The 143701-nt window shown below is 47.6% G+C and overlaps 2 protein-coding genes across 3 annotated transcripts; both read right to left on the bottom strand.

The window, feature by feature from the left end:
- Nucleotides 1-38205: 38205 nt before the first annotated feature.
- ATE1 (arginyltransferase 1) lies at nucleotides 38206-123402 on the bottom strand. Of its 2 annotated transcripts, none has more exons than XM_054163506.1 (12): nucleotides 123191-123402; nucleotides 121664-121727; nucleotides 121251-121313; nucleotides 120295-120398; nucleotides 118367-118657; nucleotides 114148-114380; nucleotides 112388-112516; nucleotides 101984-102016; nucleotides 94462-94643; nucleotides 90116-90215; nucleotides 60000-60120; nucleotides 38206-39424 (listed from the first exon to the last, which is right to left on the bottom strand). In XM_054163506.1, the coding sequence occupies exons 1-12, from the start codon at nucleotides 123291-123293 to the stop codon at nucleotides 39246-39248; spliced, it is 1602 nt and encodes a 533-aa protein (XP_054019481.1). In that variant the 5' UTR covers nucleotides 123294-123402; the 3' UTR covers nucleotides 38206-39245. The 2 variants fall into 2 exon arrangements, with proteins under 2 accessions (XP_054019481.1, XP_054019482.1); XM_054163507.1 differs by lacking the exon at nucleotides 112388-112516 and adding an exon at nucleotides 111245-111373.
- Nucleotides 123403-124386: 984 nt separating this feature from the next.
- Nucleotides 124387-136848, bottom strand: NSMCE4A (NSE4 homolog A, SMC5-SMC6 complex component). The gene is made up of 11 exons (XM_009910413.2): nucleotides 136649-136848; nucleotides 135085-135165; nucleotides 134416-134546; nucleotides 132801-132952; nucleotides 130700-130799; nucleotides 129193-129283; nucleotides 128605-128699; nucleotides 127222-127270; nucleotides 126075-126166; nucleotides 125060-125151; nucleotides 124387-124569 (listed from the first exon to the last, which is right to left on the bottom strand). Exons 1-10 carry the CDS (start codon nucleotides 136752-136754, stop codon nucleotides 125068-125070), a joined length of 981 nt encoding a protein of 326 aa, XP_009908715.1. The 5' UTR covers nucleotides 136755-136848; the 3' UTR covers nucleotides 124387-124569; nucleotides 125060-125067.
- Nucleotides 136849-143701: the final 6853 nt, after the last annotated feature.

Below are 143701 nucleotides of genomic sequence, written 5' to 3'. Positions count from 1 at the left end.
AGCATTTCACCTACAGCAGAATGGCTTCTTGACATAAATCCTTCACAAAATTACAGCAATTATAAATAAAGGCACTGTAAGAAAATGAACTTACTGTTGGGGGGTGGGGAAATGTTTACTAGGGCACATAGCTGAAAAAAACAGCCCCAGCCTCCTGCTGACAAAGCACATTAAAGATTTGGTGTAGAACTCTTATCATAGGCAGCCCATGTTTGTACAGCCTTTCAGTCAAATGGGTTTCACTGAGGGATATTTGAACAAGAAAAGAACCCTTGAATCAGGCAGACACCGTGGATGAAAGACTCGCAATTTTGACAAAGCTCATACATGCAAGTTTAAAACAAAGGCATGAAACCCCTCCAGATTTATAGCCAGCTCCAGTCCTTTCAGACTGCTGCCTTTCAAACTCTTGGTGAAGAAGAAGAAGAAGAAAAAAAGTTGTCCTAACAATGCAGGGTGAATAGGCAAATCCATGTACTCCCAGTTGTTGTCCCAAGCAAACAAGAAAAACATTTCACACTCCACCATTAATACAATGCCCCTTTGTCCCGACACATGAAAGAGCCATTTCTAACAAATCAAGCAGGAGATAGCTACAGTTTTTTTAATATTCAAGGGATTTTTCACATTTTCTTCAGCAACCACCAGCTCTGACCACACAATACCATCAGACAAGGCCAGAGGAGTTCTAGAAAGCAGTATGTTGTATGCTCCAGTTGCCTGGCGTCAACTGAAAGGGTATTAAGGCATCTAAAAGCCCTGCTAGGAAACCCTGGGGTCTGTGTCCCCGAGTGGTGAATCCTAGAATGGCTCAGGCTGGAAGGGACCTCAGAGACCGTCTGCTCCAACCCCCCTGCCATGGGCAGGGAGTGCCAATCGTTGCCTGCAACACTTGAAGTCCAGCATCCAAAGCATGTGCTGACATCTAGCTTTGTTGAGGCACTGCTGCCAGCAGTATCAGCCTGAGCCTCTTCCTGCCAGGCATTCCTGGTCTCTCTACCACCACACCACCACCCTAAGCACCACTTTAAGAAGTCACTTAGGACTCCAGGTGGGTCTTTGAAAGATCAAAGCCCACGCAGTGACTGACAGCCCTGAAACACTGCCAACATTTGGGGCTCTGGCCACCTGAGGTGGCACTTCTGTGCTACTGGAAGCTGAACTAAGAGGGTGGGAGGTGCAGCGGCTAAGGCAGCTTGAGACTGACAATGCACAAAGGCTCTTCTGCATGCTCTGTTCTTGGCTGAACGCGGGGCTGGGCTCATCCTCATGGGAGCTGGGGCAGATTTCCCCAGGGCACAGGCACAGGGACTCAGACCAGGAAGCAGAACACTTTGTCTGAGGTAGCACAGGCCGGGTGGTGGTGGTCGTGAATACCCTGGAAAGAAGTAGCTGCTTTGTCACAGGAGTACAGCTCAAGACCTCTTAGGCAGTAGCTGGGCAAAACTGCAGATGCCAGTGCTAAGAAGGAGAGACAGAGCTTGCCTGGCTCCACAAGGGTTATGGCTTTCTTCCTTCTGTAGACGTTTACAGGCAAGCTCCAGCCTTCAGCTAATAAACACACCAGAGCTCTTTGTGAGTGCTTATGCTGCAGCTAAGCCAAACACTGGGAGGTGGATTAAAAGAAAGGGATTCTGTGCTTTTCCCCTACCTCTCCCCTTCCTTTGTGTCTTTGCAAAGTCTGTAGCTTTTCTAGACATAGACATAAGGTAGCTCAGCTGAGTCACGACCGGCACAGACAGCTGTTCATGACCACAGGATCTGTCCTCTTCTCTCAACTGCCTGCCCTTGATTTTTACCACTTTAACAGACAGCAGTCGCAGGCTTGATAGAGCTTTTGGGGTCATAGGACTTCATTATTACTCAATATCCATTTCACTCCCCCACCCCCAGATTCCAAACACCATTCCACTTTCCCATGGCATCCACCTTTTCCTAGCTGACTTAGGAGACTGATATTTGCATGGGGAAAAATCATAAACCAAATCTTGAGTCTAGAGCTTGGGGTCTGGGCCAGAGAACTTTGCAGGAGACATTGAGGTTTGCAGTGAGCAGGTGCCTGTGAAATCCTAGGGGTATGGAGGTGCTGGAATTCAGAGCCAGCACCACTGTAGTCAGGGTGCTCTGACAATTTCTGCTTTGAATGTATCAGGTCTAATTCATGGTTTGGGTTGGAAGGGACCTTAGAGATCACCTAGTTCTAGCCCCACTGCCAGAGACACCTTCCACTAGATCACGTTGTTCCAAGCCCCATCCGACCTGTCCTTGAACACTTCCAGGGCATCCACAACTTCTCTGGGCAACCTGTGCAGTGCCTCACCACCCTCACGCTGAGGAATTTCTTCCCAACACCTAATCTAATTCAATCCTTTTTCAGTTTTAAAACCACCACCCCTCATCCAACACTCCCTGATGATAAAGCTTTTCGATTTCTCCTGCTTGGATGGAACAAGAACGAATTCCCAGTCCTCTCCTCCTGCCCTCCAATAAGCTGCTTGTAGGCTTACAGACACACCTCCAGCCCAAGCGTGGCAGCCCTCTGCCCAGGCTGAAGCAAGCGGCAGGGCTGGGTTAGCAGCCGACGTGCCTCTATGTGTTAATTAAGCAAGGCTCCGTCTGCGGCAGCTCACCACCGTGTGGAGCAGCGGCCAGCAAAGCCCCACCGTGCAGCAGCCCCGGCCCCCTTACAGGCAGGGCTGAAAGCCCAGAGCTCAATGAAGACACTGGGAGTTCTTAAGACATCTTTTGAAAGAGATTAAACAGCGCCCACATTGGATTAGAAAGATGATGCCTGACACATTTAGTTTCCGTTACCTTTTGTGTACCCGATCAGTGCACAGACCTGTACCAAACACTGCATTCTAATGCAGATTTCCTTGAATCCCTCTGGGATTTCACAGAATCCGTAAGACCCTCACAGCAGGAACCCCTATTATTAAGCTATCTGCACGTACCAGGCAGTAAGCTGTGCCTAAGGGCCATCTAGAGGATGCTGAGCTGCAAGAAAGCAGAGGGGTCAGGGGTTTGCGGCAGGAAAAAGAAGACCTTCAATCGCAGGATGCCAGTGAGTGGGGGTGTGCAGAACTGCTTCAGCATTCCTCAGTTTTCCCTAGTCCTCCACCTACTGAAGTAAGTTGTGGAGTAAATTAGAGAAATTCCCAGGCTGGGCTGTCTGATTAGGGAGGAATGATTTGTTGCCAGAGGAACCACTTCAACTGAAAATGACAAAGACTGGATGGGACCGAGGAGAACAACCAAACAAATGGCACAGCCGAGTTCCATTCACTGAAAACATTTTCACAGAGCTCTTTTCTCCAGTGCAGGGAAGAGAAGGCTCCAGAGATATTTCCAAAGGAAATATGTGTTTAATAGCTCTCATACACTTCCTTGAAGGAAACCACTCCAAAATATGAACCCTCTTCGTAGGGAAAAAAAAAATGAAACAAGGAAGGGGGAAAGGGAAAGAAATAATCACACAAATCATTTATCTCACGTATGCTAGGCTAGAAGGAACAATTTCTGCCCTTAGCTCATGACCACAGAGTTATTTTGAGGGAGGTCTGCTATTTAAGCCATGCTGCTCTCTTATTTTTACTGGCACCAGAGAAGCAGAAGGTTGTGTGTGGAAGGGAAAAGGCTTCTCTGCCTCCACCAGAAATGCCAGCGCTGCGGCTCGGCCGGAGAGAGGAGCCCAGCCGCCACGCAGGCTCCAGTCCCTGCTCCCACCCAGCTGGATTCCAGTCCAGGCTTGGCCCAAGATGCTGATCAAACCCCATTTTCTTCAATAAATAAGTCGATAAATTAATTAGGAGTTGACTGCCTGGCTCTGAAATGGAAGCTTACCGTCCAGCCCCCTGGAACGCTCTGCCCCAAGCCCCCCGTTCAGAAGGAGCCCAAGCCCGATGGCAGATGCTCAAGAGCTTTGCTGCTGTACCTGCCAATGCAAACAAGCAGAGGGAACTCTCAAAGCCCTCCCTACCAGTTTCTCATAACACAAACAGAAGCAGGTCTTTCTGCACACCTCTAATGTCAGAGAAAGCTTACTTTTCAGACTCTCTGCTATTCTTTCTTGCCTCCGATGCAGTTTCACACTCCAAGACAAGCTGGCAGGCAGAAATGTTACTTTAGCTCTCATACCCTGCAAGGAAAAAAGAAAGAAAAGGAGGAGGCAGAATGCTTCTTTTCTCCACTCCAGATGCAGAAAAACTTGCCATAGATAAAGCTTTCAAAAGAAAGGAGAGGAGAATGCTTGAGTCATTTTTTCACCCTTACTCACTGCCATCCATTTAATTCAATTAGAAGCAGAGAGGTTCACTTTTGGGACCAAACCCTTCAAAACCTGGGCAAAGCCTGAGAGGACATGAAACCAGAGATCTCAGTAGCTTTGTGAGGGACTCTCAGTCACCTTCATTTTGGTTCATTGACCCTGCTCCTTCTGTACCCCTTCATATGCCCATTCTGTATTCCTTCAGACAGACAGACACAGCTACCTGGCTTCAGAGGCTCTTAGTCTGCTGAGACCACAGATGGAAATGAACAAAAGTCAGGAAGAGTCTGCAAGAGAGCCACAAATCTCACCAGATAAGCTGGGGTCTGCATGCTAAGAAACAGAACATGCTATTACTCATGCTTCTTTGACTCCCTTCAACAGGATGCTAATGAAAAACCAAAGGTGAGAGGCAGAGAGGGAAAGGTCTGAGCCAGGGAGTGGGCAGAAGACAGATGTTACTCCTCCTCTAACCTCATGGTCTAGACTACTACTCGCAGGAGATTTAGCCACAGCAGTTAATTGCACCACCTCACTGCACCATCACGAAGCTTATGAAGTTCCCTTGATAATAAAAGCATCATTGCCTTCATGTTATAATTGTTAGCCACACAGGTCCCATTTAAAGGTTTCCCTTTGATGTGTGTTTTTGTTTCTGGGTGACTGATCTCTCTGAATAGCCCTTCAGTAAGGGTGCCCTCAAGATGCTGATTTTGTTTTCTAAGCTCTAGTAGGTTGCAAATTAACCCAGTGGCATTCAGGAGGGGCTCACGGGAGGTGTCAAAAAGAAGAGAGCTATTGTATCTCAGTTGATTTATGACCATCTTTAAGGCTCCACCTTGGCTTCACTTTGCCCAGGCAAAGCTGCAACGTTTAGCTGCGGTGCTGGCTCAGGCAAGGATGTTAGCAGCAACCAGAAAACAAGGGCTGAAGCCTTACCTCACCTGGTACGTATTCCTCCTGCAAAAGCAACATCCTGTGCACATCTGGAGGCTTATCTCACTTGCAATTGCTTTGCAGGTGCAGCAGCATCATCTGGACCTGAGAGGGAGTAGATGGCTTTTGAGGGTGAGAAACCTTGCACACAGCAGATACTGCCAAAAGATACAAGCATTAGTGTTTCATCCCCTTGCAGTACTCAGTAGGATGGACAGATGAACCACACCACAACAATCCCAGAACTCTAAGTCACTTTTTTTTTCCATCATCCACCAGACCTTGCACAAAAGAAATCAAAATCATCATTTATAATCCTTCCAGTACAGGAACCGTGAGGAAGGACTTGATCAGAGGAGTATGGCAACAGGAAGAGGGGTAAAGGTTTCCAGCTGAAAGAAGGTGGATTTGGAGTAGATCTAAGGGAGAAATTCTTTACTGGGGGGCTGGCAAGACACTTGAACAGGTTGCCCAGAGACATGTTCCATCCCTGGCGTGTTCAAAGCCAGGTTGGATGGGGCTTTGAGCAACGTGGCCTAGTAGATGATCAGAGGGCTGGAGAACCTCCCCTGTGGGGACAGGCTAGGAAAGCTGGGGCTGTTCAGCCTAGAGAAGAGAAAGCTCCAAGGAGACCTTAGAGCAGCCTTCCAGTACCTGAAGGGGGCTACAAGAAAGACAGCAAAGGACTTTTGAAAAGGGCTTGTAGTGGCAGGATGAGAGGGAATGGATTGAAGCTTGAGGAGAGGAGAGTTAGACTGGAGATTAGGAAGAAATTCTTTCCACTAATGGTGGTGAGACTCTGGCACAGGTTGCCCGGGGAGGCTGTGGATATCTGCTCCCTGGAGGTGTTCAAGACCATGTTGGGTGAACCCTTGAGCAAACTGGGCTGGTGGGAGGTGTCCCTGCCCGTGGCAGAGGCATTGGGACCAGATGATCTTTTAAGGTCCCTTCCAACCTAAACTGTTCTCTGATTCTGTGATCCACCTGTGACTTGCCCAAAAGATCAGTTGGCAGAGGAAGGCAGAGGGCTCAGCAAGCAGCTCATAATTCCCTGTGACAGTCAACACCACCACATCTCCCTTCCTATATTTAGTTGAATCAGGGAAACTTCTTTAAGGAGTTTCACACTGGTATGGGCAAGTCCTTGTTCCTGAGCACTCTGATGGTGTGCAGTCCATGACCCAGGGCATTGTGGAGCAGCGGCAGGAGAAGGCAGAAGAGAGGTGAGATGAACAGTGTCTGTCTGGTAGAAAGTCCAAGGCTTACTTCTGACCCTGGCTAAAAGGCAGGAAGAAGACTCAGTGGGGCATGGGGTGAGGGGGAGCAGAACTTCTGCCTTTGGAATGTACCAAAGAAGGGAAGCACGAGTGCCCAGCCCACTTGCTCAGTGGCTCACAGCACCCCTGGCCCCTCCAGAAAACGGACTGTTTGATGTGAAAAACCCAAACACACAGCACACTGCCATCCACCTCAACCTCTGCTAAAGTTGCCTTTTTTTTTTTAATCCAAGTGAAAGAAGCAAGGGAATAGAATCACAGAATTGTCAGGGCTGGAAGGGACCTCAAGGATCAGCCAGCTCCAACCCCCCTGCCATGGGCAGGGACACCTCACACTGCAGCAGGTTGCTCACAGCCACCTCCAGCCTGGCTGCAAACACCTCCAGGCAGGAAGCTTCCACCACCTCCCTGGGCAACCTGTGCCAGGCTCTCACCACCCTCATGGGGAACAACTTCTTCATCACATCCAATCTCAATCTACCCAGTTCTACTTTTGCTCCATCCTCCCCAGTCCTATCACTCCCTGACGCCCTCAAAAGTCCCTCCCCAGCTTTCTTGTAGCCCCCTTCAGATACTGGAAGGCCACAATTAGGTCTCCTTGGAGCCTTCTCTTCTCCAGCCTGCACAACCCCAACTCCCTCAGTCTGTCCTCACAGCAGAGCAGCTCCAGCCCTCTGCTCCTCCTCGTGGCCCTTCTCTGGCCCTTCTCTTCATGGATCAAGTCCCAGTCAAACTGCCTTGGATCAAATGTTTTGAGGAAGAATTTTATTCCTTTTCTGTAACTATAATCCCTCAGGATACTCCTACAGAAGCTCACATTGGAGGAAAAGAATGTTGCAGGCTCAGGGAAGTCAGCTTTCTGCCACACGACTCCATCAAGGCACCGAGGATGGAAGAAATACAAAGGAAGCTTTAGTTCAGCTGGACTCTGGAGTTCACAGAATATGTCATAGGCACAATTACTATTTTAAGGCTTTAGAAAAAATAAAAATTTAAAAAAAAAAAATTGCCCTGTGGGAAGAGCTGGCTGGGAGTCAGCACCACAGAGAGCCAATTTTAACTGCAATGAATACAACTATTTACAAGGCCCCCTTTCTGCAGAGGAAAAACCCTGCCGGCGCTGGCAGCCCTGGTGCGATAGGAACGTGTTATTGCTGGGAGGTTCAGATGGACTGGTTTGAAAACAACCCCACTGTGTTGGTTCCTCATGCCTCTGTACTGCTCAGAGTGCTCTTGGCAGCCCCCAGCCAGCAGCACTGTCACTCAGCATCACACACTGACAGACATGAATATGGAAGCACTCGAGCTCTCAGCTGAGCCGCGGCAATTTGAAGAGTGCTGACCTCGGTCTCCACCGCAAGGCAAGAGCCAGAAGACAAAGATTCATAGAATGGTTGGAAGGGACCTTCAAGATCATCTAGTTTCTACCCCCTGCCATGGGACAGCCAGTTTGCTCAAGGGCTCACCCAGCATGGTCTTGAACACCTCCAGGGAGCAGATATCCACAGCCTCCCTGGGCAGCCTGTGCCAGAGTCTCACCACCATTACTGGAAGGAATTTCTTCCTAATCTCCAGTCTAAATCTCCTCTCCTCAAGCTTCAATCTCACCATCCTCACTGGAAAGAGTTTGTTCCCAATCTCCAGTCTAAATCTCCTCTCCTCAAGCTTCAATCTCACCATCCTCACTGGAAAGAGTTTGTTCCCAATCTCCAGTCTAAATCTCCTCTCCTCAGGCTTCAATCCATTGCCTCTCATCCTGCCACTACAAGCCCTTATCAAAAGTCCTTTGCTGGCTTTCTTGTAGCCCCCTTCAGGTACTGGAAGGCTGCTCTAAGGTCTCCTTGGAGCTTTCTCTTCTCTAGGCTGAACAGCCCCAGCTCTCCTAGCCTGTCCCCACAGGGGAGGTTCTCCAGCCCTCTGATCATCTTTGTGGCTCTTCCCTGGACTTGCTCCAGCAGCTCCATGTCCCTCTTATGCTGGGGCACCAGAACTGGACTTAGTGCTCCAGGGTAGTCTCACAAGAGCAGAACAGGTCAGAAGGATCACTTCACAGAACCAGCCAGGCTGGAAGAGACCTCCAAGATCATCAAGTCCAACTGATCACCCAACCCTAACTAATCAACCAGACCATGGCACCTCTTAAACACCTCCAGGGGTGTTGACCCCACCACCTCCCTGGGCAGCCCATTCCCATGGGCAGTCTCTCTTTCTGTGAAGAACTTCTTTCTCAAATCACTTCCCTCATCCTGCTGGTCACTCTGCTTGTGATGCAGCCCAGGATATGGTTGGCCTTCTATGGGCTGCAAGTGACCACTGCTGCCTCGTGGTGAGTTGTAAGAGATGCAAAGAGGTGCTTAGGGAAAGTGAAATAGAAGGGTGGTTTGGCTTTGGATTTTGACCACGGCGCCTTGGACAGCATTAAGAACCTTCATTTGAAACTAACAATATCACTGGAGGGGTATCAAGGGGTTCCTGGTGTGACACAGCAGTGAATCAAGTCTTTACTACAGGAAACGCCGCTGCTCCGCAAAGGCTGCGCTCTCACGGCAAGGAAACAGCCAGCTGAAGGGGAACTGAAGGCTGCATAACCTACACCAGCTACATACAAATAAATGACCTGCACATATGCTGGGTAGGCTGCTCCCAGGTGCTGGAAATGCAAAGAGCAATAATGAGAAGCAAGGCTAGGAGGGAAAGCCTGGGCAGCCAGGCAGGGAGCACGGAGCGGCAACAGCGTCTAATGAAACAGGTCTGCCGTGGGCTGAAAGAGGCTGACAGCAACAGGGACTGCTGGGGCTGGCACCCCCAAGTCTTCCCAGTCCTGGTTAAAAATGAGAACCCTAACCCCTCACAGGCAATGGGATTTTGTTTTCTTGCACCTATAAAAGCATGCAGGGTTTTTTTTTCTGCTGAGACAATGATGTTCAGAAGCAAATGGGAATGGGCTACTGAGGGTAGGCATCAGACACTGCTGATGTGCTCAGTTATGAAGCACTTCTATGAGTGTTTGGCCATGTTGGGTACTCTCTCAGCAAAGGACAACCTTCTGCAGCAGGGTGCATTGTCCACCACCCTCTACTTCACCGGAAGATGAGGAGGAGGAGGGAAGAGAAGCAGCACAGGGGTCTAACGTGCAGAAGTACCAAGGGAAAATAACCACAGCCACCCAGTAAGATGACTTAAATTTGTCTTTCCTCATCCTATTGGCAGAGATGATCTGCAGTTACACTTGCCTGGTCAGGCAGTCTGGTGAGGTGAGGTCATAGACTCACGGAACTGTTGAGGTTGGAAGAGACCTTTAAGATCCTCCAGTCCAAGTGCTTGCCTAGAACTGAGTCCCACCACCACTGCTAACTATTACCACTAACCCCCGGCCCTAAACACCACATCCACACACCTTTTAAACCTCTCCAGAGATGGTGACTCCACCACCTCCCTGGGCATCCTGTTCCTACACCTCATAACCCTTTCTGTGAAGAATTTTTTTCTTGATATACAGCCTGCAGCTCCCTTGGCACAACTTGAGGCCACTTCCTCTCATCCTGTCACTTGTTGCATGTGAGAAGAGGCTGTCCCCCACCTCTCTCCATCGTCCTTTGAGATAGTTGTAGAGGGCAATGAGGTCTCCCCTCAGCCTCCTCTTCTGCAGACTAAACACCATCAGTTCCCTTAGCTGTTCCTCAAAGACTTGTGTTCAAGACTTGTGCCTCTGCTTACCACCTGCTTGCCTGCACTCCAGGTCTGAGTGACAGCCAGTGGGGTTTGGGGTTTTATTTAGCTACTGCCAAGGGGAAAAAGTCCTTCCCCCAGCCTGACCTGGGCATCTGCAAACACCCTGCTGTGGCTGTGGTCCTAGTGACTGATAGTCACCTTCCAAACTGTGGGGACAAATCCACAGGATGAAGCAAATGGAATTCCCCCTGAGCAGACACAAGTGCTGCTGCTGCAGGTATCAGTGTGCCTGTAACAGAAACTGCTGGGAAAACCTGAGTCAAACTCCCAAACTGCAGCACACCTTAACCTGCCAGGCTCTGCATGCTGATTCAGGCACCAGCCTTGTCCAGACTGGATGATCACAAAGCTCTGACAAAGGCCATTTCCCCCATCTCCTCGTGCTTGCCTCCACCCAGCAGACACTTGGAAGCACTTCTGTCCCTCTCCAGTTCCTTCACTCTGTAATTTTTTGCATTCACAGACACCTGAAATTGCCACTCTGACATCCACCCACGAGGAAGTCACCAGGAGCTCTGATACCGAGTGCCTTTGTGCCTGTGCTTCACCTGAAGCACACAAGCTGCCCCATTCCTATTATAGTTAACATGATTAGTTGTTTGCAGGACTGGGGCCACAAGGGGCACCTTGAGTCCAAGCTTCTATACACACACATAAAACAAGCTCATGAACCGTTCCTGAGGAAAGCTGTGGTGCTGGCAGCAGTGTCACAGCAGAGTGAGACAGGGTGAGAAGAAGGAGGGACAGAGGTCAAGGCTGACTCTTACTTGAGCCAACCTAAAATGTCTGGGAGCCCCAGGCGTGCAGTGGTGCCAGCCATCACTTGTGGATCTCCTCAGCTACCCTTGCACTTTGCCAGGTCCCTGGAGAGTTAGTGGCTTCAGCCAGGAGGAGCATTTCCTCAGCATCCTGAAAAGGGCTTGGATGCAGGACGTGAGCAGAAGGCAATTTCCATGTCTGGAAGTCCCTTTGGAAAGGTTTCAAGTCACTGCCAGTTTTTTCCCCAGACTGTCCCATCTAGGCAACCTCTAGGGAGCTTGAATCATTTTCTCATGGCTTAGCAATTCAAAGGCATTCCTTACCTTGATACACAGCTCCAGTGAAGTCATCTCTACATTCCTAGTTCCCTTTGAAGACCTATCTCTCTAATCAGCCTAGAAAGTTTCCTGACTCCTGTATGAGTTGGCAAACTTTTTAAGCCAACACTTCTGGCTGAGATCTACACTGATGCAAAGCTGGGAAGGGAAAAATCTTTACAAGCACCTGGCAAGCTTCCCATACAGTGGTGATGCTGTCACCTTCCTTTGGAAATGAGAAAAACCCTACCACTGACAAAGGACACAGAGCTTCAGCTGCTAGCAGGTGTGGAAAACAGGTACAAAGCAAACCCAGGCAGAAAAGGAGGTGGAGAGAGAAAAATGACATAGAAACAGTACTTTGGCATGTTGAGAGCTGATGTTTTGAGAGCTTCAATGTCCAGGTTTGGGGAGAACTTAGAATAGAATAGGATAGAACTAACCAGGTTGGAAAAGACCTCAGAGATCATCAAGCCCAACCTATCACCGAGCACCATCTGATCAACTAAACCATGGCACCAAGTGCCTCAGCCAGGCTCTTCTTAAACACCTCCAGGGAAGATGACTCCACCACCTCCCTGGGCAGCACATCCCAATGGCCAATCTCTCTTTCTATGAAGAACTTCTTCCTAACATCCAGCCTAAACCTCCCCTGGCACAGCTTGAGACTGTGTCCTCTTGTTCTGGTGCTGGGTGCCTGGGAGGAGAGACCAACCCCCAGCTGGCTGCAACCTCCCTTCAGGGAGTTGTAGAGAGCAAGAAGGTCTCCCCTGAGCCTCCTCTTCTCCAGGCTAAGCAACCCCAGCTCCCTCAGCCTCTCCTCCCAGGGCTGTGCTCCAGACCCCTCCCCAGCCTTGTTGCCCTTCTCTGGACACCTTCCAGCATCTCAACATCTTTCCTAAACTGAGTGGCCCAGGACTTCATTAGGGGATTCACAGAATAGAGTCACAGAATGGTCCAGGCCAGAAGGGACCTCCAAAGGTTATCTAGCCTGACCTCCCTGCAGTCAGCAGGGACACCTCACCACCTCTTGCTGAAAAATAACCCCAGTTGTAATAGTCTGTGAAGATGAACCCAGCAGCCCTATAGCAACTTGAGGGCTACTTTGTCACCAAAATCCTCCTTCTTGATGCATTATGGATCTGAAATGATTTGGGGTTTTTTGAGTCGAAGAGCTCTTTATAACTGGCAAATATTTCAAGGTGCAGGAAAGTACTTTTAAGGCAAGGGTAAATCCCCTGCTAAGGCAGCATGCAAGTTGTAACTGCCCCCGTGCATCCTCTTTGGGGCTGGACGCCCTACGAGCCCTATGAGGCTGTTGTGTGCCTCCCTCTGCTGCTGCTGGAGGTGGAATGTTCTGCAGACATCAGCAGATGGAGGTGCACAGAAAAAGAGGAGTGCCTTAACACCTGCTTCTCTGTGCCAGTTCCTTTATTCCCTGCTCCTCTGGCCTGTGTTTGGACACTTCCATTCTCCTCTGCCTGCCCGGATCTCTTGGCAAATTTCCTGAGGTCGGCAGCGAGCTGTTTCTGGGGAGGAGGATGGTAATTGGGGGGGAGGATATTCTGCTTTTGATGTGCAGGGCAATTAAATCCTCGATGAATAGGGGAGAAAATGAACCATTGGGTGTCACTTGAAAGCGGGGATGTGTAGTGCCATTTCTCCACACCACTGTGAAATACAGAGGGGCAGAAGGGCAGCCCAGAGCTCTTTATGTGGCAGCCAGAGCCGCTGGCAGATGCAGCGGCACAACAGCCCATTCAGAAGGGAGCCTATACAATAGGTCATGAGAAAAACCTGTTGCTCCTGATTAAGTTTGCAAATACTGTATCTGCGGGGATTCAGAGACGTGGCTGAACCAGATGAAAGGTCCCAAGTGGAACGAGGACGAGGGAGCAGCCCCACACCGCCGACCAGGTCTGATTAAAGCCGCACTCACCCCGCAGCTCTCTCTTACCCCTCCGTACCATTTCCCACAGGGGTTTGCCGGCGTTCAGCGCGGCCCGGGGCGCTAACAATGCCCCGGCCCGGCCCGCTCGATCAGCTAGGAGAGCACGCTCGCTGCCACGGCGCATCCCGGCTCAGAAACAGTTCTCGGGAAGAAAACAATCTGCCCCTGGGGTCGATTCCACCTGCCAAACAGTCTGCCCCCGGGACTGAGCCCACCTTCTAAAGAGCTAACACAAAGGATTGGGAGAATGGTACCAAATCCTGATGCTTTCTGAAGGGCACGGGGGAGGGGTACCAAAACACAGAACAAGAAATAGGTGGAGGCAACATCCTTGTTAAAAAGCAAGGAAACTGGGAGGGAAAAAGCCAGACCAGGACTGTTGGTCGGTGTCTGCAGCATGGCCTTGTACAGCTGTTTCTGAAGCCATGCAGTGTGGCATCACAGGGCACAGGAGGCCTTACACAGGGAGTGAAAGGTATGAAAGTCAGCGTGCTGCTGCCCACAAAGACAAAACAAGAGCCAAATTCAGTGTTAGGGGAAGCACAGCCCGTGGAAAAGAAAACATCTCTGGTGAGGAGCCCTGACCTGGGACTTTCTGATTTCAGTTCAGTGGGAAAGCAAGAGGGAGGGGGGGAAAGTGCAAATATTTCAGTGTCTGATCTCAGAGTGCAGAGCCCAACACCTCCCAGCCACTGCAAGCCTTCACAGCTCCTGCTCTCAACCAGTACATGAGGGGTAATGGATATAACCTACAGCACAGGAGGTTCCACCTCAACATGAGGAGGAACTTCTTCACTGTGAGAGGCTCACAGAGCACTGGAACAGGCTGCCCAGAGGGGCTGTGGAATCTCCTTCTCTGGAGACTTCTGGCCCCATCTGGATGTGCTCCTGTGTGATCTGTGCAGGATTCTCTGGTCCTGCTCTGGCAGGGGGGTTGGACTTGTTGAATCATAGAATCAATAAGATTGGAAAAGACCTCAAAGATCACCAAGTCCAACCTGTCACCCAACATCTCATGACTACTAAACTGTGGCTTCAAGTATCACAGTATCACCAAGGCTGGAAGTGCCATATCCAATCCCTTTTTGAACACAATGATCATCAGAGGTCCCTTCCAACCCCTAACATCCTGTGAGCCTGTGAATGCATCCCAGTGTATGAGCAGATTCTAATGCAGGTGTGTGCAGTTCCAGGTACCCAGATATGCAGTCAGTTGTGACAGGTCAAGGGCTGATGGTTTTAAAGTGAAAGAGAGAAGATTCAGACTAGGCATAAGGGAGAAATTTTTAATGAGGGTGGTGAGACACAGTCTGCCCAGAGAGGAGGGAGATGCCCACCCCTGGAAACATTCCAGGTCAGGTTGAACAGGGCTCTGAGCAACCTGATGTCCCTGCTGACTGATGAGGATGAGCAGAGGGCTGAAGCACCTCTCCTATGGACACAGACTCAGAGTTGGGGCTGTTCAGTCTGGAGAAGAGAAGGCACTGGAGAGACCTTATTGTGGCCCTCCAGTATCTGAAGGGGGCTACAAGAAAGCTGGGGAGGGACTTTTGAGGGTGTCAGGGAGGGATAGGACTGGGGGGGATGAAGCAGAACTAGAAGTGGGGAGATTGAGATTGGATGTTAGGAAGAAGTTGTTCCCCATGAGGGTGGTGAGAGACTGGCACAGGTTGCCCAGGGAGGTGGTGGAAGCCTCCTGCCTGGAGGTGTTTGCAGCCAGGCTGGATGTGGCTGTGAGTGTGAGGTGTCCCTGGCCGTGGCAGGGGGGTTGGAACTGGCTGATCCCTGAGGCCCCTTCCAACCCTGACAATTCTGTGGTTAAGGGGTTGGTGCTGGGTCTATCGAAACCCATGGGGCACCTGTCCCTGGCTGGAGTGGCAGTGAGGGGAGAGTCACGAGTGCCAAACACTAGAGGTAGCTTTAAGTCAACACAAAGTAAAACTTCTAATATAGAAAGAGGCAATTTACTTGGGCATAAAAAGCAGCCCAGCGTTTGTTCAGTCTGTGAGGATTTCAGAGGCTGGGCTTTCAAACGTGCATTAGCCTCTTAGAGCAGCAAGTATTTACTTTTCCTGTCTGCCTCATTTTCTTCACTACTGAAGCTCCCCAGAGACTTGTCTAGATCCAAGTGGGTTTATACTTTAACTCTCAACATGCCACTTCAAAACAGAGCTTTAAGAAGCCTCTCCTGCACTCCACTGCTTACACACCAGACCCAGGGGGCTGTGAAGAAATGCAGATCTGTCACTGCAGGGAAAAAGATTGCTGCAGAAAGACAACTTTGCTCCTGTTCTCTTACCTGTGATTTAAGGTGAAATCCATCGCTGTGTTTTGCTGCAGTAGATCACAATTCTTTAAGACCACCTTGGGAAAATGACCTTTTGCTTGGGAGTGTTGCTTTCCTGATGCAGCCTGGGTTGACAGAATAGAATACAGAATTAGACCTTTGAGATCATTGAGTCCAACCTATCACCCAACACCAGCTGATCAACTAAACCATGGCACCAAGTGCCTCATCCAGGCTCTTCTTAAACACCTCCAGGGATGGTGACTCCACCACCTCCCTGGACAGCACATCCCAATGGCCAATCCTAACACCCAGCCCAAACCTCCCCTGGTGCAGCTTGAGAGTGTGTTTGTGCAGTTGAAAGCAATCAATCGCTGTTTCCCAAGGCAAAGGAAGGCAAACTCCTGGCTGTGACTGCCCTTCAGGAGAAATGCAGCAGAAATTGCAATCAGTGCCACTGGACTGCTTTGTTCACAGGCTGCTGCACACCAGGATGCTGCAACATGCACAAATGGCCTGCATTTGCTGTGGCACTCGGGTGAAACACACCACCTGTGGTAACGGGGCCCAGAAAAAGCCCTGCAGACCATCTATTGGCAGCATATTCTCCTCATGTCTGGTGGCCTTTTGTTGCAGTTTGAAGGGGGAACTTTAGCCTGGCCCCTGGACTGCAGAGACTGAAAATAAATCACCATTGGATGTAAAGGGAAAAGGATGATCAGGTCTACAGAATTCAGTGGCTTGCTAAGGGGCATTTAGAGCAGAGGCAGAAACAGTTCTCCCTCTCTTTTCTTCTTCTGTTGCTTCTGCTTGCGACTTCTCTCTCTCTTCCATGGCCTTGCCAGGGTATCTCTGCTTTGACTGCTGTGTGAGGTAACAGGAAGGAGGGAGGGAGTAGGGTGAACAGGTCCCCTGGATCCATCCAGGGGGGTCTGAGGAGTTTTTGTGTTGCTTATAACTTGTAACTATTTACCTGTCTAGTACACCTCCTGTGTATTCTGTACATAGTCATTGCACTGCATACCCCCAGGCTGTAGGTTGCTTGTAACTAGAGCTCCATTTGCTTCCATCCCAAACTGAGCTGGTCTGGCAGTTTTAGTTTGGGGGGTAGTTTCTCCCAACTGGGGTGTGTGTGGGGTGTGTCATTTCAACCCACCACACCTTTCTTCCCTTAAATCAGCCAGAAGTGGGTCAGGTTGGACTCGATGATCCTCAAGGCCTCTTCCAACCTTAGTTAGTTATACTGTGATATTAGGTAAACACCAGAGAAAGCCCAGATTAGACAGCCAGCTTGCTATTCTGCATCACATCCTGCATCAACCTGCTTGAAAATAGCAGGAAACAAAGAAAAATGCATGATGGCCTCATTTTCTCCCCCCAAAGTGACCACTTTGCTGGCCTCTGCCCTGCAGCCTGCCTGCCCTTCTCCTCCCCAGTGTTGGCAGGGAGGTGTTCAAGCTTCCCCAAGAAAGCACATCTCAGGCCCCCGCTTGTCAGGTTTCATGCACTGGTTAAAGAGAAGTAGAATCCCAGCCTGAAGGAAATCAAACACAGCACAGACATCTAGCCATGCTATTGATTTGGGAGTGATTTGGGAGTGCTACAGTTTGATGCTGTGGTTTCCATCATTTCGTTTACAATCGCCTCAGGAATGTTAATCATCTCGCAGCAGTGAAGCCTGCCTGGGCCAAGCCCTTCCCATCCAACCTGGAGCTCTTTGTTCATGCTGATTGGGATCTCCAGGGGATCAGATGGGCTGTCTGTGGAAAAGGCAAACGAGAGTGATTCAAACAGGTCTTTGAAAATCACTGTGCCTTATGATCCATCCTAACCACTGCTCTGGAGTGGGGACCAACAGCAAGGACTCCCCAAGGTCATCATTTGCTGGGCTACCTGAATACAGGTATCACAGGTGTTGGCTCCAAGGGTCACCTGAGGGCTGTAACTGAGCCTGCAACCCACAGGGTGCTGCTCAGACCTCTAGCAAAGGCTAGTCCCTGCCCTGTAGAAAGGTGAATCACCCCCTGATGCAGCTGCTTGGCTGGTATCAGCAAGGCAGCTCAGTGCTCTCACAGCAACCAGCCTCCCTAAGTGCTGCTTGTGGTTAGTGCTGTCTGAAGTAGAAGATCTCAAAGGACTTCTGAGGTAGGTCACAACAGAGGACTTCTGAGGTAGGAGATCTGACAGGGCTTTGGTGCAGGACCAGAGGGCAGTACCCATCAGCTGAGGCATCGTCACTCAGTCCATGCATGCTTTGAGCCCACAGCAAAGAGAGCAGTGAGAATCAGCACAACAACTCTCTCCTGCAGAATGAGTTGAGAAGAATTTCATCACTTCCACAAAAGGTCAGCAGCACACAGCAGGCTTGCTCCCAGCTCTCTGCTGACACAGGGAAATTCGACTTTGTGTTGGAGCCCCAGCTCTCATGCAGGCCAGCCTGTGTAGCCCCTGAACGTGGACTTCTCTCCCACACATCTGTCCTACATGTGAGGGGTGACAAACAGCCACAGGAGGCTAGCAAAGGCTCTCAATATTGAATCTCACATCAGGTTAACAAAGAAAACAAGCTTGGACTCAGCCACATGGAGTCTGGCTGCCAAGCAACTGGAGTTTCCAGAGTGAAAACACTTGTGCAAGCCACGGAAGCAAGAACTGAGTTTGACTTCAGAGCTCACTGGGAGGGAAACACAGAGGAGAAGAGGAAAGTAAAGCTTCTGTCTGAGGAGGGAAAAGAGACAAGAAGTGGATGATGTGCCATTGGCAGGAACAATGAGCTCCAGAACAGCTAGTAAAGGGGTCAGGGAGTCCTGTGATCACAAACTGCAAGAGGCTGCAGAGAGGCAGCTCTCTTCCCACAGATATCCTGCAGAAAAATCATGAGGAAAAAGAAGGGAAGCATGCTTGCAAAGCAGAGCAGAACTCTCTGGAGCTCTGTGTTCAATTTGGAAGCCAACATGGCTTGCCAGACAGGGGAGGGATGATTTCTAGACACATGAATAAACTTTCTTCAACAGAAGACGTTTTTAGGAGACACTGCTCTAGGCTTGGAGAAACCTCCACACTGCAGTGGCAGCTGGAGAACCCAGAAAGACAACTGAAGGAGAACTGAAGAGCCACTGGGCCAGCTGGAGATGGAGGCTCAGTGGGATGGAGACAATGGAGCATGGATATCATACTGCCATGCAAAAAGTGGCTTTGAAGCTGGAGAAAAGGATCACAAAGGTCTAGGGAAGGACTGCCAGAGGCACTGGAGAGAAGGATCTCCAGCTCACACAGGTCTAGGGAAGGACTGCCAGAGGCACTGGAGAGAAGGATCTCCAGCTCACACAGGTCTAGGGAAGGACTGCCAGAGGCACTGGAGAGAAGGATCTCCAGCTCACACAGGTCTAGGGAAGGACTGCCAGAGGCACTGGAGAGAAGGATCTCCAGCTCACACAGGTCTAGGGAAGGACTGCCAGAGGCACTGGAGAGAAGGATCTCCAGCTCACACAGGTCTAGGGAAGGACTGCCAGAGGCACTGGAGAAGAGGATCTCCAGCTCACACAGGTCTAGGGAAGGACTGCCAGAGGCACTGGAGAAGAGGATCTCCAGCTCACACAGGTCTAGGGAAGGACTGCCAGAGGCACTGGAGAGAAGGATCTCCAGCTCACACAGGTCTAGGGAAGGACTGCCAGAGGCACTGGAGAAGAGGATCTCCAGCTCACACAGGTCTAGGGAAGGACTGCCAGAGGCATTTCACAGAAAAAGCAGGGCTGAAGAGATAACCCTGCTGAGCAGAAGCTCAACAGCAGCACTTGAACAGGCATGAAGACCCTTTGTGTGCCTGCCCTGAAGATGACTAACAGCCAGCCCACCAGTGCCCTTGGAACAAGAGCCAGTCCAATCCAAGGTGAACAACTAAACAGCAGCTACATGGCAGAGCAAACCCAACCTCAAACTTGTGCTGGGGAGGAAGGAAAGGAAGAGGAAGCATCAGTGAGGAAAAGCAGGCTGGTCACAAGTGCTTCAGAGCATCATGATGAAAACATGCTGGATGCAGCCAAACTAAACTGGAGGCAGATCTCTGAGGCTGCAGCAGTGGAGGAGGGAGCTATGGCTGGGCTTGGGAAAGCCATTCCCAGCAGGGCTGGAGGGAGCAGCATGCCATGCAAAGAGCCTTGCAGAGCCAGAGCCTGGCCACCTGTTTCCAGTACCTGCACATCTCAGAGGGAGCTTCCAGGCAACCCAAAAGAGCTTGAAACTGGGCAAATAAAACAGTCAAACCATTCATTTTCTGGAACTGACCAAAATTCATCAAGTGCCACAAGAGGCAAGGTGAGAGAGCAGCTGTGCACACAAGCCCTGGTTTTATTTGAAGGAATTTTACAGCTGAAAGAGCTGACATCATGGTGCAGAGACACCACTGCAGCCTGAGGGAAGCCAGAGGGTTTATCTGCAGGCCAAGCACACAGGCAGCAGAAAGCAGATGTGCAAAGGGCAGCCATGAGTGACAGGAGGATGAGTCTGTGCAGCTTTCAACAACTGGTGGTACTGTGACACTGTAATCCAGCCCAAGGAGAAAGCTCTTTGCTTGGGTGGAACCTATCCATCCCCCAGCAGCTCTGGGTGATGGCATACAGTCAACAACCAAACAGCAGCAAAACCTGAGTCACAGGAGCCAGGTACTAACTCAAAAAACCCCAACCCAATCCAAACCAAACCAAACCACCAGAACAACCAAGGCAAAATAAAAGACAACCTGAGTGGCAGGAGAGAAAAGCTCAGCCCAGAGAGCAGGGAAGGAAGAAGTTACAAGACACTGGGTCAGCTGCGGCTCCACAGAGCCATAGCTTGGCTCACAGCATCAGCCTCACACACTGAGTGCAGCTACATGATGGCAGCAAGACCCAGCAAGCAAAACCTTAACCCCTCAGTTGAAGCAAGTGCCTCTCCTCCTTAGCTCCTAAGTTCCTGGGAATGGGAAGTGATGCAGCATGGACTGTGTTTCAAGCTACAGGTGTGGGGTTCCACAGAGAAAATGACAAGGAAAGCATGAGGGGGAAGGAAAAGGCAGCACATTGTCTAAACTCCACCTGCAGCAGGTGGACACCTGACATTTAGGGTGGTGGAAACACTGGCACAGGTTGTCCAGAGTGGTAGAAACAGTGCAGGACAGAGTGGAAGGGCCTCTGAGCAGCCTGCTCTAGAGGAGAAGACTGAGAGGGGATCTGATCAATGTCTAGCAATATCTGAGGGCTGGGGGTCAGGAAGGAAGGAACAGGGACAGGCTCTGCTCAGTTGCACCCTGTGTGATAGGACAAGGGGCAGAAACTCCAGCACAGGAGGTTCCACCTCAACATGAGGAGGAACTTCACTGAGAGGCTCACAGAGCACTGGAGCAGGCTGCCCAGAGAGGTTGTGGAGTCTCCTCCTCTGGAGACTTCCCAGCCCCACCTGGATGTGCTCCTGTGTGACCTGGATTCTATGGTCCTGCTCTGGCAGGGGGGTCGGACTCAATGATCTCCAGAGGTCCCTTCCAACCCCTAACATCCTGTGAAATCCTGTGAAGAAGTCCCTGCAGACTTGCAGGGGGCCTGGACCAGATGATCTTTAAAGGTCCCTTTCAACCCAATTATCTTGTGAGTGTCTTCTATGCTAGCTGGAAACACACTTCACTACATGTGGTGCACTAAAAGGGTCTCAAGCTTGTTGCAATCCGTGGCTGTGCCTCACCAGCAGAGAAGAGGCTTGAAGCTCACCAGCCTCCAGGCATCCAGCAGAGCGGAGCTCCAGCGTGGCCGAAGCGGCTCGTGTTCATTCCTCCCGACCTCACAGGGAGAATAAACACATTGCACATCCAGAGGAGTGCAGGTATTGCTCCAAGCAGAGCCTCTGTAACTCCTAAAAATAGCTGCTCTGGAAAATCCCTGTGCTTGCAGCCCTTGCAAGCTTTGGGCCCAGTTCCAGAGGCCGTCACAACTGACAATGTGCACGTCTGTTAGGCAGCAGCAGCAGAGGCCAGGGCGAGCTGCTTGGGGCCGTCATGATGTATGCTTTACTAATGATTTTTAGGCTGGCTCTGCCAAATCAGCCAGTTTATTTGGGCACCTTCATGGAAACTGCACAGGGGCTGAGAGCAGAAAGAAAACTCTCCAGCTTTCCAGAGCTGGGGAATAAAGGGGATGTGTTCTCTGAGCTGGGGAGCACGTTTGGCACACTGAGCAGAGGGGCTTGGAGGCTTGGAGGAGGGTCTGCTGCAGCATGACCAGAGGCTCTTGCATTTTGGAATGGATTTGGTGGGGGGAGGTGGGGAAGAACAGTATTTTGCCCTGGTTATGCACATTATATGTATGCATGGGGGCAATGAAAATAGAATATGGGGGGAATGAAAATAGAGAATAGAATAGAGTAGAATAGGAGTAGAATAGGAGTAGAATAGAATAGACCAGGTTGGAAAAGACCTTTGAGATCATCAAGCCCAACCTATCACCCAACACCATCTCATCAACTCAACCATGGCACCAAGTGCCTCATCCAGGCTCTTCCTAAACACCTCCAGGGATGGGGACTCCACCACCTCCCTGGGCTGCACATTCCAATGGCCAATCTCTCTTGCTGGTTAGAACTACTTCCTAACATCCAGCCTAAACCTCCCCTGATATGGGGGAATGAAAATATAATATGTGAGGAACAAAACCCAGGGCAAATATGAGAAAACAACTTTTTTGCTCACAAGAAAAATGTGCTTGGAGCCCCCTGCTTTGTTGTGGCAATTATTCAAGTGGGAGGCAGAGGGCTTCTGGTGGGCTGTGTCCCGTGCTGAGTCCTGGGCTCTTGGGTGCTGCTGCACCATGGGCAGGCAGGGCTGATGCTGATGCTGTTGCCTCTGATCACTCTTGCCCAGCATGACCCACGTCCTCCTTGGTGCCTACAGCTATTGCTGTGGGAGATCAGTCCTCAAACACAGGACAAGAGGTGATCATGTCAGTGAAACTGCACTGGGAGCTGCATGTTGGTGCTCCCAGGACATGCTCTGAGGGCCCTGGTGCTGTTAGCTCAGTGGTTGGACTCAATCTTTAAGGCCTTTCCCAGCCAAAACAATTTGATGGTTCTCCTTAGAACTGGCCAATGGCTTTGCCTGTGTTGGCTGCTTTTCATCTTCACCCCTCTCCAGTGATGTCTCTTCCATTCTCAGCCTGAAAGGTTGGACTAGATGGTCCTTGGGGTCCCTTCCAACCTGCTGTTCCATGAATCTATCAGTTCCTCTCCTGGACATCTAATTGCCACAGCCTGGCATTAAGCAAACTAAGGTAGCCAATTGCTCATCTTGCCTGCATGAGGGACAGGCAAACCCAGGGGCACCTGGGCGAGCAAGGCTCAGCAGAGCAGATGCCTGCACTTACAGCTTCCCCCCATTCCCAGTTAGCACTCCAAGCACTTACCCAAGAGAGGAAGCACAAGCTGCAGCAGGAGGCTGGGAGAGGAGTCAGCATTTCCAAGTGAACACTTGTTTCACTGGCACACTGTAAGCAGGGAAGACAATCTCATTTCATACAGCTTGCCCTCCCCTCCTTTGGTTAAGTCTTAGTTTGCCACATTTTCACCCTCTGCGCTTCTCCATCCCTCTTCCTGCCCCCCCTTGCCTGCCCCCTCTCACAATTCCCAGATTTACCCAACAATGCAGCAGCTCAAAGGCCATTATGCAGATCCATGAATACATAATTCAAACCCAAGCTACCACAACACTTGCCCTTAACTTTTCCAGCCCCATTGTGGGGGCCGGGCGGCGACGTTCAGCTGGGGCGGCCGAGGAGGGAAATACGACACACGCAGGTTTTCCCACAGCCTTTCGCCCCTGCTCCAGGCTAATCCCATTGAGAGCACTCCTGCCTGCAGCACAAAGCAGGGATCCCTGCAGTGGGATGCAGACTGGCCCCGGCTCAGCCGCCCTGTGCCAGGGGGGATGCTCCGCTGCCCGTTGGAGCTGCGGTTTTGGGGTAGGATGGAGCTGGGGCTTAGCCTGGAGAAGAGGAGGCTCTGGGGAGACCTTACTGCTGCCTACAGCTACCTGAAGGGAGGCTGTAGCCAGGTGGGGGTTGGTCTCTTCTCGCAGGCACCCAGCACCAGAACAAGAAGACACAGTCTCAAGCTGTGCCAGGGGAGGTTTAGGCTGGATGTTAGGAAGAAGTTCTTCCCAGCAAGAGAGATTGGCCATTGGGATGTGCTGCCCAGGGAGGTGGTGGAGTCACCATCCCTGGAGGTGTTTAGGAAGAGCCTGGATGAGGCACTTGGTGCCATGGTTTAGTTGATCAGATGGTGTTGGGTGATAGCTTGGACTCGATGATCTCGCAGGTCTTTTCCAACCTGGTCTCGTCTCGTCTCGTCTCGTCTCTTCTCTTCTCTTCTTTACTTTGCAGCAATCCATGATGGAGCTGCTGTCTTAGCCAGGAAGGGACTTTTGGCAAGGGCTTGTAGTGATAGGATGAGAGGGAATGGACTGAAGCCTGAGGAGGGCAGATTTAGACTGGAGATGAGGAAGAAATTCTTTAGAGTGAGGGTGGGGAGACACTGGCACAGGTTGCCCAGGGGGGTCATTGATGCCCCCTCCCTGGAGGTGTTCAGGGCCAGGCTGGATGAGGCCTTGAGCTGGTGGAAGGTGTCCCTGCTCATGGCAGGGGGTTGGAACTGGATGATCTTTAAGGTCCCTTCCAACCCAAACCAGTCTATGAGTCTATGAATTATCAGAGGACTGTTCAGGCTCCAGGAAGCAAAGCTAGAACAGTGCAACACCCCAGCAGTGCAAACCCACCACAACAGTGCCAAACCTTTCTCTCCAATACAAAACACCAACAAACCAATGGAATGTACGTCCCAGAGCTCATCCTGGTTTGCTTCCTGCTGCCTTTCTAGGCTAATTTCAAGCAGAACCAAGAAGCTAGGGCTTCACAACCAGCAGCTGTGGTATCCATACTCCTGCAAACCAAAAGCAAACCTCTCTGCTTTAAAGCTAAATCTGTGCAGTTTGTCTTCCAAGAAGAAGCAACCCAAGCAGCCCAACCCATGGCAGGCTGGCACCTGGCCTCTGTCTCTGCAGGACATGCCAGCCTGGCAGCCCAAATGCAAGCCTGGCTGCCTGTAAAATTAGCATTTAAAGGAGGATTTGTGCCCAGCATCAGGAAAATTTCCTGTCCTCAGGGCTTTGCAGGGGTTTCCCAGACAGCTCCACCAGAGAAACCTGTCCCCAAAGGCAACTTTGGTGTTTAAATCAACCCACAGTGACTCTGTGCCTTCCAAATGACTGAGCCAAAGCAAGGACAGCGACTCCTGGGTGCCCCACAAGACCTCACGCAGGAGGATGAAACAAGCAGCTCTTTAGGGAGGGGATGAATGGCTTGTGAAGAGCCTGCCTGTGAAATCCAGCCCAAGCATTTCTAACCATCTCCAGAGAAGTGAGTGATGGGCTGATGTTTATGGAGTTTCACACAAAGGTGAATGAGTGTCTTTTGCCATGGCAACGGCAAGAAAAGGATACAGAATGGCTCCAAAAGGTCCTGGCTGGCTGGGGAAATTGGTTGACATTATGCAAGCCTGTTCAACCAGGAAGGGCTTTCATTGTGTGCACTTCCCCCAGGTCCCACCACGGGTTGCTGAAGGAGTGCTGGAAGGAGCAGTGTCAGCAGGGCTTGACTGCTGGAGGGCAGGGAAGCCACAGGTTTGCCCCCAAACCTTCCCTGGAAAGAGCTGGTGAGGTGCTCTGGCATGGGGCTGGCCCTTCTCTGGGGTAGAAGTGTGCAGAGAACAAGTTACACACTGAAGGAGAGGAGATTTAGACTAGAGACAAGGAATACATTTTTCAAGCTGAGGGTGCAGGACACTGACCCAGGTTCCACCCCTGCAAACATTCCAGGTCAGGTTGCTGGGGGCTCTGAGCAGCCTGCTCTGGTTGCAGATGTCCCTGCTTGCTGCAGGGGGGTTGGACTGGATGATCTTGAAAGGTCCCTTGCAAGCCAGAGCAGTCTGTGACTGTTCTCTCCCAACCCACTGCCAGTGATGGGACAAGAGGAGAGCAGGAACCAGAGAGCTCCTCCAGACCCCTAAAAGGGGGTTTGGCAGGGAGGCCATCCTGCTGAGAGGAGGACAAGCTCCATTGCTGCTTGGTGGAGCTGCTGGTTTAAAAAACACCCACAGGAAAGCACCAGGTCATAGCCATATTCAGGCTCAGGCAAAGATGAAGTTCTGCTCCATCAGCCTTCCTGCAGGATCCCTTGAGGTATTGGAAGGCAGCTCTAGGTCCCCCCAGAGTCTTCTCCAGGCTGAACAACCCCAGCTCCCTCAGCCTACCCTCACAGCAGAGGTACTCCAGCCCTTGCATCATCCTTGTGGCCCTGCTGTGGCCTCACTCCAACAGTTCTACATCCTTCTTCTACTGGGGACACCAGAACTGGATGCAGTATTCGAGGTGGGGTCTGACAAGAGCAGAGTAAAGGGGCAGAATCCCCTCTCTTGACCTGCTAGCCTTGACTTGCTGGAAGAACAGGAGTCTCAAGGGCTTGCAGGAACCCATCCAGCACTTCACTTGTCCCCTGCAGAGCCTCATCCAAGCTGTTGATTTCTTCCCCATAGGCTCCAAAGTGGGTTAGTCACTCAGTCCTGTGCTCCTCACCTGCTCCCACCATCCTCATGGGATCCACTTTGAGTCTGCACTCAGTCACAGAATCAGAGAACAATTCAGCTAGGGAGGGAGGGTCTTTGGAGGTCAGCTGCTGCAGCTGCAAAGTTCTCTTATGGTCTGTCCTTGAGCCTTACCTTATCTGTTATCAAGACCAGCCATACTCAGCTATACCCAGGCTGGTGCTAAACCTCAGCACCACATCTCTCTGTCTTAAACACCTCCAGGGATGGAGATGCAACCACCTCCAAGGGGAGTCTGTTCCAGTGTTTGAGAACCCTTTCACTGAAGAGGTTTCTTCTTACATCCTACCTAAACCTCCCCTGGTTCAACTTCAAACCATTTCTTGATAGAGAAACTCCTTGGTGGACTTTCAGCCTCCCATGGAGCTCAGAGCAGGTTTTTTGCACTTGGAATCTTTGTCAGGAGATGTCAGAGCTCCTGATGTGGCTGACTGAATATCCTCCCTTGTTTTACAGAAGGAAGAGTGCTGCCCTCAGAGGATTAGGTGGCTCAGCATATTCCACACGTCCAGCATCCCAGCAGCTGTGGCTCTGAGGAGCCTTCCCTGCTGAAAGGGACTGCAAACCACTTTGTCAAAGCAAAAACCAGCAGCAAGGAGTCACTAAAGGAGGGGGAGACACTCTCAGGCATGCTTGAGCTCACAGCCTGAAGGCCCTAATCAATAACAACAAATGGTCATTGCCCCCCAGGAAACGTTCTGTACCTTTCTCCAGCATTTCTTCTGGAGCTGATAGGAGCAGAGGGGAAGGCAGTGACTTTTGGTTACTTTTTCTTTACCCAGATGCACTCCATGCTGACTGTCTCAGCTCCTGACTTCACTCTTGTCTTACCTTGCTTGAAATCCTTCCAGACAGTTTGATGAATGAATTGTGAAGCGGTGCAGGACCACTTGTTCTTTCTACAGTGCTATCAACAGAATGTGCTCTTAAAGTACAGATCCCCCAAACACCAGGGGAGAAAGCCCTTTCAGGAGAGCAGCTGCACACTGCACATGTGCTGTGTTTGTGGCAAGAGTAAACATGAAAACCAGACACATTTGGTTTCAATTCACTCTGCCTGACCCAAGGAGTCCTCCCCAGAGATAATGCTCAGGGTCAGCCCATACATTTTCAAAGCAGTGTGCATGATTCTCACTGCATGTCCTCTGCTCAGAGAGCCAGAAGGTGGTGTGGGGAAGGCTTTCTGAGCAGGCACAGTGCTGACATCCAACTGCTGCAGCTGGGGGCTGTCTCACCACAGGCCAAGCGCTGCAGCAGGACACACCACAGCACAGACCAACCTGCTCCTGCAGACAGCAGCGCCTCACCTTACCAGAGGCAAGAGTCAGAGGCTCAGACACGACACACTGAACAACATCTTACCTTGCAAAGAGCTAACTCAGGCCAGCAGATGAACTCCTGAGCCCAGACACCATTCAAGGCAGCCATCTCCATTTGGCCCATGATTACAGCTTCTGGGAACATCTTCCCACTGCTTCCTTCCACCCAGTTTCCAGACAATTGCAGAGGTTTAGTCACAGAGGAGCAAACTTTGCTCTCAGCTGTTTCCAGCAACATAAACCTGGAAAGCCCTGAAGCAGGTGCCAGGATGTGGTCCCTATTCATTATAGCTAACTTGCTCTGATGTCCTAAGCTCCACAGCAAATCACAAGGCTGGAGCACACTGTGGTGTCCTGGCTCTCATGGAGGCTGCCTCAGCAAAACATTCCTCATGGGCTCAGCCTTTAAGCATCTGTTTATGTGCTCTGCTGGGCCCAAGCAGTGCAACTGCTGCCTAGAGGAAGTGGAGCTACCCTGATCAGCAGAGGCTGGTGGCTGCCACTGCTCAGCACTGTGATGTGTGCTTGGGTTAGCTCCGGGTTTCACTTCAGAGAATGACAGCTTTGGCCTCTCACCCAGGCAATGGCTGTCATCACAGTGTGTGCATCCTCTAGATGCAAAGGCAGAATCACAGAACAGCTTCAGTTGGCAGAGACTTTCAAGATCATCCAATCCAACCATTCTCTAGCTCTGCCAAGGCTGGGGCTAACCCATGGCCCTCAGCACCACATCTCTGCACCTCTTAAACACCTCCAGGGATGGGGATCCAACACCTCCCTGGGGAGTCTGTTCCAGAGTTTGATGACCCCCAGGGAAAAAGTTCCTTCTAATATCCAAATAGAGGATGCCTCCAATCACAGAATTAACCAGGTTGGAAAAGACCTCAGAGATCATCAAGTCCAAGCTGTCACCCAGCACCTCCTGACAACTAAACCATGGCTCCAAGTGCCACATCCAATCCTTTCTTGAACACCTCCAGGGATGGGGACTCCACCAACCCCAATGGCCAATCTCTCTTTCTGGGAAGAACTTTCTCCTCACCTCAAGCCTAAACCTCCCCTGGCACAGCTTGAGACTGTGTCCTCTTGTTCTGGTGCTGGGTGCCTGGGAGGAGAGACCAACCCCTTCCTGGCTACAACCTCCCTTCAGGGAGCTGCAGAGAGCAAGAAGGTCTGCCCTGAGCCTCCTCTTCTGCAGGCTAAGCAACCCCAGCTCCCTCAGCCTCTCCTCACAGGGCTGTGCTCCAGACCCCTCCCCAGCCTCATTGCCCTTCTCTGGACACCTTCAAGTGTCTCAATGTCCTTTTAAAGTTGAGGAGCCCAGAACTGGACACAGGACTCAAGGTGTGGCCTGACCAGTGCTGAGCACAGGGCAGAATGACTTCCCTGCTCCTCCTGGCCACACCAATGCAGGCCAGGATGCCATTGGCCTTCTTGGCCCCGTGGGCAAGCTAGAGACCTCCCTTCTGGTTTCTGCCATCAGGCAGATTTCACAGCACCAACATCACAGCATTTGGTCCTTGCTGCATTTGGGGCTCCACTTCCTTTTCTTTTGGATTGCCTTTTTTGGGGGCAGTGGTGACCATGTCAGTGTTGTTTTAAAAGGTGCTTCAGTGGTGCCCATTCCAGACTCACACACTGCTTGGAAATCTGAACACTTCAACCACCTTGAGTGCTCCTGCTCTGGCAGGGGGTTGGACTTGATGATCTCTTGAGGTCCCTTCCAGCCTCTCATGCACTGTGATCCTGTGAAAATCCACAGTTCACTTCCAGCAGAGACAGAGCTGGAAGCACAGGAGGACAGCCCTGATGTACATCAGTTAGGATATCTTAATTCCCCAAACTCAAGCCTCAAACTGCTTTCAGTAATATTCCACTGAGGAGGTGAGATTGATGAAATTCAGCCAAATCCAAGAGCAAAATCCCTTTTTTCAATTACAACTCTCTAACATCTCCAGAAGAGACTTCCACCATGTGACAGCATCTTGAGTTAATTGAGCTATGGGCAGTCCTCAATCTTTGTGTGTGTGTGTGTGCTATGAAATGTAGGAAACACAGATGCTGTCTGTTTAAACTGTCAAACAAGTTTCCTGATGGTAGCTATCATGTCTGCTGCAGACTTGTTGGTTTAACAAATGCTGTGAATGCAAAGTTGGAACATGTGTGCAGAATATTCCAAGCTCTAAACATCAGCATCATTAGCAGTTGGGGAAGCTTTGTACCATCAGCACGAGGAGCTCTGTAACCACTCTGGCCACTCTGCTGCAGGCTTGCAGGAAGGCTTCTCTGCTTCTAATATGACCACACTGGCTGTGAAATGTCTCAGCACCCAGCACAGGGGACCCTCACTGAAAGCTGCAGGCAACTATGCAAACAGCACATAAAAAGCCTTCTTGGATCAAGCTGACAACAACAAAGAAATCCTGCAGGTAATTGATGGCCTTTCTTATTGGCAAACTCCTTGGAAAATAAGGATTACCTCAGCAAGAAAACCTCAGGCAGTGCAGTGGGTGGCCAGATACCATCTTCCCACACAGGGCTACCAGCACAAGTGCAAGGTCCCTATGGGCTACAGCCCCCAGAGTCCCCACTGCAGGTGTGCAGCAAAGCCATAGAGTCATAGAATTGTCAGGGTTGGGACCTCAAGGCTCAGCCAGTTCCAACTCCCTGCCATGGGCAGGGACACCTCACACTACAGCAGGTTGCTCAGAGCCACATCCAGCCTGGCTGCAAACACCTCCAGGCATGAGGCTTCCACCACCTCCCTGGGCAACCTGTGCCAGGCTCTCACCATCCTCATGGGCAAGAGCTTCTTCCCAACATCCAATCTCAATCTGCCCACTTCTAGTTTTGCTCCATCCCCCCCAGTCCTATCACTTCCAGACACCCTCAAAAGTCCCTCCCCAGCTTTCTTGGAGCCCCCTGCAGATACAGGAAGGCCACAATAAGGTCTCCTGGGAGCCTTCTCCAGACTAAACAACCTCAACTCTCTCAGTCACAGTATCACAGTACATTGGAGGTTGGAAAGGACCTCCAGAGATCATCCAGTCCAACCCCCCTGCCAAAGCAGGAGCACCCAGGGCAGTGCACACAGGAATGCATCCAGGTGGGGTGTGAAAGTCTCCAGAGAAGGAGACTCCACAGCCTCTCTGGGCAGCCTGCTCCAGGGCTCTGCCACCCTCACTGTAATGAAGTTTCTCCTCATGTCAAGGTGAAATCTTATGGTCAAGCTTCTACCTCTTGTTCCTTGGCTTACTGCTCTGCAGCACCCAAAAGAGCTTGGCCCCCTCCACTTGACACCCACCCCTCACATACTGATAGACATTGATCAGATCCCCTCTCAGCCTTCTCTTCTCCAGCCTCAACAGCCCCCGGGCTCTCTTCATAGGGGAGATGCTCAAGTCCCCTAATCATCCTTGTGGCTCTCTGTTGGACTCTCTCCAGCAGGTCTCTGTCTCTCACACAGCCACAGTAGGAGCAATTCAGATGATGGCATTTTGTGAGCCTACCAAAGCACTTTGGAGTACCAGCAGACTGAAAATAAGGTGCCCATGGGGAGAGTCATGACATTGAGAAGCTGCAGCCCCCAGGCATTTTGGATCAATGTACAATGTGCTCTTCACAGGACTTAATGAAACAATTACAGCCCTCCCGTTGATTGCCTTTGGTTCCTCCCAGCAATCAATAGATTATCCACTGCAAATGCCAACGCCTTCATCCTCTCCTGGGAGGTCACCCCACAAGGTAACCACGAAGAGCACACAGCACTTGACCAACTCTGCCTTTGACTTACCAGCTCTGGGTGAACACCTCAGTTTCTAAAGCCCAAGGAGCTGAGAGATGCTCACAGGTGCAAAAGGAAGACTGAAAGACACCAAAGCAAATGGGGTAAAAGGCATCAAAATCGTTAAGAGGAGACTGGATGAGGCACTTGGTGCCATGGTTGAGTTGATGAGATGGTGTTGGGTGAGAGGCTGGACTTGATGATCTCAAAGGTCTTTTCCAACTGGGTCAGGTCTATTCTATTCTATTCTATTCCATCCCATCCCATCCCATCCCATCCCATCCCTGGAATCTCTCTGCTCTGGTAAACAAGTCTGTGACTACAGGAGGTTGTCAGAGCTCCTGAAGCAGGAATTGATCTGGAGAGAAGGGTGCTGGTAACGAGACAGGGAGCTGCATGATGTCAGAACCTGAATCTGTTTGGTGCAGCACTGAAGACTGCACAGAATCCTCATGTTGAGGTGGAACCTCCTGTGCTGGAGTTTCTATCCATTGCCCCATGTCCTATCCCAGGCTGCAACTGAGCAGAGCCTGGCCCCTCCCTCCTGACCCCCAGCCCTCAGATATTTATAGACAGTTATTAAATCCCCTCTCAGTCTTCTCTTCTCCAGCAAAAGCATTTTGAGACAGGTAACTGCCAGCTGGCCCTTCCTGAAGTCATCTCAGTTGCAGGAATATACTACTGCTAGTATAACATAGCCAATAAATCTAGGGCTGTAAAAATCCATATCTAATAAACCTGCTGCTATAAAAGCTAAACTGTTAGTCTTGAAATAGCTTTTCATCCTGATTCCTAACAAATTGGTGCTCAGCTCAGCTAATGAAGCACAGAACTTTGTCAACCCCACACGTCAATATCTTTTTCTCTCCTTCTGATACAACACGATTAACCACAGTAAAACTTCACACTCGGGATAGGAAGCCAAGACAATCCGGGTGCTCAGAGGAGTAATGCGAGCGCTGTGAGGAGCTTGGCAAGCTGGACCTGCCCTCTGGTGGCTGCAGGTTCAGAGCACTGAAGGAGAGGAAAGCTTTTTAGCTGGTGTAGTCAAGGGTTGGTTCTTCACTGTATTTACTGAAGTGGGGCAGAGGCAGAGGAAATAAGGGCCTGTGTTAAAGGGGGAAATCAGGGAGGGTAGTGCCAACTGTTGTGCAGGGGAAACCCAACATTTATTTTCTGATAGAAACCACTGAAACAATGACTACCTTGATTACTGGGGCAGCTGGCACCAGGGCACCATGCTACTAAAAGTGGAGAGGAAATGCTGAGGAAGGGTGAATAAAAGATCTTAAAAACAGGACTGCTGGGAAAGGTAATTGGGGTTGCTTAGTTAGGCAAAACATCACCACCCTGGCTTGGAAGCAGCCTCTGGAAATGCCTAGAGCTGCTGCAAAGAGGAACTTTAATCAATGGTTATCAATATTTGAGGGCTGAGGGTCAGGAGGGAGGGGACAGGCTCTGCTCACTTGCTCCCTGGGATAGGACAAGGGGCAATGCATGGAAACTCCAGCACAGGAGGTTCCACCTCAACATGAGGAGGAACTTCTTCACTGTGAGGGTCCCAGAGCACTGGAACAGGCTGCCCAGAGAGGCTGTGGAGTCTCCTTCTCTGGAGCCTTTCCAGCCCTGTCTGGATGTGTTCCTGTGTGACTGTGCTGGATTCTCTGGTCCTGCTCTGGCAGGGGGTTTTGGACTTGATCTCCAGAGGTCCCTTCCAACCCCTAACACCCTATGAGCCTATGAACGTCAGCAGTGGCTCCTCCTATCCACGTAGGACAAACCACAGCAGCTTTGCTTGCAAACACAAGTGTGAAAATTAGAGACCAAGCATTGAAAACCTCCAGTAACAAGGACACTACTCCCTGCAGAACATCACTCTAAGGAGCTTACTGAGCTGCCCTTGTCAGAGCTTAACACAGAGAGAGCGAGAGAGGTTCACCCCTGTGAGGGATGGTGGAGGTGTTCCTGCTCTGCTTCAGCCTGGAGAAGCAGGAGCAGAAGCAGCAGGTTTTGGCAGCCTCATCCCTCTGCCCTGCTCTGCTCCTAGGCAGACCCTGAGAGTTTCAGTAGAACTCCTGCAGCTTCATTCCTCAACTCAATTTTTCTGCCACAGATGCAGCACCACTGACCTTAACACAGAGGTTGTGGTGGGTTTCTCTTTAATATTCTACAGTGCTCCATTGATTCTTCCTGGACAAGGACAATCAGATGTCACAGACAAAGGGAAATGACTGAAATCTGACACATTTCTTTCCAAGCCTGCAGCAGACTCACTGGTAAATAAATCCTGCTCTTTCTGCAGCACAAAGGGCTCAGACTGACTGTCCCCGTGGACTCTGCTCCCCTCTCACTACTTAACAGACTTTCTAACACTTGCTTTTGTCCTGATAGCAATCTCTCAGCAGGACTTCTGGCAGGCACATGCATTATGTGTCAAAACCCAAGTGGAAATAACTGATGGGAAGAGACCAAAAATCTGATGGGGATGGCTGGAATAAGGAAAGGAATCGACATAAAAGCAGTAAAACAGAACCACGAAGAGACAGAGAGAGCTTCTGAGCCGTTTCTTGCCACTGAGTGGAGACAGTTTTCTATCAGCACAGAGAGCACTACTATACATTATGCTTATGCTTATATATTCACCCCCCCTAGTTATGTTCCTATTTAACACTGCTAGAAAACAAAGCTGCCACAAGGTGAGGTGTAGCTGTGCCATAAAATGCACAGATGAATTTACAGAATGCCATGTTACTGAGGAACCCTCTGACCACAGCCAGCACCTGGGTACTGTGTTTAGCAGGAGTCACTGCTGGGCAGCTGTCCCTGCAAACGTTTTGGCCCATGCAAGCCCCTTTTAACCCCCTCCATCGCCTGTCCTGCAGCAGCTGTGTTCACCCAGCGCTGTGTGAATGCTCATTTTGTTGGCATCCATGGTTAATGCATCTGCTCAGCACCATGTATACACTGCTGGTATTTATACTCAGTTATAGGTTTTCTTTTTCCACAGTGCATTTTTATTTCCCCAGTGAGACCAGTAGCCATCTCCTAAGTAAAAGCCAATCACATGGCTGCTTACCTGTGAATGCTCCTCTGAGCAGAGGCCACCTCCAGCTGCTCTGTCTGTCGTGCGGGATCATCCCCAGCCCTTCCTCAGTGCTTCCTCTGTAGCACCTTCCCCCCAGCCGATGCTGGAGAAACGCAGCTCACAGCCCTGGCCTCCCCAGGACTGCCACAGTCAGGGCTTGGAAACTCTCCATCACTTCAGCTAACTTAAGAAAACAAATCCCTTGGCAAGTGGAAATGCAAGCTGGCTGTTTTATGCTCAGTGTGTGAGATCACATGCAAGAGGCTCTGAATGTGCACTTTCATAAACACAGTGGCTGTAGGTGGCTGTGATGCCGCTGCAAACCCTGCTGGCTCTCCCACAGCATGGTGATGATTCCTGCAGACTCTTCCCTTGGCAGGACTGGGCAGTGTGAACAAGAAGCAGGATGAAAACTTGGGAGGGGACAGTGAAGCTGGGAATGTTGATGAGGAGAGCACTTAATCCACACCTAAAGGATTCTCTGGGACAACCATAATGAGAGGGGGTTCAGAAGGGGATGGCTGAGCAGGCTGCTAGCTTCAGGATGAGCACCTGGCAAAGGCAGTAGCAGAACTTCAGAACAAGATATGGATGGAGCAGTGAAACAGACCAAAGAAAAGCTCCCAGCAAGTAGGATTTGAAGGATGGAGCCCTGCCCCAAGGGGACCACCACAGGCCTGGGCACACCAAAATTTTGAGCCATGGCTGACACTGGGCTTCAACAGAAGTCTCCCTCAGGAATTCAGAATCAGCTGGAATTCTGCCTCATGCAGCAGGGAAATTGTGATTGGATTCTGAGTTGAACATCTCCCTGTGAGCACAGGCTGAGGGAGCTGGGGCTTGGAGCAGAGAAGCCTGAAGGCTGCCCTCACTGCTGGTGATAAAGATGTGCAGGGCAGTGTGGGGAGGACAGAGCTAGGCTCTGCTCAGGGATGTCCAAGGACAGCACAAGGGGCAACAGGGGCAAGCTGGAGCAGAGGAGGTGCCATGGGAACAGAAGGAAAAACTTGTCACTGTGAGGGTGTTGGAGCCCTGGAGCAGGCTGCCCAGAGAGGTGGTGCAGTCTCCTTCTCTAAAGATATTCAAAACCCACCTGGATGTGCTCCTGGGTGACCCTGCTCTGGCAGTGGGGGGTTGGACTGGATGAGCTTTCGAGGTCCCTTCCAACCCCTGACATTCAGTGACTCTGTGAAATGAGTCAGCATTTGGTTATCTTTGTGCACAGAATGCAGACTGCTGCATGCCACATTTCCCTGCTCACTCCAGAGAGAGAGCTGCTCTCAGCTAAGCAGGAATGGTGCAGCCCAACTGAAATAAAAGCCCCAAACTAGTTAGTCCTGTCTAGTCTGCCCTGGTGAAAAGCCTCTTCATTCTAGTCACAAGAGAGTTATCCATTCTGCTTCAAAGCATAAACCCTGCATTACTCTCTCCACTTCAAAGGAAAATGCAGTTTGTGGTCATGGGTTTGACCCAAGAGGTTTCCCTTCTGCTCACTGCTCCTCATTTGGCTGTTCACTGGACACTTGGTCAACCCCCAGGATAATGAACTCCTGCAAAGGAAGAGAGAAGCTGCACTCAGAGCTCTCCCTTCCTGACAAGAATTGACAGAGACTAGAAATAACTTTATTTTCTATACTCACAAGTCAAACAGGCCTGCTGGAAAGCAATCACAAACTCAACATGCAGGATCTTTTGCATTCACTGACATGTGTCCAAGCTGGAAATGAGTAAGCTCCCCGTTTATTTCCAGGCAAAACACAGAAGCTTTGTTGGTTCTTTTTTTGAGCACTGGTCACAGCTCTGCACTTTCTTACCACCTTTTTATGCTCCTTTAGCAACAGAAGACAGAACAAGGCAACCTTGCTCCAGGGGTGAACTCTCACAAAGCAACTACCCCAAAACAGAACAGCCAAGAAACAAACCCCACACAGCTCACACTAAGAAAATGGTTTGTACTGAGTAGCTGTAAGCTCAGTAATTCTCAAGGTCAGCACCTCACTACATCAAGTTGTAACAGTGGTGAACTTTCAGCTCCACTGAGGTCAGTGGTCAAACTGACAGAACTTCATCTTTGGGCTCTATTCCACTTCTAAAGCAGGGATAGAGAGATCAGTCCTGAAAAGCACTGCACCAGTTTCCTTCTAACAGAACAGTAAAGCAGGAGGCCTGCTCTCAATGTACTAGAGGGGATTAACTCCATTTCTGAGTTAGCCTCAGTGTTGACTTTTATGTATATAGAGCTATACAGACAGATATACAGATCTAGATAGCTACAGCTCTAGATAGATAAATAGATCTGTATCTATAGAGCTATATCTACCTAGATCTCTATACAGATAGATCTATATCTAGCTCTCTATCAATATAGAAATAGATCTAGATCTGTAGGTATATCTGTATAAAAATGTGAGTTCAGCAAGAGTCAGAGCCCAGCATGCCATGGTGCTGCAGTTCCAGGGTAGTCAGTCAGTGAAAGCACCATCTCACACTTCACAGTGGTCACACTAATGACAGCTCCAAGCTGTACTCCATTTTCAGTGTGCTTAATCTCACTTTTCTTTAGCTGCAGCTCTCCCCATGAGAGAGAGAACCTCAGTCAAGGGTCTAATACCTACCTAGAAGGCATATCAGCAACAAGCAGTGGGCACAAAAAGATGGAGGTGTTAAAGAACTGTCAGTGGTGGTGTGGTATCTGCTCCCCTGCAGTTTAACAGAAACCTCAGATTCTCCAGGAGCATCATTAAAAGACTCTGATAACCTTGGAGACCTTGCGAGTCACACTGGAACTCCTCTGTGCCCTGGTAAGTGATTTTGTACCACCTTAGAAGGTGATGTGGGCATCACCACTTTGCAACACATTGGGTGGGCAGAAAATGTTATGCTTTCTGACATTTCACTGAGTGGCAAAGAGTATTTTCCCCACAGGAAGGAAGCCTCTAGAAGAATGTTAATAACTAGTATTTAGTGGTTTCCCCCATGGCAATAGGTTTAGGTAAGACAGGGACAGAGACTTCTCAGTACCAGGCAGCAGACAAACACACACCAGGCATAATGCTGACAGACATCATTTGTGATGCAGACTGCAAGTAGATCAATACAACACATCCCAATCAATAGAACATGAAACCACTGCTGAAGGTGTAAACCAGCAAATGGTTGCTGAAGGTGTGGAACACAAAAAATCAGTGCTGAAGGTGTGAAACAAAACCATTGCTGAAGGTGCAGTCTGTATCAATATTACCAGGACCATACAGATACAGGAAAACAAAGGTGCACTCTGCAAGGCAATGAATCCCAAGATTCTTCCATCTGTCCCAGACCAAACCCAATGATTAAAGATGTTGGCCAAGTGTTTACAGTTAAGCCCAAGCCATGATGTGACTCTCAGAAAGGTGAAGCTGAACTGGGTTCCTCTCTGGGGCACCACAGCTCCACACATGCATTCTTCATCAAAGGTTAACAGGAAACTCTGAGCTGATTCAAGGTAAGTAGCAGCTCCTGTTAGCCAAGAAGATGAGCAGCACAAATGCAATGGTATTGCTTTGACCTTGTAATGCACTACTGAATTACACAATGGTGCTCTTTCCCAAAGTCCCTCTGGCTTGTGTGAGTGGACAGGGCCACAGAGGACTCATGACACTGCTTTGAATAAAGCAGCACAATGCCCTGTGGTAACAACGCAGTGGTCAGTAAATGGTCACTAAAGCCCTCACCTGAGGGCTGCTGCACCACGAACTAAACAGTAAAAGCACAGGAATATGGTAGTGGAGCCTTCCCAAACCCAAGTTTTCCTGACCAGACCACCAGAACAGGCTGTCCAGAGAGGCTGTGGGGTCTCCTTCTGTGGAGAAGGCCTGGCTGGATGTGTTCCTGAGCTAGATTGCATGGACCCGCTCTGGTAGGGGGGTGGGACTCGATGATCTCTTTGGGTCCCTTCAACCCCTGACATCCTGTGATCTGCAGAGCAAGACTGCAACCAAACCCTGCAGTGGTACTGGATGCCTCCTCTCTGGCCTAAGTCTGAAAGGTGCAGTGAGGAGGCACAGGACAAAGCTGCCACGCTCTGCTTCACCCGAGCGATGTGCGTGAGAATCTCCACTTGTCTGAGACCAAGGATAAGGCTTACACCAAGAAGCCACCACACCACCTGGCTGAGGCTTTGGTACAGTCATAGTGCAACTATTCTGCTGCTTCACCTCTAAGGGGGTCAAGTTTTCCAGAGCACTGCATCCCCTGCCACTGAGAAGCTATGATGGGCTCCTACGCTCACCAGGACCTCAGGCACCAAGCTACTGCTTCCACATCATGAAGAATGGGCAGTGGCAGTCACCTCTGCCTGGTTTTGAACAGACTACTGAAATAAAGTGGCACCAGGCCAGGTTGCAGGTTAGAAAGTTAACAGCACATTTCGATTCTCTTGCAGGAGCATCCAAATGCCAGCATAAAGGTGAGAGCAACTTGCAAGGAGAGGCAGCCAAGGTGCTGCTTGAAAGCATCTGTAATTGAGTGATTGTTAACCTAGATGCAGGCAGCTGTCGCCCCTGCAAAAGAAATGAAGAAACAAACCAAGACACCTGTTTTTCATGTTGCTTACATACTCAGAGTTATCAAACTGCATAGAAAGGCCAGAGCTACTGGACTGAAGTCTATTGCAAGCGTGGGTTTCTAAACTTCTATTGCTAAAGCCTTGCTGCGCCGAAAGTCTGACTGGGGAGGGCCTTGAAGCACAGGACCAGGGACTCACACAAGCCTAGAGAGACAACCTGCACTTCACACTGCTACTCGGGCAGGCATACCCACACACAGCTAGAGCACACAGCACCCAGTGGCAGTGCAACACAACAGAGTGCCATCCCAAGGTCAGCTCCTGAAGAGCAGCATCCTCTCTGAGCAGGCCTGGCCAACCAAGCTGGCGTACTGCTGGACGCTGGCCTCGTCGCTGGGCCCCTTCCTTCTCCTCTTGTAGACGCTGTAAGGCATCACGGTTCTCTTGTGGAGCACTCGCACCCTGCCCAGCTCCTGCACACCACCTTCATCCACTGCAAAGAGAGGCACACAACACAGCAAATTAGTTTTGGAGATCGCCCCTAGGAGGAACAACAGCAGGCACCAGGCCAGGGGCTGCCCTGCTGGAGAGCAGCTCCACACACAAAGGCCTTGCAGTGCTGGGGGACAGCAATGCATGGTTCTGCAGGGTACATCAGTGTGCCCTACCGGCCAAGAGAGCCAGTGGGATCCTGGGGTGCAGCGAGAAAAGTGTGGCCAGCAGGGCTGGGGAGGTTCTGCTCCCCCTCTGCTCTGCCCTGCTGAGGCCACACCTGCAATACTGTGGCCAGTTCTGGGCTCCCCAGTTCAAGAGACAGAGACCTGCTGGAGAGAGTCCAACAGAGAGCCAGGAGGATGATTAGGGGACTCAAGCATCTCCCCTGTGAAGAGAGACTTAAAACCCCTAGGGCTGTTGAGGCTGGAGAAGGCTGAGAGGGGATCTGATCAATGTCTATCAGTATGTGAGGGGTGGGTGTCAAGTGGAGGGGGCCAAGCTCCTTTGGGTGCTGCAGAGCAGTAAGCCAAGGAACAAGAGGTAGAAGCTTGACCATAGGATTTCACCTTAACACAAGGAGAAACTTCATTACAGTGAGGGTGGCAGAGCCCTGGAGCAGGCTGCCCAGAGAGGCTGTGGAGTCTCCTTCTCTGGAGACTTTCACACCCCACCTGGATGCATTCCTGTGTGCACTACCCTGGGTGTTTCTGCTTTGGCAGGAGGGTTGGACTGGATGATCTCTGGAGGTCCTTTCCAACTTCTAATGTACTGTGATGATGAAAGCTGTGTGAGGCAATAGAACTGATCTGCAGACAAACAGCAGATGAAACCAGGGCTGATCTTGCTGAATGATGGCTGAAAGCAAAGCCTTGCTTGCCAGGTACCTGTTTTTGTGGTGTGTGACCAAAATAGCTCAGGTGTCACACTTCTCTCAAGGTGGCACACAGCATTGCTGGAAATACCTCTACTGCTGTACTTGAAAATTCACATTGATTTTAATGCTGGCTGGAGCCCACTGCCAGAAGTGAAACTCTATCTGGGAAAGGCTTTCAAACACAGCAGCCCAGAGGAGCCTTGCTGCTATTCCCATACTGCACTTAATTACTACACTGCTTGCAAAATCCACCAGCACAGAGCACTCCCTTCCCCCAGCTGTGAGGGCTGTATTAAAACCAGCAAGAAGCCTCCACGTTGTTTGCCTTAGGTAAGCATCAGGCTATAAACTGGCTACCCAGGTGAGCCTCCCTGGCCCTTCAGCCCTCATCATTTACACTGGTTCCTGAGTTTGTTTAGGAGAATGAAGTTAAAGACGGGCCCCTGCTTCAAGCTCTGCAGACCAACAGTCAGCTGTGCAAGAGATGGGTGGGCACGACCTGATCCCTGGAGCTTTCAAAGGTAATACACACCACAGCTGAATCTTACTGACCTCACCTACAGACCCCTTGGGACTTAATTTAAGCAGAACCACACACATAAGAGGGTATTTAGATCGCTTTCAGATCATGATGAGGTGCTGGAGCAGGTACACAAAGCTGGTGGAGGGCTTGGAATATGAGGGCTGGGGGTCAGGAAGGAAGAGACAGCTTCTGCTCACTTGCACCCTGCGACAGGACAAGGGGCAAGGGATGGAAACTGCAGCACAGGAGGTTCCAGCTCAACATGAGGAAGAACTTCTCCACTGTGAGGCTCACAGAGCACTGGAACAGGCTGCCCAGAGGGGCTGTGGAGTCTCCTTCTCTGGAGCCTTTCCAGCCCCATCTGGATGTGTTCCTGTGTGACCTGCACTGGATTCTATGGTCCTGCTCTGGCAGGGAGTTGGACTCAATGATCTTTGGAGGTCCTTTCCAAACCCTAGCATCCTGTGATACATCTTATGAGGAGAGGCTGAGGGAGCTGGGATTGTTTAGGACAAAGAGGAGCAGGCTGAGAGGAGACCTTACTGCTTTCTACAGCTACCTGAAAGAAGGTTTAGTGAAGCTGGGGTGGCCTCTTCTCCCAGTCACTGGTCTCAAGCTGTGGCAGGGGAAGGTTTAAGTTGGACATTAGGAAAAAATGATTTACTGAAAGAGTGGTCAGGCATTGGAACAGGCTGCCCAGGGAGGTGGTGGAGTCACTGTCCCTGGAGGTGCTCAAAAAACAAGTAGATGTGGCATCTTCTCCCAGGAAACCAGAACAAGAGGACACAGTCTCAGGCTGTGCCAGTAAAAGTTTAGGCTGGAGGTGAGGAGAAAGTTCTTCACAAAGAGAGCAGTTTGCTGTTGGAATGTGCTGCCCATGGAGGTGGTGGAGTCACCATCCCTGGAGGTGCTCAAGAGGGGATTGGACATGGCACTTGGTGCCAGGGTCTAGCAGTCATGAGCTGTTGGGTGACAGGTTGGACTTGATGATCACAATATCACCAAGGTTGGAAGAGCCCTCAAAGATCATCAAGTCCAACCTGTCACCACAGACCTCATGACTAGAGGTCAAGGAGTAATGGTTTCAAAGTGAAAAGAGGTAGCTGTAAATTAGATATTAGGAAGAAATTCTTCACTGTGAAGGTGATGAGGCCCTGGAACAGGTTGCCCAGAGAGGTGGTAGATGCCCCATCCCTGGAAAGATACCAGGACAGGTTGGACAGGGCTCTGAGCAAGCTGATCCAGCCAAAGATGGCCCTGTTCACTGCAGAGGGGGTTGGACTAGATGACCTTTAAAGGTCCCTTCCATCCCAAACCAGTCTGTGATTCTCAGCCTAATCTGAAGAAATCTGGAAGACAAATGCAGCCCTTACTATGCAAAAGCTTAACAGCCCCTCTGGGGCCTTCTTTATACTTGAATAAAAACAAAGGAGGTCATGAAATGCTTTTCTTTGCAAGACATTAAGAACTTGCCCCATTCATCCACAGCAATGGCTTATAAACCCTTTCTGCTGATTGCCTGAATTTAGTATGTGAAACTTCACTGAGCCTGCTTGACAAAGTTTGCAATGACTTCACTACTTCTAGCTGTGTTTTGATTCCTGACATGAAAGCACAACCTATTTCTTAAGACTTAACTGGGAAAAGGTGGCTTGAAAGGAGAAAATCTGAGCAGTACTTGCTAGGATTGCATTCTCCACTAATTATTGTTGGCAACTGCTTTAGGTAAACACCAAGTCAAAAACACTTTATGGCTTTCTCTCACTCTTTGAAGTCCATTCGAGGTTTTTGATGTGTGGCCAACACCTTTCTGATATCCCAGTAGGTTGGTTTCACTCTCAGCCCTACTGCCTCTTCTATTACATCCTCCTCCCTTTCTCAAAGTTCAGCAAGGAAAAATTTGCAAGTTTAACTCCTGGAGGTGACACAAAGTGTGAAGTTATTTTGACTTCTGCAGTTGGAAAGTTTCTGTTCACTGCCCCTCGAAGCTGACCGCAAGTTTGTGTCCTGAGATGGATCTAGGCCAAGCTTAGCCTTCAGGGGCTCCTGCCAAAAGCACTCTCTAAGCCATTCATTACTCACTGTTTGATACTCATTGCTTTCAAACACTCCTGAAGCTTGCTACTCTGGATGAGTTAATCTTTTGGCTTGTGGTGCTCCTGGCCCCATACTCAGTTTCTTACAGTAACTAAAGCTACTGCACCTCCAGTTTTGCCACAGCCTTGCCGGCACGGAGCTCTGCTCTTGCTGCTCAGCGTTTAGACCCTTACTCCACTTCCACTCCTTGCATCAAGCAGTAGGTGCATCCCTCTTGCAATCAGGCCCACGCTAGCTGCAGCTCTACAGCCACATGCAGCTGTAATCATGACCCAAACCTGTCAAGCTAAGCATTTTCTGGGGAGAAGCAAGGCTTGCCAAAGCATGCTGCAGACCAGTCCTTTCTTGGCCAGGTTTGTGGCACAGGTTTATACCACAGCCCTAAGGCAGGAGAAGGCTCTCTCACAGTATCTTGGAGGAAAAAAGAAAACCACTGCAACATGAACACCTCAGACATGTGTTAAGCCTAACACAGACAGGAGGTTCTGTGCCTAAACAAAACATACGACGACTTGGTAATGAGTTTATCATCAGGAAGAGAGTAAAGCCAGACACCTCTGATCTCTCAAAAATGAATGTGTGACTGACAGTATTTACATTTGTTGACTCCAGATCCATCAAACAAGGTTTGAAAGGCAGAAGAACCCTCAGCCAAACGTCTGCAAGGGCTACCTGGCTCGGGGAACAGTTTTCCATCGACTCCCCGCAAAATAAAAACCTTAATGACAAAAATAACCTGCTGTAAAAGTACTCAAATGCATATAAAACTTCAACTACATCTGAACAAAACCCCTTTTACTGGAATGTTAAGTATCAGTAAAATATCTCAGGTGCACAGTTAAGCTTTTCAAGAAGAGAAATAGGAGCTTGTGTCATCATCGTAACCAATCCCTGCCTTAAAACTCAGCCACTTCTCAGCCGCTGCTGCGCTGGAGACGCCACCACAGCAACCCAGGAAAGCACTCCCTTTATTCAGGGCTTAAGCCCAAGCAGAATAGATTTAAAGAGAATTTAATGGAAAATAAAAGCAAACTGGGCTCTGGCCCTGCCTCAGAGATAAACTACCCTCCCCAAAAAGGAAAAAACCCCAAGTAACTGCTCCTAGCGTGTGGCACGGGAGGATTTGCTTTAAGAAGATGCCAACAGGCTTTCTTCTCTGCCTGAAGAGAGGAAGGACAAAGGTTCTTGTGCAAGACAGTGATTTTTGGATGCCTCATTAAGTTATAATTTATAGCCAGTTAATTGTCCAAGCCTTTCTTCTCTAGCCATACCCCTAGTCCTGCCCTGCATGACTAAGACCAGAGCTTGTGTGCCACGCAGCTCATGTGGAGAGTTGCTTTTGAAGAACAGTGTAGAGACCCTTCTCCTCCAAGGGCACGTTTGTTCACCTGAGCCAGTATCTCTGGCTCCTGGAGCACAAGTGTTTGAAGTTTTTACTACAATTTCTCCGTTTCTGTGCACTCCCTCCTGCCACCTCTGGAAACACTTCTTTTGTATCACTTGAAAGGGTTGGATTTCACAGAAACATTCAGGTTGGAAAGCACCCTCAGGGTCACCCAGTCCAACCCAGAACCCTGTTCTACAAGGGTCACCTCTAAACCATATCCCCAAGCACCACATCCAAACCACCTTTAAACACCTCCAGGCTTGGTGACTCCACCACCTCCCTGGGCAGCACATTCCAATGCCTGACCATTCTTGCCGTGAAAAACTGTTTCCTTCCATCCAGTCTAAACCTATCACAGCTTGAGGCTGTTCCCTCTTGTTCTACCACTAATTAACTATCAGAAGAGACCAGCATCAGCCTCTCTACAACCTCCTTTCAGGTAGCTGTAGACAGTGATGAGGTCTCCCCTCAGCCTCCAAACATCCCCAAGCTCCTTCAGTTGCTCCTCACAAGATTTATTCTCCAGGCCCCTCACAGCTTCCTTGCCCTGTTCTGCCCTGGCTCCAGCACCTCCACATCTCTCTTGTAGTGAGGTGCCCAAAGCTGGACACAATACTCAAAGTGTGGCCTCCCCAGAGCTGAGTACCAGGGGACAATGGCCTCCCTGCTCCTGCTGGACACAGCATTTCTAATCCAAGCCAGGATGCCATTTGATGGAAGCAGTTCTATGAAGCAAGTGTTTTAAAGAAGCAATAGTGCTAGGAGGAGGCACAGTGCTGCTGATGTCCATTCCAATCCTTAGGACTTTGCCTTTGTGATTAATTGTTGATTAATTACAGTCTTGTACAGCAAAGACACTGCCACTTGACACACAAAACACACACAAGGTTTTATCTCCCAATTCAGTCACATCAATATAGTTTACATGGTAGACACATAAAATGTAGAAAAAGTGATTCTGCAGCCTGCACTCAGCTGCCCTCAGAGGAAGCTGAGCACTGCAGATGCCAACTCTCTGTCTTCACAGAAATATCATCCCTTAAGCCAACTCTCTTGTCTTCATGGAAGTATCAGCCTTTAAGCCAACTCCCTTTCTTTACAGGAATATCATCCTTTTAAGCCTGAAAGTACAGCTGGATTCCTGCTCAGTAAGTTAACTGTCACTTCCTTCTCTTCTCCCCTGTAATCCTGAGACACCAAATTATTTACACAGCACTCACCTACTGAAATTTGAACACAGGAGGCACTTCACACATAAAGCAACCTTGCCACTGTCATCCCATTAAAAGAAGAATCACAAAGCTTGCAAAGAGATATTAATTCTTTGTTCCCATCCCCACACCACTGTTAAATGCAATGCATAGATATGCTGCTAAGCATCAGTAAGAAAAAACCTAAGTAAAAGGGAGAAGTGATGTAAAGACTCTCTATGCAATGGTTTGTCTTGGCAGATGTCAGGCAGATCCTGGGCTGAGCTCTTGGCCCAGCTACACCCCCCCATGCCCCCCTTCATCAAAAGCATCAGCAGCATTGCTGAGCGACAGTGAGGAATAAGCCAGAAGAGCGAGCAGTGGTCTTCAAAGGCCAGCAAGCAGCCCCAGAAATGCTTTTATACTCCAGGGAGCAGAAGGAATGTAAAGAGCAGGAAGCCTGACATGCTCCTGTCCCATCCGGGTCTCATTTCTCTGCACAACCCAAACCAGCTTCCCCCCCCAAACCACAACCTCCCTCTGAAAAGCCAAAGTGAGTTTCAACTGCTGATTGCTGCTGAAACACCGTGCAAGAGGGGGAGCGGGGGGTGGGTGGGAGAGGATTATCTAACCATCTTTATTCACAGCAAGACTGGCCTCGACTTGACAGAGAAATGCAAAGCTCTGTGCTCTGCTTTCCCCCCTCCCAGCGCAGAAATTGATTAGCATTTGACAAAACTATTTCAGGCAGCTGATATCCAAATATTTTTCTTCTCCAAGTGCATTAATCTTTCATTCTTCCTACCCAGCATAAGCTGAAGTGCAAACCAAGCCCAGCTGGGGGGCGAGCCGGGGAAGCAGGCGCAAGGCTGCGCGGCTGAGAGCCGGGGCGAGAGCGAGCGGCGGCGCCTGCGAGAAGTGTGATGGCTCAAAGGGGTTTTGCAGCAAACTGTTACTGACCCAGCTCTGCTGAGCTGGGCCAAGCTGGGTTGGATCAACAGCGATCTGGAGGGTGAGCCTGCAGGGGGGCTGTGCTCTGCACTGCCCTCATCCAGAGCCGGGCGTGCTGGGTGCCGAGTCAGTGGCGCCTCTGCCCGCAGCCCCTGTCTCATGCCCCTCACAATCAAGACACTGCTGCACTGGCAGATGCAAGCAAGCCAACTTGGTGGCTTCAAAGCAGGTGTTTTTTCCAAAGAAGTGAAGAAATAAAAAGAAGCCACAAATATATTGACTTTCTTTTTTTTTCTAAAGAGGACAAAAGGAAAAGTGCCAATTGTTTAGTATTTCTTTTAGACAAATCTGACCTAATGCAGGAATTATTCTGTACAGTTTCTGTACAGCTTCTGTACAGCAGGGGATTCACAATCAGTAAGAAACCTCACTGAGGTCTGGTACTCCTAATTCATCCAAGAGACACGGCACTTCTGCTAGACTGGGGTGCACCGAGAGGAGTGTGCCCAGCAGATCCAGGGAGGGTCTCCTCCCCCTCTGCTCTGCCCTGCTGAGACCTCACCTGGAATATTGCATCCAGTTCTGGGCTGCCCAGCTCTGGAGGGACAGGAACCTGCTGGACAGAGTCCAACAGAGGGCTACCAGGATGACTGAGGGACTGGAGCCTGGTGAGCAGAGGCTGTGAGCCCTGGGGCTCTTCAGTTTGGAGAAGACTGAGAGGGGATTTAATAAGGGCTGGGGGTCAGGAGGGAGGGGACAGGCTCTGCTCACTTGCTCCCTGGGATAGGAACAAGGGGCAATGGATAGAAACTCCAGCACAGGAGGTTCCACCTCAACATGAGCAGGAACTTCTTCACTGTGAGGGTCCCAGAGCCCTGGAGCAGGCTGCCCAGAGAGGTTGTGGAGTCTCCTTCTCTGGAGCCTTTCCAGCCCTGTCTGGATGTGTTCCTGTGTGACTGTGCTGGATTCTCTGGTCCTGCTCTGGCAGGGGGTTTTGGACTTGATCTCCAGAGGTCCCTTCCAACCCCTAACACCCTATGAGCCTATGAACGTCAGCAGTGGCTCCTCCTATCCACGTAGGACAAACCACAGCAGCTTTGCTTGCAAACACAAGTGTGAAAATTAGAGACCAAGCATTGAAAACCTCCAGTAACAAGGACACTACTCCCTGCAGAACATCACTCTAAGGAGCTTACTGAGCTGCCCTTGTCAGAGCTTAACACAGAGAGAGCGAGAGAGGTTCACCCCTGAGAGGGATGGTGGAGGTGTTCCTGCTCTGCTTCAGCCTGGAGAAGCAGGAGCAGAAGCAGCAGGTTTTGGCAGTCTCATCCCTCTGCCCTGCTCTGCTCCTGCCCAGAGGGGTTGTGGAGTCTCCTTCTCTGGAGCCTTTCCAGCCCTGTCTGGATGTGTTCCTGTGAGACCTGTGCTGGATTCTATGGCCCTGCTCTGGCAGGGGGTTTTGGACTTGATGATCTTAGGAGGTCCCTTCCAACCCCTGACATCCTGTGTCATCCTGTGTGTGACTGACATGATGCTGTTTCTGATCACAAGTTTCAGTTTACTTAAATGCAACTTAACCCCCCCTGGAACAAACCAAACCAAACCACCACCAAACAAATGTGGCCACATCTTTACCTGGTGCTTCTGCATCCATGGATTTGTCTCCACAGCAGGGTAAAATAGTGAAAGAAGATCTAAAATACTTAACAGTAAGTGAAACCTGCACTTCTCTTTGAAGGGAACTCTGATGTAAAAAGCTCAGGTTACAAATTAGTTTCCATTTTGCTTAAAAAACTGGAAGCTCAAAAAAAGCTATTTTTACCCCTAATAAATTAAATCCACAGAAATAAAAACAAACCCAACCCCAAAATCTTAGCCCTTGGCCACTGCTCTATTTTCAGACTGATGGTCCAAAGAGTATGGTTGGGCTTTTGCTTTTGTTTCAAGCCGTTCCCAGGTCTTAATTATCAGTTTCAAAGCTGTTCTGCTGAGCACTGATAGTGAGAGATGAACACAGCTTTCACCTTCCCCAAATCAAAGAGAGAGAAAAACCATAACAGCTTTAAACTTACATTGACAAGGAGTTCCAGAAGTTTCAGAGTAGGTGTAAAAAATGATCCAGAGCAGCACCCATCCCTCGCTGGCTGCACTATGGTGCTGTTCATTTATTTGAGGAACGGCTGCAGCCTTGCCCAATACCTTTTTTTTTCCTTAAGGAAAAGCTCCATCTGGTTTACATGACCTTGTCACAGCTAATGATCAATGATTTTTAAACAAAGAAACTTGAAAAGGAAGAAACAAATCAGCTTTCCAAATTTTATGACTGAAATATATGAGAGACTAATTACTGGAAAGAGAAAATGTTTCCACCTCAGTCAGAAGTCTAACGCATCTGACCTCTGAATCCGAGCTCCTTCCTTGCTCAATTTAAAAGGCTCTTTCTTTTCACTCCCCAGCAAAGCACAGGAACTCATCCTCAGACACAAAATGGTCAGTGGCAAAATAAACAATACCCAGTAATAGCAGTATTCATGCAAAATAGGTGTCCAGAGAGGGGCCACAAAGAGGAGCAGAGGGCTGGAGCTGCTCTCCTATGAGGACAGACTGAGAGAGTTGGGGCTGTTCAGTCTGGAGAGGAGAAGGCTCTGAGGAGACCTCATTGTGGCCTTCCAGTATCTGCAGGGGGCTACAAGAAAGCTGGGGAGGGACTTTTGAGGGTGTCAGGGAGTGATAGGACTGGGGGAGATGGAACAAAACTAGAAATGGGTAGATTGAGATTGGATGTTGGGAAGAAGCTCTTCCCCATGAGGGTGGTGAGAGCCTGGCACAGGTTGCCCAGGGAGATGGTAGAAGCCTCATGCCTGGAGGTGTTTGAGGCCAGGCTGGATGTGGCTCTGAGCAACCTGATGCAGTGTGAGGGGTCTCTGGCCATGGCAGTGGGGTTGGAACTGGCTGATCCTTGAGGTCCCTTTCCAAGGCTGACAATTCTGTGAAACCAGTGGCTCTTCTCTCATATTGCTTCTTCCACACTAGATTGATACATTAAAAACTATGCCAGAGCAGTATGCCTTGGGCCATAAAACCACTCACTTGAACCAAAATAAGAGTGCAGCTAAAACGAATCATTAGCAACAACAACAACAACAACGATTTCAATGAAAAGAGTTCTAATTAAAGCCAGAGAGCACAACTCACAAAGGAAGTACAGTAAAATGCTCAGGATGTTCTCAGCCAACCCTCTGCAGTTAATGCAAGAAGAATAAGAAACAGGAAGTTTTGAAACCATTGTTCAGGTAGGGAATGTTTCTACAGGGGGAAATGCACCTTACCAAAACATCGTCACTGAGCCTCAAAACGAGGCAGGTGAGTTACAGTTCTACCAGCACTAACTTAGAGGCAGCCTCATAATGGGTAAAGGCAGGAAACTGCAACAAGGGTAAATCCTAAAGACATCTCCTGAACAGAGCTTTTGGGCTTTGTGCCTGGAATCATACAACTGGTTTATGCTTTGCAATTCAATCTGGAGGAGCCAGCACACTAATCACTTGACAAAACGCATTCAGAGCGCGCTCAGCCTGCTGTGCCACACGGAAACAATAACTCATTGTGTTTTGACTCTTATTATTCCAGTAGTAAACATGAACAGGGGCCAATGGAAAACATTTCCTGTGAATACAGAGCTTCAGAGCAGCTCTCCCTCTCAGCTGTAAGTCACAGCGACCTGCCAAGGCTTCTGGCTTACCTGCAAATGCAATCCTTGCAGTGCGTTGCCTAACACTAAAATCCAAGCATGTCCTGCTGTCTGGAGACCTTTGAAAGAGATGGACAGAAACCCCCAAGTATCGAGTTCCCTCTGTGTTTATGAGCAGCTTTCATAGAATCCAGTGTTCCTAACCTATCTCAATTTATTAGCCTGAAATATGATGACTGAGAAATGGCTACACCCAAGGGCTAGATTTCAATGATCCTGGTTATTACTCCAAGGAATAGATTGAATTCAATGATCCTGGTTATTTCTCCAAGGACCAGATTTCAATGATCCTGGTTATTTCTACAAGGACTTGCTTCTGAGGGATGCACTATAGAAAAGAGCCAAACCCCACCACCTAGTAGGACCTGGGAAAATATTCGTTACATGAGACTGAACAAATTCCCATCTGAAAACGCTATCCAGTGCCTCCAGAGTCAAGGCAACAAACCAAACAAAAAGGAATATAATCTAGTAGGTGGCAAGCTGACAAAGATAACTACTGAACTTTTAGATGCTCTTCCAGAAGATAAAATGAGCTACTCAATCCCTTTGAAGCTGTGTATCTGATGCTATTCTAGATGACTTCAGATAGCAGAAATGAGAATGTGAATTGCCACTCAAGAACATTAACTGCACACCCACGAGGCCTTGGTCTTTGTTTTGTTGTTGTTTGGGCTTTTTTAAGCTGTTTTCTTGGTTTACCCTTTTCTGTCCTCCAGTCAGCTTCCAATTATGCCTTCCATTTGAATGCAGCATGCATACAAGGACCAGAAGCAGAACTGCAAGAGGTACAAGTTTGGTTTTAAATGCATTAACACTGGTTCTGAGCATGACTCTGCAGATGCTTTTCTCTTCTATGTTCCTCAGGACCTTTGTTCACTGAGTGTTTCCTGCTCCTCCAAGTACTCAAGCTACTCAGAACAACACTTCAGCATTTTGAGCTATTGCTTGGTAGAGGCAGAAAGGAAAAATCATGGTCAAAAAATCCAGGGAGCACTTGGAAAGCACCTCCTGAATTCACTCACTGCCAGGGAATTAAAACTGCACAAGTGTCTTTCCAGAGAGTTTAGCAAGGTGTCCCTCATCTCAAGAGCATCATCATCAAAAGTGCCTCACATACTGTTGGGAGAGCCACAGCAAGCATGTCATTAAATCTGTGAATGAAAGGCTGAGAATGCTAAATTGGGGGTGCAGCTTAAAGTAAAAGATGAGGGGTGGGAAGTCTCTCCCACACAAACACTTCCTGTTAGAGACAAATGAAATACTTCATTCATTTCTCAGGGAAAACACAAACAAATCTTTTTCTCAGATTAACCACCAAATGCTTACCTCAATTACTATCTCTAGCAGAACTTTAGAACTACTAACTGCACTGACAGCTCCAACAGAACAGCTTAGTCCCCCTGCTTCCTGAGCAGAGACACTACATCAAGTGCATTTGCATCTCACAGGATCACAGGATGTTAGGGGTTGGAAGAGACCTCCAAAGATCTTCAAGTCCAAAACCCCTGCCAGAGCAGGACCATAGAATCCAGCACAGGTCACACAGGAACACATCCAGATGGGGCTGGAAAGTCTCCAGAGAAGGAGACTCCACAACCTCTCTGGGCAGCCTGCTCCAGGGAGCCTCACAGTGAAGGAGTTCCTCCTTGTGTTGAAGTGGAACCTCCTGTGCTGGAGTTTCCATCCGTTGCCCCTTGTCCTATCCCAGGGTGCAAGTGACCAGAGCCTGTCCCCTGCCTCTTGACCCTCAGCCCTCAAATATTTACCTACATTGACTGAATCCCCTCTCAGCCTTCTCTTCTCAACTGGTAGCTAAAATACCTTGCAATTCACTAAGATTTACCCAAGGCAGATGCTCCACTCCAGAAACCCAGTAATTTTCTAACCACAAAGTGACACTAAGGAGTCCAAGTTTTGTCACAAGAACAGTGCCTCAGACTGACCCTCCTGCCTGTGTACCAGCAAATCATGACTGGCCTTCCCACCCTCTCACTCTCTGCAACCTCCAGTGGCTGCAAAGCTCACATTTATGACATGCAAAACTGTTTCAGACTTCATTTTTCAAGTGACATTCATTTTACCAGGCCTAACAATGGAGGGATAGTGTTGGTGTCTCATTTCATGCATTTTAGAGTCATTCTGCACTGCACAAACGAAGTGAAAACACACTTTGTACTTTGGAGAGGCCAGCATTACCCTCTGGATTCTAACCTTGCTTGCAGGGAATTCAATATAAATCCTTCTTGTGTCAGAGAGATAAATATTCATCAAAATAAAAGGAACTTTTGCAATTGTGCTTTTCTCTTTTTCAGAGCCCCACTCCATTCAATCAATCCATTTGATCACATCTCTGCACGAATACAATGATGTTGGCAGCGCTCTTCCTTCTGCCGAAGCAAAACCCCCATCTCATCCCCCTGAGACTGAGCCCAAGCCAGCTGGGAGTGAACAGGAACTAAAGAGGGCTTTGACAAGAAGGCTGCTCAGGAGGCTGTTCTACTTTCAACCAGACTCCCAGGCCCCCTAAAGGGGCTACAAGAAGGATGGAGAGAGACTTTATGAAGTGACAGGACAAGGGGCAATGGCTTCAAAGTAGAGAAGAGCAGATTTAGACTGGATCATCTCTATCACACTTCTACATTTATTCTTCAGACTATTTGAACTGTGAGAAACAAGTTCTGCACCATGAGGGTGGTGGAACACTGGACCAGGTTGCCCAGGAAGGTGGTTGGGGCCCCATCCCTAGAGATACTCAAGATAAGGCTCAACAGGGCTCTGAGCAGCCTGATCTAGTGGAGGATGTCCCTGCAGACTGCACAGGGGGTCGGACTAGATGACCTTTGGAGGTCCCTTTCAACCCAGACCACCCCATGATTCATCACAGGTTTTATTGTAATGATACTTCAAGGCAACAGCAAAATGCAGCCCTGAGCCTACAGTGACAATAAAACCAATGGAACAAAAGCAAGTTTGAAAGCCACAAGTGACTGTGCTACTGTTGAGCCAGTCACAGCTCCAAAAAGCCTGATGGAAACAGGGGGACTAAGCTGAAAGAGAGTTGAACACTCTTTGTTACAAGAGCTGAAGTGCAGAGAAGTGAAAATGGCAGAAAGCACCAGGAGGGTCTTTCAAACAGAAGGGCAAAGCAAAGTGCTGGTTAAGACTGGCATGTGAGGAGGGGAAACCCCAACCCCAAGAGTCAAGCCGAGAATTCCACACCCAAGCGTTTCTATGAAGCAGGCAAAACTGAAGCAATTGGCAGTAGCTCATCAGCTAACTAAATCAGATCACTGCAATCAATTTCCTGGCTAAATTAATTAAAACATGGAATTAAATTAAGTTCCACGTGAAAAGTTGGGCTGATGTCAGTGGGGCAGAGAGCAAACGCGCTCTGAGGCACCCAGGAGCGTTACCCAAGGTCTGACCTTGGAGCAAGTTGCCGCAGCGGCTGGTGGCGTGTGGCTGAGCGGGGACTCAGCACATGCCTGCGGTGTCACTTCCACAGCTGCTCTGGATCTGTGCCTCACTACAGGCTTTTAACTTTTATCACATCTTGAAACTAGTCCCACATGCTAGTTACCCTCAGCATGAAAGAAATCTGCACGATCGCTCCCCTCATCCCACATCATTTCACTTTTAGTTTCTGTCCTCGTGTTCCTAACGCCTCCCGAGGATGGGAAAGGATTCCTACAGGATTTGGCAGTCCTTGCCCTTCCCCACATTCCCCTGAATCTTCACCAAGTAGTGAGTTCACTTCTGGGGCAGCCACATCAGAAAAAGAGCGAGCGTTTCTGCCAGAGGATCAAGCGTTACGGCGTTCAACCGGAGGAGGAGTGCCCCGAGCACACACCCACCCAGGATTCAGCTCTTCAGGGTGAGGAGCGTGCTGGATGTCTGTGTTTCTCATTTTAAGTCCTCAAAGACACATGTGCTCTCAAAATGCATCTGCTCATTACACAAGCTCTGTGATGTGATTTTGCAGCCCAAATGAACTCTTCTCTTCTCGCTCTTTTTGCAGTGTCATGAACACCAGAAGCCAGCCAGTGGTCCTTCCTGGGGAGCACTGATCTGCTCTGCTATCTGCATGTCAGAAGTGGATATATTCAGAGTGTCCATAGATGCAAACTTTTCAATCACAAAGATTTAGGCAAGTTTCAGATTTGCTGGAACAACACAAAGGGAGTTCATCTCACAGCCATACTGCAAATGGTATTTGGAAGACCTCTTTCTTTGCACCTGACTGTTTTGGGGACTCCCTTGCAAAACTGATGGCTCCTGTGATTTCAGACTCACAAGCCAGCTCATGCAGTGCCAGTTGTTTAGGACCCACAACATACCACCTCTTGGTTACAGAAGCACCAGGATATTTGATCTGTATTTGTGGATGAGAGGCTAAAAGCCCAAGCCAGTCACTTCAATTTAATCCAAAGACAGTGAAGGGGATAATTCCCCTGGCTACACCTTCTTGGTCTCCACTGTCCAAGTATCTTGTGAGCTGAAGGACAACACTGGGTTTAGAAATACACATTCTGAGTGTTTATAAACTTGATTAGAAACAGATCCAAGCTTGTCAGCTGTGTCTCTTCCAGAGGGGCTGCTAGAATGAAACGATGTGTCTGCCTTTTTCTTGGCTATACAATTGCAACGGTCCTACCTATAGCTCTGATAAGATAGTGGAAAGTTAGATCATGAAGTAAATTCTTCCATAGAACTATCAGAATTTATTCAAACTGTTTCCTAACTCTCCCCACACTCTGTCTTTCAGATGTTCTAACCAGCAGTTGGCTTAGAGCAGACCAACTTCTCCCTAATCAGTTGATTGGACAGTTCTAAACAATTGGTTTAATGTTTTCCATCTGTCACAGCTTTGAGACTACATTTTCATCATCTCAAGAAGTTCAGTGCATTTCTCTCTAACAAAACACATGAATTCACACCACACTTATAAGCATGAATGGATCCTGCCTTTTGCCTTTATCCATCTGCCCACAGTCAGAGGGGCAACACTACACACACACACCACTCTGCCAGGGATCTAAACTGGTGGCTGTTACCAGATGGCAACCACAGACACTTCATGGATGCAAATCCATGATCATGGCTTTTCCATTGAGAGAAGGAGGAGGAATTAAGACCAGCAGCATGCTAATACACTGCATCTCTTATGCAGCAGCATCCTGGCCTGGCTCAGGAGCCTACATCTGCCTTTCCTGGATGTGCTTTCTCAACCCTGTGGAAAGCACTTTCATTTTAATGAATGTATTCCATTCGATTCCATTTTGATGTCACTCTATTGTTAGATATACAGGAAGCTGAACAGATGTGTATTAGCTTGGCCAATTTATCAACTCCAGCAAACAACCAGTCAAGAAAGAAAAAAAAAGGCATTAAAGTCCTTTTTGATCTACACTACACAAAGTTTGTGCTCAAAGCAGCAGACACAGGAAGGTGTGGAACAGCTTCCACCCCCGAAATTGCCATGGGCCATGCCTAGCAATTTGGATCAAGCCCAGCTTCTTCACTGGAGTAAAAGAGCTCTGCTCACCCTGGCTGGCACAAGGTACACCTCACATGGTGTGACACAGCAAGGAGCCTGCAGGACTATGAAGGCTTTGAAGCCACCACTTTAGATTGGGAATGTATCTGCCCTTATCTGAAGCTGCTTCTTACAGGCATTGACAGTCCAATGCTGATGGGAAGAAAGACTTGAAGCTTCCTACTGATTTAATTATTGTCCCCAAAGTAGACTTTGGTAAAGATTTTATTTGAAGGAGATATTTCTTCCACAGGCTTCTCTCAGAAGCTACAAAATGAAAATCTCAGCAGATAATGGGGGGGGGCAGAAAGACATATTAGAGATGTTATTGGGTTAGACTGAGAAAAAAAGGTAAGTGGAGGGACAAAAGTATTGCCAGGACAGCGAGTAAGTGATTTATGATTCTCTTCACAACTCATTTGTTCCATAGGCAAGGCTGTCAGTGAAAGCCCCAAGGAAGTACAGCCCCAAGGACCAGGTTTGAGCAGAGCAAGTTAAGTGCAGTGAGAGATGATCACGCTCCAGAATGTTTAAGCAGCTGCTACCATGTGACTGGCTCTTGCTCATCAGTTTGTGGTCATGTTCAAGGCACTGACAGAGAGCACAATCTTTTAATGAACTTCTTTCTCCTGGAGCGTAACTCCATCTGTCCTTACAGCTAATGGTTTGCTAAATGGAGTTCAGCACTACCTCAGCTCTCATAAGGCATCAATATCCCAGGCCTTGCTGGCCTGCCCTGCCTCACTAACTGCTGCTTTATTTGTAAGTAAACGAGTGGCCACTGGTTAATCAGGAAGATGTCAGAGTGCTAATAAAGCGCTCTCATTTAGAGGATGCTGCCAGGGCTTCTCCATTTCTCAAGCTGAGCAGAGAGCTAAAGTAAAAAATCTCTTCTGGAGGCATGAGGAATCCAGGCAAAAGTGGTGATTTATAACAGCAAGACCACTTGACAAACATGACCTCTCACCCATGAAGCTGCCCGAGTGCTGCGATGCAATCCTTTGTCCGCTGATGTTTTTCAGAGCTATGAGGAACGGCACACGAAGAGCCTACCAGCAGCTTATTTAAGTATCAGATTGGAGCATTTGCTGGCACAGAAGAGCTCAGAGCTCTCTCTGGGTGACTTAAGTGTTTTGAGGTTAAGTGAGGCTGAATCACATCACCCTGGCCAGAAGAACTGAAGAGCTGGGCCTCATTTCACCCAGCAGGCACCCACGATGTGCCATCCTTAACAATAAAATGCTATCGTGGTTCTTAGGAATGCTTCTTTGAGCTTATTAAACTTTAGACACTTTGTTTTCAGACTTATCTCTCTGGTATAAAGAGTTAAGAACTTTGTTTGCTTTGTCCTCTCCACTCTCCAAGAGGAGAAGAGGATGGAAAACAATACATTTAAAAACCATCTGAAAATGCTCAGGCTCAGGACAAGCACATAATGCAAACCAGGCAAAACCCCTCTGCAAATATCAATCAATATTTTCTCATACTCTGGAGACATTTTGCTACTTTTTGTGAGCATCTCTCCTCCTTTCCCTCTCCTCTTTTCCTCCTTTCCTTCCTTCCCTCCTTTTCCAGGAACAAATAAGTAAAGGTGATTACAGGAAGGTGCAACACAAGGTGTATGAACACTGAGAAACCCTTCCCCATGCTGCAGAGACTTGCAGGCAGGTGACCTGTTCTCTACCACATTCTCACAACGTGCAGCTGGTAAATTTAATGGGTAAGGGTTTTTGTTTGGCTGGTTTGGGGGTGTTTCTTGAGTGTGTTTTGGTGGTGGTGGTGGTCTGGCTTTGCTGGTTATTTTTTTGTTTCTTTTTAAAGGGAGGGAAAAGAAGTTCAAAAGTTGCTAGCCATGATAAACAAACTAGCATGAGGTAATGTTTCAGAACATTAAGGACAGTATTAAGAGATGACCATCTCCAGTGAGTGTTTTACAGCCCCAGGGCAGCAATACAACTCACACTATTTCTCCCAGTTGTTTACTGGAACTGGTTATCACCCTCAGTTTCTCAGCTGGAAGTCTCACCCCCGATAAATCATGACCTACTTAGCTGACATAATTATGGGCAGCATTACAGAGAGCTGGTTCAAGAGGAATAAAGCACACCATCGTTCCTATTCCTCGCTCTTAAATTCACCATAACTTCATTAAACTCCTATTACTGACTATTGCAGGGAGCAAAGGAGCAAGAGAGGAAACTGATTCTACTGTTGAGAAACAGCTTCCTTAGAGCTAGCAGCTCCTTAAGCCTCAAATGACCACAGGCTCACAGCAGGTCCAGTGCATTTCAAATTGTAGCTATGTTTTAATTTCCTTAAGCCACAGGACCTAAGCTGCAGTTCCAGCAGTGTCTGGAGCGGGACACTCCATGCTGATAGTGATGCAGAGTTTCACATCCTGCTGTTTCTGAATGTGTGGCATGCCACAGAAGTTTCCCAGGATGGAGAAGATGATGTCCCTTGGCTTGTAGAGAGCTAACACCTTCAAAGGCAGGAGTTCAGTTGCCATTTTTGTGCTCAAATGAATGCACTCTTTTCTTTCTGAACACAACTGGCCTCCAAACCATTTCCCTTCTTCCTACCTCTGTAATGTTCTCCCAATTTCCTCTCATCAGAGGATGATTCTAGTTGACTAAGGCATGATGTGCTGTTTAAATCCCTCACACATGGGGCTTTTCCCGTGGTGATAAATAAGAACATCCAAGCACACTTCCCAGTCTGTTTCCCACCACATCACACACAGCTACCTATCCCTGAAGAACATTCTCTGTTTGCACAGAACACTTAGGGTGTGATTATGCTGCTGAAACATTTAAAGCATTATCTGCATCTAGAAATATTTTTGAGCCTCATAATCATAGTTCTTAATTATTACCTCAGTGTCCCAGCTAAGCAAACCACAGTGTAAAAGCTAACATGCAAAAGGTGAGGAAAAGCAAGGAACTCAAGCAGCTGTTCCAGAAGTTCACAATTCTTCTTAAGCAGTCATCTCTCTTCAAATTTCTTTCACTTACCTACATCCTGCCCTGCCAACAGTTAACAATTAACCAGCTAGTGAATGAAATGGTATTAAATCACTGCCAGGGAAAGCAAAAAGGAAGCAGCTGTTGAAGACCACTGAAGCTCAGATGATGGCTACAAACAGACCATGGTTTTACATACTCCTGAGCTTAATCTCTGAATAATACCAGCACTGGTATGCAGTGGGGCAAGCAGTGCTCAAGATGATACTCAGCAATTCACAGTTAATAAAGTTAATCAGCTTTTTGTTTCCCACCCAGGCACATCAAGTCTCCTCTAGCACAGCTCCCCTGGGGTATGGAATCCATCCAGCGAGTCAACAGCTAAAAGCAAGTCCATGCATTCCCCCCCCTTTGATTAAGAGTTTTACAGTATCACTAATGAGTTATGTTCTGGTCAGTGTACTCTTGACCATTCTAGGTACCCACTTGACAGAATGTAAAACTCCTCTTCCCAGCCACTTCAAGGTGTTTCTGCTGCTCACTGCCTTCTGCAAAGCCACTAACAGATGGAGAAACTACATCTGCCAGCAAATCTGCCTGGGATGCCTTGAAGCTTCTCCACCCCCTTCAACTTCCCTGTATTGATTTTAATTTCCTTCATACATTCATCTGACAGGAATGGAAGAGAGGAACAATGATTTGATTGGTTTTATTTGTGCAGAGAGCAACAAATGCAACTATCTGAAAGGCAGGGATGTGTGTTCATTTTGAACTACATGCAGCCTGTCAAACACAAGGTACTTCCAATTTGTACTGCTTATGTCAAAAGACATAAGAATTGTTAGGGTTGGAAGGGACCTCAAGGATCATTTACTCCCAACCCCCCTGCCATGGGCAGGGACACCTCACACTACAGCAGGTTGCTCTCAGCCACATCTAGCCTGGCCTTAAAAAACCTCCAGGCATGAGGCTTCCACCACCTCTCTGGGCAACCTGGGCCAGTCTCTCACCAGCCTCATGGGGAAGAACTTCTTCCTAAGATCCAATCTGAATCTCCCCATTTCCAGTTTTGCTCCATTCCCCCCAGTCTTATCATTCCCTGACACCCTCAAAAGACCTTCCCCAGCTTTCCTGTAGTCCCCTTTCAGATAAAACTCTGTTTGCTGGAGAAGGGGAGAATTCTATGCTTTTAATCCTTCACAGGTAAGCTTTCCATAATGCTTCATCAGCAGATGGTACCAAAGCATGCCAAAGCCAAGAGAGACAAGGAAGGGGTCCCTCATCACTTGGAAGCTTACCTGCTTTCACATCCTGGTTGAACCGACAGTACTTTGAGCGCTCGAGCAGGGGGAGGCATTGCTCAATCGGTGTCCAGATGTAGGTCTCTGGGCACAGCAAGTCAGAAGGCCTGTACTGACCCTAGGAAGGAGAAAAGGGAACAACTGAAAAAGAGAGCAGTGGTACCAGTTGCACAGGAACACTCTGGCTCCAACTTTCCAGACTTCCCTACGAACAAGGAACAGTTTAAATGCAATCCATGCCAAACGAGTCAGAAGCAGCTTCACTGCAAGTACCTAAACCTTCAGTGATTTCAGCACCATCTCAGGAATACAAACTCAACCTTGACACTTGCAGAAAATGTGAAATGAACAGAACACATTTTTATGGCATTCTAGATGAACCAGAATGGTTTTGGCTTTGCTTACTGAGACTCTGTGTAAGTTATCCCCCACAGTTCTGCTGAGCTGGTGCCAACACTTAAACCTCAGCACCTCTAAAAGCAGCTTGACCAAGTGTTGGCAATTCGAGCCAATGATGGAGACCAAAAAACCCTCCCCCAACATCTAATAAGAGAAAAAACACCTAAGAGCAAGCAGGATGGTGTTTTTATTGCATTAATGATGAAGCCTTTTGATCATTACTACTGAAACAGTCACATTTCCTTTGTTAACTCGCAGAACTCCTGCTGGAATAGCTTACAGGTAACAGTCAGTGAAATTCTACCATTTCTTGGTGATTTATTAAAAATACATTCCTTGCAGACATTCCCAGAAGCTAAACAGTCATCAGTATTTTCCCCTTCAGCTACACACACACACAGAATCACCAGCTCAGCAACAATAACCTCCTCTAATCAGATCTTCATTTGATTTAAAATGAGATTATTCCTCGGCCTCTAACTTCAGTCACAAACACATCTTTGAACCATTCTTCATTTCATCCCCAGCCTGTCAACGTTCAGAGCCATATGGTGGCAATATCAGATTAGTTTTTGAACTGAAAAATATCATTTCATGTATCAGCTTGAAAAAACAGACACAGAGCAAACAGGATTAAAGAGTTTAAGGATCTCGGTTACACAGATCTTGAGGCGACGCTAAAAGCCTGGGCGGTAGGAGAAGTCCCACTGCAGTTGATGCAGTGCAAGAGTTCCTCAGATCAATGACTTTAAATATGGAATGAAGATAATCAGCTTGATAGCAAGTTGGTTTTTTTAGAGTCATAGAATGGTCTGGGTTGAAAGGGACCTTTAAAGGCCGTCTCATACAACCCCCTGCAGTCAAGGGCATCCCCATCCCTGGAGATGTTCAGGGTGAGGCTTGACAGAGCTCTGGGCAGCCTGATCTAGTTGAGGATGTCCCTGCTGAGTGCAGAGGGGGTTGGACTGGATGAGCTGTGGAGCTCCCTTCCAAGTCAAAGCATTCTCTGATTCCTGCAATTCCATGGAGGAGCTCAAATCAAAAGGCCTTAGAAAATCCTCTAAAGCCAGAGAATGGAAATGACATTATTAAATAAACCACTTGGCAATGTTATGCTATCTAAACAGAAGCAGTTGAAAGGAATGTGAAGGTAGTGCTTCAAGAACACTTTCAGTCACCATGACTCAAATGGTTTCAGAGAAAGAGGAATACAATATGCCTCTGCAGTCACACTGAGAAAGAAATCACCACAAATTTGGAACCCAAGTACCTGCTGGTTTAAAGACATTTTCTCCACTGGCCAAGATGACAGAAATAGCCAAGTAACTACCTCTCAGAGCTGCTGCTTAAGCACTCAAAGCATGAGGGGGGAATTCAGGTTGTCCTAGTGGTATGGAGGTTCTCATGGCTGTAAGTAAAGGTTGCTCAGCCACTTCCAGTACTCCTAGAAGGTACTGTCCCTACACCCTGAAATACATCACTCTTATGAATCCCACACATGAGGAATCACACCAAAGGCCTATTGTAAATTTCCCAGTTAATCCTACCATGTCACACCATGTCTGTGCCAAATCCCCTGCACTGCAGCATCCCCAGTTTGGCTGGAACAACAGAGCCTCTGTAACACTGAGCAAACAGGAATGGGGAAAACTATTACCCAGTCATCACTGTACATGCAAGTTACTTATTTTGGGCAAATACCCTTCTTTGTAGGAAAAAGGAAGAAAAAGTGCTGAGGTGACTTCTGTTAGGTGTTCCCCCAATAAACTCCCCTGCAGATAGGTGAGGCTGAGGTGATACCACAGCACTGCCCAGTGACACACACTGTCATGAGAGGTAGAAATGAAACAAGCCATTGATGCTCCTCAGCAGCCTCCCTTTCTAAAACTGTTCCCAAACACACTGGAAGATTTTTCTCCTCTAAAGGGATTTCATTTACACCAATGGTTCGACCCACATCCCATGACTCACTCTGTGGAGGAAGAGGGAACACAGGCACATAAGGAGGCAAGCTGGGTCCCAAGGAACACCTTTGGTGCTGTGCCTATATTGACAGCATCAGGAAGGGAATCCCACAGAATTTGCTAAACTCAAATGCAGTCATTCCTAAGGGCTTTTGCCTCTCCCCCCTCCCCTAAGCACTTCATCTCCATTTACTTACAAATGTTAAAAACATCAATAGAAAACCAAACAACTATGAATCCATCTCACTTTGGGTTTTTCCCCCCTTTTCCCCATCCCCTCTCCCTTTATTCCTGGACTAGGAAAAAAATCTGAACACGAGTTGGGGCTGTTCAGTCTGGAGAAGAGAAGGCTCTGAGGAGACCTGATTGTGGCCCTCCAGGATCTACAGGGGGCTACAAGAAAGCTAGGGAGGGACTTTTGAGGGTGTCAAGGAGTGACAGGACTTGGGGGGAATGAATCCAAGCTAGAAATGGGGAGATTCAGATTGGATGGGAGGTGGGTTGCAACTGGATGATCCTTGAGGTCCCTTCCACCCCTGACATTTCTGTGATTCTACGAGAACCCAGGCAGATTGTGCCTCAGGGCCAGGAGCATTTGTGCTTCAAGAGAAAAAAAGGAAGTTCAGATTTCATTACTTAATCTGAAATGATTACATCACCTTAAATAACTGCCTCTAAGCATACTCTTTATATTCCTCTTGATTTTGAATATTGCTGGCTTGTAAGATACACCCAACATAAATCCAGCCGGGAAAGGGGGTCTCCAGAAGGGAGCTGCTGCAGAGCTATTGATCACAGCACAACAATTTCATCAGGCAGGCAAAACTGCTTTTGAAACCCATTTGTCTTGGGCTTCAGATGGCATCAGCACACGTTTCACAAGTCATTCTACCTGCAGGAACATTCCACAAACAAAACCCTTTTGCTCTCCTTTCCCTCCTAACAGCAAGGCTCTTGCACAGTAGCACCGTTCATGCTGTCCAGACCATCTTGGGAATACTTCTCTACAGGACTTTCAACCAAAAGGCTCATCTTACAGAACATCCCTGAGCTCTTGTCTTGTGTTTCAGCTTCTGAAACCCAGTACCACCTGCTGCTGAAAAGCACTCTGTCAAAATACAGCAACTGCACACATTTCTGCCTCTGCACCTAGGTTTTGTTGAGGACTATCGAGGAAAATAGGCTATTTTGCAATGGGTTTGGAAACTAAACCAAACACATCCACCGAGTGCTTCAGTGTTTCTTGATGCTGGGTCAAACCCTGCTTGAGACAGAGGATTAGCACATTTGGAGCTGTCAGAACAGCCACTGCAGATCACACCAGATGCCTAACACAGAGTCAAATCTCTCATCTCTGACAGCTGTCAATATAAAACACTCAGTGAAGAATAAAAACTATGTAAGGATCTAGTGTTACTCTGCCAGTATTCTTTGGACCTGCAAGAGTCTGCAACAGAGATCCCTCTAAAAGCAGGGAAGTTCAGCAATCAAGTCTTTTCCCATTCAGTAATTCCAAACAACTGTTGGGATTTCCTTCAGCCTGATCATTCCTTCCTACCTGCCTAGTGGGCAGTGAGCAATCACTGCCTCATCACCACACCACTCACAATGACCCAGAGAAGCAGGATACCTCCATCAGCCTGAAAAGCACCTGAATTCTTCCCTGCTTCCTCTTACCCAAGGGATGGTATATCTTTAACCACCCTAAGTCAATCTGCCCTTTCCCCTGTTTTGGCCTTCTCTCCTCAGAAACAGGAAAAAAGTTACAGGGAGGGGAAACATCCAAAATGCATTGCCAAGGATAGAATCACAGAATGGTCAGGGTTGGAAGGGACCTCGAGGCTCAGCCAGTTCCAAACCCCCTGCCATGGGCTCAACCTCACACTACATCAGGTTGCTCACAGCCTCATCCAGCCTGGCTGCAAAAACCTCCAGGGATGAGGCTTCCACCACCTCCCTGGGCAACCTGTGCCAGGCTCTCACCACCCTCATGGGGAACAACTTCTTCCTCACATCCAAACTCAATCTACCCATTTCTAGTTTTGTTCCATCCCCCCCAGTCCTATCCCTCCCTGACACCCTCAAAAGTCCCTCCCCAGCTTTCTTGTAGCCCCCTTCAGATACTGGAAGGCCACAATTAGGTCTCCTTGAAGCCTTCTCTTCTCCAGACTGAACAGCCCCAACTCCCTCAGTCTGTCCTCAACAGGAGAGCAGCTCCAGCCCTCATGGAGCAGGAGAGGATAAAGCATGATAGAGATATAAAAAAGAGAACAAGAGATAAAATTGCATCTTAAAAAATGCTTCAGCAATTATCAGACAGCTTGATTGCAGCACAATAAATTAGTACAGTTAATACATTCCTCGGTGTGCAGCGGCTTCTACCAAGTCATCTCACTGCAATATAAATGTGACTAATGCAGGACACCCTCAAGATGCTTTATTCTCACTGATGTTTGGGGCATTTTTCCTCCCATACAAAAGAGCAAGCCTTTAAGGGCCTTCCCCTTATAGCAGCATGTCTGATGGGTTTTAATTGGAATCTCCTGGAAACAAAATTTCACTGCAAGGCTGCCAAGCCTAGGATAATACTTCACACCACCAATGCTTTTGGGTTTACAGTTTCCAAAGTAGAATTGAGCAGAGCTCCTCTGAACTTTTGTTCCACAGGAAGGGCAAAGGTTTTAATGAGACTTTAATCTGGAGATTACTTGTTAAATATTTGTGTAAAATCAGAGGGATTTGGGAAGCATTTGAGATGGAAAACACCAGCAGAGTTTGTTTGTGTAGTCTAAGGACAATTCAGAACATATAACTACCAAGAAAGAGAATAGTCTCCTGAAGGGGAGAAGGTCAAGCAGCAGTAGCACTGAAGCAACCCAAGAGGAAGGTTAAGCACACATTTCATCCCTTCTCAGGTACACTTTACATCTGCATCCTATTTTTCCACAATACACCTATTGATCTTTTATTAAAAGCGAATTAAGACTGCCTTCATCTCCCCTTCCAGCCAGCTGCTTTAAGAAGGAGCTCTCAGCCTAGGTAAACAAAGCACCCCCAAGCTCTCCAGGGCAGCCCATGGGAGGGAGGGAGGGAGGGAGGAGGCCGGGCCCGAGAAGGCACATGCCAGCCTGCAGGTTTATTAAGTTCAGTCTTCGGTCTGAAAGAGAACCCCGCTGGAATGCCGGCAGCACAGTCCTACCGCAGCCCCCTGCGCCCTCATTTCATTGCACAAACAGAAATGGACTTCACTGATCCCCAGGAGAGTCCTTTGGAAGTAACTGGAACTGCTGTGTCCGGGCAGAGGGAGGCTGGGCCGTGCCACGCTGCGCGCGCGGTGAGCCAGCGCCACCGGCAGCAAAGGGCCCAACATCTGAATCCGTTTGTGCTTCCAGCCACCCACCCTCACTCACATGGCACCCAGCTGGGGAAGACCTGCAAGGCTAAGGAAAGCCAACAGAACAGTCCCCACCCCAAACCAGCCTACACAAACTCGCCCCCACCTCAGAGCCATTGGTTTTAAACTTGATTTTAAAGCTTTCTAAGCAACCCCGAAGCTCCCAAGACTGACAGACATGAAGTAAACCAAGTAGCTTTACTTATCAGTGAGAGGTGGATGGAGCCCTCAGAACTGCCTTCACAAAGGGCTTGATGTACAGGAAAGTCTATCTCCAACTGGAATTAACTCACAGAATGGTTTGGGTTGGATGAGACCTTTAAAGGTCATCCAGTCCAACCCCCCTGCAGTCAGCAGGGACATCTGCAACTAGATCAGGTTGCTCTGAGCCCCATCAAGCCTGACCTTGCATATTTCCATGGATGGGGCTTCTACCATCTCTCCAGGCAGCCTGTGCCAGTGTCTCACCACCCATCCTCATGCCTAGTTTAAATCTCCCCTGTTCTACTTTAAAGCCATCACCCCTTCAGCCAATGTATACTTTGTGGGTAACTCAATGAGTAAGCAACAAGATGGATTTAACCATGGAGTCTACAGCTGCATGCACAGACTGCCTGCCTGAAACTCCAGTGCCAGCAGCAAACAAACTGACTCTATCCAAACTAATTACACAATCAACATTTTCAGGACCCCAGAGCTGCATTCTTGAGAGCTTAGCTACCTTTCTGTTTTATTAAAGAATAACACATTGCAATCCTTAAAAGATGCTGTGAATAATAACCCAAGTTTGTCCTGCAGCTCAGAGCAGTACACAAAGTCCTTCCTCTTCACAAAGCTCTGCTGAGTCCCAGCCTGTTAGGTACATTATCACAGGCACAAAACTTGGGGAATGGGACTTTCTGAGGCCAGCCAGAGAGATTCCCAATGCATCTCAAGCACAGAAGAGAGCAAACACCTACCTGGGATTGCTCAGCCTGGAGAACAGGAGGCTGTGGGGAGACCGCATTGCTCTTTATGACTCCCTGGAAGGAGGCTGCAGGGAGGTAGAGGTTGGTCTTTTCTTTCTAGTATCAGGTGATAGGATGAAAGAAAATGGCCTCAAATTGTGCCAGGGGACATTTAGACTGGAAATTAGGGGAAATGTCTTTGCTGCAAGAGTGGTCAGGGATTGGAATGTGCTGTCCTGGGAGGTGCTGAAGCCACCACCCCGGGGGCGTTCAAGAAATGTGTGGACACGGCACTGCAGGACATGGCTTAATGGCCGTGGTGGTGTTAGGTCAGTGGTTGGACTCAATGTTCTTAGAGGTCTCTTCCAACCAAAACAGTTCTATGATTCCATGGCTCCCCTATATTTGGTTTCCCTTAACTGCAATGTAAAACATCATTTGAAGCTGTATTTTGAAGAGAAGTGTACCAAGACTGACCCAGGTCAGTTCATTTATGACACTACCTCTCTTCTGCCTATTTGCCCATCTGATGTAAAGAATTAACTAAAGGAACTAATGACAAACTGTTTCCAGGGAGAAAATAGTTACAGCACTTGTCTCCTGCATGTCTTGCAACTAGTAGGGAACAAACTTTCCTACAGATATTAAATACATATATATTTGTACTTAGCTGCTCTTCATTCGATATAAAAAACCCTGAGTGTTTCTTGAGGTTTTCTTAGTGTTCCTCAGATGAAATATCTCAGGTAAGTGTAAAACAGATGAAGATAATGAGTTAAAGATGAAAAGGAAGATGGACAAGATCCATGTTCAATATCACAGTTCAATATCACAGAAATACCTCCCCCCAACCCTTGAAACAGTTTCAGCAAGTATCCTGAGCTCCTGATAATGATGTTCCTAGGAATCTCCTGAACTGTTTGGATTGTGTTACCTTCATAACTCAGTGTGCACTCTAAATAGCTGCTTTCACCTTGTCCTCTTTCATAAAAGTCATCTGAAATATTTAACATGTCCTAGCTTGCTTCTGATACTGGAAAAGTGTCCAACAGGTGACTGAAAAGGCTCATGGACTGCTAGAGACAAAAATGCTTTCCACTGAAGGGGAAGAGAAAAATCTGGGACAAGTTTTTCCCTTCCTTACCCCTCCAGTCTCTAATTGCCTGGCTCTTCGTCCTCCTTTTACATGCCTGTATTATCTTTCCCTCCACTCACGGAGGATAACATGCCAAGGGAGGCAGTGGATGTTTCTGTCACAAGATCCAAGCTAGGAGGTGCTGCCCATGAATACACAAACGTGCCATCGGCACGATCCAAGAAGCCAGCAAAGCGCTGCTTGAGGTAAGGCACAGCCTCCACCAGGCTCAAACAGCCCCCACTGTCCTCTCCAGCGCCACCGCACTGATCATGGGGATAACTCTGGTTTCAGGTTTCAAAGCGAGCAGCAATTAGCATGCTCAAGAGGCTTTCATTCCGCTCTGGTGAGGGCTGCCGCAGAGCCGATGTGTGCCCCGCAGGCGGTTATCAGCTCGGGATGCAACTGGCCGGAGCCGAAGATAACGCCCGGCTCTGGCACACACTGCCAACCACTTCCAAGTGTGGTACCCTGGAAATGTAAAGTACTGGTGTGTTAAAAAACCTTGCGGGGGGGGCTTAGGGAGGGGGGGAAGGGGAGCACAACCCGCCCCCCAGGTTTCTGTGACTTTAAAGAAATGCTATCAAAAGAGCAAACATTTCATCTACACACAGCCAGCTCCATTTCTCACAGCATGGAAAGGGTCCTCCTGCAGTATCTTGATGCAATCTGGAGAATGAGAGAGCCAAGCCTTGCCCAAGAACACAAACCAAGTATTTCAAGGACTGGATTCACTGTGTGGTAAGTGAAGAGTATTTCCCCTGCTTTGCAGTATTTGTTCATGCTCAGACACTTACTTGCTTCTCAATCAATGTAAGAGCAGAGGTAAGTGTAAGTTGTCTTTGTGGTGCTGCCCTTCACTGATTTCCATGGCCCAATGATACATCACAGACAGCAAGAGGAATCCTGTGAGAGCCTTTCCTTCCACACAAGGTACACTAAATGTGGGGTTTTTAGCACCAAGCTGTAATGGAGCCTTTGGAGATGTTTAATTACTATCCCTTTTTGCAAGTGGGAGCTGCAGGGCCAGCAGTGGTGTAAGGGTCTCATAGTAAGTGCTGTGAGCTGGCTGCCCCTGTGTCCAGTGCATCAGGGCTGCTGTTTGCCCGTGCTAAATCCCCTTCATAAGGTCTTTTCCCACTGAAATGATTCTCTGACTCTATTTACTGAGATTGCCACTAAAATGAGGTTGGGAACAAGCTAATTAAAGATGGCACCAAACATACTCCTGAAGCTGGAAGCTAAGCATTCATCTCACCCACAGAGAAGCTACTCAAGAATCCTAAAAAGCCCAGCATGGTTTGAGAAAGCTTGAGTGGGACACAGTAAGACAGCAGAATGAAGCCTGTAGAGAAGCCAATAGTTATCAGATCCAAGTTGCAGCCAGCTTTTTCAACAACTTCAAAAAATATGAAGTATATCACCGGGAAACTTTCACCAGGCGCTGCCTTTTCACTTCAACAAGCCAAGGTCTTGGGGAATAGTAATGGTCTGGTTACTGCAATGGACCTTGTTTACTTTACATCTGCAGCAGAGTATCTTAAGGAGACCCCTAGCATTGAACTTGGCAAAAGAGATTTGAAAAAACAACCTCTAACAAAAAGATAAAGCTCAAGTAGGGGCCTCAGGAGGAATGCTGCATCAGAGACACACCAACTATGTTGACTTAGGTCTATCTCGAAAGGAGTTTATTTTGGCAGCTGGGAGAAGCAGAAGGGGGAAAGAAAAAAAAACCCCAAGTGAGTGTTTCAGTCATGTGGATCCCATATCTTCCTCTGGAAGAGCTGCCACAAACTGAAATATGTATTTTGAGATCGTTAAATGAAGGGAATGAAATTAAGTATTACGTTAAATATAACAAACCAAAGGAGTGGAATTATCACAGGAGAAACATGCACAGCCTACTGCATTACCCTCAACACTGCACACTTGCATACACAAAATCGTCACAGCCCTACCAAATAGCTTAGAACATTCATTAATACCTCACTAGCTGGAGTCAAATCTAAGGGAGCAGCATTCACCTGAGCAGCTTACAGATGTACTCCACGGGCAAGCTAAAGTAATGCCCTGTCGAAGAGCCTCCTGCCCTCCAGTTGTCAAAGCGAAAGCACGGCAGACCACGTGCACTCAGCAGCAAGAACAAAATACATATCCCAATGCCAAGTGAAATGGGGAGAAGTTAAATGAAAGGGAGCACCTCTTAAAATATTTTCCTGCACAAAGGCACAGGCAGCCAGGAGATGACCAGAGCCCAAGCACCAGCACCACAGGGATGGGTGCACGATGCTTCATCCTTGACAAACACAGGCTGCACTTAGGAGGTATCCAAAAGCAAACCCATGCAAAGCAACCTTTTAATCTGTTGGCTTGGGGCAGTGTGGCTGGAAACGTGTCTAGCAGGAAGGGACCCAAGGGTTCTAATGGACAAGGAGCCAGCAGTGTGCCCAGGTGGCCAAGAAAGCCAGCGGCATCCTGGCTGGGATCAGAAATGCTGTGTCCAGCAGGAGCAGGGAGGTGACTGACACCTGGTACTCAGCTCTGGGGAGGCCACACCTTGAGTATTGTGTCCAGCTTTGGGCACCTCAGCACAAGAGAGATGTGGAGGTGCTGAAGCCAGGGCAGAACAGGGCAAGGAAGCTGTGCAGGGTCTGGGAATAAATCTTGTGAGGAGCAATTGAAGGAGCTGGGGCTGTTCCGTTTGGAAAAGAGGAGGCTTGAAGAGAGACCTCATCACTGTCTCCAGCCACCTGAAAGGACACTGTGGAGAGGTTGGTGCTGGTCTCTTCTCACAAGTAATTAGTGACAGAACAAGAGGGAATGGCTTCAGACTGCACCAGGGTAGGTTCAGGCTGGACATTAGGAAACATATTTTCTGGGCAATAGTGGTCAGGGATTGGAATGTGCTGCCCAGGGAGGTGGTGGAGTCCCCAGCCCCAGATGTATTTAAAGGTTGTTTGGATGTGGTGCTTGGGGATATGGTTTAGGGGTGAACTTTGTAGAGTAGGTTTAATGGTTGGACTTGGTGATCCCAAAGGTCTTTTCCAACCTGAATGTTTCTGTGATTCTGCGTTGTGATGACTAAAAGAAAGCAAGGACTAATCCTTACTTGCAGGACCCACCTGAAACCTGCTTTGTCCTCCTCTTTCAAAGCAATCGTTCTAAAGGACAACACAAGAGATAAGCAGGCATATTCTACACCAAGACACAAGATTTACTTCTCAACTGTCTATGAAGTCTCCCATTTACTCTTCTTCCACAGGCATAACACATGCACTGCTCTTGCAGCTTCACCCAGCTGCAGGTTCTTGGCTTGTGAATGAGGTCTTTCACTCCTGTGCACCGCTGAAACCTGCATCCCCTCCTCTGCAGGGATTTCTCTGCATTTTTAACACTTCTGTCAATTCTTTGCCCCAGTGCTTATCTTCAGATCAAACTCCATACTGCAGTTGTCATGTTCTGGGGTCCTCTCAAAGACCTTCTGCCATTTCCCCAACAAGCACACGTGCTGGTCAGCGTCCAAGCTTTCCCCATCTTTCCTAGCACCTCTCGAACGACTCTCATCCAAACCTTCTCTTCTCCCAGCTCCAAAACTCAACCCTTTACCTCTCTCAACCAGCCCTGAACCCCAAGCTGCTCAGAGCACTGCTAAGCACTTGCTGCTCAGTGCCTTTTCTTCTGCTCAGCCTTGTGCATCAGCTGTCTCTCTGCATTACCACCTATACCCCTCACAAGACTGCCAGGAATCCTACCTCTGTGCTAGGCTGTCCCAAAGTCCTCCTCCTGCCTCTAATGAGGTTTCCAAGACCCCAGCCAGAAACACAGAGAATGTGCCAAGGATCTATCCAGACAAGTCTCTGAGGGAAAGAAAATCAGACCTACCCAGGAAAGTCTGGGCTGATGGTAGCCTTCCCCTGAATAAATAATTTCATACTTCACCTTCATGCCCAGCTACTGACTCAGTCTGTGGAACATTTGAAGGCATAATAAATAGTGGGCTAATTGACAGCTTTTCAAAGTGTGAAACACTGATATTCACAAGCTGAAATATATTCCTCATTAAGAATTCAGATGTGAGATGTTGGCCTTGGATTAAGATATGCTGTGTGGGATTTCCAGAAGTATTCATAATATTTATGCAAGTAAATCACGCTGGAAAAACAATGTCACTCCAAAAACTGCCACTCCAGCTCTTTTCATTTCTGCTTGCCTTCAGACAGCTAAAGAACAAGAAATCATTTTGTGACTTGATAATTCAGAAGAGTACAGGATTTTTTTACCTTAAGGCTTTCTGTCAATGTATAGTACACTTGATATGGTTTTTTTTTTCCTCCCCAAGTCTAACAATAAAAAGTAAAATCTAGTCAAAGCCAAACAATTTAGCATGAGTCACTCAACACTGAAATACACACAGCACAGCACTGGCAAAACAGCTTCAGGAATTGTGGCACCAAAGCACTAAAATAATGTTAACAGCAATTTTAGGACCTGAAAGCTGTGAGGCCATTCAAGTGAGACTGGGACAGATGGATGGCTGGGCAAAGAAAGACCCAATGAGTTCAACAAGGATCACAGGATGTCAGGGGGTGGAAGGAACCTCCTAAGATCAAGTCCAACCCCCTGCCAGAATAGAATAAACCAGGTTGGAAGAGACCCTCAAGATCACCATGTCCAACCTATCATCCAACACCACCTAATCAACTAAACCATGGCACCAAGCACCCTATGAAGTCTCCTCCTGAACACCTCCAGTGATGGTGACTCCACCACCTCCCTGGGCAGCACATTCCAATAGCAAATCTTTCTTTCCATGAAGAACTTCTTCCTAACATCCAGCCTAAACCTCTTCTGGCACAGCTTGAGACTGTGTCCTCTTGTTCTGGTGCTCGTTGCCTGGGAGAAGAGACCAACCTCTGCCTGTAGGACCATACAAGCTAGCTCAGGTCACACAGGAACACATCCAGACAGGCCTTGAAAGTCTCCAGAGAAGGAGACTCCACAACCTCTCTGGGCAGCCTGTTCCTGTGCTCTGTGACCCCTACAGTAAGGAAGTTCCCCCGTGTGTTGAGGTGGAATCTCCTGTGCTGCAGCTTACATCCATTGCCCCTTGTCCTATCATAGGGAGCAAGTGAGCAGAGCCTGTGCCCTCCCTCCTGACCCCCAGCCCTCAGATATTGATAAACATTGATTAAATCCCGTCTCAGTCTTCTCCTCTCCAGACTAAAAAGCCCCCGGTCCCTCAATCAATAACAAGGTATTTCCAGCAAGGTTAGAACCTAAACCTTAACAAGGTGCAAAGCAAGAGCGCTGTGCACAAACCATCTACAAGTATCTGCACAAAAAGGCTGGGCCATCCAAAGCAGCACACTTCAAAAGAAGTTTCTTCTATTGTCTGCCCCAAATGTTTATTTTCCTAGTAGGCTTTCATTCATGAAATCAGCATTCTAATTCGAGGTCCCCTTTGTTTGTCAAGTGTTTGGTAAACAAGCCTGCTTTGTTTGCTGACAGAGGAGAATTTGCAGACAAAGCCTCTTTGTGCTCTGAGTCCCTTCTCAGCAGGAGAACATCCTACTTCACCTTGGGACATGTGGAGCTCACTAACCACATGTCTGAACTGAAGCCATTATTGAGCTCACTGCAGAAGACCCCAAACGAGAGAAAAATCTGTACTGCAATCCCCTGTAACTCTCCACAGCACAGAAGAGCTGATCTCCAAAACTGGAATCACAGAAACATGCAGGTTGGAAAAGCCCCTCAGGATCACCCAGTCCAACCCAGAACCCTGCTCTACAAGGCTCACCCTTAAACCATTGCCCCAAGCACCACATCCACAACCCCTTAAAACACATTCAAGCTTGGTGACTCCACCACCTCCCTGGGCAGCACATTCCAATCCCTGACCACTCTTGCCCTGAAAGAGTGCCTACTGTCCAGTCTAAACCTACCCATTGGCAACTTGAGGCCATTCCCTCTTGTTCCATCACTAATTACCTGTGAGAAGAGACCAGCACCAGCCTCACTACAATGTCCTTTCAGGTAGTTGTAGAGAGCAAGGAGGTCTCCCCTCAGCCTCCTCTGTGTCACACTAACCATCCCCAGCTCCCTCAGTTGCTCTTCATCAGATTTATTCTCCAGGCCTTTCACAGTTTCCTTGCCCTCCTCTGGAAATGTCTAAGCAATGCAGCCAGACATCACATCAATATCTACTCCAGGATCCCCAAAACCCAGCACTGCAGAAAGTGGAATCTGAGCTGCCACCACAGCTTGTTTCAGAATCCATTCAGCTCTTCAGCCTTAACACTTAACACTGACAAACAGGCTGTGGTTTTAGCAGTTACCAGAAGAAATATGAAACTGGGAGAGCCCTGGAGTTTCTGAGCTTCAATCCATTCAAAACCCTCAAGAATCATGCTAAATATCCAAAGGCATATTTGGAATCAGAGAACATTAGGGGCTGGAAGGGACCCTGAGAGTTCATCCAGTCCAACCCCACTGCCAGAGCAGGGTCACTCGGGGCAGGTCACCCAGGAACCCATCCAGGCAGGTTTGGAATATCTCCAGAGAGGGAGACTACACTAAAGAAATGTAAGACACAGAAAACAAGGCTAGAGAGAGATGTATTGGATTTGTGTTAAGCTGCTCTGCAGGGAATGATAACTGTCCCCGGACACACGACAGCAAACATAACTGTATCCTTCCAACACGTTCCTTTTGACATTGAGCTTTCAGGCTCCTCTTACCTTAATGAATCCTGTCTCCTTCATTCTAAACAACACACTCAAGCCATAGAACTGGAATTCTGGTGGGGTTTTATGATGTTAAACAGAACAAAACATAAGGAGAGCAGCCAATCCTGGAGCGGCGATTCTGCATCTATTAGCAAGGCGAACGCGCAGGTGCGAGCCTGTGGCTCTGTGCGAGTGCCCAAGTTCAACACCACTCTCACAGCTGGGCAGAACAGAGGCCCTGTTCTGCTTTCACCTGAATTAATACCCATTAAAAAGCACATGAATGGTTACTTGCATCTTTAGGAAAAGTTAATATTATGTATCCCCAAAGTCTTTGGGCTGAAACAGCAACCCTTCAGTTCGCTCTTAGTGCCAGATGTTTGCAAACTGCTTTCTTTACAATCAGCTCCTCAGAAGAAAACAAAGATGTTTGCAAACTGCTTTCTTTACAATCAGCTTCTCTGAGAAGAAAACAAATCTGAAGGCTGGAATCAGCAAGCACACCATATGCTGTGAAGTCCTGATCACACCCAAACCTGGCAATTCAAGGGCACATGTAAACGTCTATCCAAATAGAGGATTATAGGATTGGGGGAGTATTAAAATTAGAACTGCACTTCAAATGCATCCAGCTCTCTGTTGACATTCTCACAGCTTATAATCCTCGCTTTCCAGAGTCAAAACCATTTAAAATTGTCCAGGCAGTCACCTTGCTTAGCTTTACAATCTATAAGGCTGCGGACTCGATTCGTGCGCACGTGTCCCTTGCAACACCAGAGCAGTTTTGGGCGCTGCCATGAAACAACAGAGCACCAAGCATGATAAAAACTTCAGCACTTGCCATCACATGCCAATAAATACTGCCACAAGACTTCCATCCAGATCTATGCATCTGAAGGACCATTGCCAAAAGCCTTTCCAGACTTTTCTGCCTCCTCTTCAGCCTCGCTGGCATCTAGAGTTCTTTCAAGGTATGGCGGCTTGCACCGGGCCCCGGGTAAGCTGCAGTGCTGATGAGGCTTGGCAGAAGCATGGCACATTCCAACTGCACCACCACCCCTCCAGCTACCCCCTTAGGGAAGTGTTTTGTTGGTGTTGCACTATCCAAGCAACTTAATGCAGCCAGGAGCCAAAGACTTGGCAATAAACCCAGAAAGAGTTCATAAACTGCAGGCAAAGAACAGGATCTGTAGCTTCAGGAGACTCAGTAGAAGGTTCACATTCACTCTTGTTTGCTGTTGCTCAAAGACATGCAGCCACCTCAGGGGACTGAAGAAAGCCTGTTTAACACAGAATTTAGCTTTACTTCTGTGTCAGTCTGAAGCTTTGCCAAGGTAATAGGTACTGGCTCAAGGAACATTAGCATCTTTTTTGCTTGCTTCCCACACCCCGAGGAAAGGAGGTGAATGTCCTCTCAATTTCAACTCCATCAAGAGGTGGGGCTGTTAGTACAGACATTTGAGGACTAACAATTCAGTCATCCACCTGAACAAGAAGACAGTATCTACAGAGCTTCTTCACCATTCCCCACTGATCATCACTTTCTGCTTCTAAATCCATCGAACTCTCATCAGCAACAGACAGCAGAACAGATACAGCCCTGAGAAAGAAACCATTTGACCTTCTAAACCCAAGCTTCAGCCAGGGCTTACCAGTTGAGCAGTATTAGAAGTACACAACAACTTATGAGAAACACAACCAGTACCATCTTGCAATAATTTAGGCTGCACAGGTGCTGTCCTTTGGATCCTTTCTCAATGCCACACCTAATTTAGCAGGAATTGTTTTGGAGCAGCCCCAAAGCTTCTCCCTGTGGAAACCTTCCCACCTGATCTTCCTGCACATCATCCTCAGACTGCCCAAATGGAGAAGCAGGGAGCAGAACCCAGGACAGGTTCTCTGGCTCTCAGCTGGCACTACAGCATTTTACTGCCTCCATATGATATAAATGGAGAATGCAAAGAGCAGCAAAGCCTCCTGAAATATGCTGTTCACACCCCTCCACCTTCCTCTCTGAATGAAAGGTGATTAAAAGCAATTCATAGCACACCACGGGATGGTAATTAATGGGCTAAAAGGGAAGGAATGAAAGAAAAAGAACTCAAAATAAACTGCAGCTCAGTATTACTGACTGCATTAGCACCAAGCAGCCCTCTGCAACATTAGCCTTTCCTATCTGAAATAAATGAAATCAACAGATCAGGGCAACAAAAAGCCCAGCTTGTCTTCTGTCCATTCAGAGAACAGCAGCACATCTGTGCTGGGAGCAAGGGAGGACTGGGTTCCCGTGTCCCTTCACTCCACAATCCCATTCTTCTTCACTGGGTGACAATGGAAGCATTTTCACACCCTTCTGTTTGTTCCCTTTTGTCACTCTAGCTCAGTGTTATTTGTGAAAAGACTTGGACTCTGAAAAAGAAGGGGGAAGGAAGCAACTGGCATTCTGTTTAAAAATATGATCTCTTCACAGAGTCACAGAAACATGCAGGTTGGAAGAGACCCTCAGGACCACCAAGTCCAACCCAGAAACCTGCTCTACAAGGCTCACCCCTAAACCATAGCCCCAAGCACCACATTCAAACCACCTTTATATATCCAGGGCTTTATATCCAGGGCTGGTGACTCCACCACCTCCCTGGGCAGCACATTCCAATCCCTGACCACTCTTGCCATAAAAAAATGTCTCCTAATGTCCAGTCTAAACCTACCTAGTTTCCCTTGAAACCTTCCCAGTAAGAATCCTAACATTCTCCTAGGTATCTGAGAGAGCAAACAGCTACTCAGAACAGTCACACTCATTCCTTTCAGAGCCCTGCAGCTATGCAGTGGGAAACAATTAAATCAAGTTGTTGGCAATGGTTAACCCTCTCACATGATAACAGAAACTTCAGGGCAGTGTCTGGAAACAGCAAGGGGGGTTGTGAGTTCGGATTCTTTTCCACTTCACACTCAAAAGAGAACAATTTGCCAAGCTCCCAGGTCTTGCTAGGCCTCCCCAGCAAGGTGACCTTTGAAAGCCTTTGGGAATTGATTTTATTAAAGATTTAAAAAGAACCTGTGCACAAAAATATTTCACTTCCCTGTTGACTCTTCTGCTCTGTGCAATCTCTCACAGAGCTCCAGTACCCTCAGAGAGTCTTTGTGAAAGCACAGCATCATCCAAGAGCCTGCCAGACTCCATAGCCACTTACTTACAAACCTCCACATTCCAATTCAGCCCATTCTGAAAGCTCTGTAAGTCACCAAATTCCTTTTTCTTCTCCATTCTACTCTTTCTCTTCACCTCCAGAGCCTACTAGGTTCTTTAGTAGGACAACGGCAATAACTCAAGCTACAGAAACAAACAGCAGAAACTGACCTCAGCATCTGAGGGCTTTAGACCAGAGGCCTAACATTAGGCATCATGTGGCACTTGAGGATTAGTTCAGTGGTCCTTGCAGTTGGGTTATGGTTTGACTTGGTGATCTTAGAGGTCTTTTCCAGCCTCCATGATTCTGTGATTAAGGGAAATCATTTGAATGGGAAGGGTAGTAAGCAGAAGAAGGTATAAGTGTATAACCCCCAAGGCATGGAGATGGAAGTTTGCTGCACCTTTGGGGCTCATATGTCCAATGGGTCTTAAAAGTGTTACAGTTTTAAGAGTGATGTCTTAATTGTAAAGAAGGTTTCCCAGAGGATTCCAGTCTAGGGATGGACAGCCTCAGGGGCTGGACACAGAATAATTCTAGATTAGTTTCTCTCATCCCACTGCACTATAGAATTTCTTCTATTTTGCAGCACAACCTTGATTTTCTCTCTCTGGGCTGCTTCTGGCTTACTGCTGACTTCTCTGTCTCTGCATCTGACCTTGCATGCTGCCAGACTGCCTTCTGGTTGGGTTTGCAAAGGTACAGCAGGTAGAGGTAACTGGGGCTGGCTGCAATACATCCCTCTGGGCTTTGTCTCTGGCGGGGGAGAGCTGAGTTACTGTGCAAGGGGGTGTTGTGCTGTTGTTGAACTGTAAATATCACAGTATCACAGTATAACCAAGGCTGGAAGAGACCCCAAGGATCATCAAGTCCAACCTGTCCCAACAGACCTCACAACTAGACCATGGCACCAAGTGCCACGTCCAATCTCCCCTTGAACACCTCCAGGGACGGTGACTCCACCACCTCCCTGGGCAGCCCACTCCAATGACGAATGACTCGCTCAGTGAACAACTATGTTTTGTCTACATTTACTGCCTTTCATACTTCTGTATTTAATCTACTTTTGTCAATAGGTTTCCATTTTACTTCCAAATCCTGGGTAAGTGTGGCAAATATACTCCTTGGGGTAAACTTCCAAATGGTTGGGTGGCCCAATCCAGCCCACAACAGAAAGTCAACACAAACATAGCTGAACTTGTGCTGGAGTAAGGGGATGGACTACAGGGCTGCATAATCCCTCCCTGGCCCTTGAAAACTCTGGTTTTCTAGCACTTGACTCTTCCCTCCATGCTCCAAATCACCTCTCTCTATAGGCATCTGGGACCCTCCTCCCAATGCAAACACTGATGCTGAGCTCTTGCAAACTGGACTGTTAGAAGCACTGTGCCTTGGGGATAAATAATGGAACCTCAGTCATACACTTGGAGACTCAGAACAGTCAGCAGCTAAACAAACTCAGACAAAGCAAAGACTCATTCCAAAGGAGGAATTGTCATCTAGATGAAAGGTAACACTTCAGAGCAGTGTGCTGTGATACCTCTGTAAAATTAATGAGGTCTCAGTAAAAGCAGACCTCATTAAAGTATCTACCATTAAATCTTTCCTGGAAAAACCTCATCTCTTGTGTGGATTAACTGACTTGTCAGCCAGCTCCTACTGTAAAGACCACAAGGTGAAATATGGCAGAGCCAGCAGCAGCAGGAGCTCCTGGCTTCCAGGCCAAACAACATTCACTTGCTAATATTGACTAATTAAAGCTAATATAACCAGCAAAACAGCACAAATAAGAAAGAGCACAGTAAAAGCAGCCAGGTTTTAAGTTAATAGAGAGATCCAGATTCAATCAATGTGGTGCACAGATGAAACCAGGCAGCCTTGCAGTGACTTACACCTCAGGGACAGGTTTCAAGAGATGCTTCCCCTCCAGGACACAACAATGCTGACATCTTGCCCAACACTTCAAAGCTGTCATGGATATGAACAACTTCACACAGAGACTGTGTTGGGAGAAGGGAAAGGCACAAATGGGTCTTATGCTTTTGTGTCATAGCATTTTAGGATCTCCATCTCTGCACATTCAAATTCACTCCTTTGGGGGAATATTCACCACAGGACAGTAAGAGAGTCAGATTCAGAAATGAAGTGAACTGGTGTTGGAGGAGCAGCTGAGGAATGATTCAACTCAACAGAAAAGTGAAGAGAAGCTGACAGATCAGCACTTGTTACTTGCTTTCAAACTACACTCACTGCCATGCAAGGAGTAATAGATTTATAGAATCACAGAATTGTCAGGGCTGGAGGGGACCTCAAAGATCAGCCAGTTCCAACCCCCCTGCCATGGCCAGGGACACCTCACACTACAGCAGGTTGCTCACAGCCACATCCAGCCTGGCTGCAAACACCTCCAGGGATAAGGCTTCCACCACCTCTCTGGGCAACCTGTGCCAGGCTCTCACCACCCTCATGGGGAACAACTTCTTCCTAACATCCAATCTCAATCTCCCCACTTCTAGTTTTGCTCCATTTCCCCCAGTCCTATCACTCCCTGACACTCCCAAATGTCCCTCCCCAGCTTTCCTGTAGCCCCCTTCAGACACTGGAAGGCCACAAGGAGGTCTCCTTGGAGCCTTCTCTTCTCCAGACTGAATTACCATTGGAAAATTCTGACCCATGAATTGTGACCTCCTCATCCCTCAGATGAAGGAGAAAACCTACAGACACATGAATTGTGAAATATGTCATTCCCCCCTCCAAAAAGCCCCCAGCCAAGCCAACCCCACATCTCTTTGGGGGATATATTTCACAGTTTACAGTTCTCACTTTAATTGCTCATGGTTGCTATGGAGCCCCCAAGTAAGCCTTCAAGAAAGATTTAGGAGGAGTCAGCAATAAGCAGTGAATTTATGACTCTGCAGAGTCATGAACCAGGCAGGATAAATTCCTACCAGCTATTACCATTCAGAGGATGCTGTGCCTCAGGTTTATTAACATGATCCTGAATAAATCTTTTTAGTAGCTCTTTTTGACAGAGATAGCAAAGCCATCAAGGCACAACTGGATGATCTTTTAACAAACTATATTTCTTGTCCTTGTATGAAATTGAGGTTAGATTTACTTGAGTTTCTCACAAATTAAAAGTTCATCATTTCATTTATTAAAGGAACACTACAGGGAAGTTGTCTTAAGTCAATAATACTCCTGTAACAACTAGGCTGTGTGCAGCACTTATCCCTGCTGATGCACATAAGTAGTTAACATCATCTCTATCACACTTCCACATATATTCTTCAGACTACCTGAACTGTGGGGAGCAAGTTCTGCACCATGAGGGTGGTGGAACACTGGAACAGGTTGCACAGGGAGGGTAGTTGGGGCCCCATCCCCAGAGGTATTCAAGGTGAGGCTGTGGACAGGGCTCTGGGCAACCTGATATAGTGGAGGATGTCCCTGCTAAGTGCAGGGGGGGTTGGACTGGATGACTTTTGGAGGTCCCTTCCAGCTCAAACCATTCTGTGATTCTCTGACAAGTAATCCCCTCCTAATGCACAAACATACCCCTGCTGCACACAGAATAAAGAATCTTTACTGACAGATATCAACATTATCAAAATGATAACTAAATCAGTAAGTCAATAGTCTGGGGCCTCCATTACAGGAAGGATCTGGAGGTGCTGGAGGGTGTCCAGAGAAGGGCCATGAGGATGAGCAGAGGGCTGGAGCTGCTCTGCTGTGAGGACAGACTGAGGGAGTTGGGGCTGTTCAGTCTGGAGAAGAGAAGGCTCCAAGGAGACCTTATTGTGGCCTTCCAGTATGTGAAGGGGGCTACAAGAAAGCTGGGAAGGGACTTTTGAGGGTGTCAGGGAGGGATAGGACTGGGGGGGATGGAGCAAAACTAGAAATGAGTAGAGTCAGATTGGATGTTAGGAAGAAGTTCTTCCCCATGAGGGTGGTGAGAGACTGGCACAGGTTGCCCAGGGAGGTGGTGGAAGCCTCATCCCTGGAGGTGTTTGCAGCCAGGCTGGATGTGGCTGTGAGCAACCTGCTGTAGTGTGAGGTGTCCCTGGCCATGGCAGGGGGGTTGGGACTGGATAATCCTTGAGGTCCATTCCAACCCTGACAATTCTATGATCTACACCACAGACATTTCCTTCCACCCTGATAAAAGCCTACAAATCATGCAACCAGGCATACACACACACACACACATCATTGGCACTTCTGTTCTGCTGCACTTCAATCATCTCAAACTTCAAGTAAACAACTAAATGAAATAAAATCAATAAAACAAACCCCACATTTCCAAGATTAGGAAAAGCAAGCCCTGGGGACATGTGAACATCTTTCACTAGGGAGTTCCAACCGACCAAACCAGAAGCCCTGACTGCAAATGTTCTAATAGGAAAAATTAAATAGGGAAAAATAAATTAAAGAGAAACAGAAAAAAATACATGGCTGGGATCTCTATTTGTTTCCAATGGACAAAAAAAAAGGGGATTCTAACTGGTTTTAACCCTGGAAGTGCTGTGAGAAACTGAGCACAGCTTCACCACTTGCACCAAGGGAAAACTCTTCTCATTTCCCAGCTGCAGCACAAACCAGCAGCCCAGGACAGCAAAAAGAATTCATTGCATTCCCTCTCTCTGCATGCTTTGAGAACAATGGGAGCTTACATCTTGCTTTCAGTGATTCTATTCTCAGTGGCAATCCCCTGTCAGCTGCTGGCCATCCAGAGTGGCACATCTCTTCACCCCTGCTTTTTGATGCTCACGAGGACACAGGGCTCACAACCCCACTGGAAACACCCTGAAGAGAAGAGCAGCTTACCAAGTGGCCTCAGGCACTTGCAAAGAGGTTGTTCAGAGCAAACATGATATACTTGCAAGCATTTACCACTAGCACTGCATCAGAAACTAAATAACCAAGATTTTGTCACCTATGGTACTTTCTATTCTGCCCCACACTCTCCCATGCTTGGTTTAGAATAGAATAGAATATACCAGGTTGGAAGAGACCTTCAAGATCATTGTGTCCAACCCATCAACCAATCCAACCCACCTAAACAACTAACCCACGGCACCAAGCACCCCATCAAGTCTCCTCCTGAACACCTCCAGTGATGGTGACTCCACCACCTCCCCAGGCAGCCCATTCCAATGTGCAATCACTCTCTCTGTGTAGAACTTCCTCCTAACCTCCAGCCTAAACCTCCCCTGACGCAGCCTGAGACTGTGTCCTCTTGTTCTGGTACTGGCTGCCTGGGAGAAGAGACCAACCTCTGCCTGTCTACAACCTCCCTTCAGGTAGTTGTAGAGAGCAATAAGGTCACCCCTGAGTCTCCTCCTCTCCAGGCTAAGCAACCCCAGCTCCCACAGTCTCTCCTCACAGGGCTGTGTTCCAAGCCCCTCACCAACTTTGTTGCTCTTCTCTGGACTCGTTCCAGCAAGTCAACCTCCTTCCTAAACTGAGGGGCCCAGAACTGGACACAGTACTCGAGGTGCGGCCTAACCAGTGCAGTGTACAGGGGCAGAATGACCTCCCTGCTCCTGCTGGCCACACTGTTCCCGATGCAGGCCAGGATGCCATTGGCCCTCTTAGCTGCCTGGGCACACTGCAGGCTCATGTTCAGTCTACCGTCGACCAGCACCCCCAGGTCCCTCTCAGCCTGACTGCTCTCAGCCACTCTGACCCCAGCCTGTAGCTCTGCATGGGGTTGCTGTGGCCAATGTGCAGAACCCGGCACTTGGATGTGTTAAATCTCATGCCGTTGGACTCTGCCCATCTGCCCAGCCTGTCGAGGTCCCTCTGCAGAGCCTCTCTACCCTCCAGCAGATCAACTCCTGCCCCCAGCTTGGTGTCGTCAGCAAATTTACTGCTGATGGACTCAATGCCCTCATCCAGATCATCAATAAAGATGTTAAAGAGCAAGGGGCCCAGTACTGATCCCTGGGGCACACCACTGGTGCCTGGCTGCCAGCTGGCTGTGGCACCATTCACTACCACTCTCTGGGCTCGGCCCTCCAGCCAGTTCCTAACCCATCTCAGTGTGCTCCCATCCAAGCCATGGGCTGACAGCTTGGCCAGGAGTTTGCTATGGGGAACGGTGTCAAAGGCCTTGCTGAGGTCCAGGTAGACTACATCCACAGGCCTCCCCACATCCACCAGGCGGGTCACCTGATCATAGAAGGAGATCAGGTTGGTCAGGCACATGAGCTTCACTGACTCAGTGTGGGCCCTAAGTAGTTAGTCAGAGTCTTCCAGACAATGAAAGGTGGAAGGAGAAAGCTTTTATGGAAGAAAGGGACAAAGGAATACAAGTTAAAAACAGAAAAAGAAAAATCCTGTGGGGAGCAGCAAGCTGGCAGGGGACTTGGCCAGTGCACAGGGCTTACCAGATGCAAAAAGCAGCCAGTCAATATTCTAGTCACAACACAGGTGATAAAATGGATGTGGAGAGATAAGGACCTTTGGGGCTACTTACAACTTGAGGAATATTAAAGCAATGTGACTTTCAGAAGGGTACTCTGAGAGCCAATCACCCAAAATACTTTGGGAAGTCTTGGCCAAGCATACAGAATGGAATGGGATGGGATGGAAAAGACCTTTGAGATCATCAAGTCCAACCCATCACCCAACACCATCTAATCAACTAAACCATGGCACCATATTTAAAAGACTTCTCAAGATCCCTCTGGGTTTCAACGCCACAACTCCCAATATAATTTAGAGGAGGTTCCCCACCCCACCTCAGTCAGACACCCAAACCATCAGAAGGAACATATGGGGTAAGTTAGAGCTCTGCAGAAATCATTGATGGGGCAGGGATGGGGCAGGCTTTCCAAGACCCCACTGTGTTGCAGGAACTTTCATTGCTTCCTTAGATACTGGCTTTTGGACCAAGATATTTCAGATCTTTATAACCAAACAGCATTTCAAGCAACAACTCAGCACTGAGTTTTTAGTACAGAGTGTTTAGTACTGAGTTTTTCAGAGTGTTTAGTTGACTATTTATGACCTGCTGCACAAAAATGAAATTGTTTTGTACTAACTTGAGTGCATATCAGTTCCAAACAACTGCCACAATTAGTCCTGGAAAGGCCAGCAGTACAGAGTGCTAACAGACCTGAGCAGAGCAGCTCCAGTCCTCCCAACTGCTTTGATAATGGGAAAGATGATAAGCTGGGAGTAAATAGCAACACCAGCGAGGACAGCAGGCTGACAGCTGGTAGCAACTGCAAGAGATGCTAAAGAAAGCCCCCAGCTCTCTGTGTGGAGCTAGTGCTACACTTCACAAAGCTGTTCACTGCCCAGTACAGAAACAGAAGGGTGTTTGCACCCCAGAACCAAAGAGGAGAAGAGAAGTGATGTCATTGGAAGTCTTTCCCCCCCTTCACACATTTCAGCTCCCACAGCAAATCTGTGAGACTTCTGAGAAGTTTAACTACATTCCATGGTCAGAAACAGCCTCAGAGTCAGGACAAGCAGGGATGAGCCAGACCTTTGTGGATCCCATGGATGTGGAATTCCAGGCTGCCACCAGATGCATTTCACTGCCGCAGGAGTGATGCTGAAATTCCTGAAAGCAGCCAAAGAAATTGGCTCTCCAGTGTCATAAAATTCCAGGGGCACCACTTATGAGCACAGCCAGTCCAAGGTATTTAGCTCAGGAATGATTAATCACAGTTGAATCAGCCTTTTGTTTCTTTCCTGACATCTCAGAGCCCTTTCTAGTATTCCATCTATCTGAAGTCTGGCCATGCCTTGATACCGAAGGAGACTGTTTGAAATAATTCCATTTACTTTGGCCTGTGTACAAGTCTGGATAAAGATTTCAGTCAAAACACCTCTTCCCATCACAGAATGGTCTTCAACCAGGACACAGAGATAACACAGCAAGGAGACACAGAATTTGCTACCCACTTCAAAGTCCACCGAGAGCTATTTACAAGCTCAGCGGAGAGGCTTCAGGGAAAGCAGAGCACTGACCAAAACAAGTAAGCAAAGCAAGTAACCGTAACTGCTCCAGCTGCTGTCTTTGCATGCAAATATTGACACTGGAAAAAAACCCAACCACAACTCAGAAACCCCAGAAATTCCCATAGAAAATGTCACCAACAAATCCCTTCCAGTGCCAGACCTCAGAAGAGAGCTTGATGCAAGGCGGGCAGAGGCCTGAATGGCAGCTACGCAGCAGCAAGCGCACCAACGTGTTGACACCAGAGGCACAGCCCCACAACGAGTGCCACCCACCACAACAGCTCTGATGGAAAGAACAGAGAGGTTCTCAAAGAGTTCAGCAGGGACTGGAAAATGGGAATTTAGTAAGAGAGGCATGGAGGCAAATTTGTAGCTTGGAAAGCTGTGGGCTGAAACAGACTGAGTATTAGCAGAGGGGGCAAAAAACCCACCCAGGAGCCTCTCAAGATCTCCCTGCTACAGCTGCTTGCTAAAATCGGTTCCCTGATCTCTGTAACTCACTAAAGTTTGTAAACAAGTGGCTTTAGCTGAAAAGCATTCCAAAGTACAGTACTTCAACAAAATAAGCAAGCCTGAGACCAAGATCATCCCCAAATGCTTCCTTTAGCCCAGACTAAGTGCATTCTGAAGAAGACTGCATCTTAGAGTCCTGGAAAACCTTCCAGGAGACTATTTTCCAATGTAGGAACCACCACATCTGACAGAGCCCGAGAAGTTTTGCCACAAGGTCATGAATTCCTCTGCAGAACCATTTTAATCTTGTACTACCCCAACCTACCCTGAAAAAATAACTCAATAATGGAACAAAGCCATTGGCGAAGGTTTTTCAGAGAGGTTTTCCATACTGCCATAGTTAAAGGGACTACAGAAACCCTTTTGTCTCAGTTCAATGCAGATTTTATTTTACCAGCACATAAATATGCATGGGAACAAATCTAAGAGAAGCTGGGAACTAAAACCCAGCTTAATATTGCAACATATTGCCTTCCCCCAGCCTAAGTAACCTCACCAGCACTGCACTGTGTGAAAATGACTTTGCAAACAAACCTAAGCTGCTGGGGAAAAGGAAGGGAATGGTGAGTCAAAAGCAACCTTGATTTTGAAGGGCTTTTGTAATCAGGTCCAGTCCATGGGGTTGGATATTCTTTAACCACTTACCTTCCTGTCTTAAAATCCAGGATTCTCCAACTCTGTCACTGAGCCACAAGAATCCTGACTTTAAGATCTTCTTCTTCCAGGGATTCCACTGCATTAGACACTATTTGTGCCCAAAATTGTTATCATTTGTGGAAATACAACTCTTAAGGTGGAAAGGCCACACACTGACCTCTAACAACACAACCTCTGCCAGTTCAGCCCCTGACCTGCTCAGAAGTGGCTAAGAACACTCAGCAGCTGCACAGTGCAGTCGTGCTGCAGGCAACTGGAGTGACCTTCTGGTCTTAAAGGTGACTCTTCAATGAAACCTTTTAGGACAAAGCCATAGAAAGTATTTAAAGAACTGCATAAGGAGCAAAGCAAGCATCTTAGCAATCCTACTGGAAAAAACAAACAAACAATTTCAACAAAATCTTCTGTGGATGCCTTGGACCTCCCCAGAGCACACAACAGGACAAAGACACCACCTGGATCGCTGTCGAGATCCCACCCGCAGTGCTGTGTCCAGCCCGGGATTTTTCAGCACAGGAAAGATGTGAACCTACTGGAGCAGGTCCAGAGGAGGCCAGAAAAATTACCAGAGAGCTTCAGCACTTTCTGCTGTGAGGCCAGGCTGAGAGAGTTGAGGCTGTTCAGCCTGGAGAAGAGAAGGCTTCAGGGAGCCCTTAGGGTGGCCTTTCAGTACTTACAGGGGGCCTGAAGGAAAGATGGGGACAGACTTTGTAGCAGTGCCTGTTTGACAGCACAAAGGGAACAAACCAAAAGCTCTAATCTAAAAAGGGGTAGACTTAGAGCAGGACTGAGGAAGAAAATGTTTTACAACTGAAGTGGTGAAACCCTGCCCAGGTTGCCCAGACAGGTGGCAGATGCCCCAGCCCTGCAAACATTCTAGGTCAGGCAGGACAGGGCTCTGAGCAACCTGTTCTAATTGGGGATGTCCCTGCTGACTGCAGGGGGGGTTGGGCTAGATGACCTTTAAAGGTCCCTTCCAACCCAAACCATTCTGTGATTCAGGGATTTGATGCTCCTACATGCAGCCCAGATGTCTGCATACGTGATCCCCTAGCAGCAGTGCTTCAAGGAGAGATGCTTGACTCTCGTGTTACAACCACAGCAAGTTAGAATCCAGAAGAGAGCTGGCACTCCAAGAAAGTGCCCCTGCAGAACAAGGCTTTAAGGCTTGCTGTTGGATATCTGTGCCTCCAGCCTAGCAGTCATGTATATTTAAATCCAAACCACCCAGCTATGTCCTCAAGTGCACAGCACTGATGCAGCCCTGGCCTGCAGTGTAACAGTTCATTGCCCAGATCCCGTTACTCCAGCCAGGTCTTTGACAGAAGGCCGAGTTTCACTCCATGCACAGTGACAGACTCCTTAAATCAACATCACGAAGTCACTGCTCCTTATATATCCCAGTTCATCAGCTATCCCTCCTCAGTCAGCAGGAAGGGAGACAGCTGCACAGTACAAACCTATAGTTCTGTGCTTCCATCAAAAACCCCAAACAGGAATGTCAGCTTAGGCATTTCCTCTGCTCACAACCTGGGACTAGGAGGAGGAAAACCTCCAAGATTTCCAAAAGCCTGCAGCTTCACTGTAAATATATCTAGCATGCATCTGTTCTCACTGAAACACTGCTGTGATGCTGTCCCTAGCCACCACTTCCAAACATCCTGGGACAAACAATTGGCAAAGAAAATTACCAGTGGTTAGCTGCTCTTCACCTCCTTCCTCTTACTGAATTTGCTTACTTGACAGTTTAACAACAGTTCCCTATAACCTGTCATTCTTCCACACTAATATTAAGGGAAGGGAGCCTCTGACATCTCTATTATACTGGAATAAAGCAAAACCTTCCATGTGTGATTCTGTGACTTTCTTCCCTCAAATTCATTCAATTTGTTTGGCCAGCAGATGCAGATAATGCAATGCAATAATAGTTTTGTTCCATACCCCCCAGTCCTATCACTCCCTGACACCCTAGAAAGTCCCTCCCCAGATTCCTCGTAGCCCCCTTCAGATACTGGAAGGCCACAAGAAGGTCTCCTGGGAGCCTTCTCTTCTCCAGACTGAACAGCCCCAACTCCCTCAATTCCTTCAGTCTGTCCTCAGAGCAGAGCAGCTCCAGCCCTCTGTTCATCCTCGTGGCCCTTCTCTGGACACCTTCCAGCACCTCCAGATCCTTCCTGTAACAGCGGCTCCAGAACTGGACACAGTGCTCCAGGTGGGGTCTCAGCAGAGTGGAGCAGAGGGGGAGAATCCCCTCCCTGGCCCTGCTGGCCACACTTCTCTTGCTGCAGCCCAGGATGTTTTTTCCTATACAGTCATCACTTTGAGCCTCACAATCTTTTAGCTCTTTGAAAGCTAGTTGAAAGCACTGCAGATGTTTAACACCCTGAAGAATAAAAGAGAAATCACTGCAGCTCTTTCTCCAGATTCCATGAGCTATGTCCTCTTTCCACAGGATTACCAGAGAGCTGTGGTTATGTGTAAATGCCTGTCAGTGTTCAGCACCCTGGGATTGCATCACATGATTCAAAAAGCAGTGACACATCTGCAAAGCAAAGGTCCCACAGTCACAAGAGCCAACACACACAGAAGGGAGACACCCAAGTTTAAACTGAGGTCAAGGCAACAGGGCTTACAAAGGAGCTCTGGTGACAGACTGGTTGCCCTAAACGTTCTTTGGATTCTCTGATCCTGTCTTCAGCAACCTGCTACCTGGCTTTAAGTTGTTGCTAAGGTAGCTCCTCATTGGTTTCAGCAGCTGAGCAAATCCCCCAACTCTGACAAGAAAAAACAAAGCAGCAAAACCCAGGAGCAGCCAAGACCATGGAGGGTCTTATCTTATCACTGCCTACAGTCACTGAGCAACAGATCCACAAACACACAAACCTAAAAGAGGGAGAACTGTAGTCTGTTGGACACTATACTGTAAACATGAGATAGTCAGGTAACCAAATGACAAACCATTGTCTCACAGCCTTGAAAACCTCTCCATGTGAACTGCTTTTAAGCCAACTTGTAATAAATACCACATGCAGCTGAATTGAAAAGAAATTTAACCCTAAGCCAAGTCAAATAGTAACTAACATTCAAATTTAACCATGTAAAGGCTCCCCTTAAATCCAACCTGACAACTAGAAAAGATGATATTACTGTGAACACTGTCAACTGATTTGATGGATAGCACACTGTGGAAATCAGTCAAACCACACTTTACCTTGTATCTCATTTTGGGGCACGAATGGATGTAGAAACCCATGTAATAAAAACAGAGCTCAGGAGCTTTCTCATGGAGTTGCCTGGTAAAAGCAATTTCCCTGTGAAAAGGAAAGGAAAGACAAATTGCTTTAGAATACAACCCTTACATTCATTTTGCCTCTTCACATTTTACAGCTCTTAACTTATTTCAGATCACCAGACTTCAATCAAAGAAAAAAGAAGATAATAAACTCAAAATTCAGGTTTAAAAAGATCCCAAAGGCAATAAAAGGGAAAATTAAAGCTTAATAGAAACAAATGCAAAACACCAAGTCAGATTTAAGAGCACTTTCATTCTGCATTTTGTCTTGACTTCAAACACAAACAGAAGTGACTGAGAGTCTCCAACAGATTTCTTGTTACTATTCATGCCCCCTGGGATGCTGCAGCAACCTGGCCCAGGCATTGCAGACAGAGTCAGGAACATGGCTCAGGAAAAGGGCAGAGAACATTTCAAAAACAAGCTTCCAGGAGCAGCCTCTTGGCTGTCCTACGCTTTGCATTCTAGCAAATTCCCACTCCAGACCATAAGACCATCCATCTGTATTCAACAAAGGGCACTCTGCACCTCTCCCATGGCTGACTGCAGGATTTGTCTCATCTCTTCTGAAGGAGAAGCATCCATGTAGTCCAAAAGGAAGTGTGTGGGTGGGTAATTTATTGGCACATGGAAGTAAGAGGATGACAAATACAGAATTAACCAGGCTGGAAAAGACCTTCAAGATCATCCAGTCTAACCTATCACCCAGCACCATCTGAACAACTGAACCATGGCACCAAGTGCCTCATCCCATTTCCACTGCAGTGCTCATTTTTACACCTTTTGTAACTCTGCTGTTCAGCTCTGCAAGAGTTTGCTGAAACAAGGATGCTGGCTCCCACTTCCAGTGCTGAAGGCATAGGAGGATCTCTGCAGAGGCATATAGGAAGCACATACAAACCCTGGGGTTGTTTTAGCACTTAATACTTTTAGTAGTAAGGTGTTTAAATGTACTGCAGCCCATCCAGTTGCAGAGTTTGCTGAGATGATCACCAGTTTGTTAGGAGCCCATACCTGTAAAGAGCCATTCAAAAAGGAGAATGTCTGGAAGGAAAAACCTCCCTGACTTCAAATACAGGGAAATGGAAGAGACTCCAGAAAGGAGATTCAGGTGCTACCAAAACCAGCATCATGAAATTGTCAGGGTTGGAAGGGACCTCAAGTATCATCAAATATGATAATCAAACATGCAAATATGAGCTTCAAATACATAATCTCTGAGATGTGGCATGAAGTCAAGTCACTCCACCATTGCATGCAGATTATCCTGCACTTGATTAAAACAACTATCTTAAAAACCTGGAACATTATAGGGAGAAAAAAAACCAACAACAATGAAACATAAAAACCTCCAAACTATTAGCTTTGCATTAAAAAAAAAATCTCTTAAACAGCCTTTGCAATTGGACTAGACTCCCTGATGGGACAAAACAAAGACTCAAAGTGAACAGGCAGTGAAATAAATAAACCATAATGTGAGGAGGTAAAAAATGTGCTCCAGCAGCAAGCCTTACCATGGGCAAGAGAATGCATGTGCTAGCAAAGCTAGCTTGCTTAGAACTACAGCCAGTGTCCTCACCTGCACTGCAGTGATATGCCAACCCCACTCTAGGCAAGGCTTTATTTGAGGGGTGCCAAAATAGCCTTCTCATCCGCCAACTCCATCTGCCTACACCAGGAGCAGCACTGAGGAGTCACTCTATGGCATAACACACACTCACCTGCTTTCTCTCCAGCTAAATGTTTCCTGTGGAAAAGGGACTACAGACTTGCAAATACCTTCCAGTAAAGCTTTCAGTTATGAGACTGAAAGGTCAAGGTGAGAAGTCTTGAGCACAGCCCTATGAGGAGAGACTGAGGGAGCTGGGGGTGCTTAGCCTGGAGAAGAGGAGGCTCAGGGGAGACCTTATTGCTCTCTACAACTACCTGGAAGGAGGTTGTAGCCAGGTGGGGGTTGGCCTCTTCTCCCAGGCAACCAGAACAAGAGGACACAGTCTCAAGCTGTGCCAGAGGAAGTTTAGGCTGGAGGGGAGGAGAAAGTTCTTCCCAGAAAGAGTGACTGGCTGTTGGAATGGGCTGCCCAGGGAAGTGGTGGAGTCACTGTCCCTGGAGGTGTAACAGACTGGATGTGGCACTTGGAGCCATGGTTTAGTTGTCAGGAGGTGTTAGGCAATAGGTTGGACTTGATGATCTCTGAGGACTTTTCCAGCCTGGTTAATTCTATGACATTAGATCTGCAGAGCTGCAACGGTTGTTAGTGCTGGGCAAGAGCAGGCAGCTGGTGAGGAAGACTTGGACTCCTTGCATCAATACAAAACTCAGACTTCATATTTCAGTGCTACATAATCCAGCTCCAAAATCAACTCAGCTATTTGTCCTCCACCCAAACAGAGGTTATGAATCCTGAGCCTGCCTGCTTTCCATGACTGGAGGCTGTAGGGTGAAGGTTTAACGTTTCCCTGCAAACAAGAGCGAGAATCGCCCGCTAGTTCTTGAGCAATTTTTCACTTTGGTAATCCTTGGCTCCTTCTCAAGTAGCTGCTTCTCCCCTCCTTCTTCACTTACATGCCTACATACTGCAAGTGATCTTCAAATCCCATCCTTTCTACAACTCAGCAGCAAAAATTCTCCATGCAGCATGAAGTGGAAGTGACAGCACTGCAACGCAGTTTAAGCTCCTCGGAGTAAAATTGGCAACAGCTTTGAAGGTATCAGATTCCTCTGCAACTTCCTAAAGCCTTCCTACTTCTTTTCATTTTTTATTTTTTCCTCTTTTTAAAAGAAGAAAAAGGAGGCTGGCTCCCTCTAAGACTGCTGGGAACTCATTTTTCTTGCCTTGAGTGCTGCAGAATTTATAAGCTGCTTTCTCACTGGCGGAGCCACACACACGTGTTGGACCTAACAAGTTTGGTATTTATTGTGGAGAACATTTTAAGTCATTTCAAGCATTCAGATGGATTGTGGCAGCTACACAGAATGATGTCTCCTATACAAACACTAACACACACCTCTCAGGGGGACTTAGTGTTTTAAGCTGCATGTTCACCTTGCATGGGAGAAACACAAACAAAGCCCCATCAGCCTAGTTTCAAGTATCTAGCATATCTAATACAGAGTCTACAAACCTAGACCAGTAATAGACAGAGAAAAGAATCATTTCTAAGAATCACAGAAGTTGCAACTTTTTTCCCTGCATTTTAATATCCTGATGAATTTTGTAAAGCTGTGTCCTGGTCTGAGCCAGAACAGACTTCATTCTCTTCAACAGTTTGAAGATGAGCTGATCTCCCCTTCTCCACTCTTTGGTTAACAGAGAGGGTCTGTCACTTGCTGAAGTGGCCAGCCCAGCCCTAACCCTTGATAAATCATTGAATGCTTCAGAAAAATGATTAACTCAGACTCTGTTTTAGACAGAGACCTCTGGAGATGCCCCAGCAAGAGTTACATTAATCACAGACTACTTCATGTAAACAGAGAAGCAAGAAAGCTAAGAAACAAATGGACATGCCCAAGCAGTTGCACTCTTTTTGCTCTCCTAATAATGGTGATGGAATCATAAAATGGCTTAGGGAAGAGCAACAGTAACTGGCAATTTAGCATCCAAGTCTCATTCAGAGTGAAAAGCATTACTCACTATTCCTACTGTTCTGCAAGACTAGGCTGATGGTTAATTTAAGGCTTTAAAATTCATAGGATTACTCTCCCAGTCAGCCCTTCTAAAGACAAAGATAATGAGATTAACATGACTGCAAAATACACTTAGTGCTAGTACAGCAGGAGACTACTAATTCAGAAGACAACAGGTTTTAGGTACTCTGTTATTTATGATCTCCATCTGCACAAAACTATAAAAGTGATTAATTTCATTTGGTGACTGGGCTAAGAAAAAGGTCAAGGGAGAAATTATTTCTATTCAAAAGGGAAAAAAAGGGGGGGGGGGGGCGCTTTTCCTGCTGAAAGCAAGCAATACTAAATTACTTTCAGGGGCAATAAAAAGTTGGCATTTTGTTTCTGAGGGGTTTTGGAATCCTTGAAAACATTTAGCTAGCTAGAAAGACACAATCCTAGTCAAGGGTGGCAGTTACAAACTTACCTACAATGCAAGTGACTGTGGAGAAGTAAAAGGAAGAAAAACCACACCACAAATACTTTGCTGGGGATGGTGTTACCAGTGTAACTTCAGACTGGGAAGAGAAGCCCAAGCTTAAAAACAAAGAGTGAGAATTGATACTGGGGCTAAGCAGGCAATAAAAACATCCTCTTACCGGAGCGCAGAGTAGACTCCCAGCGACAAGAAAGCGTAGTCTGGATCATAGTACAGATAGACAGAGGACACGCAGTAGGGCAGGACATCAATCACACCAACAGCAATTATCTTCCCATCCAGCCAGTACTGCTGGTGGAAAGAACCATAGCCACATTCTGGTCCATCTGGTGCATTCTCTGCCTAAGTGAAAACAAAAGAGGGATGTAATTGCCTGCCAGGTAGGCTTCCAGCATGCAAACTAGGTGAGAAATCATTTTAAACACAAAAGTTAAACACCCAGGGAAATTACTCCTGCTCTCCATCACCAGAGAAAGGAAAAAAGGCATTTGAGAAGCAGGGCAAACAATGGTAGCTCATGGTATCATTTTCAACCTGCACTCTACTCATAAGCCACAAACTCTACACATCAGACATCCCCAACAGCTCTGCACACAGCCTCTGCCATCTGGCACTGATAGCACTGACATGATAAAGAACATGATTCATCAAGTTGTTAATGCATTACTACATGCAAACACATCCTGCAGATACCCTTTATTTGACTGACTTACTCTTCAACATGAGATGAAGCCCAAAGAAAGGTAAAACACAGACATTTCCCTCTCTCTGGCACTTCCCCAAGCTGGCTGTGGCTACCTCCTTCCCCCAACACTTTGTACAAGAATGCTGCTGTTTCTCTCCCCCAAGCCCTTAGGTACTAGAAGCCAGAGAAATTCAGTCTCTCAAAGCAGCCATGAAAATGCATAGAATGGCTTAGGCTGGAAGAGACCTCCGAGATCATCTAACCCAACCTCCCTGGCATGGGCAGGGACACCTCTCAAAAACTGCTTGTGAAGACCATTTGTAAACAGAACTGAACAGTTTGCTCTGTGTGAGGTTTACTCTTTATGACCAACAAACCATCTTTTACCTAACAACCTGAAACTGTGCTGCAAGAGAATCTGTGGAACGTCCTCCTCCAGCAGCCCACACCAGAATACCTTCTGCAAAAACACTGCTGTTGTGTGCTGTGCATTCAGGGCTGCCTCCAGACAGGGGGAAGCACCCTGAGCCAGAAAGTGATGCTTCAAATAAAGAAGAAAATGATCTCCTAATTTCAAGTGTATTACACAAGCCATTTTGGCATGCCATGCTTTCTCCCACGTCAAACTTCACTTTAATCCTGAATTCCACTGCGCTCAACTTAATTATCCATCTAGTCATGTTTTGCTCCGCATTGCCAGAGCTTCAGAAAGCTGCTTCTCACTCAATAAATCTGACAATGTTGCCTACTCTCACCAACTGGTTTGCATTACAAGGACAGGAGGTGGGTTTAATCAAGTATTTTGATACAGTAGCGTAGACTGAAGAGATGATGGGCAGGAGAAGGCATTCTAACCGGTACCACATGTGTCAAAGGAAAGCAGGCACGTGAAGAAAGGCCACTTCAACTGCCTTACCCAAGCAGTAAGCCCCAAAACCAAGGGCACACAACAACAAACATTTGCATTTTTGGATGGTTCTAAGGCAGAAAGCTGGCTATGGAGCCACAGAGTGTGTCAAAGTGAAACAGCCAAAGCTTGGAGAGCAAGATCTGCAGCACACAAGCCTGTTAAGCTTGGATACCAAGACGTTAAACTGAGCTTGTTCTCATTCAGGTAAAGGTTACTGATTCAACACTTAGGGTTTCATACAACATCCTCAGCTTTTCAGCAGAGCCTGATGAAATCCCATGGTCAGTAGTGAAACTTTCAACCCAGTAAGAGATCTCATCTAGTTTTATCTCAGCACAGGTTAAGTTGTCTTCTCTGCTCCAAGGGTGCAGCCAGTGACAGGGAAAAAATGAACCATCTGCAAGCCAAGGAGGGGCTTGATTGGTAATAGAATGCAGACTGGCTTGAGTAGTTTCAGTTAAACCAGATTTGCTTTCTCTGTCAAAACTTCATCATGCAGGATTTAATGAATGTTAGAAGAGACAGTCTAAGCTAACATGGAAAAGATTTTCACTCCAAGTCTTCTGAAGTTAAATGAATGCTGTGGCTGTGTGTGACCCACCAGACCTCTGCAGAATGAAGTATTAGCAGCAGTTAAGAATATCTAGTAAAGCACAAACTGCAGCTCTTTGTCCTGATCATAAGAGGTGGTGCTCTGTGACAAACATGACCAGCACAGTGCTGATGTCAGGAAAGCTGTTCAGGGATCTCCATGATGCTAACCACAAGTTTTATAAAGTAACATTTTCCTTCTCCTTAGAAAAGCTTCTCACACAATGGAATCCTTTGTGATGCTTCTAAGTATTGTGCTTTCTCCACTCTCTCAAATACTTGGCTCCCATGATTTCATAGAATCACAGAATGGGCTGGAAGGGATCTCCAAAGGTCCAACCCCCTCTGCACTCAGCAGGGACATCCTCAACTAGATCAGGTTGCCCAGAGCTCTGTCCAGCCTCACCTTGAATATCTCCAGGGATGGGGTCTCAACCACCTCCCTGGGCAACCTGTTCCAGTGTTCCACCACCCTCAGGGTAAAGAACCTGCTCCTAACAGCCAATCTAAATCTGCTCTTCTCCAGTTTGAAGGCATTGCCCCTGGTCCTGTCTCTGCAGGCCTTTGCAAACAGTCTCTCTCCATCCTTCTTGTAGCCCCCTTCAGGTACTAGCAGGCTGCTATGAGGTCTGTGATTCTGTGATTCCCTGGAGCCTTCTCCTCTCCAGGCTGAACACCCCCGGCTCCCTCAGCCTGTCCTTGTAGCAGAGGTGCTCCAGCCCCTGATCATTTCCGTGGCCCTCCTCCAGACCTGCTCCATCAGCTCCATGTCCTTCCTGTATTGAGGGCTCCAGACCTTGGACACATCACTGCAGCTGAGATCTCACCAAAGTGCTAGAACTACCTCTCAGGATCTGCTGACCACACAGCAGCCCAGGCTGCCAGTGGCCCTCTGGGCTGCAAGTTCACGCTGTCTGCTCCTGTTCAGCTTCTCATACACCCCCCAGTCCTATTCCAGAGAGCTGTTTTCTATCACCTCATCCCCCAGTCTCTACTGAAGTGAGGACTGTTCCAGCCCAGGTGCAGAACCCTGCACATGTTCTTGTTGAACCTCATGCTGCATCCAAGTAATTTGATGGTAAAGTGGTCAAAGAATAGGAAAGGTTTTCCTGAAGCAGGGTGCAGGATTTCACACTGCTGATGTGTCCACCTGGCACCCTTATTGTCAAAGGTAATGTAAAGGTGACATCAGGTGGGCAAAACCCACCAGAAAGGACTTACCTTGCCTATCCAAAATTACACCTTGGCCCTGCAATCAATCCAGATGGATCCACTTAATCCAAAGGAACAACAGGCACTCATGAATTATTCTATTCTGAATGTATGGAAAGAGCCACAAAACCAAGAGAGAAATCCAGGACACTGGGTTCAGCTCTTATTTTTGTGGTTGTTTCCATAGAATGAAAACAATTTTCTCTCCAATGTTCAGACTAAATAATACAGAGGAAAAACAACCTATTCCATCAGATGATAATTGTACCTCTGTCTTCACACTGTGCTGGCTAATGGCTCCATGAACACATTTGACTGCCCATATTTTATAAGGCATCATTAAGACTGCAATATTTAATAGGGGCTGGTATGACACATTGCCCCAGTTAGCCCATCTCAGTGTAATAAACTGCATATAACTGAACCTCAGTGATGGTGAGAGCACACACTGTTCTTCAAAGCACATTCTCTTTACTTTCAAGAGATGTTTTGCCATGATGATTCCAGTGAGGATGGAACTTCTCCTTGCTAACCCATATGCCAGAGCAGTGTGCCCCTGAAGAAGGCCCTGCACACCTACTTACCCCCATTGGTTCCTGACCATACTAACTGCCTCAATTCTTTTTCTCTGGATGGTTTCATGAAGTTTCTTATTTTGAACTTCTCCATTTTACCCTCTGCTGTGGATGGAGGGAGGAGAATGGTAGGAAATGCATCTTGTATAACAAAGGAGGCAATAAAAGCCAGGAAACCCTTGACTTCTGCACTCCAGTGGAAATTATTTGCCAAATCAGTGAGGTGATTCATTCCAGCAGTTCCCTTCCCAAAGGCACACACACAACACCTACCAGATGGTAGATCTCTATCTCTTGGTTAGTAACACATTTCCCTTTCAGTACTACGTCCTCCTGTCACTAGGGATTAGAGGAGATGCTGTGAAAGCAGCCTCCAAACCCCACCTCTGTCAGCAGAGAGCCTGCACTGCCTGTTTTCACCTTTAAAGAAGTCAGAATGGATCCTCACAGAAAAAAAAAGAGGCCAAGAGCATCCTGGCTGCAGCAGGCAGAGCTCTGCCTGCAGTCTGAGGGAGGTGAGCCCTCCTCTCCACCCTGCACTGGTGAGGCTGCATCTGCAGTGCTGGGTCACCAGTACAAGAAGCACACAGACTTACTGAGGCACATCTGTAACCATCATGAAGCTCATGGAATGGTTTGGGTTGGAAGGGACCTTAAAGATCATCCAGTTCCAAGCCCCCTTCCATGGCCAGGGACACCTCCCACCAGACAAAGTTGTTCAAAGCCCCATCCAGCCTGGCCTTAGACACTTCTGGACTTAGAGCCTGCACAACTTCTCCTGGCAACCTGTTCCAGTGCCTCATCACCCCCACAGAAAAGAACTTCTTCCAGTCCAAATCTGTCTTCTTTCAGTTTGAAACTGTTACCCCTCACCCTACCACTACACTCCCTGATAAACAATCCCTCCCCAGCTTTCTTATAGGCCCTCTTAAAGCATTGAAAGGCAGCAATAAGGTCTCCCCAGAGCCTTCTCTTCTCCAGGCTGAACAATCTCGTTTCTCTCAGTCTGTCTTCACAGCAGAGGTGCTTCAGCCTGCTTTCTGGCCTCCTCTGGACCCACTCCAACAGGTCCATGTCTTTCACATGTTGGTGGTCCCACAGCTGAACACATTTGAGGCAGCTGGCCAGAAAGCCTGCTGAGTTTCCATCTATGGTCCTGGAAAACCTGCTCTAGCTGACCCTGCTAAAAGCAGAGGGGATGGACTAGGTGATCTCAGGATATTTCTTCCAACCCAGACACTTCTGTGCTTCCAGTAAATCAATTCATTGTGTCAAAATGTAAGACACTATCTACAGAGGTAACTGCTGTACCTTACTGGGAAAGTGCAGTACTGGAGCTATACTGTCCCAGTGAGAGCAAGCATGCAGTGCTAAAACATGAGTAAAGCTGTGAAGGTACCAGAGACTTCAGCAGCAAAGATCTGCAGGATCACCATGGAGTGTGGTGCCTATGCCACTACAAGGGGAAAAAACCAATTTTAAAAGGCAATTTGCCAAGAACATAGGAAATGAAGTGAGAATACATGGCTAGTTACAGAATGGGAAGCAGCTCACTTTCCTCCACACTGGATCTATGCTGCTCTCCACACTGCTAGGTGAAGCACTGAAGACTGAACAACCCTGCAGCAAACTGAGCTGATGATTTAAAAGTATTGAGGGTGGTTAAACAAGAGCTGAGTGCAAACATCTACATAAAGATCTCTTTATACCAAATGATGAGAAAGGCAAAGGAAACATCAGATGTCCATAAATCCATAGAATGAAAATGCATGGGGTGTAAAATATTGCCCTGTGCACATCTGAAACAATGGTTAGGAGTCAGCAGTTGTCTCAGAGAAGATGCTTTTGAGAACAGCTTTATGAAGCCATCAATTTCATGCCTGGTGTCGGGCAAGATAGAAAATGACTACAGAGTAATTGGGGACAGATTGCAAACCAAAGCAGGATCATCAGTCAGTTGTGTAATGCCATGGCACATCTGAGTGCTGAGCCTTCTTCCAAGCTCTGTATCAAGATGACACAGAACAGCCCGGGAAGGACTAACGTAGAGCTGACTGTTAGTGAGGTCAGTGCAGCCCCTGGCTCAGAACACTGAGCACCAAACAGCAGGAACCAGCCCTGGGCACTTTGGATTCTCCCAGAGCCCTGCTTGCATGAACACTCCCGACCTTGGCAAGAAGAGGGTGCAAGGTCACTGTGGGTTTTGGCTAGGACTCCTGCATGGCATTCCCCTACACTGGGCCATTCTGCCCACACCTCCCCAGGCACGGTGCGATCTGCAGACGAGAAGTGGCAAAACGGCAAAGAATCCTCCAACGGTTTGGACTGGAAGGGACCTCCAAAGGTCATCCAACCCAAACAGTTCAGTCCAACCCCCTGCACTCAGCAGGGACATCCTCAACTAGATCAGGTTGCCCAGAACCCTGTGGAGCCTCACCTTAAAATATCTCCAGGGATGGGGCCCCAGCCACCTCCCTGTGGGCAAACTGTTCCAGTGCTCCACCACCCTCATGGTAAAAGTTTAAATAGAGCTTCTCAAACAGAAGGATGAATAAAATAAACCCCAAACAATTCTCTCTACATTATCCTGTTTTTACAGCTAGAAAATTGCCTGGGTTTCTGCTACTACACACTGCAACATTTTTGTTAAAGCTATTCATTTGTTGTGCCAGAGCCCAGTGCCAAACCAGAAACTAAAGAGAATCATTAAAAAAACGGAGGGGAATAAAAAGAGACAAGAAAGAGTTTGAGGGCTCCTGCTCTCAGCAACACCAAAAACAACCCCAAATCACAGAACTACAGATTGAATCTTGTAAGGTTTAAATGGTATTTTGAATTATTTTTTGTCCCAAAGAATAAACAGCCTACACACTGCTAGGCTGGCTTGTGGCAACTGCTGCAGAATGAAGAATTCCAAGAATCCCTTGGCCTCTGATATACAACCCCTTTTATTTAACTTCATCTAATTGAAGACAGCTGTAGTGGTGCCACACAAAATTTAATTCCAGCTTCGAAATGTCAATAAAAAGGGCCTGTAAGAAACAATGCTGGTACAAAGCTGGCAGGGCAGTGAGCATCAACATCTACCTAGCCCTGCAAAATTAAGACTATAATGGCAGTCTGCTGCCCCAGTTGACGAGGTGATAAAAGCCCTTTTCCTATAAAGCCTAATGAGCTCTATTACTCTTCAGCTTTCAGGAATGTAAAGGCCAGTGGGCTCAGCAAAGAAAACCAACAAACTCTCCACACATGGATTCATTCAAACTGCAACATATCAAATTCCTGCTGTAATTACTATAACCTGACAATTTCATTACAGTCAGGCGGTTCTTAACTCTTTAAGGCTAACAAGGCGGGCAGCAGGAGAAAGCCACGGCACTTTGCATACCTGAAACAAAGCAACAGCAGCTCTCATGAACTTTTCACTCAGAGCAGTCAAATGGGAGCTCAGCAATCTGCTGTTTTCTCTCACAGAAATAAATCAAGCAGAGAAAGGACACGGCGCTTTCTGCTGCAGGGATGTGCACTCCACTCCCAGCTCATTACCCAGCAAGGGAAACCTCAGGCTCCTTTGAGAGCACATTGCTACCTTCCCTGCCGGTCACTGATGATACAAACACAATAAAATCCAACTGTACCACCCATGCCATAATGGTTTGCTGTCCACAGAGTGGAAAGGAAAGAGCCTGCAGGCAGAAGGAGCACCTACCTCCAGGGGAGAGTCGCAGAGGAACCGTGTGAACTGCACCCAGGCCGGCGCCGCGGAACGTGCACCCCAGGGGACAGGGCCGACGTGCAAGGCAGAGAAAGAACAGGGTTAGCACCACTCCAGGGCACAGCAACACCCAAAGACCCTTTCAAAACCGTAGATTTGAAAAGCATCATCGGAGTGGAAGAGTTAACATCTCCACAAGCCAACTCCCACGTTCTGAGAAGTACAGGCAGATCTAATCACTAACTACATCACCCCAACAGCTTCCGTTGGTGAAAGGAGAGGTTTGTTTCAAATGTGATGTGAATTATCCCCTTGTAAGGATCACACGTGGCCCTTCCCTGGGACTGCCTGCAACGGGGAGTCTTTTCCCACCCTTCCACTGGCACCTGCCCCACCACTCCCACAAGGTTAGGGCCCCCATCTCTCTGAACAGAAACTGATTTAAATCTATTTACGTGCAAAACCCTAAGCAAGTCTGGTTTAAGGCTAAAGAAGAAGGAGGAGGAAACAAACATGTTCAACAACAACAAAAAATCAACTTCCTGAAAGTGCAAGCAGTGTCAAACCTAGATTCTTTACTCAATTAAAAAGGATGTGCTGCAGGTAACCATAGAATGGTTTGGGATGGAAGGGACCTTAAAGATCATCCAGTCCCAACTCCCCTGGCATGGGCAGGGACACCTCCTGCTCGACCAGGCTGCACAAGGCCCCATCCAGCCCAGCTTTGAACACTTGCAGGGTTGGAGCCTCCAATGTGGAGGACAGAAGAACTTCTTCCTAATGTCCAATAATACAACCAAAAAGGAAAGGGTTTAAATATCTGGAGCTTATTGAGGATTCTAAGAGCAATGTTGTATTTGTTTACCACCATTTACTTGTTTGCTACAAACACTTCCTTAGTGGTGGATCCCACATGGAACACGTCACAAAGCTCTGGTATGTAAACTGATTTTGAACAAAGGGATGGTTTAGGGTTAAATGATTTGTTTCCCTTCCTCCTGGTTTAATAATTTAGTAGTTGCCAAGCTGCCAAAGAACAGCAAAGAGGAACTTCTTATAAGGTTGATAAAAAGGACACATAGGAACACCTACAAAACCCTGGCTGCTGTCAAGAATTCTCTGAATTTCTGAGATTAAAGAAGACTCTTTTGTTGAAAGTGAAATAAAAATAACATTTAAAAAGGGTTGATTGCTTGTCAGTTGTGCCATTTGTTTTTCCCAGGGAAGAGGAAGAGAGGAAGCAAGGCAACATTGAAAAGTGCCTGCATTGTAAATTGCTGGCTCAGGACCAAGTTCCACCTAGAGCCTGGCTAAATAAAACATCATCTTCTGGGTTGTTTTCTTCAGAAGGTGCCATAAAGCATATTGCAGAAATAAAAACACAGCCTCTGGGACAGACAGAGGGATGGATGGCTAGGTATGCAAACATTAACTGGCCCATTCTGACTCTGGCTCAAAGTGAACACAAACTTAAGATACCACCTTAGAGAAGTTTAATGAAATCGTAGCATTTGTCTTGATTTGGTGGACAGGGAGAGAGAACAAGAGCAGGGAAAAAACCACAAGAGCAGGAAAAAAACAACACAGAAAATAGTTCAAAAAGAAAAAAAAGGTTGAATTATGATCCCATAAAAAAAAAAAGAAAGAGTGAGTTAAATTCCTGTGCTGCCAGGGCATCAGCCCCTACACCCAAGTTTCAGAAAAACAACCCATGTGTGATTAATTTTCATCTCAGAAGACCCCCAGTAGTTCTTACTCTGTAACTCTAGCTTTATGGTGCAAGTTAAACCCTATGGGTGAGAAAACTGAGCCAAAGACACTTCTCAAATGGGTCTATCCATCCTCCAGGCCCTGCTATACAATCACTTGGCTATTTAGAGGTAAAGGGGGCACTTTTAAAGTGTACCTGAGCAGAACTGCTGCTTGCTGAGCAGTTATCTACTGCTACAGCTATTCTATACTGATGTCTAGAAAAGAAATGCTTCACTGCACTCAAGTTTGTATGACAGTCTTATGGGGACAGAAACACAGCAGGTCTGCTTGGTTTTTCTAAACCTAAACTCTGGATAGCATTAAAATCTCACACACAGAGAATCCCAGAATGCCAGCTTGGAAGGGACCCCAAGGCTCATCTGATCCAACCTTTCTAGGTGATGGTGTAGTGTAAATGAGCTGGCTCAGCACCCTGTCAAGCTGAGTCTTCCAAGTGCCCAGAGGAGGGGAACTGACTGCTTCTCTTGGGAGATGATTCCAATTTTATTTATTCCAAATTTTAGAACTCAGCATCCCAGGTGAGGACTGAAACCTGACTTCCCCTGCTTTGAAAAATACTTGCCATCAAAGTTCCACACAGGCTGGTATGAGATTGTCTGGATGCCTAAGTTCTTTGGCTCTTGCAGACATTTAAACCCCATGAATCCACAGCACTGCAATCATGAGTGCCACAGGAGCAAGCAAAAGCAATCAGGCTGATACACAAGTAGCAGATTGAAGTCTTAAAGTCAGCAGTATCAGAGATCAGAAACACAGGATCCGAATGACAGAGGTTGGAAAGGACTTCTGGAGATCATCTTGTCCAACCCCCCTGCCAGAGCAGGTTCACCTAGAGCTGGCTGCACAGGATGGCATCCGGGTGGCTTCTGAATGACTCCAGAGATGGGGACTCCACCACCTCTCTGAGCAGCCTGTTCCAGGCCCTCAACATAAAGAAGCTCCTCATGTTTTGATGGAGTTTCCTATATTCAAGCTTATGTCAGCTGCCTCTTGTCCTGCCACTGGGCACCACTGAAAAAAGACTGGCCTCATCCTCCTGGCAGCCACCCTTTAAGCATTTGCAAGCACTGCTAAGGTCCCCTCTCAGTCTCCTCTTCTCTAGGCTAAAAGGTCCCAAGTTCCTTAGCCTTTCTTTGTAAGAGAGATGTTCTTGTCTGTGAGCAAATGGCAGTGAGCTGTTCTGCCCTGGCCACAGCTCCTGAAGAGCCCAGCAGCAGTTTAGGGCTGCCATCAACCCAAACGCTATAGAAGAGCCATTTCAAGAGCACTACAAAAACGTGTGGCTGCCAAGGCAAGAAGGTTAAACACAACCACAAAGGCTCCCGACTGCTTTGAGCACTCCCTCACTAGAAAACAAAAACAGAGGAAGTCAGGTGAGAGACCTAAACCTTTGCAACTGGCTGCTGATAGCAGCTTTGGAAGGGATCAGAACTGTGCTCCCTGGCATTTCCCAGCCTGCTCACTCAGCTTTCTCTGTTGGTTCAAGGAAGTTTCTGGGAGGCATTAAACCCGCTACACCTACATTTCAGTCTTCTTTCTTTTTGCACCTTTTCCAACAGTGTCTCTTCTGTGCCTTGCAACATTCTTTTCTTCCAAGACAAATATTTAGTTAAGCACAAAGCAAGGAGAGGGCCGGGCTCGCTGCGCAGGGGGAACAGACACACACTTGCTACAAGCTTCTCACTACAACACACTCAAGGAAAGCTGAATAAAACATTTGCTTCAGCAGGTCTAAACAGCAAGAAACTGCTCACTCTTGCTCTTCCTGGAAACTGCTGGAGAATATTCATGATCTTTTATGGAGATGTTTTCTAACTGGTGTGGCTGCTTCTGGTTACACTTCAGCCATGGTTCTTAGGAGACAAAGACTGCTGGAAAAAAGATGTAAAGCTTAAAACTCGTGTTAATGGATGAGGGGTATTGTATCTGTGCTTTAAGCCACCCAGATCAATCATTAAGCTCACTGGAGAACAAGTAGGAAGGAAATAAAAAATTGCTTACATTTAACCTGACTCCACTTGGAGTGCTGGGGCAAATCTGAAGCCCCCAACACAAGCCATGGAACTGCTAAAGCAGGTCCAGAGGGGGCCATGAAGATGATCAGAGGGCTGGAGCACCTTTGCTATGAAGACAGGCTGAGGGAGCTGGGGTTGTTCAGCCTGGAGAAGAGAAGGCTCCAGAGAGACCTCATAGCAGCCCTCTAGTATTTGAAGGGGGCCACAGGAGAGGCGGGGAGGGACTTCACACAAAGGCATAGAGTGACAGGAGGAGGGGTGATGGCTTCAAACTGGAAGAAGCTTGATTGAGATGAAATATGAGGAAGAAATTCTTCCCCTTGAGTGTGGTGAGGCACTGGCCCAGAGAAGTTGTGGAGGCTCCCACCCTGGAAGTGTTCAAAGCCAAGCTGGATGGGGCCTAGGGGGAGGTCTCTGTGTCCGTAACAGAGGGGTTGCAATTAAGTGATCTTTAAGGTCCCTTTCATCTCAAACCATTTTATGATTCTACCATCTTGGATCTGAGATAAAGATCCATCCACCACACTTGCAGAAAGGGCACAGAAATACATAGAATGTGACAGACACTACGAGGGGTTCTTGCCTCAGAGGTCCCAAGGACGAGCAGTTTAGGGCCTCGGCTAAGCAGCCTTGGCTGAGCTTCTCCACTAACAGCGAAACACCTATTTTCCATACTTGTGCCTTACCTCATCCAGAAGCTTTACAACCTGTTGAGGTTCCCCCTAATTCTTCTGATTTATTCCAACAACTCTTTTTAAGACAAGAGAACCATTACTACAACAGGGCCTGGCTGTGCATTTACACAGCAGGCTAATGAGGCTGTGTGTTCCCACAGAGCAAAACTGAAGAATCAGTTCTTCCACAGCCAGTATGGTGAAGCAACCTTTAATTAGAAAAATCATTTACTGTGTTTTTTCCTCAGGACACCAATTAAATGCAATAAAAGAATGCTGACATAAATACTCCTAGGTGCCAGCAGTTTTGCATAACTTCAGTACTCGACTGAACTCTGAAGCACAGAGACAGCCAGGTCAGTTTGGAAGATGAAATCCTCCAACAACTGACTCAAAGGCTTTTTGAGAAGGCTGAGAAAATTTCCAAGGGAGGATCAATTGACAGCAGACAACCTAAGAGAAAAGGCAGCATCAGGAGTTGAAAAGCCTGTGCAGAGAAGAAGCTGCAGCTTTCATGTCGAGATACAAACTGATTTGAAGAGTTTCCATTTGCAAGCTGAAGTGGTTTTAATTCCTGGAGCAAGAAGATACTCAAAACTAGTTGTTCCTGGAGTACTAACTTAATTTGGCAGCTGGACAGTACACCTCTGCCGTACCAAATCCTCCACTTGCCAGGGAGGGCAGCACTGCAGATCGCTTCCGGAACAGAGGCGAAGTTCCAGCACCGCAGGGGTAACAACAACTCTGGGACTTGGAAAAAACACTTCATTCCAGATCAGATTTTGCCTCTGCTTTTTATTAGAAGGGTGAATGCCAAGAGGCTGGAGCCAGGCTCTGCTCAGTGATGCACAATGACAGCCCAAGAGGCAGTGGTGGGAGTTGAGGCATAGGAAGTTCCATGGAAACAGAACGGGCTGCCCAGGGGCATTGCGGAGTCTCCTCCTCTGCAGATACTCCAAACCTGCCTGGATGCATTCCTGTGTGATCTGCTCCAGGTGATCCTGCTCTGGCAAGGGGGTTGGACTGGATGAGCTACCAAGGTCCCTTCCAGCCCCTAACATGCTGTGATTCAAAGTCACTGTCTCAGCCAGGAATCAATGCTGCACCACCAAAATGCACCACAGGACCCTCTCCAGCGAGACCTCAAACCAAACTGGTTTTTAGGAGCACACAGTATTCTCGGTGCCACTGCAGCCTCCATCAGAGATGTTGCAGAAGAAGAGTTAAGAGCAAGGAAAAAAGGCAATTCAGAAAGGATTTACCATATTGGAGAGCACTACAACACCAGCTGGCACAGGTCTCAAAGTGGAACTAACCAGCCTGCTCAGAAGTTCAAACACATCTTTGGTGTCAAGTACTTCATAGATTCCCTGTCCTGAAAATAATCTATTGCCTTTTCTCATAAAGCCAAGATGAAAACACTTACACACATTGCATAGGTGCAAAAGGAAGGCCTTCTTCCACACTCCTTGAGCAGCTTCAGGGTTCACATGTCTTTTGCTACTGCTGTGAACTGGTTTACAGCTTTCCTCTCGACTGTTGTTTCCAAACAATCACCAAACTTCTAAATCCACTCCCCAAACTGCCTTAGCATCATCAGCTGAATATGAGCTGGTCTAGCAGCTAATACAGGCAGACGGCATACTGTAACACCAATAACACATTCAAACCCCAAACCCCCAGTTGTTAATGTGTTCCACAGCAATCTTGGTTGGATCCTGGATTTAAATACAGGCAGGATTCTGAAGATGAAGTGGTCAGCCACCTATAAAATTAAACACTCTTCCTAAACTAGAGACTTTCCAAGCACAGAAGTGTGCAGGACTCTGCCTGAAAAGGTGGTTCAGCCACCACACAGAGAAAGGTTAGCTTGCACAAATTCAAAGCTGAATTTAATTTTTGGATTAAAAAAATAAACTAAACTAATTTCCTGGAGGTTTGCCACCTGAAAGCCCAAAGCAGACTTGTTAATATCCTGATAAAAAGCCCTGTGCATGGCAACAGAATTTCATTCTGCCTTTACTGAAGGAACTGCTTGGCTCCATAATGTCTGTATGATGTATTAAAAAGTCTGACAAAGTGGAAGGACAAAGTTTGAGGTCTTTTGAATACCATTTTCCAACCTTCCTCTTAATAACTTGGATCAGTTTTTACCCTACTTGGTATCTTCTATTTTTAAAGGCCACTTAGATAATTCTCCTCCTAGATTTCAGGATTAAAATCAAAAATGAGTCTTCTAATCTACAACAGAATATATTCTGTGTAAAGTATTCCTCAGTTTATGTCCTACAGGGGACAAATAGCTAATACTTTTGACTTCAGATGGTGTTGGGTGATGGCTTGGGCTTGATGATCTCAAAGGTCTTTTCCAACCTGGTTAATTCTAGTCTATTTAAGTGACTGAGCTTTACTGCTTACTAACTGTGACAGACAGACCTTCTTAGCCAGCCAGCCACGTGAACAGACAAGATAATTTACTAGTGCTAAAGAAGGACCTAAATTTAAGCTCATCAACATTAGATTGAGTTTTCACATTCATCAGAAGCTTCAGAGAAGGTCTTATGTCTCCCCTGGAATATTACACTATGTCTGCACAAACGTGATGCCAGAGGGAGAGGACAAAGGCAGAGCAGGGAAACACCTCAGGCAGGTAACAAGGAAAAAGAAGAGGATAAATCCCCTACAAACTGTTAGCAGTCACCAGAAATCCAGCTCCTGCCTGCTCAACTGCAAACTCCACAACAGACTTCACACCTTAAGGTGATGGAAATCTGAACTGTCCTTAAGGGATCTCTCCTTCCCCACACTCCCTCTGTTAAAAACCAGAGTTCCATGGCTGACTAAAGCCACCAAACCATGCACTCTGCCCCAGCACAGAGAGTAGATGATCTGAGAGGTAAAGGCAGCTCAGAATTTCACTACGAGCAGCCACCCTGATCTTGCCCTTGACTCTCCATGAGGTAATGATTGTATTAACCAAAAAAAGCCATAAAGAATAAGTAAGTCTATGAAGTTCTTAGCAGCCTGTCTGCAGGGAGACTTTCAGAGCAGATGCATGGTGGATTATAGCTGCATCTAAGCATTAAGGCTGGAATCCATTCAAATCAAGGTAGGCAGACAAATCAAGTCCCTGATTAGACCTGGTAATACTTGGTACAAGGCTAGTAAATAGCTCAGTCCTTCCTGGCACATTCCCAATTTTCACATCATTATAATTAACCCACTTTGTGACAGCAATTATAAAAAGGGCAGAGACTGCTACTTATTGTTCCAAGTCCTATGAATTTACAAAACAAAGCCAAAAAAATGTTAAGGCTTTCCCCAGTAGCAGCACAGAGATGGCACTGAAAAAAAGCAGCTCTCCTTACACTCTTTTGAACTACAGCCAGCAATGCTTGTGTGGGTTTATCATTCTGCATGGAAAGCAGCCGTGGCTTGCTAGGTATCTCTTCTGTGAGTACCACTCTGAGGAACAGAGCAGCCTGACGAGATACTTGAAAGAAACAGAGAATCATTTCGCTTGGACAAGACCTTCAAGATCATCAGACCAACCATTCTCTAACGCTACCAAGGCTGCTGCTAAACCACATCCCTCAGCACCACACCTCTGCCTCTTTGAAAGACCTCCACAGATGGGCATTCAACCACCTCCCTGGGCAGCCTGTGCCAGGCTTTTGAGAACCCTTTCAGTGAGGATGTTTCTTCTAACGTCCAACCTAAACCTCCCCCTGGTGCAACTCGAGGCCATTTCCTCTCCTCCTATCACTTGTTACAAGGGAGAAGAGACCACCACCCACTCACTCCAACCTTCCTTCAGGCAGCTGTAGCCTCCTTTTTTGGGAGCTAAACAAACCCAGGTCCCTCAGCTGCTCCTCATCAGCCCTGTTCTCCAGACCCATCACCAGCTTCATTGTCCATATCTGGAGCCTCTGCAGCCCTTCAATGTCTTTCCTGCAGTGAACCTCGTCCTCAAGGCATGACCTCACCGGTGCCGAGTACAGGGGGGTCCAATACTGAAGTTCACTAATGTTGAAGTCATTCATTTGAAGAAGATGGAAATGACAGACCTTAAGTAGCAGGTTTATGATTTCTGCTAATGCAAATATTGTGCCACCTGCCAGAGAAATGGAGAACTGCTGCTGGCTGGTTTAGAACCCCATGAGCAGCTTCTGTTTGTTTGGCTTTTGGGTTTTTTTTTTCCCCACGTACTACATTAAGGCTTAGCATCCTGTGAACACCATTTGACAAGCAGACTTGATTCACATGCAACATATTCTGGCTGCACCTCAGACAACCAGCTGGTGTGAATATGTTTTTGCACTATTTCTACTGCAAAGATGAGATCTAGCTGAGAGGAGTTTTGCTTAGCACTGAAATGTGACTAAACCTGAGATTTTTAAAGCCTTCACCTGTTACATTAATCAAAGCCACACAAGAAAAGAAAGAAATGTGGCACAGGTACCAAAGAGCTTTAAAGAGCATTTTTTGCTGTAAAAAAACCCACTTCCAGACCATTATCCCATTTCCAGCTCCAGGAACAAGCAGCAGCTCTACTAAACTCCTTGCTAACATCACTTTGTTAGTCCTTTTGGTGCATAACCCCTCTCCCTTTGGCTCAGATTATTTCCCTGGGCTAAAGCCTGCACCAACAGCTTGCTAAAACCCACAGTAACTTTCCTTCCCAAATGGAAACTCCAATTTGTGATACTCAGAACCAGTCTAACAGACACCATTTGTTGAGCTGTGCATTAAAGAAGCAGTGTTAGCAGAAAGGTGCATGCAGTGAACTGTACCTCATTTTCTCCACACTCTGAAGGTGTATCCTTGTGTACAGCCATCTGATACTTGGCAAATAAAGTGGCTGACTGGTTGAAGGATGATTTGAACTGGGGGTCCTCAAAGGAGACAGGTACTAACCTCACCTTCAGAGCAAGCAAAATACAAGCATACTATTTTGAGTGTGTATAATCAGAGAACAGGCTTCTGAAGGCAAGGCTAGTGAAAGATCTCCTCCTATCCACTTCAAAGCCTCTGAAGTCAGTTTTCTACTTTAAACATAGTAACAAGACAATCCTCCTAGAGGGGGAAGGCTGACAAGCAGCAGTAAGCTTACACTGACTGTTGATGCTACCTTCAGTAAAGAATTCTGCTACCCTGGAACACTCCAGAGTACCAGCTGGGTCACCCTGTTCCGTGATCAGCTCAGCCACAAACCTTATTTTCATTGTACAAACTCAAGGACCTTTAAAATGTGTTCTTTTTAGTGACTGACTGCCCCAATTTAGCAGTGACATGTTCTTGCTACATCTACCTTTTTCTCTAATCGCCTTCATTTTTCCCCTCAGAGTATTAGAGGTAACATGTCTGACAGTTAACTACCACGCAGTGCCTGGTCCTTGCGTGGAGTAAGGATGTGCAGTTTAGGTGGGTTACTTCTTGGAGGGCTCATGTTGCAAGTGAAGAGGTTTACAGAGCTGCTGTGAACCTGCCAGCAGCATTTTGTAGGTGTGCTGAACTTCTGCTCACACCTTGACCCTAAGCATGCCAGCTCCTCCTTATGGAAGCATTCAAACCAAAGCCAAGAGATCAGTTATCAGGGTACCTGTCCAGCTGGTTTGAGTTCTGATGAGATTTGTGTTTATAAGGCCTGCAACATCCCTCTCCAAAAGCCTCATCCTCTCCATCCTCTACTCAACAGCACAACCATTAAACTTCCCTAACTTTCCTGTCTGCAATTAAGACTAATTATTTGTGGCACTCACAAAGAGATACCAGAAGTGTTTGCACTTTCAGGATGCTGATTTTACTTGGTACAGTGTTTTCCACGCTCCTGGGTATAGCGTGGATATAAAATCCACCCTTGTCTCTCCCAGGAATGAGAGATGTGAAATGGAGGGGAAGCTGAGCTTTACATACAATTCATTTGGCCTCCTGACCTGATTTATAGTTGGTTTATCAGGTGGGTCCTTGTGAACAACCATCTGGTAACGTTTATAGACCTGGTAAGACTCCTGAAATGTGGCTTTGAACTGTGAACTTGGTGGAGATGATCTCACCACCCTCACCTTCAGAAGAAGTTAAACACATTTATTATTACAACATCATGCAATGACTTTGTATTTACACATATGCAAACATCACAACAGAGAGCAATTCTGGCTTCCTGCATCAGGGCCCTAACAATTAATACTGGACAACTCCTCAGCTCACTGTAGCCTGATGAAGGCTTTTGTATTTACCCTGAACAACGTGCAAGGTTTTCAAACTCCAAACCAAGACACAAATGCCTACAGAAGAACTGCACAAACAGTGTTCAGTAAATACCAGATGCTATGCAGAGCAACAATTTCAAAGACATTTTCTGTACTTTTAAAACATCTTGTCTGGCAGTCCCACACTCTGCTGAAAAATACTTGAAGGCTCCATGGATTTGCCAGACTCCTCTGTGCTCTTAAGATAAAGAATGGTTTTATTCAATGGTCCCAAGAGGATTTCCAGGTATTTTTCAGATTGAAAAAGGAAGAGGAAACAATGCTTCCAGATTCAATTAGGAGTTAATTATACTAGGAAGTTATCCAACTTCCCCACCAACATCCTTACACACCCAAAATGATAGAATTGATTAAAATCATCTCTACATTAAAATATCTTCTTAGCAAAAAAACCACCCAAACCCAAACCAAACCAAACCAAGATTGTTTCCTAGCCAAAAGAATGACATTATGGGAGCAACAATGCATTTCTTTTCAAGTATTTAAGGGCAGGTTCATTGCAGGAAGTACAAGCTTCTGTAGGGTTCTGTTGTCACAAATAGCATTGGTTCTGATTTAAGTAAAACCAACACCAAGGAAAAACCAAACCCAAACAGAAAGCAGCCACACTTGATAAGCAGCAGCACAAAGAGCACTGGGGAGAAGGCTGCTGGGACCAGCCTCCTTGCCCTTCTCCCTGCAGCTTTTAATGAGGATGTTCAGACAAAGCCATCAAACTTCTGCACACAACCCATCAAGAGCTGGGCAATTTCATGGCTTCTTGTCACTTATTCAGGGTGATTTTTTTTAAGTCCTCCCCTTCCTACCTCTTGGAATCATTTGCAAAGGAATATATTCAAACCCCATTTCCACTAGCATCACTGAAAATCCCTAGCTACAGGCAAAGCCTTCTCTTCAAAGAGTTTCCCAAATGGTTCTATGATTAACAAAGGTAAGAAAGTTAATAGCAACCAATACATTAAGTACTATTTTCTCCCATCAGTTTTCCAGCTTCCAAAGACATCAGCACACATCAACCACCTGTATAAAGAGAAGCCATCTGCTTATCTGTTTAATTTTAACAGCAGTTACTGCTTTCTTGTCCAGATTCATTAGCATAGATGGTTTAAGTATTTCTATACTGCAGAACTAAATATTGACTCTCTCTCATCATTCACCACTCTGCTAATTCCAAGCTTTTCAGTGTCAAGTCACACTGTATGAAATCAATTTGCAAGTCGTTTGGGAACTGTACTGCTCTCGGCTAGGACTGACTGCAAGGGCAAGAGTACCCCCTTGTGGCTACAACAAGCAGTACTAGATACACGTCAAGGTTTAAACTAAAAGCATTCCCTGAAGTCACAGATGCCAAACCCTTCAGAAGCTCCAAGACTCCTTAACCAGACTCTTCCCTCCGCCCCCCCCAGCAGCAAACGCGACGTTACCTCTAACTTGTGTTGTGCGTCCTCAGGCAAAGAGGCAAAAATGAAGTCTTCGATGGTTTTAGGTTGGTTTGCTTTAGATTTAGAGTTCTGCAAGAGGGAAAGTTGATCTCCTGCTTGAAGTTGAGAGCCTTCAGCTTTGCACATCTGGTTCTGAAGGAGTTTCTGCAGTTTCCTTTCTTTCCGAATGTCCTTTGCTTTCCGACAGGGCGGCTTGCTCAGATCAGCCCCTTTCCCTGCGAGGACACAGGCACAGCCTTCAAACACCACAGCTTGCTGCAACAAACAAGCAGCTCTTACACAACCACTGAGCAGAAATGGTTAAACTCAGGATTAATTCCAGATTGCTCTGAACATAACACGGTCCTTCCTCTTTGCAGTAACGCCAGAGGCCAAGCTCAGCTGCGATGACTTTCCTTCTACAGCTGTTTCATGCAGCACATCAACACAAACATTTTTGACCACAATTTCACCTGAGCCAAGGATATATTGAAAAAACACCACCCCAAAACTACAATGAAAAGGCTTCCAGAGAAGTCATCACTGGAGGTGTTTAGGAGGAGACTTGATAGGGTGCTTGGTTGCATGGTTTAGTTGATTAGGTGGTGTTGGGTGACAGGTTGGACTCGATCTCAAAGGTCTCTTCCAACCTGGTTTATTCTATTTCGGCTCTATACTGTTTAGGTCTCTCCTTCAATCATTTTGCCACATCCCCCTCTCAGAACCAAAGCAATGCACAGCATGACAGTGTGCTCCCTCTGAACTGCAACAGGACCAGCTTGAAATACTGGAAGGAAAATAACACAACCACAAAACCTCACAGCCAGGTTCACAGAGAGCACTCTTCCACCACATTAAAAACCCAGGTGGCTACACAACAGACTTCTGGAGAAGACACATACACACATACAAGAACCACCATAGTATTAAAAGCTTAGAAAAAAAGAGAGGAAAAGTGGAAAAACCTCCTCCCATGGAGGGAAACACAGTCATGTATCCTGCACAGAACCTATACTGCAGTAACCCTGATGACAAGCTGCTGGAGCAGGGCTTTATGCCATCAGCTGGCTCCTGAAAACTCTGGGTTTGAAAAGAAAGATTGAACTTTCCAAATGGGAAAGTATCCTGAAGGGTGAGGTGCTTCCATTTGAAGCATCAGGAAGAAGACACATTTCCAACTGTTAATATTTATATGAAGTGGAGAAGAATCTAAAGCCAGGCTTAACTATGGCTTACCCCACTTAACACTCCTGAAGGCCTGGAAATGACATGGAAATTCTCTTTTCCAGAACTCCTATGAAAACATAGTTAGAGCTTTTTGTCCTCCTTCTTCTTCTTACCAATAATTTATAAGCCAAAACTGACATGCTTCTTGGGCTCCCCAGTTTAAGAGACAGGGAAGTACTACATGGAGTTCAACCAATGGCTACAAGGCTAATTAAGGGCCTGAAACATCTGTTTATGAGGCAAAGATGAGACACCTGGGGCTCTTTAGCCTGGAGAGGAGAAAACTGAGAGGAGATCTTATCAATGCTCATCAGTATCTGAAAGGTGGAGGGTCAAGAAGGCACCAGACTCCTTTCAGTGATGCCCTGTGACAGGACAAAGTGAAACTCAGGATGTTCCACCCGAGTATAAAGAAAAACTTCTTCGGTGTGAGGGTGCTGGAGTATTGGAGCAGGCTGCCCAGAGAGGCTGTGGAGTCTCCTTCTCTGGAGACTTTCAAACCCCACCTGGGTGTGTTCCTGTGTGGCCTGCCCTAGGTGATCCTGCTTTGGCGGGGGGGGGGGTGGAGTAGATGATCTTCAGAGGTCCCTTCCAAGCCCTTCCAGTCTATGATTCTATCATTCTGTGATTCTCTACCTGCTTCAGACTTTCCTCTGGACAGTGACAGCAGCAGCATCCTTCTGCAAAGTGCCCTGGGGAAAGCACTGGGGTTTTGAAAGCTCTCTCATGTTCAGACTCACTTCACCTGCGAAGAACTGCAGCCCCACAGCCTGCAGCACTCTTTACCAACAGATACACCATGGAAACTGGCAAAATGCTGCATACTGGGGTGAAGGTTTAAGTGTCAGAAAGGCTGTAACTACTCTTCCTCATCTGCACACCCTCCAGAATTCACAGTTTGTAAGTGTACTCCTTGGGCAAATCATCAGCAAGCTCTTTGTGGCTCACCCAGGGAAGTCCCAGTCTAGGTTCTGCACATCTGTGACAGCTGAAATGTTGAGAAACATCTCAGGGACACAGGAAAAGAGCTAACATCATTGTGACACTCCACAGTTGCACTAGCAGATTCCATGACCGAGTGCTCTTACCTCTCTCACAAGATTTGTGAGCATTTGTCTCATCCACACAGCTAAAATTATTCACCAGGAAAGGACAAATATTATGAGGAAGTTACAGCTATTATGTGACCTGTCCATGGGCAAACCAGTCAGGGGAAGAGTTTATTTAAAGTACTCATAATACACTTGATGAATAAGCACTTCAGCTGTATCAGGACCTGTTTCATGTCTTCTATCTTCTATAAGCTGTAAGCTAGCAAGGCAAACTTCTTAAACCCGTGAATGTGCACAGAGACATAAGCAAACCTTCCTCTTTTATCTGAAGCTGTGCAGAAACAGCCCATTATTCCTATAGGACAATGACCTGGAGTGTTTATAAAGGAATGAAAAGGCAATTAAACTAGCTTATTATGGACCAAGGCTACATTTTCCACCATGAAAACTAAACAATCTCTCTGGAACATTTTAAACTGGCTGTGACCTGTGACACCACATACTCTTCACAAAACAGAACACAACAATCAAGGATGAATTCAAGCAGCTTCCAGGATGCATTTCTTACTAAATGTTTGCATTTCATTTTAAACCCCCAGAAAGCAAGCAGCACATTAATGCAACATTTATCCTCTGCTAAAGGAAATCCCTGGTTTCTGAAACAGAGTACAATGGTGCCAGCTTCTTTGTTGGGGATTTCCAGTGCTTCAAGTTTTACACAAGGTTGTTCTTCACTGAACTGAAGACCACACCTCTCCCTTTGTAAACCAAGGGCAGGGTTACACTAGTAATCTACCCAGGACTGCCATCTACTGCCAGTATCTTCTCAGTCTGCTTCCCAAATGAAGTTCATGCAACCCAGAGTCTGTCAGTTCTTATTTTACAGTCAAGAGGGGTTTGAAAATTGGCACATCAATCAAGTGACATAAACTGTGTAAGGGCTGTAAAAGCTTTTACTTCCTTACAGAAATGCAATATTGAGTTCACAGCAAGAAAGGAAGGAAAAACTGCCCCACATCCCTTAGTGACAATGCTCTTCTCATCTGAAGGTAGCCAAAACAGGGAAAGCCCCCAAAGAGCTCACCTAGAAAATTCTCATTCTTCACCAAGAGCAGAAGAATCAGTAGCAAGCTACACAATTTTCTTTCAGCCTACAAACTAACACCACAACAATACCCTGAACCTACTGCCAGTGTCAGTTACATCTGTGCCAAGCAGTCCATGAAAGCAGCAGAAACAGCCTTGCACAGAATTATTCACCAGGGTGTATTCACACAGTGCCAACAACACAGTTTGCATTCCAAGTTTACCTCCAAACATGAAGAGATGTAAGAAACACCACCTGGAGTGTTTTTTCTTGGGCATTAAACTGGTTTCCCACAAGGTTAAGCCTTAACCTAACTCAGTACCTAGCAGCACTCCTGCCCAAGTATTGCACAACCAGAGTCCAATTCAGGGAGCTGCACTCCGTGATCCTTACAGGTCTCTTTGACCTTGAGACACTCTGTCATTCTAAGAGTCCTATCTCAAGGTACATAAAGCCTGAGTCACCACATCCTGGTGAAAGGGAAGGCTAGATGTCCCTCCAGGATACACCATCTAACTCTGCACACAAAAGCATCCCAAACTGGAAACTGGCCCCAGTGTCTCCCAAGAATCAGTCACACTGACCTGATTCCAATCTAAAGAGCCTACAACCATCAGCTGCAGACAGGTATTCAAGAACTACACAGCCAAAAAATTCATATAATGAAGAAACCTCAGTGCAACCTTCAGGCAAAACTCAGGGAAGAAGGAACACGCAGCCCCTCGCACTTCACACACCAGGCACTGGGAAGGGCACAGGGAATTAAAAGGAAGCCATTCAGTAGGCAGGATAAAAGACCTCCACAGTATGTGACACCATGACAGGACATTCCAATTACTACCAGAAATGTGACTACCTGGCTTAGGTGGTGCATGACCAACTTTAGCTGAGTGTGATGGTCCTCCGGGGACTGCTGTGCCTTCAGCCGCACTTATCTGAGGAGAGCTCGAGTCCACCTCCGGCGCATTCACCTCTTCTTTTGTTTCTCCTGGGTCCTCATCTTCATTCTCCACCTTCTCTGTGTGATCCATGCTCTGTGTGATCCACTGACTCAAGGGATTCAGCTCAGACTGAGCGACGTGGGATTCGCTTTTGTATGCGAAATCACAGGCGACCACATCCTCGATATGGGCATCCATAGGCTCCTCTGCAAGCAAGCGAGAACTGCATGAGGGAGCTCCTCTCTGCAGAGCCACAGCTCAATTCACTTTGCTCATTTCCAGTTTCACAACTGTTTTCCAACAGGTAAAGTGATTGTCTTCAGCAGCCTGGAAACAGACAGCTTCCCGTGTGGCCCTTAAATACTAGCACCAACCCATTTACGAGAACAGTTTGGTTTTCTCCACTGAAACAGGGCAGTCAGCTCACCTCACACCATGACCTCCAGCAAGCAACAACACACAAATAGATTCCAAAAACCCTAACACAGAAGGGACAAATTGTAATGATTCCAGTACAATTTCCACTACAAGAGTAACTGGCCATTGGAATGGGCTGCCCAGGGAGATGGTGGAGTCACCACCCCTGGAGGCATTTAAGAAGAGACTGGATGAAGCATTGGTGCCACAGTTTAGTTAGTATCATAGTATCAGTCAGGGTTGGAAGGGACCACAAGGATCATCTAGTTCCAATCCCCCTGCCATGGGCAGGGACACCCCACACTAGATCAGGCTGGCCAGAGCCTCATCCAGCCTGGGCTTAAACGCCTCCAGGGCTGGGGCCTCAACCACCTTCCTGGACAACCCATTCCAGGGCTTCACCACTCTCATGGGGAAGAACTTCCTCCTCACATTCAGCCTGAATCTCCCTACCTCCAGCTTCATTCCATTCCCCCTAGCCCTATAGTTGATTAGATGGTGTTGGGTGATAGGTTGGACTTGATGATCTCAAAGGCCTTTTCCAACCTGGTTAATTCTGTATTCTGTAACTGAGCAGTGATTTGGTAGCAGATGGGTTTGGTGTTGGTTTGGGCTGTGACTATTCAATCACCTGGAAGAAACCTCTCCTTTCCTGCTTCCTCTTCCTTTTCTCTGCCACTCACAGTCCTGCTTAGTCCTCTCCAGAATTATCACTTTTATGACAGAGGTAAAAACAGGGTCTAATTCTCTACAGCCCTGAGCTAGAAGGTAAACACATGCCCAGAGAAGGAGGCAAAAATAAGCTGGTGAGTGCAGAAAGTCAGGAAAGACATTCTTCAACAGAGCAAGTCAGATGCACAATTTGGCCTCTGGGCTACAGAGGCCAAGCCACAAGGTAAAGACACAACCTACACAGAACAGCTGAAAGCATTGGGGTTGTTCATCCTGGAGAAGCAAAGGCTCCAGGGAAACCCCACAGTACTTAAAGGGGGCCTATAAGAAAGATGAACTCTTTAGCAGAACCTGTTGCAAGAGGATAAGGGCTGATGGCTTTCAACTAAAAGAGAGGAGATTCAGACTGGATAGCAAGAAAGAAATATTTTACAGAGAGGGTGGTAAAACACCAGCACAGGTTGCCCAGAGAGGTAAGCAGATGCCCCATCCCTGGAAACATCCTGGGTCAGGTTGGATGGGACTCTGAGCAACCTGATTGAGTTGAAGATGTCCCTGCTGACTGCAAGAGGGGTGGACTAGATGATCTTTAACGGTCTCCCAACCCAAAAATATTTTATGAGCCTCCCCAGACCTTTACAGAAGGCTCTATACACAAAATCCAAAGTGTATTAGCCCTATGGTCACTCCAGCAGGGACTGGATCCTCCTTTCAGACATCAGCATTGGTTTTCAAACACATAAGAATCTCTTACCTCCACCCCCTGCTTTTGAAACATCTCCTTTGGAAATAAACTTCAACATTTTCTTCAGAACTTTCTTATGAGATTTGGAGGTCTGAAAATGCAAAGCCTGGCACCTTAAGAAGAACAAGGACAACAAAAAGTCACCATTTGTTTTGTGAAAGGTTATTTCAGAATCACTCAAAAAGAATTACACCATACAATTATTTCTCAAGTTTCCCTGTATGAAACAACATCAACACTTGAGTTAATAAAAATATGTTGCCTTGTACTGCATAAAATCATCCTTTATGGCATGTTTGAGAACCACTACAATCACCAAAATCAGCCAAAGGGACCTAAAGCAGTGCATAAAAAAAGGCTTTTCTAGGAGGCTAAACCTCTGGGAATTATTCACTGATCCAGCTTTCAGATACAGCATTGCCACTACCTACTGATGCTGGAAAAGGGTATCCAGAATTATTTACACCCATGGAGCCTCTCTTATGTGTGCTCCTAAAGCAGTGTTTGTGGGACACAGACCCACTGGGTCACCTGCAAAGAGTGAGAGAGCAGTCACAGGACTCTGCTTTGGATTGTAACCCACGAGCCAAAAGGAAAGGGTACACAGGAGACTGCCCATTGGAATGTGCTGCCTGGGGAGGTGGTGGAGTCACCATCCCTGGAGGTGTTTAGGAGGAGACTGGATGGGATGCTTGGGTGTGTGGTTTAGTTGATTAGGTGGTGTTGGATGATAGGTTGGACACAATGATCTTGAAGGTCTCTTCCAGCCTGGTTTATTCTATTGTAAAAGACCAGAGAGCTGCTGGTGTGTCTAGGTGCAAACTCTACAGCACACATTTACTATTCAAAGTGTCATTAAAACTAGATAAACTTTTCAAGCATTGTGTATTTAAAGCAGTAAGCAAATGGGTCAACATACCTGAAGTGTTCAAATCCCTCAGAGTAGTGTGCTTTGTGCTTCTTACCTTATTGTATATTGAGGACAACATGTTTGATTCATGATAGGTTTGTAGACATATTTTCCACTTCTAAAAACAGTAACAAAGAATATGTATTGATTTTTGTTGTTGTTGTTGCTTCTACTACAAAACAAATGATCAACCTTTGCAGTTCAAACAGCATCACAACATTACATGGTGAGCAATGAAAGCTCAGAAGCAAGTTCTTCAGCTTCTTGCAGCTACATTAAACACTGTCCTTCTAAAATAACCAAGTATTCTCCTGTTCAGCAGTGTCACCCTGCACAAAGTCACAGAGCACTGGACAAACAGTTCTGTTTCAATTGCTTATGGAAACAAGCCAGCTGCCTTCACAGAGCTACATGTAAATCTGGGTTCTGCATTGCACCTCAACTGATAACAAGGCATTTTAAGCTTACCTTCGCCATCCTCTGTCTATGAGATCCTGGTAATCTTGAACTGTCATTGAATGTGCCCACATACCTGAAACAAATACAGTAACACACCTGACTGCCCACAGTTATGCTTGCAGATACAACAAGTTCTGCCGAAATACTACGATAAATCCAAGTAGCTAATGGTGACTTGCCAGTAGAGGTTTTTCCAAGGACTTGGCATATTCTTAAGGGCCATAAGTTACTGATTTCAACACCCACATTAAGTGTAAAAGTAACCAAGCCTGACATAAATCCTGGGATGCAATCAGCTCAGCCTGGAGAAGAGAAGGCTCCAAGAAAACCTTCTTGTGACCTTCCAGTATCTGCAGGGGGCTACAAGAAAGCTGGGGAGGGACTTTTGAGGGTGTCAGGGAAGGATAGGACTGGGGGGAATAGAAAAGAAATAGAAATGGGTAGAGTCAGATTGGATGTTAGGAAGAAGTTGTTCCCCATGAGGGTGGTGAGAGCCTGGCACAGGTTGCCCAGGGAGGTGGTGGAAGCCTCATCCCTGGAGGTGTTTGCAGCCAGGCTGGATGTGGCTGTGAGCAGCCTGCTGTGGTGTGAGGTGTCCCTGCCCATTGCAGGGGAGTTGGAACTGGCTGACCCTTGAGATCCCTTCCAACCCTGACAATTCTGTGATTCCATGAACTATATCGCTCTGACTGCACAACTTAAAACTTCAACCCTCCACCTCCTCTCTTTCCCAGAGACCAACAGAACAAAGTAAAATTGCTCTTTAACGTTGCCAAAAATCAGTCAGAAACACTGGGCTAGACAAACTCTTTCGCCAGGTGCCGAAACTGGGGGAGCAAGCACCCAGCCACCGAACTGGCACTTTTTCCCCAGGGCCAAGAACCGAGCCCGCTTCCCACTGATCTGTGCTGCGGGACGCTTGTCTGGCCACAGCTTGAGAGCCCTGCAGCCTTGCCAGGCAGACAAGACAGGCTCTGATCTGCGATTAACCGGGCTGCGGCTGGCGGTGGCGGGTCAGGCAGGGCAGCTGCACCTGGCGGAGGGCTGCACCGAGAGAAGGGGCTTCGGGCGAGGTACAAACTGCCCCCCGAGTCAGGGTGCAGCCGCTAAGCCAGCAATAATTCAAACGCTTTATCCTTGACAAAGCTTTCCCGTTATTTGTGGTGGCTTGTCCTTGGCTGGAGAACTCCTAGAACAGTCCCTGGGGCGAGGTTTCCTGCTGAGCCCATGGCCTCCGGCGGCCCCGGCCCCACACCGCGCCCGTCCCTCCTCGCAGGCTGCCCCCGGAGGCCCGCGCTGCTCGGCCCCTTCCTCAAGCCCACGGCAAGGGGTTTCGGGCACTCCCCGGAGGGCAGGGCAGGGCAGTGCCCGCTCCCGGCAGGACTGAGGCGGGAGGTTACCTCCGGACCGCCGCCTTCACCCGCAGGCCTCCCTCAGCCCGGAGCTGCTCTCCAGCCTCCCACCGCCCCCTTCCCGGGTAGCACCGGCGCGGCCGCTCACAGCTCCTCTCCAGCCCTCCCCGCTCCCGGGCCGCACCATAGGAGAGGTTGCCGGTCTCGTTCTTGCAGTAGCCGCAGCGGTAGCCATCCTCCCCGCCGAAGTATTCGACGATACTCGCAGAGCTGCAGGCCGCCGCCATCTCCCCTCCTACCCCCTCGCCCTGCCCCGCTGCCGGGCTCAGGACAGCACCCTGCCCACCGCCCCACTCGGCACCCCGGGACTCCCGGAAACAGCCGCAACCGCCGCCATCTTGGCTGCGGGCAGCACCCGGGCAGCGCCCACAGGAAACGCCGACACCGCCATCTTTACCGCGGGCGGCCGCCGCGGCTTCTCTTCAGGCCCGGCCAGCTCCTCCATCTTTAGTGAGGGCGGCCGCGCTCCCCCGCCCTCGGCTCCGGCCGCAGCAGCCCGGGCAGCCCCGTCCCGTCCAACCTCCCCGCCGCTTACCGGCGGAGACCTTCCCCCGCTCCGACGAGCAGTAGCCGCAGCGGTAGCCCTCCTTCCAGCCCTTGTACTCCACCACGGCGGCAGGCATGGCGCCCGGCGGTCCCGCTCGCCGCTGCGGCTCGGCCCCGCAGCGCCCCGCCCGGTCCCGACCCCGCCGGGGCGAAGCCGGTGGAGGTTGCCGCCTCAGAGGTGCGAGCTATGCCCGACCCGCCCTGCCCCCGTTGGCTAGCGTTGGAGTAGGAGAGAGGTCACTTTCGGTGCAGATGACCGCAGACAACCAAACTGCCTTCTCGCAACGCCTCACGGCTCCATCACTTCAGATCACCTCTCGGAGAGCCCCTGCGAGCAGCAGGGCAGCAGAGGCCTCGGCTACCCCAGCTGCTGAATCAGAAACCCTGCCTACTTCAGGGAGAAATCCTAGAACCTCCAGGCGGTGGTCCTCTGAAGAGCATTTTCCGGAGACAGAGGTGCACTGTACTTAGATTCCTAAGGGGGTGGTGGCTAAACAGAGCTGTCCTGCTCGAGTGAGGAAGGAGGAATTATCTGTAATTGAGACCAAGTTCCCAAACCCAAACCCTGATTTCCTTTAAAGGAAGAACAGAAAGGCATTATCCATTCCTCCTGCACCACCCAAGATGATCTAGAGACAGTTATGATAGCAGAGATGGTTAATCATGCAAATTCCATGTGCAGGGTGCTCCTGGGGAAAGGCAAGGGCTGAAAGACAGAGTTGGGAGGAAAAGGACAGCATTTCCTTTTCCTGAAAGCTTGTGTCAGTAAACTTTACTCCTTTATATAAACAAAGCCATAATAAATAGAAGCACAGGGTAAAACCCCTGTGACAGTGTCATGGGTATAAAGAAGGTATCTTATATCAAGTGTCAACAAATTCCAATAAAAATAGATTTAATTTTACAATATATACATACTATCTTCCAGAGAAAGCATTTAAAAATACATTAAGGCACCTAGAGGGAAAGAAAGAAAGACAGTTAAGACATAAATATGCATTAAGAACTTAAATTCCTGTGACAATTAAAGAATTCAACCCTATTTTTAAAAGGGATTTGAGGAAACCAGGCTGTCCTCACTTCCTGCTTCCCTAAGTCCTTCTTCAGATTTCTCTATTAATATCAGGAGGTTAAAATAAAGTGCCAAAAGTAAGCTATGATTCTTGACAGTACTGCGTTCCAAGTAAGGTTTCAAAAACCAAGTCAAGTGTATCCCTTAACTCATCATCAAATGTAAAAATAAAGGTGTTTTTCCCAGTTAATTACTCTTTAGAAGACTAAATTACATTTTGTCCCATGAATATAGAAATACAGACTAGAGAACAGAGACACACTACAGACAGTTACCCTGCTTATGGTTTATCTATGTTTGTAAGTCACAGATCTTCCAACATCATATGGAATTCATGCACTACGTCCTTATGTAGCCTGATTCATTAGAACTTACTTGAAGAATTAAGCTATGTCCATTTCATCATCCTCTGTGTGACTAGGAGGGCTAATCATGGGTTCTGTTATTTCATATGTTTCCACAATCTCCTGGTTAGGGATGACAAGAGTGTGCAAGTTACAAAAGCCGATCCACTTCAGCTTAACTGCAGTTACCCCCAGAGAAGTACTGAGCTATTATTACTGTCTCTTCTGCATGTTCTGAGTGAGACACAAAGGAATTATAGAATGGTTTGGGTTGGAAGGGACCTTAAAGATCATCTACTTCCAACCTGCCTGCCATAGGCAGGGACACCTCCCACCAGCCCAGCTTGCTCAAGGCCTCATCCAGGGAGGGGACATCCACAACCTACCTGAGCAACCTGTTCCAGTGTCTCCTCACCCTTAAAGAGTTTCTTCCTAAATATCCAGCCTAAGTCTACCCTTGTCAAGCTTTAATCCATTCCCCCTCATCCCAACAGTGCAAGCCCTTGTCAGAAGTCCCTTCTTGGCTTCCTTGTAAGCCTCTTTCAGGCTCTGGAAGGCTGCTATAAGGTCTCCCTAGAGACTTCTCCAGGCTGAACAGCTCCATCTCTCATAGCTTGTCCCCACACAGGGGAGGTTCTCCAACCCTCTGATCATCTTCCTGCTATGTGCTAAAAACTTTCTGTCTATGATTTCTTATGAGGAAATTGTATGGAGAACTTCCCTTCTAAAAGGATGTATCCTATACAAGGGAAGAAAAACTCTGCACTTACTCAGTCCTCATGTAAAACTGTGACATAAACAGTAAATGCAAGTCACTAAGCCTTAAAGGCACTTAAACTGACCAGGCTTTGAGGATCAAAGATGAAATTGCTATCCCAGTTACCTTCCAGCTGAAAGCATTCATCAGATTTGTGATTGTTCCGCAATCCATACCCTATGCTGACATAGCACTAACATTTGCAGAAACACCTATCCTCAATACACAACAGCACAGCTCTTGGATGCAATCTGACCTCTTCAGAAGTATTAAGTGCTATGTACTGTACCTTCCATTCTTGATGGCTCAGAGATAGGACAACCTGGTTCCGTGCTCCAGTGTTGTGTTCATTCCCCTTTCTCTCATTTTCTTTTGTAGGCTCTGTTCCAAACACAGTGTTTGCACATTTGTAAAGGCACTTTCCTCCAGGAGCACAAAAGCTTCTTAAAAAGCAGATCAGTGACACATGCTCCTCTGAGCTCACCTCTATCAAAAGCCTGTACCATATACTTAAGAAATTTGAGGCTTACCTCCTAAAAATTTAGAAATCCCACCAAAGTCTTAGTACCACTGGTATCCTGTGGGAACGAAAACCAAAGGCCTCATACCTAGCATGGCATCCCCTTTTCAGCTGTCTCAAAGAGGCAGCAATTCCCAACCAAGAGAGACAAAGGAGACTTCCTTTTATTAGCTAAAATATCACTTAAAGGCCAGATACTAGCCATTTATTTCTAGTCACAGAATTGAGTCATATGGATCAGTATAATGGCCTCTTGCCACAGTTTAATATTTAGAGACTCAAATCGTTCCAGTTCCTCTCCTGAAACTCTTCATGCCTTTCATTACACAGACTCACACAATGGTAGGGGCTGGAAAAGACCTCTGGAGATCATCTAGACCAACCCTGAGCTAAAGCAGCTTCACCTAGATCACTCTGCAGAGGATCACATCCAGAGGGCTTTGAAAGAAGACTCCACAACCCCTCTGGGCAGGCTGGCACCCTTACAGGAAAGGGGTTTTTCCTTATGTTTTGGTGGAACTTCCTCTGGGCACCAGTCTGGTCCCACCCTCCTGATACTTGCTCTTCAGATATAAGAGCCCTACTTGGTCTTCTCTAGGCTAAACAGCCCCAGGTCTCCCAGGCTCTCCTCATCATTTTTGCAGCCTTCCACTGGACTCTTTCCAGTAGTTCCTTGTCTCTCTTCAACTGGTAAGCTCAGACTTGTAGCCAGTACTCCAGATGTAGCCTCACTAGGGCAGAGTAGAGGGGGAGAGGAACCTCCCTCAACCTGCTGGCCATACATGATACTCTGCACATCCCCAAATCTCTGCTCTTGCAGCTGAGAACATACCTAACACCTTGTGAACACCTAGCATGCAGCTACTTTTCAGTGTTGCAATAAGAATTATTGTAGTCTTTTAAAGCAGAATTTTACCTATCATTGGCAATTTATCATCATCCAGCTTTATTCTTGCAAAGCCATCCTGGAAGAGAACAGCATTTAAAATGCCAGAAGTTAGTTAGGAGAACAGACTACTTCTTATTTTTAAGTCATATAATCACAAACAGCTAAAGAATCTTAACTGGCAACCACAAGAAGAATTATTTCCAGGTGTCTCTTATTCATAAAGAACACAGCTGATATGATTCAACATTTACCAAGTGCCCTGTAACAAATGTTAAGTTAAAAAGTTAGTATTATTGCTATTCATTAAATATTGAGTTAGCCCTTCAGAGTCTGAGCTCAGGACAAACATGCGAGTGTCTGTGCAAGTTCTCTCTCCCAAAGTTCATTTTATTTGACAAACTAAGCATAGTTTGAAATGCAAACCTGCAGGTTCAAAGTGAAGTTAAAACACTGCACTGCTTTGCTTCCACCTCAAGAACTCTTCTATACTCACTGACTTCTGTTATCTAAACTAATGTGAGCTGGAATCCTTTTCAGAACCGTATTGACAGCTTTATTTTTTTGGGTGTGACCGTTTGAGGCTGTGCCTTTAAGAACAAGCAGTGCTGAGACACTGGCTAAATGTTTTCGGTACTAGAACCAAAACATTCTGATACTCTAAACGAATTTCATTGGTGGATAGACAAAATGCAACTTTAGATTGTGGAGGGAGCAGTTGGAATTTTTTTCCTCAGTGTGCAGTTTGGTTTGGGAGTTGGGGGAGCGTGTGGGTTTCAGCCTGTTCTCCCTGCCTGCTCTCTCTGCAAACTGCTGGAGCTGGCCTTCAGATAAGCAAAAACTAATCCTGCATGGGCTTCTGAAGCTTACTAACAAGTCTTTCCCTTAATAACTTGCCTTTCTTTCTCTCTAACCCCTTTTTGGTTAAAAAGGGGAGGTAGGGGGGGAGAGAGGGGGTTACAGGGAGGGGATCCCTCCCTGGGGAGGGATTTTTGTTGTGTTATTTCTCTTTGCTGTATATTTCTGTGTATATATTGTAAATACCTCTATATATTGTGTTATATATAACCTGCTTTCCATATATGCTTGTAAATATATAGCTTTGCTCCTTCGACTGGGCTAGGTGTGGTTTCTTACTCTGTGGAGGAGGGAGAGCTAAGCCCTCTCTCAACCTACCACATTGGGCTAAATTGACTATAGCTGAAAAAGTTAATAACAAAAAATACCCCAAACCAATTAGTCTGTAACTGTTTTCTTTTAGTTCAACTACCAAAATATCCCAGACTGTAGAAAACAAATCAGGATCCCTAACGTTTGAAATCCTCATCTGTTAGCACCCAAGCCATAAAACTCAGTATTTGTAGAGAGTTCCAAGGTGTAAGAAGAAGATTTGAAGAACAGGTCATGCCTTACCCTTATGATGAAGGAAACATGAAAGATGTTTTCCACAGTCCGTGCAAAAGAGTTTGGATCAACCACAAGATCAAAGAAGGAAATGGGTGTATCAGCTGGAGGTGGGAAAGAAAGGGAGGTGTTAAACAACAAACAAACAGACAGACAGGTGGTCTGCAGGGAGCTAACACATGGCAACAGACCCAAGCCAGGCTGCACTGCTTTCAACAGCTAACTCTGTGTCAATGTAGTGACAACGATCAATTTCCAGTTGCCTGCAGAGAGAAACAAAGTTTCTAAAGAATATTCTTCTCTTCCACCCCCTGCTGCTCCCACATAGAGAGGCACTGACGATTCCCTTGCCTCTTGGAGCCTGCATGCTCTAACGAGAGGAAGGGGGCAGGACTGAAACTTGCTTTGCACTCGAACAGCAACTGGTTAGAGTGTTCATAAAAAAATGCAAAGCATACATCCTTCATCTTAAAGATTTCTACTTGGAACATGCATTTGATTTTGTTGCTGTCATTTAGCCACTCCTAACTGCAGGAGATGAGGTGCATTCATCCTCTCCAGCAGATGCTTTAACAGCTTCAACTGAATCCTACTTACGATCGTTTTTAAAGTGAGTTTGCAGTAATCCCAAGATCCTCTCTACTTCTTTCTCTGTAGCCTCTTGATGAGATTCCTCCATCTTTTTCAACTGAAAAAAACCACAAACCCAAAGCAGTTTCACCTTGAATAACCACTGTTGTAAGACAAGAATCTGAAAGGGGCCTTTAAGGAACACAACACAGAGGATAAAAATTTCTCTTTCCACCCCACACACTTATGCCAATGTGAGACAACCTAGAAAGTGCTTCAGGAATTCATTCCCCCCTTCCAGTGTCAAACTGGAAGGCCACAGTTGGCATGCTTTGAGCCTAAGCTCACTTGCCAGTAGTTGAGGATGTGGTGCTGAGGGGCATGATTTAGTGGTGACCACTAATTAATGATTGGATCTCATCTGAGAGGTCTTTCCCAACTAAAACGCCTCTGACTCTGTAGGACTGGGTTATCCCTAGTGGTACCTGGTCTGAGTTTACTGAAGGAGTTTATTCCTAAGCATGGAAGGGCAGTTCATCAAGATCTTTCACTCCTTTGCAGAAAAGGCACCTAAGCTTATGTGTAAGATCATCACTCATCAGGTCTGACACAGTCAAAGGACAAAATATTGTCATTTCACAGCTTAGCTGTAACACAAGGTACTCCAAGTTGTCCTTCAAATGCTGTAATCAGCAAAGCACCAAATTCACTGCTCAAGTACAGTCCTCAGCAACCAGTGTGCAGTTCCTGTTAGCTAACACTTTCCCTTCAAGCACCTTGCCATAAAGCAAGCTACAGAGCTTCTTGCATGACCATGTGTCTAACACAGATTAAGATAAATGCTGATCACCAGTGTTTACCTAAGCAAGCCCCCCAAAACAGTCACTTCTGGAAGCAACTCTCTCAAAACCCTCCAGAGTCTCTTCTTCCCAGTACAAACTGCATCAGAAGAGTTTCTACCATTATTAGGGTCAGTATTTAAAGAGACAAACTAGGTACTGATGGTATCAGCCAGAGGTTTCCCAGAAGACAGCTTCAAATATAAACCCCTGTAGGTATCCTCAAACTTTTGTCTTTCTGCTAAAGACAGAAAGAATGGTGAAACAGAAAGCAGGGAAAACAGTGGACAAGGAAGTTAATTAGCTTGCTGCTGTCAACCCCATTTCTGTGCAAATGCCACACACTGCTGAGACACTCTCATGTCTAAAGTTGAACACACATTAATGTAAAGAAGTTTCTTCTTGTTTCATTTCAAAGGCATGAGCTTCAGAGCAAGTAAGTTAATCTGAATTTGCAAAGCCAGTCTGTCAATCACTTCTGAACTCAAAATCAGCCTGGAAATCCTGTTTCCTTCCACTCAGTCAAATGCTGCAGTCCAAGCAAAACTAATCAGGCACCTAATAATGAAGTCTGAATGCTTTAGTACTCTAGTTGGTAACTTCAAGCCCCAAAAGAACATAAACAGAAAGGTTGCAAAGTCCTTTGTAATAAATATGCCTTAACAAATCACCAATTAAGATAACATTTCCCAAACCTGAGCAGGCATTGCCCGTTTCTCTTCCCCTCTTGCTGTCTTTTTCTGCCTCTCTATCCGTTGCCTCGGCACAGGAGGATCAGACTTGAAAGAGCCCAACCTAACCAAAACAAAAAGAAGATATATATGGAAGAATGTTTTACACTGCAGCTAAGAAATCTACACACTGAGCAGCTGATCTCCTGAAAGAAGTGCTAAGTGGTGACTGATACCTAAACCCAAAGCATCCTCTCAAACAATCATCCTCAAGTTGCTCCAAATATGCTGGCAGCCTCGAGCCAGCTTTATCAACAGCTGTATAAAATTTGATGTCATTATTCCAACCTTTTTTTCCCCCCTTTTAAACTCTGTATGCACTTTTCTTCAAACTAGTTGAGAAATGAAAGAACACATGGTTTGTATCCTCCATTATCTCCATTTTAATTGATTACAAACTTTCCTGCCTGAAAACTGTCTCCACACTATTTTTTTCCCCATCTCTTTTTCATTTTCTGCAAGTTGATGTTTGCAACAGGAAACAAAATTAAGCCACAGCTTTTTAATCTGTAGTCAATCCCTGGAACATTCAGTGCACTGAGATCAAACACTTCCTGTGAAACAAAGTGAGTGTAACACATCTGCTACATTTTGGCACCTCTCTCCATTGACTACCTAAGGCACTTAGGTTCCTGACTCTGGTTGCCTTGAATCTCCACCAGATTAGATGCCTAAAGGAGAGTGAATTGAGGCTCAATTCAAGTTAGATCAGCAGGCACCCACATTCATTTCCCTAGCTCAGGTCAGTTGTGAGTCGATTTCAGAAGTCAGAGACCGAGCAGGAAAAAGAAACCCAACCAAAACCCACCAAACAACTGAGGCCTCAGGCAAGAACAGATGGGGAGCAGCTGTCTTCCTAACCTGAGAAGTACACTTCCTAATTTAAAAGTAACACTTTGTGAATATTCCTGTATCCTCAATCAAAAGAAGTTCCCTCATTGCTTGATGACAAAATGGAACCAATGAGAAATCAAAGTCTTTCTTCTTGCACTCTTGTCTTCAGATCATACAAATTACTAGAAAACATCATTTAGAGTTTACAGCTCAGGAATGCAAACATGAGTTTGAAAGATCTCAGTTGTCTCACATTAAATGTCAGATATTATATGATCAAGTTGTTATATTCAGCAACTTTCTGACAACTGCAATGACACTTTCTGGGGAGTAGAACAAGCCCAAGAGCAGAGAGAACTGAACAATACTCTGTCAGTTCTACTGTTGGTAACTTCACTGCAGTAGATTCTGCTACTTGTAGGCTGACAAGTGGCCTTCAACAACCTGGTCTAGTGGAAGGTGTCCCTGACAGTGCCAGGGGGGTCAGAACTAGTTGATCTTTAAGGTCCCTTCCAGCCCAAACCATTCTATGAAGGTATGTGTCTGACTTCATGGAGAGGTTTCAGCTGGAGAGTTACCTGTAAGCCAAGTGACTAAGGATCACTTGACAGCAGCCAAAAAAGCTCTTGCTAAATGGGTTGCTTATGCATAAGGAGAGATGATGCTGATCCTACTTAAGGCCACTTGCCAGCAATTAGGTGATTCCTTCTGCAGGCACAGAATAAAAGCAAGAGTCTAAAAGAAACTCATTGACACAGATGTACAAGAACTACTGTTGGTCTTTTCATGATAATACAACAGATAAAAGATATAGACAGACCCTGGCAGATTGACCTCCCACAACAACCAGGGAAAGAGAGGAAAAAAGTCCCAGAGATCCCTCTGCTCATGATCCTGACTGCAGCTTGTGCAAGGAGGGAAAGATGAGGGAAGATCAGGTTCTAAAGGAAAAGAGGACCACTTCTACTGGTTGAGGTGTGAAACAGGTATAGCAAGACTATCTTGCTATCTGTTAGACATAAGTGCTATTATTTTGTAACCCAGCCAAATCAAAAGCAAAGAAAGCAGTATTTCAGAATATTCTGGAGACAAGGAGTTCACTGCACCATAAGAAGGGAGGCCACACAGAAGTTCTTGTTGACACTCTGCAGCCCCAGGGCATTAAAGATAAGAATCAATGAAGGCCATCAGTTTGTGCTGCAGTACACACTATTTCCTTAAATAAACTTACATGTAGTGAAAACAAGGTGCTCTTCTGAAGTACTTTTCTGATTCTGCTCCCAGTTTATGCCAGGCATTCTGAGGTAAATAGCCACTTGGAGCATCCTCAGACTCACTCTCATCTCCTTGTCCTTCGATGCGATTTATGCCCATGAAGGTCAGCTACAAAAGAAGCAAAAAGCTGCAGTGAAAATTCACTGAGGAGAAATACCACTGGATTTATACTGCATTATGGGGAGGTTAACATTTCATATCACTGCAGAACAACCTTGACTTTCCTGAAGATGCTGTGAAAACAGAAACACTCACATACAGACTTGGACACAGCATGGACTAGCAAGCAATGAAAATAAGAGAGCTAGAGGTAAATAAAGTGATATTTTTAGAGGGTTCAGCCTACATTCTGATGATGCAGCAAAGCATTACTTAAACTGTACTATAAAGCCCAGGTGTCCGAGTTTGAGCACCACACACATCCAGGAAGCCAAGCTTCTCAAATACTGTGAAGTCACTTGGCCCAATCCCTGTATGCACCAACCCAGACTTGCCCAGGAAAACCTCCAATAAAACAACTGAACTTGGTATGGGTTTTGCATTGCAACACTCCACACTTGACCAAAGATTCTGACTCCTTATTAGTCTGCTGTAACATAGGAGAAAATATTCAGGGAGGGTGAAGAAAAAAAATCCAATCTGCTTCAAAGCTCTTCTGAACTGACTCTTCCACGTAGTGGCAGTACAAAGAAACAAACATGCCAAATCTGAAAGCATGCAAGCAATAGAATAGAATTAACCAGGCTGGAAAAGACCTTTGAGATCATCAAGGCCAACCTAGCACCCAACACCATCTGATCAACTAAACCATGGCACCAAGTGCCTCAGCCAGGCTCTTCCTAAACACCTCCGGGGATGGGGACTCCACCACCTCCCTGGGAGGCACATTCCAAAGTCCCCTTTCATGCCAGTGACACAATGTGGCAGCAGCACACTTGGCCTTCAGAACTCCACCCAAAACCAGAGCAGGGACAGATTAAAGAAACTACTCAGCTCCTAGGACACCACAAAACTGTGTGGTAAAAAAAGAAAAAAGGCTCAGGACTACCTTAAGAGCATGAATCACAGAACCTCAGAGGTTGGAAGGGACCTGCAGAGATCATCGAGGCAAAGCCCCCTGCCAAAAGCAGGGTCACCCAGGGGAATCCACACAGGAATGCATCCAGGTGGGGTTGGAAAGTCTCCAGAGAAGGACTCCCTGAGCAGCCTGCTCCAGGGCTCCATCACCCTCACTGTAAAGAAATTTCTTCTCATGTCGAGGTGAAACCTGTGTTCAAGTTTGTGTTCACAGAACTGACATGAAGTAGAAGCAATGCAACAATGAGAAGGGGAAATGTTCACATTTCAACTCAAGTTTTTGCCTGTGCATTCTGGAAACACTCAGCACTTAGTTTAAAACAATTAGTGTTCTGGTTACTGTCACCAATCAAAGAAACTCACAGGAAGAGTGCTGAATTCCACCACGATCGTCACGTAGCCCCTGACCATCTGAGCCTTTACCTCACGATTCTGTAACAAACAGGCTACAAACCTCTAGCAAACTGTTGGCAGATGGAGAGTCTGAGACTTACCAAGTCTTCTGCAAACACCAGTGAATCAAATGATGTCATCTCAGAGTGCAACTCGTTGGCTTTCTCCTTTCCTAGATTCGATGCTAAGACAAGAAACTGGGCGTCCAGCGCCGCCTCTCGCGCACGGGAAACTGTTACAGGGAAGATGGAATGGCAGGGTGAAAGTGTCCAAAAGAGAAAGACATTTGGCAGACTCACTCTGCTGGGTACAGACAGACTCTTTTACTCCATCCTTACAACAACATTTGCATCAGAAGAGAAAGAAAAGGAGAGGATGACACCGACAAAGGCAAAGGTGGCAAACCAGCACATTGTCTTAGGAAATCGAATGCAGTTTTCCCTGGCACGTTCCCCATCTCCAAGCGAAGTGGTCCCCTCTACACTGACATGTGGAACAGCTACTACTTACATGTCCTGCTCTGGAGCCAAGCTGGAGCAAGGAGGATTTCTAAGCACAAATAAACACTGAAGTAATGATATTTATTTTCCCACATCAGCTGGTTCCAACAATTCCTTTTCAACTAAACATGCCTACTTCACGTTACCCTTTCACAATTCTGATGAAGTAAGTGGACCTCAGCTTCATTCTTTTGCCCTTTGCAAGGCATCATTGCCTCATACTTAGCCAACTGTCAAGCAAACACATAAGGGCCACAGAGTATGTCTTACCTCCACTAAACAGTTTATTGGCTTCTTCCAAAGCTTCTGTCAGCCTGTTGGTTTTTGAACTCAGCATATCCTCACGATTTTCTGGGGGGGGAGGAACACAAATGAAATCCTAAATTACTTACCTATAGGAGCATCCAGAAATACCTACTTACACCTTAAGCAAAAGTGGCTGGTTCATAGCCCATCTAACACACAGATACAGCACACAGTTCTAGTATGTTAAATTGCAAGATTATGTATGCTAGCTTTTATTGTTGTGGCTTGGAAAGGACCTCAAGGATCAGCCAGTTCCAAGCCCCCTGCCACGGCCAGGGACACCTCACACTACAGCAGGTTGCTCACAGCCACATCCAGCCTGGCTGCAAACACCTCCAGGGATGAGGCTTCCACCACCTCCCTAGGCAACCTGTGCCAGGCTCTCACCACCCTCATGGGGAGGAACTTCTTCCTAACATTCAATCTGACTCTACCCATTTCCAGTTTTGCTCCATCCCCCCCAGTCCTATCACTCCCTGACACCCTCAAAAGTCCCTCCCCAGCTTTCTTGTAGCCCCCTTCAGATACTGGAAGGCCACAATAAGGTCTCCTGGGAGCCTTCTCTTCTCCAGACTGAAGAGCCCCAACTCCCTCACTCTGTCCTCATAGGAGAGGACATCACATCAGTTTGAAGTAGTAATTTTACATTTTACTTCAATGCCATGGTTTAGTTGTCAGAAGGTGTCAGGTATTAGGTTGGACTTGATGATCTCCAAGGTCTTTCCCCACCTTATTGATTCTATGATTCTATCTCCCAACACCATCTAATCAACCAGACCATGGCACCAAGTGCCTCATCCAGGTTCTTCTTAAACACCTCCAGTGATGGTGACTCCCTGGGCAGCACATCCCAATGGCCAATCTCTCTTTCCATGAAGAACTTCTTCCTAACCTCCAGCCTAAACCTCCCCTGGCACAGCTTGAGACTGTGTCCTCTCATTCTGGTGCTGGGTGCCTGGGAGAAGAGACCAACCCCCACCTGGCTACAACCTCCCTTCAGGGAGTTGTAGAGAGCAAGAAGGTCTCCCCAGAGCCTCCTCTTCTCCAGGCTAAGCGACCCCAGCTCCCTCAGCCTCTCCTCCCAGGGCTGTGCTCCAGACCCCTCCCCAGCTTTGTTGCCCTCCTCCGGACACATTCGAGATGCTGGTACCTGCAGTTTTAAACTAAAAGCTCAAATAGCACGAACACAAAACTGAAGGCTTTCAGCGTATTTCCAGGTCCAAAGCAGACAGCCCCGCTGTAACCATGCGGTCAGACAGGCAGAGTGCAGATCAGTCCCCGATAACCCTGCTCTGCGAGTGCAAACGCTTCCAGGGAGACGAACTCCGGCCTGACCACAGGCCCAGCATTTCAGCAGGACAAGGAACTTAGGAGCTCCACGAAAGCTTTACAAGCTGCTCAAGCGAGGAGCCACGACAAACCATCAGGCCGGCACCTAACCGGCTGCCCCGGCCCCCACCGCGCGGGACAGAGGCACCCCGCCGGCGGAACGCCGCTGCCGCTCCGGAGAGCCGCACCCCGGGCTTACGCTGCACGCTGGAGATGAGCTCCCGGTACTGGTTTCGGATCATCCTCCTGCTGCGCTCGTCGCCGGCGCCCTCGGCGCCCCCCGGCCGCCTGAGCTGTTCGTCCATCGCCTCCGGCTCTTCCCCCTCCCATAGCCGCCCATGCAGGGGCACGGCGCCGTTACTCGAGGTGGACGGCTGCGAGAGGATGCTGCTCTCCGTGTTCGAGAGGGAGCGATCCGCCTTTCCGGTCCCCTTCGACATCGCTGGGCGACGCCCCGGGCCTTCCCGACCCGCCGCGAAGAGAAGCGGGAGGCGGCAGCCCCGGGAGGCCGCAGCCCGGCCCCGCGGAAGGCGACAAGGGCGCAGAGATGCCGCTACCGGTCGCGACGGCGGCCCGGGAGGCCCAAATCGGCCGGGACGGGAGGAGGCGGAGCCGAGGGGCGAGGCCACGGCCGCCGCGGCCCGCGCAGGAGCGGCCGCTGTGACCGCCGCCGCCGCCGGAGGGCGCTGTCGGGGCGGGATGAGTGGGAGGCTGCGGGCGCTGTCTGACGCGGTGGGGGCTCCGCTGGTGAGGCGACGGCGACCCCGTACCGGGTCAGACCAGCCACCGCTGGCCGCTCGCAGGCAGCGCACCTCGGCTCGCCCCGGCACCAGCCGTGCCTGTTCCGGATCAGGCTCCGAGAGATCCGAAAAGGGAGGCCCGAGGCGGGACTTCTTCCTTCATGGCTTTTATCAGCTCCCTGTAAGACTGAGCAGAACAGCCCTACAACTTTCACCTCCATAAGGAGTGGGAATGTGATCAGGAGCCGAGTGGTAGCAGGGCTTCCATCTCACCTTCTCCAACATTCTGCACTGAAAGGGCTGTCCAGCACTGGGATGGTCTGCCCAGGGCGGTGGTGGAGTCACAGAACCACAGAATCAGCCAGGTTGGAAGAGACCTCCAAGATCACCAAGTCCAACTGATCACCCAACCCTAGCTGATCAACCAGAACGTGGCACCAATGCCTCATCCAGTCCCCTCTTAAACACCTCCAGGGATGGGGACTCCACCACCTCCCTGGGCAGCACATCCCAATGGCCAATCTCTCTTGCTGGGAAGAATTTCTTCCTAACATCCAGCCTGAACGTCCCCTGGCACAGCTTGAGACTGTGTCCTCTTGTTCTGGTGCTGGGTGCCTGCGAGAAGAGACCAACCCTCACCTGGCTACAACCTCCCTTCAGGGAGTTGTGGAGAGCAAGAAGGTCTCCCCTGAGCCTCCTCCAGGCTAAGCAACCCCAGCTCCCTCAGCCTCTCCTCACAGGGCTGTGCTCCAGACCCCTCCCCAGCTTTGTTGCCCTTCTCTGGACACCTTCCAGCATCTCAACATCTTTCCTAACCTGAGGAGCCCAGAACTGGACACAGGACTCAAGGTGTGGCCTAACCAGTGCAGTGTACAGGGGCAGAATGACCTCCCTGCTCCTGTTGGCCACACTGTTCCTGATGCAGGCCAGGATGACATTGGCCTTCTTGGCCACCTGGGCACACTGCAGGCTCATGTTTAGCTGCTGTCAACCAGTACCCCCAGGCCCCTTTCTGCCTGGCCACTCTCCAGCCACTCCAACCCCAGTCTGTAGCACTGCACGGGATTGTTGTGGCCAAAGTCAAGAACCTGGCACTTAGATGTGTTCAGTCTCATGCCTTTGGCCTCTGCCCATCTGTCCAGCCTGGCAAGGTCCCTCTGCAGAGCTCTCCAACCCTCTAACAGATCAATTCCTGCCCCCAGCTTGGTGTCATCTGCAAATTTACTGATGATGGACTCCATGCACTCATCCAGATCATCAGTAAAGACATTGATGAGTCACCATTCCTGGGGGTGTTCAAGTGCCCATGGTTTGGTGCTGAGGTCAAGGGTTGGACTGGATGATCTTGGAGGTCTCTCTCCACCAGAGGTACTCTGTGATGTGAGGAGCAGAAGAGGTGACAATTAGAGACAAGAAGATGATAACTTGACTGAGCATCTCTAGTACATCCATTGCCATATAAATGTGCAGATTAATCACTCGGCAGGGTTGGTTAATCACTAAAGCAGGGTTCTGTGCTCTGGCAAATGAAGTAGCAAATTCATGCTTTGAAGTGACAGAGACTCCTGGGGTAGTTAAACATGACCTGTGGATTGTTTCTACAAAACCCAATGAAGTTAAAGCTGAGTCAAATGTAAGAATATCTATTACTAATTAACTGGAAAGAAATGTAGCTGCGGTATTTTTATGCTACCCACAACAAAGCATTGTGAGCAACACTCCAAGTGTCCTTTCATGGTGAGCATCTTGTTATTAAAAAATAATAGCTTCTCCCCTCTTTCCTAGCACCAGTATCATCTGAGTTGGATGAGTGCCATGGTGGATTTGGCGTCTCCCTTGGATGTATAGATATACCTAGAGCTAACTATAGCTATATTGAGCTATAGACACAGCATCCTCATAGATCAGATCAATGCAGTCTACAGTCATGGCTCTACATTGTCTTCACAGCCTCACAGGATGTCAGGGGTTGGAAGAGACCTCTGGAGGTCTTCCAGTCCAGCCCCCCTGCCAGAGCAGGACCATAGAATCCAGCAGAGGTCACACAGGAAGATATCCAGATGGGGCTTGAAGGTCTCCAGAGAAGGAGACTCCATAACCTCCCTGGGCAACCTCTTCCAGTGCTCTGTGACTCTTCCAGGAAAGTTCTTCCTCACATTGAGGTGGAACCTCCTGTGCTGTAGTTTCCATCCATTGCCTCTTGTCCTATCCAAGGGCACAAGTGAGCAGAAGCTGTCCCTGTCCCTGCCTTCCTGACCCACAGCCCTCAGATATTTATATAGACATTGATTAAATCCCCTCTCAGTCTTCTCCTCTCCAGACTGAACAGCCCCAGGGCTCTCAGCCTTTCCTCAGCAGGCAGTGCTGCAGTCCCTTCAGCATCCTTGTAGCCCTCCACTGGACTCTGTCCATCAGATCCCTGTCCCTCTCGAACTGGGGAGCCCAGGACTGGCTGCAGCATTCCAGGTGGGGCCTCACTAGGGCAGAGTAATCAGCACTGCTGGATTGCAGGCTGCAGCTATGCATAAGCTCTCTCTCAAAAGACATCTCTACAACATTTCATTTTTCAGTACAAAATAACTGAATTCTGGCTTGGACTCTTGAACAATTCTCTGTTCTTACACTTTGTGTGGCTAGTTGAGGGCTGTGAAATTTGCCTTGCAGATTCACAATGAGTAATATACTCCTTTGGACCCTGACACAGAATGTCTCAGGAGAAAGTGCAAACAAGACTGAGGCCTTTTGTACAGCACAGAACACAAACACCCAGTGAGCAAATACTGCCTGTTGCAAAGACTTTGTAGCACAGTGCACCGTGCAGAGCACTGAGGCTGGGGGGCAAAGCAGGGAGAAGTTTCAGCATGAGCTGGAAGGTTCACTACCTTGCTGAGGAAATCCTGTTGTGTCCAGCCTCCTGCAAACACTGCCCCTGTGGTCCTGAAGATGGTGCTTGATTGCTTGAAATCTGCCTTTGACCTTTCCTGGTGCTGAGACAAGGAAGGCCTTTCACTCCTTGGGTCCAAGAGCAAAACATCCCACAGGCTGCCCTTTGTCCCAAATGTACAATAGAGGAACAAGAAGCGCTCCTCCAGAGGCAGTCCAAATGACCCAAAACCGAAGCACTAAAGAGCACAGAGTTACAATAAGTGCCACACACCATTTACATTCACTTCCAGCAAGGACATTGTGCACTGCAAACTCATTCCAGCAGCCACCGTCACATTCCTGCAGTGGCTCGTCTTTACAGGGGGAATCAGGCTGTGTGTGAAACAAGACGACTCCACACCCAGCAGTGGGGTTCAATCCCAGTTCAGTTCTCATTTTAATCACAAAGAAAACCTCTTTCACACATTGCTTGGGAGTGGTAGGAAGGAGAGGGAAAGCCTACAGCTGCTTGTCCTGCGGAGCAGTCTGTCGCAGCACACGCCATGTGCGAGACGGAAGGTGGATGCTCTCCGAACTCCCATTCCATCATCTCCTTGCAGAATGGCAGTTTCAGACAGCAAGATCAAGTATCACATCACCTTGGCTCACCTGGGAGCACTGAGGGTAAATGGCCCTTCGGCTTTTTGCAGGAGGACAGAGGTGCAGGGGTGGAAGTGTCAGCCAGCACAATCCTCAGGGTGCTGCCTCGTGAGTGTAGGGGGACACAGAGCCATGTAGGTGGGCACATACCTTCTGCAGGCCTGCCCTGGATCTACAAAGATGTCTGGGTCCTTGACTGGATCCTTCATCTCCAGCTCTGGCTGTAACAGTTGTCTACAGAATATCTTACCAAGTGAATGATTTCTGACCAGTGCTGAGGCAGTGCTGTTGCCAGCAGGTTCTTGACACAGACAGTGAGAGTTACAGAAGAGCAGAAGAAAGAGGGCTCCAAACAGTGCTCAAGGACAGGTTGTGAGGAACTGCTACTCTCTCACCTCGAGCAAGGGCATATTGTGCATTCTCCAGGAGCACCTGCACCTCCCCTCCCATTCAAGGTGCTGTGGCATCCCACTGCCAGTGCTTCTGGGGAAGACATGAGCAGCTGTGCAGTCAGCCAGGTTTCAAACCCGGTTTAACAGCTTCATGCAACCAGCAGATTCTGCCTCTGATGCCACTTACTGTGTGTGAGAATTACATAATGTGAGAATGAGCTTACAACACATGAGATAAAACCTCTCATATCCCAGACCTCACCTTCCAAAACACTGCCATTGCCTTCTGTAAGATGACTCCCAACACATGGCCTCAAAAAGAGGGGAAATACAGGGGGATATTATGAATCAGTCATACATGTGTCCTTCATGGATGTGGACTTTCTCCTTCCAGTGAGTCCAAAACCCAGGAAGCAAATGCAGGCCTGACAGATGGGAGGTACCATTTGTTTTATGTCATCTGACTGTGCTCAGGATTGCCTGCATTTTTATTTTGAGGTTTCTGCCTGGCCAGGTGGCCAGACCCTTCTGTCCTGGCTGTTATTGTGCATTTATGGCAACTGTCACTGTCCACAGCAAAAACAGTGACTGAAGCAAATGGTTCAGGCTCAGCTGATTGTGAGATTTTCAAAATGCTTTTACTCACCAAGACTGTTTTTTCATCTGATGCCCATTCAGTTCTCATACATGCAGGTGTAACACAACCTTGTTCTCCTTGAAATGAGAAGTCTGCCATAGAGGAATCTTCAAACTATTCCAGATTTATTCCAGCAGAGATTCACTGTGTGCAGATTTCACCATTCCCTCTTCTACACACAGAGTGTCTGGCATTTAGCAGAGGATCTCCTACAAGAAGGATGGAGAGGGACTGTTTGCAAAGGCCTGCAGTGATAGGACAAGGAGCAATGGCTTCAAACTAGAGCAGAGCAGATTTAGATTGGATGTTAGGAGCAAGTTCTGCACTGTGAGGCTGCTGGAACACTGCAACAGGTTGCCCAGGGAGGGGGTTGGGGCCCCATCCCTGGAGATACTCAAGATGAGGCTCAACAGGGCTCTGGGCAACCTGATCTAGGTGAGGATGTCCCTGCTGACTGCAGGGAGGGTTGGACTGGATGAGCTTTGGAGGTCCCTTCCAACCCAGACCATTCTTGGAGTCTATGATTCTAACCCAGTGACTGGATTTACACTTGGCAGTGGACTCCAAGGTAAAAATTTTATACTTGATTGGGGTGCAAAACCCCAAGAGGCAGCACCAATATCTTAAATGACAGCAGACAACCAGTGTGGGATGAAGCAGCACTCAAGATTTTTAGCTTGACAGACTTTTCTGGAGACAGCATCTTTCAGGCAGGAGTACTACCTGTTCCTGCAAGCCTTCTTACTGTCTCTTCTGGATATTAAAGACCCAGGAGCCTTTTTACACTGCATGTCCCTGACTTGCTGGCCAACCCCCACCTCTGCTGCTAGAGCAGGAGCTGCTGTTAAAAAGAGTGCCCTGGCTGGTGACATATGCAGGGTCACAGGTGGCACTTTTGTCTCCCAGTTCTAACCACTGTTCCATGATCTATGAATTCTCATCCTTAACTCTGCAGATTTAGTACATCCCATGACATGCAGCAGCTCATCTGGGCACTGTGTTTCAGCAGAGAGGCAGTCTCTAGGGTCCTCACACAGAGCAATAATGCAGTGGGGTTTTACCATGCTGAGAAGTGAATTGCCAGTGGTGCTCACAGTGCACCTCACAGCTCAGGAGCTGTGCAGCATGCAGCTGCTCTCACCTAGAGCCAATAAACTCAGGATCTACCACCACTGGATTTAGTATCCAATCTAATCATTTGTCCAGTTTGGGACGATTGGTCTCCTGATGTAAGGATCCCCACTCTGCTAGCAGGTGCTCCGAGACCTCAGTGGAAAGAGACAGGGTTTTAAATCATGGAATCACAGAATCCTGGAATGGTCTGGGTTGGAAGGGACCCCCTGAGTACACCAAAATAAATGCTGCTATCCAGAACAAAGAGATAAAGCAAGAGACCTGTTGTCTAACACCAGAGTCATACAGGACCTGTTGCCCAGTGCTGGCTGTTCCTGACGGACAAAGTAATCCTGGTGATCTGAGGTGAGGCTTAGCCTAATTGAAAACATCAGAAGCAGCCTGTCTGAGAGCCTTGCCATTCAGCTGCCAGCCCTGCAAGCAAACACAGGTGAGGGGAATTTCTCTTCATGAGTGGGGCTAACTTTGAAACTTTAGCAACACAGGAGCGTGACTTCATGTACTTGTTTCTCACAGGAGCTTTTGTTTCCATGTTTACAGAGAGAATCCCGTGGGAGGTAGGGATCTGGCAGCAGACACTCTTTCAGCAGAGTGGGTTAGCTTACAGCACATCAAATCACAGCCTGCATTGTGCCAGTCTGAGAAGGTATTTCCAGAGGAATATGACAGAACAGCTATTAATAGAACTCTTTAAAATAATGATGAAAAAAAGTCTTTGCAAGAAGGAGGAGGAAATGCACAGAGAGACACACACCAGGGATGCCTCAGAGCAGAGAAGAGCCAGGCAGCTGCTGCCTTGGTGGTCCATCCAGCACATCTCTGAT

This window comes from Dryobates pubescens, chromosome 8 (genome assembly GCF_014839835.1).
Source record: "Dryobates pubescens isolate bDryPub1 chromosome 8, bDryPub1.pri, whole genome shotgun sequence".
In the NCBI taxonomy this organism is placed as follows: Eukaryota; Metazoa; Chordata; class Aves; order Piciformes; family Picidae; genus Dryobates; species Dryobates pubescens.
The sequence above is the reverse complement of the archived record's forward strand: the minus strand, read 5'-3'. Positions and strand labels throughout refer to the sequence as shown.

Coding starts and splice junctions, on each gene's coding strand:
- ATE1 (XM_054163506.1), bottom strand. CDS start 123,293: ATGGCGGCGGCCTGCAGCTCTGCGAGTATCGTCGAATACTTCGGCGGG. Junction 102,017..112,387: donor ATAAACCAACTATAAATCAG/GTCAGGAGGCCA, acceptor GCCTGGGTGCAG/TTCACACGGTTCCTCTGCGA. Junction 39,425..59,999: donor CAACCAGGATGTGAAAGCAG/GTAAGCTTCCAA, acceptor CTCTCTTTGCAG/TGGATGAAGGTGGTGTGCAG.
- NSMCE4A (XM_009910413.2), bottom strand. CDS start 136,754: ATGGACGAACAGCTCAGGCGGCCGGGGGGCGCCGAGGGCGCCGGCGAC. Junction 129,284..130,699: donor AACGGGCAATGCCTGCTCAG/GTTTGGGAAATG, acceptor GGTTTTTTTCAG/TTGAAAAAGATGGAGGAATC. Junction 125,152..126,074: donor TGAGCCATCAAGAATGGAAG/GTACAGTACATA, acceptor ATCCCTAACCAG/GAGATTGTGGAAACATATGA.